This window comes from Staurois parvus, unplaced genomic scaffold (assembly GCF_062004578.1).
Source record: "Staurois parvus isolate SC_StPar_1 unplaced genomic scaffold, SC_StPar_1.0 ptg000498l, whole genome shotgun sequence".
Taxonomy (NCBI): domain Eukaryota; kingdom Metazoa; phylum Chordata; class Amphibia; order Anura; family Ranidae; genus Staurois; species Staurois parvus.
This window is the reverse complement of record NW_028318294.1, coordinates 4,365,742-4,509,920: the sequence shown is the minus strand read 5'-3', so window position 1 is coordinate 4,509,920 and position 144,179 is coordinate 4,365,742.

Sequence of the window (144,179 nt, the reverse complement as noted above, 5' to 3'; positions counted from 1 at the left end):
CCAGAGTCTGTCATGGGTCCCTGTACGGCCTCCCATTGCTGCTGTCTCCATCGCCACACTCTGCCATGTGCCACTTTCAGGTCTCCTCACACTGCTGGTGGGTTCCATTTTTTGTCATAGGGTGCTGGCAGATTACGGGCCTCCCATAGCTGCTGCCAGGCCCCTAATCTGCCATGGGCCCCCGTACCGACTCCTCATGCTGCTGCCAGGCCCGTAATCTGTCATGGGCCCCTGTTGTCGCTTGTTAGCATATTCCGCTCGTTCAGATGCTCCTTCTCCTGCTACTCCTCTTCACGGATTCCGTCAGCAGTCTTTCTTGGAATCCGTTTCCAAGAGACAAAAGTTTGCGAGCACGCACCAGACGGTGCAGAAACTGAACGTCCTCCTGTCCAAGTTGCTGCTGCCAGGCTCGTAATCTGTCATGCGCCCCTGTACCGCCTCCTCATGCTGCTGCCAGGTCCAGAGTGTGTCATGGGCCCCCGTACCGACTCCAAATGCTGCTGCCAGGCCCGTAATCTGTCATGGGCCCCTGTACCGCCTCCCCATGCTGCTGCCAGGTCCAGATTGTGTCATGGGTCCCTGTACGGCCTCCCATTGCTGCTGCCAGGCCCGTAATCTGCCATGGGCCCCCGTACCGACTCCTCATGCTGCTGCCAGGCCCGTAATCTGCCATGGGCCCCTGTACCGCCTCCTCATGCTGCTGCCAGGTCCAGAGTGTGTCATGGGTCCCTGTACGGCCTCCCATTGCTGCTGTCTCTATCGCCACACTCTGCCATGTGCCACTTTCAGGTCTCCTCACACTGCTGGTGGTTTCCATTTTTGTCATAGGGTGCTGTATGGCCTCACATTGCTGCTGCCTCCACCGCCACACTGTGGCTCCACACTCTGGTTTTGGCCCCGTGACTGCCCAAATGAGTGAAGTGTGCGGTGATTCTAAGATCGACGGCACTCATCTGCATGTCATACTGCCTGACAGTATTATTTCTCTTCCCCAGCAGACTCCAAGGGCATTTAAATTAAAGGTACAGTGTTCAGCACTAATATTAAGTCTCTCTGAAGCCTAGAAACACCCTTTTTTAAGTTAAATTCACAGCGAATATATTCGACTCGAATCGAAATTTTTCTACGAATTCGCCGAATCAGTCGAATCGAATTTTTGAATACTTCGCTCATCTCTAATAATAATATAAAAAAATAAAATACAAATGTAAAAACAATTTGAAAATTTATAATTTTTGGTTATAAATTTGGGTTATTTTTTTTTACTAAAAAGATAGATGAATATATTTTGGCCAAGTTTTATGAAGAAAGATTATTTATTTGCAAAATTTTATAACAAAAATAATTTTTTTCAAACTGTTTGGACTTTTTCATTTATATAGCAAAAAAATTAAAATCCCAGTGGTGAATAAGTACCACCAAAATAAAGTTTTATCTGTCTCAAAAAAATGCTAAAAAATTCATATGGGTACAGTGTTGCATGACCGCGCAATTGTCATTCAAAGTGTGATAGCACTGAAAGCTGAAAATTGGCCTGGACAGGAAGGGGGTGAAAGTGTCCGGACTTGAAGTGGTTAATATATCAGAAACCTGGATTTGTCATATAGGCCTCATGCACACAGACATAATAACCAGTTCAGCTCTTTGGACGTACATAGTATGTCCAAAGAGTGGACCCTTAATAACAAGCTAATGGCTGCAGTAGCAGCCATCAGCTTCTGCAAGTTATTTTCATCCAACTCCCGGCTTGAGTGATTCGGCATCTCCATAGCTGCCGTCATTTTCACGGAGCCGGCAGTGAAGCCCCACCCCAGGGCCAGTGCTACCATTAGGCAAACTAGGCAGCCACCTAGGGCGCAGCCACAACCGCTGGTTCCCCTAATCTCTACTATGGCTGGATTTTGGGGAGGTGCCAGGGAGCTTGAGTGGGAGGGATTTGGGGGAATTAACCCTAGGTGGGGGGGATTGAAGGAGGTGGTGGGAGGGGAGACTGGGGGGAATTTGAGCTAGGAAGGAGGAGTGGGGGGGGGGATTTGGGAGAATTTGTGTTAGGAGAGGGGATTGGGGGGAATTTGAGCTAGGAAGGAGGACTGGGGGGATTTGGAAGAATTTCTGTTAGGAGAGGGGATTGGGGGGAATTTGTGTTAGTAGGGGGATTTGGGGGAATTTGTACTAAGAGGGGGGATGGAGGGGGGATTTGTACTAGGAGGGGGAATTTGTGCTAGGAGAGAGGAGTGGGGGGGAGGGGTTGTGCTAGGAGGGGGATTTTTGGGAGGGAATTTGTGTTAGGAAAGGGGGATGGGGGGGGGCTGAAATTGTGCTAGGAGGGGGGATTAGGGTGGGGAGGAAGGATTTGTGCTGGGAAAGGTCATTTGGAGGCAGGATTGTAGGGATTTATGCTAGGAGGGGGGATGTGGGGTAGAGGATTTGTGGTAGAGTGGAAGATTGAAGGGAAAGAGGATGTGTGCTAGGGGGGTGAAGTAGAACTACAGGTGAAGATTTATTTTTTTTGGGGGGGGGCTGCAAGCAACTGTTCTTGCCTAGGGCACAAAATAGTCTAGCACCGGTCCTGATTTTCAGGCACTATAGTTTTTGGCAATATCACGAGCACACGGCATTTTAAGATATGGAATGTTTGGTATCTATTTACTCAATGCCACCTCATCTTTTATAATTTAATCAAAAATGGGTATTCTATTGTGTTTTTTTTGCACTAAATTTTATTTTATTGTATTTTTCCCTGAAAATTTGCGTTTTCTTTGATGTGACTTTGATGCTTCTTGAGTGTCAGAGAGTGTAAAGTTGCATCAAAGTCACACTACATGAACAGAACGGTCATATTTTCCTATTAGCCAAAAAGAAAAAAAAACACAAAATGCATAAAAAAGGGTAAAAAAAAAGCATCAAAAACACGTGTCCGAAAACGCAATTCAAAACACGCCGGAAAACACATCAACCGCAACCTGCATAGATGTGAACCTAGTCTTAGTTGTAGTTTAAGCTGAGTCTTGCGGATCATTTAAAAGAGGTGGACTTAAACATTTGAACTGGTTAGTGTGGCTTTTTATGGTTTTTGAATTTGTATGCATTTTTGCTTATTAAAGAAGATTTTTATTTCTGAGCGCTGATATTTGTATCAAAGCACATTTGACAGGGGGTGCATATACCATTCTACCTGGCTGCAATATAATAGATTATTAGGAGTGCAGTGATTATATACTGTGTATCGAAGTCAAATACATACTTGACAAAAATATCTTGCAGTCTCGCTTTACATTGACATTTCAACACTATTTATACAAAAATGGATACATCCAACTACTTATATATCTACAATTACATCAGGATTGTATGGCCAGTATTTCTCCGGAGCATTGTTTCATCCCCCTAGGCTGCTTTGGCTGCACTGTGAATGGCTGCCAGGTACAGTCAAGGTCAGGGGCGGACTGACCATTTGGAAACTCGAGCACTGCCCGAGGGCCCGGGGTCAGTAGAGGGCCCCATGAGATGCCCCTGGTACCTTTTTCATAGGCTTTTTTGAGTTTGGGCAAGGACACAAGGGCCCCATGATCCCCTATTGCCCGGGGGCCCCACGAGTGTCAGTCCGCCCCTGGTCAAGGTAGTGTAAAATATTTTGTGTATCATTCACCATGCCAGTAATAAATATAAAACACAGCAAAGTTAGACTCGTGCACACTAGCAATTTTTAAAAAAACACTGGAAAAACCGCTGGATAAAAAATGCTGGTAAGGCTCCATGCACACTAGCAATTTTTTAGCTTTTTTTAAGCTCCAAGAAGCTGTTGTCAGCATTTTTTTCTGCTCCTACATGCTAAATAGTGTTATCCTATGTGTCCATGCACACTACTTTAGGCTATTACCATTTTTTGAGCTTCAGCATCTAGGAGTAGAAAAAAATAGTTTTTGCACAGTTTTTTGGAGCTGTTTTCCAGCAGAAAAAAAAAAAACACTAAACGTTCCTAAAAGCTCCTAAATGCTACTAAAATGCTACTAACAGCTAGCTCTTTTGTTCTCTACATGTACTGTAAGAATGCTAATAAAATGCTAACCCTCATAAATGCTTCTGAACATTACTAAAAAAATGCTATTACCAGCAGTTTTTATCCAACGTTCTTTGAGCTTAACCACATCCCGTCCGGCCGTTGCATATAAACGGCCGGACGGTGGCACTGCAGAGTCAGGTGGCCATTTATAAACGGCCTCCCCGCACCCTGCTTGTGCACGCTCCCTGGGAGTGCGCAACACTGCGATCCGGTGCCCGCTGTGTCCTCCGGACACAGTAAAACACCGATCGTCAGACGGGACCTCTGTACGAGGTCCCGATCATGTGATCACTGATTGGCCAATCAGTGATCACATGCAAAGTAGTAAGCAAGATGTCACTTGTGACATCATTGCTTACTACGTGTGAAATCTGTGAATGATCACAGAGGTCACATGGTACAAGGCTATTCACAGCTCACTCAGTACTTCTCAATGAGTGATGCACACAGAGAGAAAGAGAAATGATTGCTTTTACATCCTATATGGGTGTAAAAGCAATCAGTGTAAAAAAAAAAAAAATCTTCATCACCCCCCACAAGTAGTACAGTGTCACCATGGTGATACTGTACTGCTAGGGTGACAGTATGTAAAAAATAAATAAAATAAAAATAATATTATAAAAAAATAAAATAAAAATTTAAAAATTTTTTTTAAAAATTGTAATTTTTGGTTATAAACTAATTTGGATTTTTTTTTTACTAAAAAGATAACGGAATAAATTTTGGCCAAGATTTATGATGAAATATTATTTATTTGCAAAATTAAAAATAAAACAAACACTTTTTTTCAAAATTTTTTGACGTTTTCATTTACATAGCAAAAAAAATAAAGCTTTATCTGTCTCAAAAAAATGGTAAAAAATTCAATTGGGTACAGTGTTGCATAACCGCGCAATTGTCATTCAAAGTGTGATAGCGCTGAAAGCTGAAAATTGCCCTGGTCAGGAAGGGGGTAAAAGTGTCCGGACTGGAAGTGGTTAAAAAAACCCTGCTAGTGTGCATGGAGCCTTAGCATTTTATTAGCATTTTGAGGGCCAGTTCACACCACAAAAATGCACTCCGGATGCATTTTCGCTTACAATTCACACCACATTCGGTTCCGATGCTTTTTTAAAAAGTGTTTCTGTTTTCCAGTACAGTTCTTTGCAGAAAAAATGCAGCATGTTCTACTTTTTTTCTGTACCAGAAACTGACTGGAACTGACTGCACTGGTGTGCATTAGGGCCATTGGATACATGGAAAAGACTCTGCATGCATTTTTGAAGTAGAAAATAAAGCGCACTGGACTGAAAAAAAAAAGCTAGAAAAAAGCTGTTAGGAGTGTTTTAGTAGTGTTTAGGAGCATTTAGAGTTTTTCCTGATGGGAAAATGTTCCAAAAAACTCTACAAAAACAATTGTTTTTCTGCTTCTAGATGCTGAACCTCAAAACACATTAACAGCCTAAAGTAGTGTGCATGGACACATAGGATAATACTGCACAGTGGCCAAATGGTTAGCACGTCCACCTGGCAGTACTAGGGTCACTGGTTCAAATTCCAGCCATAGCACCACCTGCCTGGAGTTTGCATGTTCTCCCTGTGCCTGTGTGGGTTTCCTCTGGGTACTCTGGTTTCCTCCCACACTCCAAAAACATGCTGGTAGGTTAATTGACTCCTGTTTAAATTGTCCCTAGTATGTGTATGTATGAATGTGAGTTAGGGACCTTAGATTGTACACCCCTTGAGGGTTAGGGACTGATGTGAATGTACAATATATACAGTTGTGTTCAAAATAATAGCAGTGTGTTGAAAAGAGTGAATAAAGCTCAAAATCCTTCTCATAGCTTTTATTTCCATACACACAAATGCATTGGGAACACTACACATTCTATTCCAAATCAAAACATGAAGAAAAATATATCAAATTTGTGTTGTTCCTCTATAAAAATTGAAGAAAAGTGAATATTAGACTGTTCAAAAATATAGCAGTGTTTGTATTCTTCTTTACAAACTCAAACATTCACTATATAAACTGAAAAATGTTTGAAGATTTTGCTGTCCACTTGAATAACTTCATTAATATTTCGTTGTATAAGAACTGTTTCTGAGAACTGCTGTACATCTGTGTTGCATGAAGTCACCCAACTTCTGGCCCTTGTGATCAGATATTCCAGCCCAGGATGATTGGACTACATTCCACAGTTCTTCTCTATTTCTTGGTTTTGCCTTAGAAACTGCATTTTTGATGTCACCCCACAAGTTTTCTTTTGGATTAAGATCCGGGAATTGGGCTGGCCACTCCATAACGTCAATCTTGTTGATCTGGAACCAAGATGTTGCACGTTTACTGGTGTGTTTGGGGTCGTTGTCTTGTTGGAACATCCATTTCAAGGGCATTTCCTCTTCAGCATAAGGCAGCATGACCTCTTGATGTGAATGTACAATATATATGTAAAGTGCTGCGTAAATTGACAGTGCTATATAAGTACCTGAAATAAATAAACTTAGTTTCTAGGAGAAGAAAAAAGTGCTAATAACAGCTTCTAGGAACTTTAAAAAATCCTAGTTTGCATAGAGCCTAAATAAACCTGGAAAAGGAAAGGGGGGAATAATTACCACAGTTATGTATTTATTAGAACAATAACAACGTATTTTAAATACAATTTACTGCACAGCAGACTGGGAAAGGGAAGCTCAACATTAAAGTGTTACTAAACCCAGGCCCCTGCATTCACTATATCTGGACTCCCACAGTACACAGAACATGGAAATGCAATTATTTTAGTAAATATAAACTGCTAAATACCTTTTCTCATCAGCAGTTAGAGCAGTCTTGTGACTTCTATCAGTATCCAGCAGAGCACTGGTTAAAGCTTGTAGGAGGAGTTTTCATTCTGCTCTAGGAGGATTCAGAATCCCTGACCTCTGTCTGGACAGTGCTGATTGGCCCTGTGCTGATCACATGCACTCTCCCAATAAAATAAAAAAAAAGCCTCTCCAGCAATACACACCAAACTGAGCATGTGCAAATGCCTACAGTTCAGACCAGAGAAGACAGGATTTTTACACAATGCTTCGGATTGACCCCTTAGGTTCCACAGTGAGTATAACAAGCATGTTTTACTGCATATACAGACTGATTTATCTTCGTGGGTTTATTAACACTTTAAAAGCAAAGCAGATACTCCTGCAGTGCATACAGTACATGATAACAGTCAGGGCTGTGGATAAGGGGTACCACCAGTCCCCCTGTACGGAACCCAGGCCAGCAGGGGGGCCAGGCAGCTGGCTGAACAAGGTGTGGGCGGGAATGGAGATCGGCACAGCCGGGGGGGGGGGCATCAATTACTGGAATCAATCCCCTGTATGCCTCTCTCTGCAACAGCTGAAAGCTGGATTCTTCTCCTCTCCCTCCTGCTGGATTTCAGCTGCTGCAGAGAGACCCATACAGGAGATCGGTTTTATTAATTGCCCCCCTGGTTCACCCACCACCCTCCCTGTGCACCATACATTTCCCCCTGAGTGCCCCTACCCTTGCAGTGTTGCCGGTTTCCAAGCGGCAGCTGCAAGCCAACAATGGGATCCTTCAGGATGCAGGTCCAGTAAACATATTGCATTTACCAGCCCCTTCCTTTCTTGGATGAACACAATGAATGATCGGAACCAATCATTCACTGTGTTCATTCATAACTGAAGTGTTATTTGGGGGGGGGGGGGGAGTCCCTGTCAAGTTGGCTGTATGGGGCCCCATGGTTTCTAACAGCAGCCCTGATAACAGTGAACATATTGATAGAAGGAAAAAACGGGGATGACCTCATCATTTACCTAATGTTCTGTCATTGACCAATCAGCAGACTAGAAAATGCCCATGACCCTGCTGTACTTTTGATGAATCAAAAGGTTGAGGACCTGGCTATGCTGTCTGGCAGGGTTTTGTGAAAGAAAAGACTGGATGGACAAAATGTTAAATTATGTGTCATGTAAAAAGTTTCCATATATGTGTGTATTTAGCTGCTTTCCAGGAATTCAGCTTTAATTATATCTAAGAACATAAAGGATACATACCAATTATGTTGCAGGTTATACATGTAAAAAATCTGAACTTTGGCTTTAAAGGGCAACTAAACATAAATGGCCAATTGATTTCAATTTTAATAAAATTAATGGAAAAATCTATATGTTTCAGGAGCTTGTCGGAACTGATTGTATTTAAAATGAACACAATATAGAGGTGAGCGATATATAAGACATAGCTGACTTCCTGTCAGTGACCCTATAAAAATGTTGCCAAATGTCACTTTTAATGCTTTTGATTAAAAAGGTCTTTCAAAATGAAATACTGTAAATTACAGCACCCTTGAATTCTGTGCAGGCTAGTGTGCTTCTACATAGGTTTGTAGGAATATTTATACATATGTTATGGGAACTTCACAAACCTCATGACCCCCCCCATACTTTCCCTTAAAGTATATGTAAACCCTCACCTTGTAAAACAAGTCATTCAGTTTGAAATAGAAATGAAAGGAAAACATTTGTGTATAGATATAAAAAGAAAGATAAATACCTTTACCCCCCCTTTTTTATAAGTGATCATATGACCTCTGTTCTCAGCTGCATAAGGAGTTAGAGAGCTGGGGAAGGAGAAACAGCAGTACGCAGGTCTTCCCAGTGAATGGCTGGTTATTAGAGGAGAGCAGAGCAGAGTTCCCAGAACAGCTAGAAAACTGACCATGCTGTGCACTCATACCTAATGTGGTCAGTTGTTAATAGAAAAGCAGAGTGACTGGCAGGGACACTAGGGATTTCACACAAAGGAAGCAATATAAAGTGAACAGGATACTTTTTTCATACAAATACATGGTACAGCAGGCACATATCAGGAATATGGCAAATCCAACGCAACAAACACTTTACTCCTGCGCTAGGAAAGGACTCAGTAGACCCAATAGGAATGTTCTAGAATTTTCTGGAATATGCACTGCTTGCTGCCCTCAACAGACCGGGGTGGTCCAAATACACTGGATACAAATGGAGAAACAGAAAAAGGGCGCACCGACCTAGTGCATTATCGTTTAAAATAATTTATTAAAGAAACAAAAATAGGTATCATACTCACAATGGACATAATAACACAGGCATGTCAAACTGAACAAGGTGTATGATCCAAACAACATCTGAGTCCATACGATGGAACCCTGGATGACCAACTGGCTAACGCGTTTCGAGGACACAACCTCTTCCTCAGAGCCACTCTTTGACATGCCTGTGTTATTATGTCCATTGTGAGTATGATACCTATTTTTGTTTCTTTAATAAATTATTTTAAACGATATTACATATCAGGAATATGACATATTGGGTTTACATATTCTTTAACTTTTTTGCTGGGTTCTCTTAACTCACTTACTCATATGTTCAGCAATCCAGTGGTGTTCTATTGGGATCTGCTTCCCTGCTGCCGTGTACCGGGTCCTGCATCACCATCTTCCCTGCCAGGTTCCGCAGTCAGCTTCTTTATGACGCAAATGCGCCACAGTATGTCATCAGGACAGCGGCCCCTTCATTACACCCCATGGCGCATGCCTCTGTACCACCCTCAGATGCATGACTTGAGCACCACAGGAAGCTGAGGGAAGTAAAACTGCTGTGAAATTGCTTCTGATTCTTTCTGTGAAACTGCTTCTGATGTTGAAACACACCTGCTGATAATTTATGAACACACCTGCTTGTGATGCTGGATCACCCCTTTTCATTTTTGAGCACAAATGTTGATAATCCTGGAACACACTTGCTGATAATCATTGAACAAACTTGATAATTATGAAACACACCTGCTCACAATCCTAGGACACATCTTCTTATAGTCCTGGAACATGCCTGTTGATAATCCTGGAAAACACCTTCTGTAAATCCTGGAACACAGCGGCTTGTAATTATGGCAGACATCTACTAATAATCCTGGAAGACAACTGCTCACAATTCTGGAACACACATGTTGATATTTCTAGAACACGCCTTCTGAAAATTCTGGAACACACTTGCTGGTAATTATGGAAGACATCTACTAATAATCCTGGAACACATCTTCTGATAATCCTGGAACACACTTGCTGGTAATTATGGAAGACATCTACTAATAGTCCTGGAACACAACTGCTCACAATCCTGGAACACATCTGCTGATAATTCTGGAGCACACCTTCTGATAATCCTGGAAAACACCTTCTGTAAATCCTGGAACACAGCGGCTTGTAATTATGGCAGACATCTACTAATAATCCTGGAAGACAACTGTTCACAATTCTGAAACACCCATGCTGATATTTCTAGAACATGCCTTCTGATAATCCTGGAACACATTTGCTGGTAATTATGGAAGACATCTACTAATAATCCTGGAACACAACTGCTCACAATCCTAGAACACATCTGCTGATCATTCTGGAGCACACCTTCTGATAATCCTGGCACACACTTGCTCATACTAATGGAGCACACCTGCACATAATCCTGAAACACACCTTCTCCTATGTCATATGGAGGCTTGAGGTCACCAGCAGCCATTTGTAAAAGCAAACAATTCTTTATTAATTCCTCCAAACAGGTCAACATAAACAGCTTTCTTCAGCAAAAAGTCAAATAAATGGTTCACAGATATAACACAAAGGAACTACACAACTGGGTCACTGCCACTTTGGGTTTCAGGGTTGTATACAGGCCGCAGGGGTTTATCAACAAGTGTCTTGGTTCCCAGATCATTGCTCATAGCTCCTCCATATTGCCTCACTGACACAGGTGCTGATTTCACCCTGCTGCCTTTCAAGCCTTCTTTGCCAGGGGCTTAACCCCTACAGGACCAAAGTCCTGGTAGTCAGGGTTTGGAAGTTCTTTCCCCCCAAAACTCTTTGAACCTCTAAAATTCCAGGTCCCTAATATGGATTTACCAATCCAGAGAGTACTGAAGATCAATCCTCTCTCTAGCCAAACTTCCCAAGAACACCTCACCCTACATGGGTGAGAACTAGGGTTACCACCTCATCCCTTTAAAACCGAACACATATTAATTGACAATTTAATGTAGAAAAAGCACTTGGTGAGTTTAACTGCCACCTTAATCAACCACAGAACCTGTGTAATTAATATGTGTTTGGTTTTAAAGGGATGAGGTGGCAACCCTAGTGAGAACCCCTGAGTACCAAGCAATGTCCCAAAACTGTCCCCCTTAAGGGGACCACAACTCAAATACTGGGGGAATATACCTGCTGTCCAGGATACATTCCCAGTGTTCTGTACACCTGAAACACATCTGCTTGTGATTTTCAAACACCTACTTTAGGATATTGCTGTCTTTCACGTACCGAAAGTCCGATGTAAAAAATACCAGACAAATAACTAATCATCACAGGTGTTTGCTGAGAACGTTGGTTCAATCCATCAGTATAAGGCCAAAATAGAAAGCAATAGTAGATTCCTGACTCGCCATACTAAATATGTCTTCATCGACCACATCAGACAGGGAAGGGTAGTTTTTGTGTTGTGTTGGTGTGGTCCAAATGGTCATCTTATGAGTGTCCTATGGTATCCTTATAGCCTCTAGAGGTAGAAATGATATAACCCAATCCGATACACAGATAGAACCAAACATTCAAACATGGAAGTTGAAGCTGAAGAGTTGAAGTTGTACTAGTGTTTTTTAAATAGGATGCTTTGTAGACTGACCACCTCTGATCACCATTGTTAAGAGGGTATAAAAAAGGACATCTGCCAGTGATGGAGGTACCAGTACTATTTTGCTGTAGGGCAACTACTAAAACTTCACTGATTAAGGCGTAGTTCTTGTAATGGTTTTGCACTCGTAAAGAACAGCTAAAGAAAGGCATTGTAACTTTAGTTTTGAGACTTTTCCAATCTAGTGATTAAGCGCCTTCACAAATACATTAGCGGCTAAATGTACACCTGTACGAAATGTTCTAGAGCGCGTTTGTGGTTAAGATCTGGTAATACCACCCTAAATCATCTTCTGATTTTCATAGGCCGGAGGCCAATTTGGCGCTTCATGCTCTTATAATTCTTCAGGAATGATTGGCTAAATGAATTTCTAATGGATAATTTCAAATGCAAAAAAGTGAAAGATAGCAGTTAGTGGTTTTGCAGCGTGTAATATCAATGGTCCATTTATATAGACAGAACAAAGAAGTGTGGATGAAACCTAAAGAGAGTTTAATGTACAGTAATATATTTTAATATCACTTTAGTTCTGCATGTAAGAAAGAAGGTCACATGGTGGTGTTTACCCTTCGTGGACCAGAATGTAACCACCAGAGCAGAAGAGATGAGAGCGCACAGACTTGGGCAGGGACTGTCCCTTTACATACAAACTTTATGCAAATGATACCAGTCAAAGCTTCCATCAGCTGCCTGCAAAGATCTTTTTTTGATAAAGTTCCCAGAAGGTAATGAATTTAGTACAAGAAGACATTTCATATGCAGGACACATTTATGACTGTTTTCTAAATCTTCTTAAAGTAATCTGTTACCATAAAAAAAAAAATTAGAAATGTACAAAGTTATGGAAATATATTGTGACGAGGACATGAAATTCCTAGAAAAATAAGTGGAGGCTTAGAAGGCTTAAATATTGGATATACTGTATGCTAACAAATAGAATATATATATATATATATATACACTATATTGCCAAAAGTATTGGGTCACCCCTCCAAATCATTGGATTCAGGTGTTCCAATCAACTCCATGGCCACAGGTGTATACAATCAAGCACCTAGGCATGCAGACTGCTTCTACAAACATTTGTGAAAGAATAGGTCGCTCTCAGTACTCAGTGACTCCAAGCGTGGTCCCGTGATAGGTTTCCACCTGCGCAATAAGTCCATCCGTGAAATTTCCTTCCTACTATATATTCCACAGTCAACTGTTAGTGGTGTTATAACAAAGTGGAAACAACTGGGAACAACAGCAACTCAGCCACCAAGTGGTAGGCAATGTAAAATAACAGAGCGGGGTCAGCGCATGCTGAAGAGTACAGTGTGCAGAAGTCGCCAACTGTCTGCAGAGTCAATAGCTAAAGACCTCCAAACTTCATGTGGACTTCATCCGACATCAGTGCCTGACCTCACAGATGCGCTTCTGGAAGAATGGTCAAACATTCCCATAGACACACTCCTAAACCTTGTGGACAGCCTTCCCAGAAGAGTTGAAGCTGTAATAGCTGCAAAGGGAGGGCCAACTCAATATTGAACCCTACAGACTTAGGCTGGCCATACATTATACAATTTTCTTGAGAATTTTGCTTTAGATTTACCAAAAACCATATAATACGAGGTCAAACCTAAACAACACATTCAATTGTATCCAATTAGGCAGGCCCTTATACTACATAGTTGAAGGTAAATCTAAAGGAAATTGGGCAGAAATTGGACAGAAAATTGTATAATCAGGCATCCCAATACTTTTGGCAATGTAGTGTGTGTATATATATATATATAAATAAAATATATTACTGTATATTGGTATATTATACCAATATATTGGTAACATTTCCCCTCACTTCATGTAAAACTAGAAAGGGGTTACACAGTCCAAAACACATTTTAGTGGAGTGAGGAAGCACTAGAACTTCTGACATTTTTCTTTAATACTTCCTATGTGCTCCTGTCACAACCTCACTCCCCGTTTCTTGTATTGTAGGGTAAAATACAGAGGTATCCCATTGTAATTCCCTCTTAGACCACTAAATGCTACTTACCCCCCAAAATACTCACCTCCACCTTCCAGTGATGCAGTGGCTACATCCCTCGCCAGCTGCTGTCATTGTTCCTCTTGCCACATCTAGATGTCCGGATTTTAGGCCTCTTGATTGGCTGATTGGGGATGACAGCATCTGGCGCATGTGCTTTGGCCTAAGCCATAGTGTTTTGGGAATTCACACAAGTGTGTCTTATTGCAGAAGAGACAAAGCATAAGAGAGCTGTCCTCTCGCAGTTTTTTACAAGTTAACCACTTGCCAACCGCCTGGCCGCAGCAGCTCGCACAGGCACAATCATATACCTGTACATTGGCAAAGTCTTCTGGATTCAGGGCGCCCCCTCCGCCACCGGCTTCCACTGTGATTGTACACGGTGGGATTTTGGCAGCAGGTTTCAGCCAATAATTCATGGCTAAGACCTGTCCAATCACAGCCCAGAGCCCTGTGTTGACAAACACACAGGGCTCTGTACAGAGGAAACGATCTGTGTCAGTTTCTTACAGATTTTAGTAAAAAAGCAGCACGTATTACACACATTAGCACTTGTCTGGCACACACTTAACCCCTTTATTGCCCCAATTTGTTAACCCCTTCCTGGTCAATGTCAATAGTACAGTGCCAGTGTAGAGTATTATCACTGTCTTAGTGTAACTGGTGATGTCAGTTAGTCTATCTCTCACCCAGTGTCAGTTAGTATCAGATTGCTTGCCGCACTATCACAATCCCACTATAAGTTGCTGATCACTGCCTTTACTAGTATAAAAATAAATAAATATATCCAGTATATATATCATAGTTTGTAGACGCTATAACTTTCACACATATACAAGAAATATACACTTATTGGGATTTTTTTTTTTACCAAAGACATGAAGCAGAATATATTTTGGCCTAATTTTATGAAGAAATTAGATTTTTTAAATTTTGTTTATTGGATATGTTTTATAGCAGAAAGTAGAAAATATATATTTTTTAAAAATTGTGGGTTTTTTTTGTTTCTTTCGCAAAAAATAAAAACCCCAGTGGTGGTCAAATACCACCAAAAGAAAGCTCTAAAGATCTAAATTTTGTTTGCGTACAGCATTGCATGACTGTGCAATTATCAGCTAAAGTAGTGCAGTGTCGAACAGCAAAAAAGTGGCCTGTTCATGAAGGGGGTGAAATCTTCTGGAGCTCAAGTGGTTAAAGGGCAGACATGCTTGTCATTCTAATCATAAAAAATTATGAATCTTCATAACTAATTAAAAAAATGATATCTCCCTTTTTTTGGTATATTGTTTGCTTTACAACCAAGTAGAACTCTGTTGCCCTTTTGCCTGCCTAATATACACTTTGCCATGACAATGTGTTTTGGAGGGAGGTCTAATACATATTATTATTCATAGATTTATTAGATTATTGCCAAGCTATTATATAAAACTTTTCAAATCTGTACAAAACCCGAACAGTTCGCAACGTAAAACAAAACCGAAAGTCACCAAAAAAGTACAATGGTACAATGACCTATTTTCTTCACCCAGATATATATTCGTTCTTCAGTCACACCATTTCAAATCTAAACAGTGCTCTCCCCCAAACTGAATTATCCTTGTTCTACACTGCTCAAAAAAATTAAAGGAACGCTTTTAATCAGAGTCTAGCATCAAGTCAACTAAACTCCTGGGATATTGATCTGGTCAGTTAAGTAGCAGAGGGGGTTGTTAATCAGCTTCTGCTGCTTTGGTGTTAATGAAATTAACAACAGGTGCACTAGATGGGCAACAATGAGATGACCCCCAAAACAGAAATGGTTTACAGGGGGAGGCCACTGACATTTTTTTGCTACTCATCTTTTCTGTTTTTCACTAGATTTGCATTTGGCTAGGGTCAGTGTCACTACTGGTAGCATGAGGCCATACCTGGACCCTACAGAGGTTGCACAGGCAGTCCAACTCCTCCAGGATGGCACATCAATAAGTGCCATTGCCAGAAGGTTTGCTGTGTCTCCCAGCACAGTCTCAAGAGCATGGAGGAGATTCCAGGAGACAGGCAGTTACTCTAGGAGAGCTGGACAGGGCCGTAGAAGGTCCTTAACCCATCAGCAGGACCGGTATCTGCTCCTTTGTGTAAGAAGGAACTGGATGAGCTCTGCCAGAGCCCTACAAAATGACCTCCAGCAGACCACTGGTGTGAATGTCTCTGACTAAACAATCAGAAACAGACTTCATCAGGGTGGCCTGTGGGCCCGACATCCTCTAGTGGGCCCTGTGCTCACTGCCCAACACCATAGAGCTTGATTGGCGTTTGCCATTGAACACCAGAATTGGCAGATCTGCCACTGACACCCTGTGCTTTTCACAGATGAGAGCAGGTTCACCCTGAGCACATGTGACAGACATGAAAGGGTCTGGAGAAGCCGTGGAAAATGTTATGCTGTCTATAACATCATTTAGCATGACCGTTTTGGTGGTGGGTCAGTGATGGTCTGGGGAGGCATATCCATGGAGGGACACACAGACCTCTACAGGCTAGATAATGCACCCTGACTACTATTAGGTATCGGGATGAAATCCTTGGACCCATTGTCAGACTCTACGCTGGTGCAGTGGGTCCTGGGTTCCTCCTGGTGCACGTCAATGCCTGGTCTCATGTGGTGAGAGTATGCAGGCAGTTCCTGAAGGATAAAGGAATTGATACCATTGAATGGCCCCCACTCTCGCATGATCTAAATCCAATAGCACACCTCTGGGATATCATGTTTCAGTCTATCCGATGACGCCATTCCTGTTTTGGGGGTCATCTCATTGGTGCCCATCTAGTGCACCTGTTGTTAATTTCATTATCTCCAAAGCAGCTGAAACTGATTAACAACCCCCTCTGCTACTTACCTGACCAGATCAATATCCCAGGAGTTTGACTTTGATGCTATGCTCTGATTAAAATGTGTTCCTTTAATTTTTTGGAGCAGTGTACAACATAAAGCTGCAAATCTTTGAATCCTCCTAGAGCAGCGTAAACTTCCTAACATCTCGACTCCTTTTACAAAAGATGTTGCTGGCTGAACTTTTAAACTGTTTGAGGGGCTTAAACTTTGTATAAATGAATTTAAATAAGTCACACGAAGGCAATTAAGCGCACTAATTTTCAAACGCCACACTTCCCCCCCCATCCTATGAATGAGGCTGCTAAAGCCTTGTGTGACTTGCTATCCATTATGAGTCTATTAATGGCTTTGGAAGCGCAGGGATTGTGGATGGCCCTTACGTAATGCTCTAACAACCTGTGCATTAGAAGAATGACTAGCAATTTAGCTATAAAGCTCAGGAAACAGAATTAAGCATTTAATGTATATTGCCATATTTCTAAGTAGTAATTTATGTTTACATCTCTTTTTCCTCCAGGCTTTGAGTACCATCAGAATGCACAATACAAACATCACTTTGCACGATAAATCTCTTTATTTTTTTTAAAGCACTCAGGACAATTAGAGTGGGTTGAAGAAAAAGTGCTAAAACCAATCCCAACACACATAGTGTAGCAATTGTAATGTATACTTAGGATAGCCTTAGTGAGCTATAATGCCACAAAACCAATGCTTTGTTGTGCTTTGGTTGCCACAAAGGCTTCTGGGAGGAGACATGAAAATTGGACAAACAGTAAGAGTACAGATACTTCCTTTATTTAAGAAATTGTTAAATGGTTACATCTTCCTTCCATGGTAAAGTATATGTGAACCAGGGGCGGACTGACCGTGAGATGCCCCTTGTACCTTTTTCATAGGCTTTTTTGAGTTTGGGCAAGGACACAGGAGCCCCATGATCCCCTATTGCCCGGGGGCCCCATGAGTTGTCAGTTCGCCCCTGATGTGAACCCTCACCTTGTGAAACAACCCATTCAGTTTAAAATAGAAATTAAATGCAAAACATTTCCATGGAACCATGGTACCATCTGCCTGGAGTTTGCATGTTCTAATCTAAAATGACTGGTGTCCATCATTTACTGTAACATTTATTGTTACTTTTAGGAATTGTGCCTGCGTGGGTTTCCTCCAGGTACTCCGGTTTTCTCCCACACTCCAAAGACATGCTGGTAGGTGAATTGGATCCTGTATAAATTGGCCCTAGTATGTGTATGTATGAATGTGAGTTAGGGACCTTAGATTGTACACTCCTTGAGGGTTAGGGACTGATGTGAATGTACAATATACTGTATATGTAAAGTGCTGCGTAAGTTGACAGTGCTATATAAGTACCTGAAATAAATAAATAAAACATTTGTGTAGATGTAGCCAGGTGTTGGCTATATCATTATGCCATTCGGGCACATACAGATCAGACTATGGTTAATCCTTTTTCCCACTAGTGCCCAGTACTGGGATTGTTACATCACTTCCTGTTAGCAGAGTGGATTCAGTTCTTCTGACAGCAGAGGATCTTGGGACCTGTAGTCCTATAGCCAATACATCCCGCATTTCTGAGCGCTGATTGAACTACAACTACCAGAGAGCTGGGGAACCACAAGGTTGCTAGAGGAGCATATATATTATAATCTACAGCAAGTGACTGTCTCTCTCACTTAGTGCAGGTTTCAGAGCTGAACACAGGAGGACTGCTGGTTTCCTCCAGAGACAGATTGCTGGCTACTAATACAGGACTCTACATATCGGTTCAGCACAACAGTGATGCTGATTGCCACTTGCCACTTGCTTGCCATGCTGACACACAGTCCGGTGGTAACTCTGCATTTTTCTGTGAACAGCCAAGAGCCTTTGCAAGAAGTCTTGTTCCTGGGAGGCCCTGCTATTCATGGGGTTGATGAGAAGGTGGATGTCCACCTCTTTCTGACAACACTCTAGAGACATGCATGCAGACACCTTTACACCTCAGTACCAAGAGATCTTTGCTTTGAGCATTTACCACAGTCTGTTAACTTCATTGAATTACCATTACTCACTACTGTATATGGGCCCCACCATTGCTAGCAGAAGACAATGGCTACTATCACATCAGGAACTTTAAACATCTCAGGACTCAAGTTGCTATTTCTAGTTAAAGGGACTTCTTCACATCTAATGCTGACAGACAGTCAGGCGGTAACTCTGCACTTTTCTGTGAACATCCAAGAGCCTTTGCAAGACGTCTTGTTCCTAGGAGGCTATGCTATTTATGGGGTTGATGAGAGGGCAGATGTCCACCTCTTTCTGACAACACTCTAGAGACATGCATGCAGACACCTTTACACCTCAGTACCAAGAGATCTTTGCTTTGAGTATTTATCACAGCCTGTTATCTTCATTGAATTACCATTACTCACTACTGTATATGGGCCCCACCATTGCTAGCAGAAGACAATGGCTACTATCACATCAGGAACTTTAAACATCTCAGGACTCAAGTTGCTATTTCTAGTTAAAGGGACTTCTTCACATCTAATGCTGATAGACAGTCAGGCGGTAACTCTGCACTTTTCTGTGAACATCCAAGAGCCTTTGCAAGACGTCTTGTTCCTAGGAAGCCATGCTATTTATGGGGTTGATGAGAGAGCAGATGTCCACCTCTTTCTGACAACACTCTAGAGACATGCATGCAGACACCTTTACACCTCAGTACCAAGAGATCTTTGCTTTGAGTATTTATCACAGCCTGTTATCTTCATTGAATTACCATTACTCACTACTGTATATGGGCCCCACCATTGCTAGCAGAATACAATGGCTACTATCACATCAGGAACTTTAAACATCTCAGGACTCAAGTTGCTATTTCTAGTTAAAGGGACTTCTTCACATCTAATGCTGACAGACAGTCAGGCGGTAACTCTGCACTTTTCTGTGAACAGCCAAGAGCCTTTGCAAGAAGTCTTGTTCCTAGGAGGCCATGCTATTCATGGGGTTGATGAGATGGCAGATGTCCACCTCTTTCTGACAACACTCTAGAGACATGCATGCAGACACCTTTACACCTTAGTACCAAGAGATCTTTGCTTTGAGTATTTACCACAGCCTGTTATCTTCATTGAATTACCATTACTCACTACTGTATATGGGCCCCACCATTGCTAGCAGAAGACAATGGCTACCATCACATCAGGAACTTTAAACATCTCAGGACTCAAGTTGCTATTTCTAGTTAAAGGGACTTCTTCACATCTAATGCTGACAGACAGTCAGGCGGTAACTCTGCACTTTTCTGTGAACAGCCAAGAGCCTGTGCAAGAACTCTTGTTCCTAAGAGGCCATGCTATTCTTGGGGTTGATGAGAGGGCAGATGTCCACCTCTTTCTGACAACACTCTAGAGACACTGCATGCAGACACCTTTACACCTCAGTACCAAGAGATCTTTGCTTTGAGCATTTACCACAGCCTGGTATCTTCATTGAATTACCATTACTCACTACTGTATATGGGCCCCACCATTGCTAGCAGAAGACAATGGTTACTATCACATCAGGAACTTTAAACATCTCAGGACTCAAGTTGCCTTTTCTAGTTAAAGGGACCTCTTCACATCTAATCCATTGTTATTCAAGCTGATAAGTCAACAAGCCACTTCTTCCCCCTTCTGCTGCTGGTGTTGCAGTAACATAGTTATAACGTACCATTTGTGGCTGTATTATCTGTTAACTGTTGCTATTTAGTTATTCCATTTTAACAGTGCTTTGCTTTTATGCGTTAATTGGGGATGTACCTCCTAATCCTTCATTCTGTGGTCTCCTCTTTTGAACGAGCCTAATATAGAGGTGTTACTAAAGAATCGTGTCTCTGGAATTATTATGTCATACTGTTGAAATCTGTCTGAGTGTCAGAGGTGTCGGGAGGCTTGTAAGGTCAGGGCAAACATGGGGGAAAGGAATTATCAAGCAGCCCTTGTGGGGGTAGTGATACATACGGATATAAAAAAAATTAGAAATACATTTTTTCCCTGATCACATGACTTCTGTTCTCAGCTGCATATGGAGCTCAGAGAGCTCGGGGAGGAGAATTAGCAGTACACTGATATTCCCAGTGAAAGGATGTGCGGAGGGGGGGAAGGGGGCATGTCAGCAAAAGTCTGATCATTGGGGGAGAGCAGGCTGAGTTCCAAGAACAAGTAGAGAACCGACCACGTTGTGCTCTCATGCCTAGTGTTGTCAGTTTTTGATAGAAAAGCAGAGGGACTGGGAGGAACACCAGGGACTTCACACAAAGGAAGCAATACAAAGAGAATAGGACACTTTTTCATACAAGTACATGGTACAGTAGTCGCATATCAGGAATATGAAATGTTGGGTTGACATATTCTTTAATCCTTTTAAAGACTTTGCTAGTACAGAAATATATCTGTTGATCTGCATTGCATTCAGCTCCAAATTTCCTCTTCCACGTTACTACTATTCTAGTGAGAACTTTAACGTTTTTGCTTTGCCCTCACATTTTAGCTGGGTCAAAACAGACACCAGAACAAATGGAAAACAAAAAAATATAGCTAGAGTTAGACTTTAACTGGAGATTATTTTTTCTGATCGGTTGATATGAGTTACTATATGTCTTATATTACAGCTTGTATTTTATTAAATAAATCAGCTAAAATACCTTCATCGATGATAGATAAGAAACTTTCGCCTCCAAAATTAATTTAACTTTTTGGCTAAAATGAGTAAGACGACCAGATTTTCTTCAGACGCTGAAAATGCTTTCTCAGCAAATTACACACACTGTGACCAGCTGTAATTTAGTCACCGTGCAATCTTTCTTGTTTTCTACATCTGAAGGACTACATGGCAGCACAAGTTAGACTGATAAGCTTTCATAGCAAACTTGCAAAAATAATTTCCAGTAAATCGCTTGAGAGGAAAAATTGCATTTCTATATAAAAGTGAGCTCTCTGCACATCTTACGGTATTGGGTACACAAGGCAACAGACTATACAAATGAGAGCTTTTGATCAATGTGTGCATTAAAACAAATTTGAGCTTTTGTGATCAATTTTGTTGCTGTCAGATATATTGTTTGGCTTCATTGTACTGTAACTTTTTTTTTTTTTTGTAAATGTACAGCTACGGCTCTTTGTTAACTCCTTAAGTGCTTTTGAATTCCACTAAGAAGAATTGTTTTAAGTAGATCTAAACCCAATCACTGAAATCTCATACAAGCTTTCACAAATTAAAGTCCGTCTCTACATTCAGTTTAAATCAAGTAAAGATATTCCAAATGTTTCAATAAAGGTGTGCAAAGTCTTAGAGTTCAAATTCCTTAGAAGTTAGCCACATTCTGAGTAACAAAAACCTGTCCCTGCTACTCTAGAGAAGGACCCTTGCTCTTTGCATGGTAAGCAGTGGTCTCTATGCAGAGGTCTGAAATGCCCCTGTGGAATCAGATTTATATCTCTGCAATTAGCAAAGCTCATGTCCCCTACTAAAAGGTACTGACTTAGCACAGGGCATGGCAGACCACTGCAGAGAGACCGCTGATTCTACTCAGAGAGCAAGGGTCCTTCTCTACAGCATGCTGGCAGTGCACAGGTATGAGCTGGTGCTTCCAAAGTGTTAATCGTTTTTCTTTTCTGCTGTGTTCATGCTCTGAGGTTCATCAGATCAACTATGTTTATGTGTATGACTAAGCCCTGGTTTCCACTGGATCTGACTTTGAAATCGTGCGACTTCACTTGAAGTCGCACGATTTCAAAGTTGGATGGCAGTGCAACTTTGGGTGCAACTTCATAGATGGTCAAATTGCATGACAATGCGCATCAGTGTGAACCAGGACTAAATGTTGCAATGAAGCTTGTTGCAACTGTTGTCCTTTGGTTGGCCTCCTGCTTAGCTTGACTGATCAGGTTTTTCGCTCTTTTTCAGGTCATACCATATAAATAGGGGGTCATTAGTGCCCAAAGGAGAGAGGTCCAGATATACAGTCAAGATGTAGCCATTACTGTGCAGAATTCCCCCCCCCCCAGGGGTGGACTGACCATTCGAGAACTCAGGCACTGCCTGAGGGCCTGGGGTCAGTAGGGGGCCCCATGAGATGCCCCTGGTACCTTTCCTTGGCTTTTTCATAGGCTTTTTTGGGTGTGGGCAAGGACACAGGGGCCCCATGATCCCCTATTGCCTGGGGGCCCCATGAGTTTTCAGTCCGCCCCTGCCCCCCCCCCTTTGTGGAAGTCCAGTGGGGGTTCCAAGGGGATGGATTTACATTGAATTATGCTGGACTCTGGTGGAATAACTGTTGCTTTGTGTATTGATTGCCTATGTGGACTCTTGCCTTGTTATGGATTACTTGTATGGACTTTGCTACTATACTCAGGTATGAATACCTCATGGGGCACTTAATGATCTTGGAGAACTGTTTTTGTGTTACCTAGTCACCTAGTTACCTAGTCCGTTTGACTGCCTGGTGTCTGAAGTCCTTAAAGGGATGTGTGTATGGCGTACCAAAGAACAGGGCTTACCACTGGTGACTGTAAAGGTTAGAGAAGATACAGTACAGAGTCTAACAAGTAGAATGCTGTCCAGAGGAGGATATATTGCCATTGCTATAGACTACTGTATTTGTGTCATTTGCAAAATCAACAAACCAACCATAAGATGGGTGGCATGGCAGAGGTGACAGTTATTCTGGTAGTGAAGGGGTGTTGTGCTTGGCCCCATCACTAGTGGATGGTTCTCCACATACGGAGACTGACCCCATGGCACAGACCTAGCCTGGAGTCATGGGAGAGAGATGTACAGTAGAACAGCCCGGTAAGGACGGAGATGTGGAATTATGGAGAAGCGTGTTTCCTGTATCCAGTAGCAACATTCGGATCAGTCATTGGGAGTGAGTGATGGGTCTGCTGAGTTGTTGAACTCTGGAACACAGTCCATGGTACTGGCTCAGAAATGCTGCACACCCAGGGGAAGGTGTTCTCTAACAGTGTATTGAGTGCTTAGTGTCAACAGTGTAGGAAGTTTGGCCATGGATTACAAAGTGTTAACTGTGCAAGCTGCTCGCTTCTAAGTCTGGAGTATCACCTTAAGGTTGATTTTCGCACGACTGCAGCTCCTGACTATGGTTTAGGCATTAGTGAGTGCTATTCACAGTGTCCCCACTAGGGCACTATAAGCCCGCCCATACAGACGTTGCTGGTCAGGCAGTGGCCGATTTCTAAAATGAGCTGTAAGAGCTTACAAACCCATTGTTTTGATGCACATGGACATATTTAGTTGATTTAAACTAAAATTTTATTTAGCCTTAATGTAACTTTAAAAGTCATATTAAATATTCTAAAATCTCAGATGTCATTAATCCTGATGATTCGGCCATGATTGTGTATCTTGTTTTGGAGTGACGCAAGTTGTGCTCCTGCTTTGTTCCCTTGTGCCACTAATTGAAACTGCAATTGGCTGTATTGACATACATTGCGCAGGCAAGATTTGTAGTTGTTGCTATCTGGAAGCTGCGCCCGATCAATGATGAGCAGCAATGGATGCAGACAGGAAGTGAATCAACAGCACTGCAATACAAAAAAAAGGTCTAAAGGGCTGGCCCATATGGTCCACATATGGACATGTAAATATTGTCAAACTCCAGCCTTTTGTGGCCACTGTCATTTCATTGTATGGCTATCCTGTTCAAGCCTTCTGATTCAGGTTTATGGCTTTTATCAAACTCCTAATTCAGAGCCTGATTTTCATCTGTGTCAGTTAACCTTCAAATTTTGGCACAACTAAATTTGAAAAGTACTTTTTGTAGCCACAACAATGGAAATTTATATTTCTTGTCATTATAATTTGAAATATATAGTTAATAGTTATTTTAGCATAATTTTAGCTAAACTAGGCTTCCTCTCAATAAATGTCAATGAAGTTGACTAGGTGGTCTGAAAGACTGGTTAAACCGGAAGTGATGTATTAGGACCTGGAGTCAACAAGAAGTGATGAGGAACTTCCTATGTGGCTTTTGAAGAGGACAGAGCTGGCCTGGGATGGAGAGAGTAAGTGGTTCTCACCATGTGCTCTGACAATGTAACGACTCCAATTGTGCCCATTTAATGGAGAACAGATATCGACCATTAGACCGTTCTACTGATTAAAGTTAAGTAATGTTTAATTATTGCTTTTTTTAGTGGGAATATATAGTTAGGGTTAATTGCATATGTATGTGAATGCCTAAACCACTTGAAGATTGCTGTATAGCCTAGAGCCGGCAATACATGGATAGAAATTTGGTCGGTTCAGCTGTGACTGGCCAAGATTCGATCCATGTATGGACAGGCTGAATGTTCTCAAGTCATTCCATCAATTGACTTGGGTACAACCAGGGGCGGACTGACCCGAGGGCCCGGGGTCAGTAAGTGGCCCCATGAGATGCCCTTGGTACCTTTCATAGGCTTTTTTGGGTGTGGTTTGAGTGTGGGCAAGGACACAGGGGCCCCATGATCCCCTATTGCCCGGGGGCCCGAGTGCTCTAATGGTCAGTCCGCCCCTGGTTGGAGGCATTCCACCCGTGGTGGAAGGAAAGAAAATCGAGTCATCTATGGGCTGCCTTAGACTTCAATCTAAAACATTGTTACCTTCAATGATGCAACTCACAAACTAAAAAGATTGTTGTTGATTCCAGTGGCGTAGCTTGGGCAACTCTTACCAACCCTCTCCCCCCACCCATCACTCCTCCCATAAACTCTCAGTACAAATCTTTGATAACTGTCTTCACCACCCTCTCTAGATCATATATCCCCCCAGTGCAATTTTCCCTTTGGAAACTCTGAAGCAGACCTCACATTAGCGCAGCTCAATACATCCCTCCTCCTGGTTCCTCCTCTTGTGCATGATACAGAACCAAGGTGGAGCCTAGCTTCCCCCTGATTTGTATTGTTGTTACAGGCAGCCAGAAGAGAGAGGAGGAGATTGTGGTCCTAGGGTCCTGGGGCACCATACAGAAGATGCAGGGTAGGTGTCCTAGGTGCCTGGCGCTAGCATGCCCCTGTCTGTGGGGCGTGTTCTGGCACTGGGCTCGCAGACTCATCCAGGATCTGTTTGCACTCAGGGTGTAGCCCCTGTGGCCGCAGCCATGCTACGCCACTTGTTGATCCTCTTCATCACACCATTGTAGCACACTCTGACCCAGGGGTGGACTGACCATTTGGAAACTCGGGCACTGCCCGAGGGCCCGGGGTCAGTAGAGGGCCCCATAAGATGCCCCTGGTACCTTTTTCATAGGCTTTTTTGAGTTTTGGCACCATGTCTCTTACTACATACCTTGGACTGTCTTTTTTCCAAACAAGGGTCATCTGGAGTGGTATTTGTACTGTCCTTTAGGGCATTTTAGGGTCTCAAGAAATTAGATCTGAGCCATCAGTATATCAGGTTTGATCTATTTTCAACTGTACATACCAGGGGTGGACTGACCATTTGGAAACTCGGGCACTGCCTGAGGGCCCAGGGTCAGTATGGGGCCCCATGAGATGCCCCTGGTACCTTTTTCATAGGCTCTTTTGAGTTTGGGCAAGGACACAGGGGCCCCATGATACCCTATTGCCCGGGGGCCCCATGAGGTGTCAGTCCGCCCCTACTCTGACCCTTTGTAAATAAAACGTGTACCTCTTTTGTTCAGTCATGTGACATCACAGGTGTTCTTCCCCTTCTCTGGCAGTAGATGTTGCTGCAGAAAGCATCATCTCATAAAGTCGTGGCTCAGCTCCCTGCAGCAATCTCCTGTGAGTCTAGGGCAGGGAAGTGGAGCCTTGGTGGTGGGTGTCATTCAACATGGAAAACAAGCAGCGCAGGATCAGTTGGCAGGTGAATCTGCTGGGGCAGCACCAAAGAGGAGTTAAGTTTTGCACTCTTTTATTTTCACAAGAGGCTGAGGACTGAGATGTTTTATTCTAAGCCCACGCTGGACTTCGGCTTTAAGTAAATTGAGCAAAAATGTGGATCCTGGCTGGAGTTCTCTTTTAATACCTTTCCCTTAAAAAAAATCCATGAAAAAAAATTGCCTACAGCTACAGCCAGTACCTGCGTATACAGAAAATGAAAAAAAAAGGTCTTTTTATTGTTATTTTTTACAACATAAAGCAGCTGTAAAGACTCCTGGTTGCTGTAAACCACTCCGTTAAGTTTAATATGAATTCTGCCCACTTGCTTTTATCTGGCAATTTGTTGTAGAAATATTTCATTAGGACTTTGCAGTCTACGGAGCCTGAAGAAAAAGCCTTACAGATAAGACCGGGGATTGCATTACGGTTGATGACTTTATCCTTTAAAACCCTCTTTCACCACCTGGTACAAAGCTTGCAAGTTTAAGCCCCCCGAAAATGTAACTGCTTAACTTTCCCGATAAGTGGGCTCTGAAGGTGTGGATTAAAGCAGTGCCATGTAATAAGTTTTATAAACAAGTCAGGACATGTTCGATATAGAAATCAGATATATATTATATATGCTTGGCTCAAACCTAGTTTACAATGTGGTTGTCATTGTCTGCAATCAGTATTATTGAGTTACATGTTGCTGACATTATTACAGTTTGAAATCTCTCCTTAGAGGGAAAGGGAAAATGTGAAATTCTTGTTCTTCTGTATTTCTCTGTTCAATATTAAAAAACAAATTCTATTAAGATAGCAAACCGAAGTCAAACAAATCCCTGGCTACAAACACTAGTAGACCATATCCTTAAATTGGTTCATTTAAAGTAAACCTTTTTTTTGTAAAAATGATACCCTGTGTGATATACAGACACTCTAAATTGATTGTGTATGCCTTTTATAACTTTATGAGCACCACTGCACCTTGAAAGCCTAAAGTCCTCTGGTATGTAAATCTCAAGGTGCTTGACCTCCTTCTATGGGAAAAACAGGTTGCCCATTAGGTTGGAGAACCAACAGAGAGCTTCTGCAGGGAGGGACCAGCAGCTGACTTTGTGGACAAAAGTCAGCATGAATTTGCATATCAAGGCTGCACATTAAGTCAAATTCTAACCCTGGAAAGTGCTGAAAAAGTAATTTACAATCCCCCAACAAATTGCTCATTTTTCTAAGGAATTATATAACACTCGAGTAATACTAAACTTTACATTTAACTAAAGGCAAAACTTTTTTTTTTTTTTAGTTTTGGATAGTGTAGAGAGCGTTTTTTAGTTGTCTGTGTCCCCTGTTAGAGAGATTTACCCAATGGTCTTGGGGACCATTATCATCAAAAGTGAAGGAAAATCCGAAATTTTGAGTGGTCAACAGAACAGGATATAGAAGGGAAATCTTCCAATGGACACACTAGTTCTGGGCTGACAACCAGGGATTTCTACTAATTTCCTGTTGTGGCTATAGGCCAGTTAGTGAAGGGAACTCCCCCCAATGGGAAATAAATGGAACAATAAAATGACTGGGGTTATAACCATCCCTTATTCTATCCAAAATGAGAAAAAAAGTTTTTGGTTAAGTTCTACTATAATCCATGGTCCCACATCTTCCTCCTTGCTGATTCTCTTTGGAATGACTGGTCCCCTGAAGCTACTTTTCTTGCCAGTCTCCAGCGGGTCTTTCCAGTGTTCCTAAATCCAAAGCAATATTCCCAACGCACACATTCCTGAATGTGGGTGAAGAGTGAGTGGGTGCTGTAGTGACCACCAATTGAAGACTAAAAGGACTTCAAGGCAATAGATATGTCACCAGCACACTAAGGAACTCCATAACAGGGTCCAACAAATTATTAAATGATCATATCATGACAGAAGATAGCTTAAAGTGTTTTTAAACCCAGGAACCTGCATTCACTATATCTGGTCTCCCAGGACCCTGCATTCACTATATCTGGTCTCCCAGGACTCTGCATTCACTATATCTGGTCTCCCACAGTACACAGAACATGGAAATGCAATTATTTTAGTAAATATAAACTGCTAAATACCTTTTCTCATCAGAAGTTAGAACAGTCTTGTGACTTCTATCAGTGTCCAGCCGAGTACTAACTAAAGCTTGTAGGAGGAATTTTCTTTCTGCTCTAGGAGGATTCAGAACCCCTGACCTCTGTCTGACTAATGCTGATTGGCCCTGTGCTAATCACATGCACTCTCCCAAGAAAAAAAAAACCTCTCTAGCAATACGCATCAAACTAAGCATGTGCAAATGCCTACAGTTCAGTCTGTCTTATCAGGAGATAAGAGCTTGAAAAAGGGGAGGAACAGGGAAGAAAGGATCAAAGGGCCTTTTTACACAATGCAGAGTATTAACCCCTTAGGCTCCACAGTGAGTATAACAAGCATGCTTTACTGTATATACAGACTGATTTTACTGTTGAGGGTTTAGTAACACTTTAATCTCAGACCTAAACACACATAGCATCCTTTCTCAGCCTTTTTATCGCAAAGGAACCCTTAAATAGTTTTCAACTCTAAAGGAACCCCAGCTAAAATTAATTAGGGTCAGTGCAAAGAATGTTCTTCACTTTGGTGGTCAATAGGAAATACATTCCCCTTACAGTAGTGATCAGAATGCCACCCTTATAGACAGTTAAAAAAGATGATTGGTGTCATTCTGTAGGCTCTGCAAAGTGCAGGGGTGTATTTACCACAAGGCAAACAAGGCACTTGCCTAGGGCGGCAGCTTTCAGGGGGGCAGCACCTCCCCCCAGAAGGAGGGATGAAAGAAGGGACATGCTTTGCCATGGGAACCAGGTGGGATCCAAGAGAGGCTGCGGGCTGCTTGATGGTGTATGTAGAGCCTGACTCTCGTTCCTGGGGAGCTCTGTCAATGTCAGCATTGTCAGGTTCTCTCCACGGGAGGGGGGTGATGTTGGTCGGTGTCTGTGTGGGCAGATGATTTTTGTGTTGCCTAGGGAGCACAAAACCTAAATATACTACTGGCAAAGTGGCATTAGACCTGGAATTATGCAGCCATCATGAGATGGGAGGTCAATCAGCCACATCTCAAGGAACCCCTAGAAACCTTTGGAGGAACCCCAGTTCTCCAAGGAACCTTGGTTGAGAATGGCTAATATAAAGCTAACACAGATACATCATTTAAAACTACTCCGGAATAAAAGATTTACAAAACAAAGAGACAACTAGCATGTACTAACACTTGATTTATATCAAAGAACAGAAAAGAACATAAATTGGTGCAAAAACAACCCCCACAATTCCCCTTCTACACCACATATCTATTCAAGAGCATAGAAAGATTGTACACAAATTGAGAGATGCTGACATTCCTAACATAAAAAAGGCTGAAAAGTAGCAGACACCCAAGGGTAACATGTCTAAAAGACAGTAACACTTGCTACGTATCAGGGAACAGAATAACTTAGTCAAACCAGACAATGACAGAAATTTGTTGAAAACATTGTCTCTAAGCTATAGTGCTAAATCCCCGCAGTTCACCGTCTACCATACACATCAATTCAGGAGCAGAGAAAGATGATGCTCTTTATATTAAATAGCTGTTTCCGAGATATTCATCACACAAAAGAAAAAGAGGGGGAAAATTAGGATTTTTACAACGTACGGCTTGAAGTCAATGGCAGGATCCAGGCTGGAGAGCCGTAATGAAACATTCATAATCTTTCAGTGCATGCTTCAGCGGCTCCTCTGATGGCTTATTATACCATGAGGGCGGACTCAAGGTCAAAGATGCTTTGGTGTTAGTGGGAATTGAGGTGCTCATGTAAGACAAGTTTTCAGGAGTGTACAATGTATCCAACAAGCAGAGGTCAAACGTACCTATAATCCCAGGCTCCTCTCTTTGCAGCTTTCCTCTATAGTTAGAGTGTTTCCTAGTATCTGCTGTGATGGCACATTAAACCTTGTAAACCAAAGCCGGAAGACTTGGATTTGTAAGGATCAAGTTTCCATAATGACTCTGCAATTCATTAATGGATCATAAATCAAATTAAAGTAGATTTTAAACCCTAGAGAGCATTTAAAATGATACTAGAGGTGTTTTTTTTTTGTTAAAATAAAAAAGAGGGTAATTATATTGCACAGAAAGGTCTGTCACAGTCTGTGTCCTGCTCTCCCGACAGTCCATGCTGGTGCTGTCCAGGAGCGGACTGACAACTCATGGGGCCCCCAGGCAATAGGGGATCACCACAAATGGATACTTGGTTCTACATTCCCTAAAAGGGGCGGTACTAGGAGGTGGGTAGGGGGTGGAACCAATGGAGAGTGCTCAAAGGTGGGTAAGGGGCGGAGACAAGGGGTGACTTGGAAGAGGGGAGTACCTACACCTATTTTTTAAGAAAAAAAGCCCTAGGAACATGTAACATGCAGGGGCGGACTGACAACTCATGGAGCCCCCGGACAATAGGGGATCATGGGGCCTCTGTGTCCTTGCCCAAACTCAAAAAAGCCTATGAAAAAGGTACCAAGGGCATCTCATGGGGCCCTCTACTGACCCCGGGCCCTCAGGTAGTGCCCGAGTTTCCAAACGGTCAGTCCGCCCCAGGTGCTGTCTGTTCCTGCCTCCAGGTGCCTCCATAACAAGCTGAGTGTACCTGTACACTCTCACTCCCGAGCTGGGCTGTGTACAATGTATCCAACAAGCAGAGGTCAAACGTACCTATAATCCCAGGCTCCTCTCTCTTTGCAGCTTTCCTCTATAGTCAATGTTTCCTAGTATCTGCTGTGATGGCACATTAAACCTTGTAAACCAAAGCTGGAAGACTTGGATATGTAAGGATCAAGTTTCCATAATGACTCTGCAATTCATTAATGGATCATAAATCAACTTAAAGTAGATTTTAAACCCTAGAGAGCATTTAAAATGATACTAAAGGTGTTTTTTTTTTGTTCAAATAAAAAAGAGGGTAATTATATTGCACAGAAAGGTCTGTCACAGTCTGTGTCCTGCTCTCCTGACAGTCCATGCTGGTGCTGTCCAGGGGCGGACTGACAACTCATGGGGCTCCCAGGCAATAGGGGATCACCACAAATGGATACTTGGTTCTACATTCTCTAAAAGGGGCGGTACTAGGAGGTGGGTAGGGGGTGGAACCAATGGCCCGCCTTCCTGGAAAGTTCTCATAGACGTGCAGTGACGTTTGATTGGTGAGCCATTGTCCTTCAGAGATACCTTGGCTGATCAGGGGAAATAGGAGCCCCATAAGGAGATCTACTGAAGGAAGGAAGCTGCTGGCCTATATGAGTTAAGGATCCAGGGTGATCCTGCAAGTCTGTTGGCCCCTAGGGGTCACTGGGAGGAGGTGAGGAGGCAATCTAGCCGCCAATAGGAGAAGATTTTGGCACAATCACGAATTTGTCAATTACCACTACACATTGCATGATAATGTCTATCACCAAAAGGACATTGTTTTGATTGATTTTTTGAAAGAGTGGACACTTTTTTGCACTATAGCACTTTATTTTTATAAAGGTTTTATTATAACCTAGGTATTATTTTATACAGTAGGTGTGTGAGCACGGTATTTAATTTTTAGTCACCTGTTATATTTATTTAGAGTGTGAACACGTGTGTTCATTACGGAACACAGCTATTTATTATAAGTTTGACACCATTTATAGATTTATTCACTATTGCTATAAAGTGTTTTATTGTATGAATTTTGATTATTTTTTAGAGTTGTATTATATGAATTGGTCACATATTTTTTAGTATTTATTATGAGCGCTACACTATTTATTTATGTTATTTAACCAATGGACAGTGCTCAAAGGTGGGTAAGGGGCGGAGACAAGGGGTGACTTGGAAGAGGGGAGTACCTACACCTATTCTCTAAGAAAAAAAGCCCTAGGAACATGTAACATGCAGGGGCGGACTGACAACTCATGGAGCCCCTGGACAATAGGGGATCATGGGGCCCCTGTGTCATTGCCCAAACTAAAAAAAGCCTATGAAAAAGGTACCAAGGGCATCTCATGGGGCCCCCTACTGACCCCGGGCCCTCGGGTAGTGCCCGAGTTTCCAAATGGTCAGTCCACCCCTGGTGCTGTCTGTTCCTGGCTCCAGGTGCCTCCATAACAAGCTGAGTGTACCTGTGCACTCTCACTCCCGAGCTGGGCTGTGTGCATCCATAGACACACACAGCACCATTAAGCCACACCCCCCTCTTCCTCTTCACAGGAATTTGACTAGAGCAGCAGGGGCCTATGACTCTGCTACCCTCAGTGTCAGCAAGTAGGAGAGTGGTGCTGCAGCCAAGACAGTGCTCGAGCGGTGACAGAAGTCAGGTAGGTGCAGGGGCGGACTGACCATTTGAGCACTCGGGAACTACCGGGGTCAGTAGGGGGCCCCATGAAATGCCCCTGGTACCTTTTATAGGCTTTTTTGGGTGTGCTTTGAGTGTAGGCAAGGACACAGGGACCCCATGATCCCCTATTGCCCAGGGACCCCATGAGTTCGCCCCTGGGTGGGTGTTTAGGGATGGGGTGAGTAGAACAAGTAATGGGGCATTTTTTACCTTAATGCAAAGACTGTATTAAGAAAAAACACCTTTTGAGTTAAGAAACACTTGAAAGTAGATTTAAACCCTAACTAGATAGCCTTTAAAGTGATACTAAAATATTTTCTTAAAATAAAGAAGAGATTATACTCACTTGCTCCATGCGATAATATTGCACAGAAAGATAATTTACCTCTTTATGGTGGACCCCACAAGTAGGGTTCGCTCTTCCCGACTTTGAGTGCCTTTTGTAGCAAGCCAAGTACTTAGACGACACCCAGGCATGCACATTCTCAAGCTGGGCTGTGTGGGTCTATAGACACATACAGTATTGGTAAGCCACGCCCTTAATCCCTCCTTAGAGTAGTTTGACTGACAGCAGTAGGAGCTTATGGCTCCGCTGCCCTCAGTTTCTCCTGTGAGGCCAGGAAGTGGGGGGAGCAGTGCCGAGCTGGAGCAATGACATGGAGCCAGGTAAATGTTTAGGGATGGAGGAAGGGGTAGGAGAAAAAGATGGGCATTTTGTTACCTTAACCCCTTGCCTACCGGGCACTTATACCCCCTTCCTGCCTAGGCCAATTTTCAGCTTTCAGTGCTGTAGCACTTTGAACGACAATTGCGCAGTCATGCAACATTGTAACCATATGAAATGTTTATCATTTTTTTGAGACAGATAGAGCTTTCTTTTGGTGGTATTTAATTACCTCTGGGTTTTTTATTTTTTGCTAAACAAACCAAAAACAACTGAAAATGTTTTTAAAAAATGTTTTTTCTTCGTTTTTGTTTTAAAATTTTGTAAATAAGTGATTTTTCTCCTTCACTGATATGCGCTAATGAGGCTTCAGTGATGTGCACTGATAGGTGGCACTGATGGGCATTGACAGGTATCACTGATGGGCACTGAAAGGCAGCACTCATATATGGCACTGATAGGTGGCACTGATAGGCAGTACTGACTGGCATTGATAGTCGGCACTGACTGGCACTGTTAGGCGGCACTGACTGGCACTGTTAGGCGGCACTGATAGGCAGCACTGATGAGCACTGATAGGCAGCACTGATGAGCACTGATAGCCGGCACTGACTGGCACTGATAGGTGGCACTGATAGGCGGCACTGATAGGTGGCACTGACTGGAATTGATAGGTGGCACTGACTGGCACTGATAGGTGGCACTGAAAGGAAGCTCAGATGGGCACTGATATGTTGCATTGATGTGCACTGGTAGGCACTGATATGTGGCATTGATGAGGCACTGATGGACACTGACAGGTGTCATTGATGGACACTGACAGGTGGCACTGCTGGGGCTACACTGATCATCAGGGCACACTGATCATCAGTGCCCTGATGATCAGTGTACATGTCCACTCCGAGGAATGCCGGTTACCGACTCTCCTCTCCTCTCAAGTTGACAGCTCGTGAGGAGAGAAATGCCTATAATTCTAATCCTGACCTACAAAGCCATTCATAACACTGCCCCTGACTACCTCACCAACCTGATCCCCAAGTACCACCCCACCCGTACCCTTCGCTCCTCACAGGACCTCCTTCTATCCTGCTCCCTGGTCTCCTCCTCCCATGCACGACTGCAGGACTTCTCCAGGTCCTCCCCCATCCTCTGGAACTCACTGCCCCAATCCATCCGACTGTCGCCTTCCCTCCCCACATTCAGGCGCTCCCTCAAAACCCATCTCTTCAGGGAAGCCTACCCCACCCTCACCTAACGGCCATCCTCCCTCATTCCTCCCACCACTTCATCCCCCTCAGCCACTTCATTCCCCTCAGCCACTTCCTATTGTTCCACTACCCCCTCCCTCCTAGATTGTAAGCTTGAAAGAGTAGGGCCCTCTTACCCCTCGTACGCTGTCTGTTTTTGTTGTACTGTGCCATGTATTGTCCCCTATTGTACAGCGCTGAGCAAACCCTTTGGCGCTATATAAACTCGATGTAATAATAATAATAATAATAACCGGCATTTCCCTATTTACATGCGATCAGCTGTGATTGGACACAGCTGATCATGTGACCGAGCCGAAATCTTCGGCTCTTTCCATTGATCGGTGATCTGCTGTATCTGAGGGACACAGCGCACCGCCGATCGCCGTGCTGCGCGCTCCCGGAGCCACGCCTGCGCGGTTAGAATGGGAGGATGTCATATGACGTCCTCCCAGAACGAGAGAACAGCCTTGCGCCCGTCATTGCCTTATATGGCAGGCGGGAGTCGGTTAAAGTGGTAAAAGGTTGAAGGTTTTTTTACCTTCATGCATTCTATACATTAAGGTACAAAATCTTCTGTGTGCAGCAGTGCCCCCAGCCCCCTCAATACTTTCATGAGCTGCATTGCGATCTAGCGATGTGAATGACAGCCTTGGCTGTTCTGGGTTTCTGCCTCCTCATTGATTCAGACTGAAAGCGGGAACATGGATTGTCCCCATTAGAGCGCCCCCTTACATGGATTGTCCCCATCAGAGTGCCCCCTTACATGGATTGTCCCCATCATAATGCCCCCTTACATGGATTGTCCCCATCATAGTGCCCCCTTACATGGATTGTCCCCATTAGAGTGTCCCCTTACATGGATTGTCCCCATCAGAGTGCCCCCTTACATGGATTGTCCCCATCATAGTGCCCCCTTACATGGATTGTCCCCATCATAGTGCCCCCTTACATGGATTGTCCCCATCATAGTGCCCCCTTACATGGATTGTCCCCATTAGAGTGCCCCCTTACATGGATTGTCCACATCAAAGTGCCCCATTACATCAGGTGTCTCCATCAGAGTGTCCACTTACATCAGGTGTCTGTATCTGGGGAGAAGGTGGTGTTAGATGCCCTAGCAGGTTTAGATGGACTTGACTAACTAATTAAAGCCAAACTCTAGCTAACATGTTTTAAGCAGTGACAGCAACAGTTTTTTTTTCTTCTTTTTAAGATAAAAATGTTACATTAATGAATACAAGCTGAACATTGTAGGCACCCCTGTCAGTAGCAAATAGTTTGTCTTGACAAGCTAACATTCATATATATACCATTTGTTGTGGTGTGTTGTGTTTTTTTAAAAAAAAGGGCCATGCACATTGTTATGTGTTGGCACTTAATTCATAATGAATGGACTGCTCTAATGTAATACACGTAATGCATGCTATTAACACGCTGCTAGTGTAAATCAGCCCCCACTGCTAGTGTGAATCAGCCCTCACTGCTAGTGTGAATCAGCCCTCACTGCTAGTGTGAATCAGCCCTCACTGCTGGTGTGAATCAGCCCTCACTGCTAGTGTGAAGCCCTCACTATAGCGTGAATCAGCCCTCACTATAGCGTGAATCAGCCCTCACTGCTAGCGTGAATCAGCCCTCACTGCTAGTGTGAATCAGCCCTCACTGCTGGTGTGAATCAGCCCTCACTGCTAGTGTGAAGCCCTCACTATAGCGTGAATCAGCTCACACTGCTAGCGTGACTCAGCCCTCACTGCTAGCGTGAATCCGCCCTCACTGCTAGTGTGAATCAGCCCTCACTGCTAGCGTGAATCAGCCCTCACTGCTAGTGTGAATCAGCCCTCACGGCTAGTGTGAATCAGCCCTCACTGCTGGTGTGAATCAGCCCTCACTGCTAGTGTGAAGCCCTCACTATAGCGTGAATCAGCTCTCACTGCTAGCGTGAATCAGCCCTCACTGCTAGCGTGAATCAGCCCTCACTGCTAGCGTGAATCAGCCCTCACTGCTAGCGTAAATCAACCCTCACTGCCTCCAGCTGCTTCAGACATTTCAGTTAGAGCAGAGGTGTTCAACCCTTGGCCCGCGAGCCACACATGGCCCTGGACCTCAAACCAAGGAAGCATATGCCAAGGGTTGGTAATCTGTTTATTGTGATCTGGGCTTGCCGAACAGCTATCCCAGTGCATCAAGCTGGCGCTAGCAGTGGAGGAAGCAGGTGCTGCATAAGTTGATGCTTGCTCTGTAGTGCCGTCTTCTGCCCTAGTTGGGGTGATACCAAACGCACTTCACCTAGGACCTTTCTAGCAGCCTGGGGAGTAAGAATCAACACATACTCTGCACTTTTGCACTGGGCATATGAGCATCTCTAAAAGGGTTAACAACCATTAGGCTGCTTTCACAATGATCTGTAAGTGCAGTGCAGTGCACCTGGGGCTTTCCTGCAGGTTAACTGCACTGAGCCATAGACGTCTATTATTTCCTGTGGGTTTGGGGCGGGGTAAACCACAGCGCATCAGTGTGAAAGCAGCCTTAGAGGATGCTCAGGACAGAAAGGGCTTGTATACATTTGCTTTTTGGGTTGCAGTAAAACCTTACAGTTGGGACATGTTTTTACCACATTCCCCCCTAACCACTGGTGTAGTGTCAGGGGCCACAATGGGGACCCTTGCCCCATGCTGCAAGGGGCCCATGCGACCTCCCTGTCACATTTTGTTTTACACTTGGACAAGAGTGGCGGCGGGGGTGGCATATACAGGAATCAATCATCTACATTTTCCTTCTGCAACTGCTGAAAGCTGGCTTCTCCTCCTCTCCCTCCCACTGGCATTCAGTGACTGCAGGAGGAAAATGTTCATTTAAAAAAATAATCGAAATTCTAAACCATGTCATTTAATTGTTTCCTGCGACTGGTTACCAGATACCTTAACCACATCCCGTCCGACCCATGTAGATAAAAGGGCAGACGGGAGCGCTGCCGATGCAGGTGGACATTTTTATACATCCCCCCCCCCCAATGCATTGCCTGTGCGCATTCCCTGTGTCCTCCAGACACAGTGGAACACAGATCGCTGTACGGGATGAGGTCTCGATCATGTGATCACTGATTGGCCAATCAGTGATCACATGAATAGTAGTAAGCAAGATGTCACTTCCTGATATCATTGCTTACTACTTGTGAAATCTGTGAATGATCACAGCGGTCACATGGTACAAGGCTATTCACAACAGCCTTGTACCATGTGACAAGCTGTGACCAATCACAGCTCTCACAGTATTTCTCAGTGGCTGCAGGAATGCAGCCAGAGAGAAGGAGAAATTATTGCTTTTACAGCCTTTATGGGTGTAAAAGCAATCAGTGTAAAAAAAGAAACAAATATCTTCATCACTCACCACAAGTAGTACAGTGTCACTATGATGACACTGTATTGCTAGGGTGACAGTATTCAAAAAAACAAAACAAATAATAATCTAAAAAAATAAAATAAAAATGTAAAAAAAAATATTGAAAAATTATAATTTTTGGTCTTTTTTATACTAAAAAGATAGATGAATACATTTTGGCCAAGATTTATGAAGAAAGATTATTTATTTGCAAAATTATATAAGAAAACCCCCTTTTTTGCAAAATTGTTGGACTTTTTAATTTATATAGTAAAAAAATAAAAATCCCAGTTGTGATTAAATACCACCAAAATAACGTTTTATCTGTCTCAAAAAAATGCTAACTAATTCGCATGGGTACAGTGTTGCATGACCGCGCAATTGTCATTCAAAGTGTGATAGCACTGAAAGCTGAAAATTGGCCTGGACAGAAAGGGGGTGAAAGTGTCCCGACTTGAAGTGGTTAAGTGGCCCTCGCTCTTCAAAAATGTAAGCACCCCTGAGTTAGCGGTTCATAGGAAGCAGTTACATGGCTGTAAACAAAAACTACAATTAAATGTATTTCTATTTTTTTTTTAAGCAAAATGTTTTATCTATGGAAAGCTCCTTTGCTGCTTCTTTTCTATAGTTTTGGTAGGTATGTTGCATTCGTCTTAAATTTATTTCCGCTAAAGCTTTTTATCGCTTTTAATAAAGAGTAGGGATTCCATTGCATACCACATGGCTCTTTTTATTCCTGAGAATTATTTTCAAACATTGGGTCTCTGGGTGTGTAGCAGTTATATCTTTATTCCCTGTGCCTACGGTGCAGTGATAGACTGACAGTCTGTCTTTTGCTATTCTACCCTTTCACTGAATACAAGCACACTGATTGCCAACATCACTCAACTGCAACAAGTCTGCCTCCCGTAACACGTTCCAATACATGCAGACTTAGTGCCGTCATTTATTCACTGTGTGATCGTCTTTCTCACTCTGCCGTAGACAACTCAAGAAAAAACACATTTTGATGCTGTCTTTCCCATATGGAAGAAAAATATATTTTAAATATATTTTTAAAATATTCTTCCCAAATATATTGACATGTATTTTAAATGCTACAATTGTGGCAATATTCAATATATTTCAATATATATATATATATATGAAAAATATTTTTAAAAACACATTTCAAATATAAGGTATGTCTTTAAAAATACTAATCTACTTTTTTGGAATGCATTTACAAATATATGTAAAAATATACATTAAAATGACTTTTTAAAAAAAAATCTGAAGAATCTATTTTAAAAATATATATTTTTAAAAATATATATTTTTTAAATATAATATTCAGATTTTTTTAACATATAAAAAAGTAATTTTAACATATATTTTTAAACATATTTGTAAATGCATTCCAAAAATGTAGATTTGCTTTTCTAAAGACATGCAGTATATTTGAAATGTATTGTTAAAATGATTTTACATATATTTTGTAATAAAAACGCATTTAAACATACAGTGTGTGTATAAATATATATATATAATATATATAAATATATTTTGAAATTGAATATGGCCAAAATTGTACCATTTCAAATACATGTCAATATATTTGAGAAGAATATTTTTGCAATATATTTCAAGTATATTTTTCTTCCATTTGGGTTTTCCTGCTGGCTGATTGGATACTCATATAGTAAAAATTATCACTTCAGTCATTAGGATTCGAAGAGTCTTCTAGAGGTCTCTGCTTGTATGATCACATCAGTGTAAGAGGCAGGGGCGGACTGACAACTCATGGGGCCCCCAGGCAATAGGTGATCTTGGGGCCCCTGTGTCCTTGCCCACACTCAAAGCACACCCAAAAAAGCCTATAAAGGGTATCAGGGGCATTTCATGGGGCCCCCTACTGACCCCAGGCCCTCGAGCGGTGCCCGAGTGCTCGAATGGTCAGTCCGCCCCTGGTAACAGGAAAACCACAAGGCTCAAATAGCAAAGCTCAAACATCAGGATAAAGCATATATATTTTTTTTTAAAAGTGACAGTTATTTTCATCTAAGTCAATGATATTTGAAAATTACAGTCACGGGGCTGAAAAGCAAGATCCTTATCCTTTTGTAGAACTTCATACGTTGAGCCTGTAGGTGGGGGCTTAGTGTCCGAGTACAGAAACCCCGGAGTAAGCTTTCACTAGTGCCCCCAATGGCAGGTAGAGGCTTGGGTCATGTTAAATCAGCTTTAAGGCAGCACTCTAGATTAAAAGTGAGACTCCTCTGTTAACTCCTTGTAATCTGTGACCAAACTTCTCCACTCCTGACACATATGCACTTCGTTAGACTTCACCTCTACTGAGGTGTGCAGCATTTCAGCAGCACCAAGGAGTTTGTACCGGTCTCCACCAAGTCAGCAGTCCCGTCACCTCACTCCCAGTGACTATAATCTGCATGTTGCTATTGGCTATACTACTTATACATTCATGCTTGTTCTGCTCCTGATGCCTCAGTACTTTTCCCATAACTCCTAGGCTAGGTCCCTAGGTACTCTTTGCTGCAAGGTCAGTCCCAGTATGCAGGGAACCTGTCACTAGTAAAGGAGCCAAGCACCACAATCCATCAGTACCAGAGTCTCCATCTCCCATACGTCACCTGCTTCTTGACTGGTTGGCTGCTTAAGCACTGGAGTCAAGTACGATAGTCATTAGTAACAGCAATACACCCTCCTTGGGACAGCTCCTCTGCTCATTAAACCTCTGTACTGTATCTTCTCTAACTTCCCTGGTCACTTTTTAATAAGCCCTGTTCTTTGATATGCCATGCATACACCCCTTTAATAACTTCAGACCAGCCAGTTAAACTGAAAAACAAAGTCTTTTAATAAAGTAGTTTAAGGTCACAAAGAAACAGGTCTCCAAGATATTTCCAACACAAATCCTGACAAAGTTCTCTAAGTGCCCCTGTTGAAGTGCCCCAAGAGGGCTCTGAGGAAGAGGTTCTGCCTCAAAACGTGTCAGCCTACAATTCCCTAGCAGCCACTATCTAGAGAGATTGGACCATGCTGTCTTTTTTGTGATGTGCCCTTGGTTTTATTCTTTTGTGAGTATACTACTTTTTATTCAATCGGACACAAGGAGCGCCAATCTTAGTGTAGAGGGATAAAGATTTATTGGTAACAAGAGGTTTAAAAACTACTCACTAACGTAAGAAGTATAATAGCATGGTAAAGGAATGCCTTTGGTAAGCCCTCAGTCTGCCAATGATGTGAAAATGGATCCTGGTTGTGCAGGATGAGAAGAGATGCAACCATCAGTGTTCAGCAATGCAGAACGTTTTTAAAAATGGCGCCGAAACCAGCATGGACAGCAAGGAAGTCAGGACCTCTGCGGGTGACCAATGGCAGGGAAGGAAAAGGGTCAGGTGATGCATTTCGAAGCACTTGCTTCTTCTTCAGAGCTCTATGTCATCTGTATATGTCATTTTTCAGTAACCTATCTAGACTCTTCATGTGTGGTCCTCTCCCAGTGCCATTTTGTTTTTTGTTTATACTTTTTATTCAATAAATCTCATTTTGGAAGGTAATGCACTAGGCCCGTGCGCCCTCTGTTTATTTCTTTGCACGCATTGCCCCATGAAGTAGCCTTGCCTGATTTAGGTTTTGAAGTCCATAAAAAGTCCTTTGCAAGGCAAGAGTCCATGATATATAAAATGGAATAGGGGGTGCTACTAATAGCAATAAATATGTGGGCAGCACAGTGGCTAAATGGCAGTACTAGGGTCGTTGGTTCGAATCCCAGCCACGGCACCTCCTGCATGGAGTTTGCATGTTCTTCCTGTGCCTGCATGGGTTTCCTCCGGGTACTCCGGTTTCCACCCACACTCCAAAGACATGCTGGTAGGTTAATTGGATCCTGTCTAAATTGGCCTTTTGTATATGAATGTGAGTTAGGGACCTTAGATTATATGCCCCTTGAGGGTTAGGGACTGATGTGAATGTACAATATATATGTAAAGCACTGCGTAAATTGACAGCGCTATATAAGTACCTGAAATAAATAAATAAATAAATATGTGTTAAAAAAAATATTTTTCCAAAAATTATACCATTCCTAAATAGAAACAGTTATTAATCATACAGTATATCAATTATCTCTAATTCCAAATCACAAACAAACACTGCTTGTTCAGAAACGTATCACATGACAATGACTTCCAATAGTGCATAGTAATGTGTGAATTATAAGCATAAAGTCCCAAAAGAAAAAAAAAGTCCAAAACCAAAGAAACTCAGTGCAGTCTTCTTTGACATCTCCTGGCAAAGGTCAAACCCAGACAGGTCCATCGGATTGCCAGACAGAGAAGTTTGATTCATCACTCCAGAGAACACGTTTCCACTGCTCTAGAGTCCAGTGGCAGCGTGCTTTACATCACTGAATCCTACACTTTGCATTGCACTTGGTGATGTAAGGCTTGGATGCAGCTGCTCGGCCATAGAAACCCATTTCATGAAGCTCTCTGTGCACTGTTGTTATGATAATCTGAAGGCCACATGAAGTTTGGAGGTCTTTAGCTATTGACTCTGCAGACAGTTGGCAACGTCTGCGCACTGTGCGCTTCAGCATGAGCTGACCCCGCCCTGTCATTTTGAGTGGCCTACCACTTCGTGGCTGAGTTGCTGTTGTTCCCAGTTGCTTCCACTTTGTTATAATACCACTTACAGTTGACAGTGAAATATTTAGTAGCAAAGAAATTTCACGGATGGACTTATTGCACAGGTGGCAATCACAGTACCACGCTTGGATTCACTGAGCTCCTGAGAGTGACCCATTCTTTCACAAATGTTTGTAGAAGCAGTCTGCATGCCTAGGTGCTTGATTTTATACACCTGTGGCCATGGAGGTGATACTTGAATCCAATGATTTTGAGGGGTGTCCCAATACTTTTGGCAATATAATGTATTTTCATATGTGTAATATGTTGATGAAGACCAAAATAATTATTCGAACATTGTAACAAAATAAAAAAAAATCTTGATTGGAAGACCATTAAATTAGTTGTATTTAATGATTCCTTCAAAAACATGTAGTTTGTGATTTACTGCTTTTTATGATTTAAGGGTAGGATTTGAATTTAGGAATTAATTCATTTTATAGCATGATAATTGTAAATGTGTGGTCTTGTGTAAAGAGATTATAACCTAAAAAAACATATTAAATATGATAGCACACAGTGCTCTTTCAATCTTGTTAACTCTGTAATGATGTGCAAAAACATACATTATTGCCCTTGTTAACAGAGAAGCAACATAGCATGTAGTGCGGCTTCATTAGATATTTTTCTTTAAAAAGAGAAAGTAGCATTTAAAGTAATGAGAGCACTTTCAGGCAACAAGTAAAATCAATCAACCAATTGCAAGTGTTATCAAGGAAACACGGCCACTATAAGAAAATCAGAAAATCCAATTTAATCCACTTAAAGTGACAGTAAACAATATCCGTATCCTCCAAAACGAATCCATGCACATCCAATATTTAATAGTCTTGTTATTTACTTTTCATGAAATTGTTGACTGAGTTTTTTGCCTCCATGCAATGTCCTTTCTTTTCCCTCTCATTTCTTTTTTGGAACAGTCAGTGCATATTAGTTGGGGTTATGTGCAGTGCTCAATGTACACTACACATTCTATGGTTCATAGTCTCTAGTCTCTAAGAAGCGAGTAAAAGAGGGTAGCTATGTTCCTACATACAGTGGAACCATAGATATCTACTCTACATAGGGAAATCATGGGGCCTTGCTACAGTATATTCAGTAAGTGTCTTTATTAATTTAGCAGTTTTCAAGGGGCAGTTAGGTATCCGTCAGCCTTATACTTGTTAGCGTGCCAAAGCTTAGGTTATTTACTACTTCTGCTAGGTTTTTTAAGACTGCTCTAGTGGTAGTCTTCATCAGAAGGATTAACTTCTGAGCAATGCACATTTATTAGTCCAGCCAATCACTGAGATGCTTGTCCAAATGGTAGGAGCTGGAGAGTTGAAAAATATGTAGGACAACCTCTCCAAAGTGTTCTTCCTTCTAATGGGCTCATGCCTAAAGGGATGGCATGTTGAGTTCTGTGTTTCCTGGGCTTAGGCCCAAGGGGTGTGTGCTAAAATACTTTTTCTTTCTGAAAGACTAATACAAGATGCTGGCCTACTTAAATAAAGGTAATTTAGCTTTGAGGAAGCACCTGACCTGTGGCTGTGCCCCATTTGTAGAGAGGTGGTGAATGACTGAGGGAGATCTCTGAGGTTTCTCATAGACCAACTGACCACAAGATCTTTCTCGGTTGTCTTGGCTTTGAAAAGAGATACTAAGATACCACCTGAACCTTGGTCCCCAAGGAGTCAAAGACCGGTGAGTTGCTTTATGCCAGGATAGTCTGGGGGAGCATGGAAAGAAATGAACGAGGATTAGAACAGCTTGGTTTTGAAGAGTTTGTTTGGGGTTCCCCAACAGTTTTTCACCATTCCTCACATCTACTGCAGTCCCACAATAAATGTGAATAAGTTGTTCTACATAATGACTGGTACCAAAGTTATTTCAATTAATTCCGTGGTAGGAGAACCAGCCCTGCGATACATGTGCCTGAAACTTATAACCAAGTAAGTGGACTGGAACATCTCAGTTTTTCACCATTCCTCACATCTACTGCAGTCCCACAATAAATGTGAATAAGTTGTTCTACATAATGACTGGTACCAAAGTTATTTAAATTAATTCCGTGGTAGGAGAACCAGCCCTGCGATACATGTGCCTGAAACTTATAACCAAGTAAGTGGACTGGAACATCTCAGTGTGGCCCATCGAGCCATCTGGAGGTCATTTTCTGTGACCTCAGAGTAAGCAGCATTATAGTTACTGTATGTAGCCTTGCCAGATTACTTTGGCTTTCACAATGAAAATACTGCCATGACAACAGAAGATAGAAGGAGGACCAAGATCTTCCCACTATATTCATACTTTGTGACTTAAGATGAGCAGTGCTTGCAAGACTGGGTGGGTGTGGATGATTGATACACTGACTAAGGCTTGATGTTCCCCTCGACTTCACCAATGGACCCAGTTAGCTTTTTGACTTATCCACAGCAGAAGCTGCCAGCACAAACTAAAAACATGCAACAAGCAACAATATAAGTTGAATACTTAATGACCTAATACAGTAAATCTGCAGCATTGTAATCTTGCCATGAAGGTAGTTGTTCAGAAATCTTCTGTTGTAAGTTGACAACTATTTCCTGATTGTGTTCTTGCAGTGTCACCCTATCACATGCACTTCTGGTGGAGACTACAAACACAAATTGCACAAGCATGGTCCACCATTGTCACTATAAAGGAGGTCCAGAGTAGACATGTGTGCATCAAACATTTTCATTTTGGATGCATGCATTCATCAAAGAATTTTGTTTTGCCATATTTGTTATGTTGAACAGATTTGTTTCCGGAATTAATTTAGTATCTTTGGCATTTGTTTCATATATACTCTGGTCCTGGTAGATTTGAAAAATTTAGCAATTTTTCTGGAAGCTTGCTATGCTATATATTTGATATATTATCAATCTGGATGGATTTGAATCAGAAGGATTCAATATTTTCGGAAGCTAGTCCAACCCACCAAGAGAAATTGCATAAGCTGTTTGGACAATATTGAATGTCATCATGTGCATCCTAATTAATGAATGCAATGAAATTCGGATCCATTCATTATTTGAATCTCAATTATCAAACACATTTGAAAATTTTATTAATTTCCTCATGGGCCTAAATGACTATTGCATCATGTGATGTCATCCAAATGAAACAAATGCATTAGTTAGTTTTGTTAGAACTTTTTTTTGGATTAGTTGACATTCCATACTATGTTCATTCGGAGATTCATATACATCCGAATCTCTGAAAATGAAATTTTTATCTGAACAATGAATCGTAACGAAATGAAACATACATGTCTAATGAGGTGCAGCCAATGCTGAAGCAAGTGCATGCATACTGGAAGAGGCTGAATGAGACTGGAGGAGGTTAGTGATGATCATGAAAATAAAGGATGAAAAGGGTGAAAACAAAATTTTATGAAAAAATGATGGCAATTGTTTCTGATAGAAAGTGCTTTGGCAAACTAAAAGATATTAAGTTAGGGTTTAGATCTACTTAAAAAAAAATGCTGCACTCTTACCTTCCTGCCTTAGGCATTCACCCTCACTGTCAAAATTTTCCAGTTCAATGTCCTTGCCAGTTTTATTTGCAATACACAAACAAAGCGTATTATAATTAAAAGGAATATGACAGTGCGCCTTGAATGTTGAAATTGCCTCCTCCAATCAGCATGCCCGTTTTTCTTCTGTTTGAGTCCTCAATGGTTTTTTTTTTCCCCACAAAATAAACTTTTTTTTCTTTTATTTTTCTAAAAGACACTTCACTAAACCCTTTTATCTACTCAAAGTGAAAAAAGAAAAGCGAAAAAGCTGATTGATTTTGAAGTTAAATGTTGGCATCTGCTGTTATTCAAAAGCAGGACCTTGCGTACCCGTTGTCGCCATGCTTTCAGCTCCGCCACCAGCGTGCTGCAAATGAAGACAAGCTGTTGTCAAATGAGAAATGCAAAATAGTCAATCTGTTTGTCTGTTTAATGTAAGTGGGAGCATAAGCTGCGAGGAACGGGACCATTCTGCACTGTCAGATGGGAGACACTCTTCTACACACGAAAGCCTAATGACCCATTTTACTTCAGCACTGTGGATTTCCTTCTAATAGTATTTTCCATATGCATTTCAACATGCTTTTATCAGCAACTGCAAATGGTACTATTTTCTTCCTAACACAGCCGTGTAATCTCTGTTATTTTTTTTTTTAATCTCTTCCCCCCTTTTGGCACCAGGATGGAATGCTGATGTTCGAGGAGTCTTGGAGCTGTGAGCATATTGCCCAAGCATCTGATTCTCATCTCCTCCTCACACCTGTCATTGTTCTATATTAAAGGCGGGGAGGAGGGGGGGAATCCAGTCATTAAACATGATAGATATGTTTTTAATAAGAAAGTGTTGTGCCTCACCAGGCAGATAAATAGAGAAGTCTTAAGATATCTTTAGAGCCTTGGATACAATTGCTGAATGTAGATAGAAAGGCTTCAGTTATTCTTCTAAGAGGTTGTGATGGGACATGGTTAGGTTGTTCAAAAATATTGGCATGTCTAGTGATGGTGTTGTCATCTGCTCACCCCACTAGGGATATGTTAGGTTGACATAGGGTTATGGTAAAACATGTATAGCGTGGTGATCTCTCAGTGACCACAGCTGTCCAGTTGGCCTGAAGAAATGGTTCTACTGCTTCCAGGGGGAACTTATGATGTATGGTTATAATGTCTTGACTGCTGTCTACCAGGGCTAAGAGGTTGTGATGGGACATGGTTAGGTTGTTCAAAAATATTGGCATGTCTAGTGATGGTGTTGTCATCTGCTCACCCCACTAGGGATATGTTAGGTTGACATAGGGTTATGGTAAAACATGTATAGCATGGTGATCTCTCAGTGACCACAGCTGTCCAGTTGGCCTGAAGAAATGGTTCTACTGCTTCTAGTGGGAACTTATGATGTATGGTTATAATGTCTTGACTGCTGTCTACCAGGGCTTTTCTAATACAGAAGCATGAAGAGCACTGAACGTTAGTCATCAGGAGGGGTCTTCAAACAAACAGTGCTCAGTGAGGTCTTGTACATAAACCTGTGAATCCAGTACCTGTCATTTCTGCACACAGGGGCAGGTGATTTCCAGGTAGGGGTCAATTGGGAAGATAAACTGAAATGAATGATACTGGATTGCTGCAGTTCATACTATTTGGACACATCATAGAATTAGCTGGATGCTTTTGCTAACATGTCAATGTTTTGAGTCATTCAACTTAAGCACTTTCTAGCCTCTAAGTTAGGCAGTATTTGAGGGGCATAATGTATGCTCACCATTCTCTCCATTATGATGTTTGCGTATGTAGTTAAAATGTGGGGAAAGGAGGTGATTGCCTTTTTTACCAGGGTGAATTCTGGTTTCTTCAACTGTGCCCAGGCAAAATGCTAAAAAAATACCCAAAATTCTATATAAGTCAGAGGATGGATGGAACCTGCCTTTTCACAGTCACAGGTTTTCACTGTGTACCAATACAACCTTGTAGCTGTCGGCTTCCTAACAACCAATGATGTCATTGGCTGGTAAGGAGGACTTCGGGCACATGTACAGCATCCTTATTAGCCCCTCACCTGCCCCTCTCCATGAGCACTGGGGTCACATTAGCAGAGTGAGGGAAAGAAAGGGAGGGAGAAGAGAAACATTGGCATACTAGTCAGTACAAATGCACAAAGGTGCATTTGCTTTGGAGGAATAAACCTAATCTAACTTTGGGTGTCCTACGAGTGTGGAAGTTGCTGCATTATGTAAAACTATTTGTTTACGTTATTATATTTTAGAATGGGATGCCTCAAGCTTGTGCATACTTTTAAAGAGTGCCTTGACTAAAAAAAAATGTTGAGAAACACTGCTCTAGAAGCACTTCCAACATTCTACACATTCTAGTTGCTTTGAGGTACATTTTAATGTAGCGGCAGAAAGGGAATTTATTTACTGCCCATTGAGGGACATAGGAATTCAGGAGTTTGGAACCCTGGCAAACAAAAACGGTTAAGCTAGTTCCCATGTAACGCTACCTCTATCATGCTTCAACTATTTGCTACTTTCCTAGAAGCTCTGCTGAACAGAATCTAAACATATTTTGCTAGCCTTTTTTATTTTTGTTTGTTGATTGATTTTTTTCGCTTTTTCTCCGGTCAAGATCTTCTGTAAACCATAGATATTTTTTTCTTCAGTGACTTCAATCAATACTTCAGAAACCTTGCTTAAGCTAGCCCCACACAGCAATCCCCAGCACCAGCTCTGGAGGCCATGCTATCCTGAAATGTGGTTTTGGGCAGTGGGCTCTGCATTGTGGCATTTTACAGAGCTTGATAACTGATTAAGCAGCTTTTTTGTTGCATGTCTATCACACCATACAGCACCTATGGGTATTTGTGGGAAGAACTCCTTTTCATTCTTCTGGTCCTGGTGTTCTTATATGTCTGAAAGTAATGGTTTAGACTACATTCATATACAGGTGTTGATCATCCTACACTATAATTTTTTTTATTGCCTAAGGCTTTATTCCCCTCTCTTTATCACATGTTCTCCTGTGAGGGCTCTCACATTAATGGCATTCTCTTTACAAGATTAGTTGTCTAATCAGTTAACATCTTTCCTTATCAGGAACCTCCCTTTTTCTGATGTCATGCAGTACCCGGACAGATCCATCCAGTGCCCTGGGCAAGGATGCGAAACTGCACCTCTTTCTCACTACTAATGAATGTTATAGAACTGGTGTACCACCCTATGTTCATTCTGTGCTCCCTTGCTCTGATGCGCCCAGGGCAGTTGGCCCTCTTGCCCACCTCTTGTCCCAGCCCTGATGTCAGGGGTTAGGAGTGTTCAGCTTAAGAATCCCATTGTAGCCTGTTTGGTCCTTTTTCTAGACATGCTATGTTTGTCCAAACTTTCTTTCTTTAATTCAAGAGTTACATATGCCAACCTAAAGTTTTTTTCCTGCAGTTAACTGAATGTGTTTTTCTATTAGATATATTGGGGTTTATTTACTAAAGCTGGAGAGTCCAAAATCAGACTCCCTTCTGCACAGAAACCAATCAGCTTCCAGGTTTCATTGCCAAAGCTTCATTGAACAAGCTGAGGTTAGAAGCTGATTGGTCTCTATGCAGAAGGGAGTCTGATTTTGGACTCTCCAGCTTTAGTAAATAAACCCCATTATGTCCATCCAAACTTTGAATGAGGGATCTGTTTCTTTCTCTGAGACTTGCCTCAGTAAGCATGTCTTTCTTATTGGCCACATTAGTTGTTGATCTAGTTTTTTCCCATTTGGGTAGAATGCTGTTCCACCTGTTTTATTTGGTGGATAATGTTTTTTCTCCCACTTTGCTGATTAGGGCCCATTAGTCCTTCAGGTAGCAGTTTCCTCTTAAAGGTGGTTTTCAGTCCTGGGCTGGAGCAGCAAGTTGATCCTCAGTACTCTCTCTTTGGTCATGACAAATTCCATATTGTTTTGGCCCTTCTTTATCCAGTTTTTTTTTTTCATGCATTGACCTCAGATCATCAGATACAATTTTGTAGTATGATATCCACATCTATTAGATGATTGTCTTTGACACCCAGTAAGGTCTCCTGAGCTTGTGGACATTCTGACTGTTTAAGAATGCCTTGTCCCTCATTGGATGATGAAGAAAATAGGATTTTTTATCTTTCCATAAACTCTGTCTTGAAGTCTATTAAAGGTTACATGTCCAACCCCTCTGTGTCTTTGGCTGTCATACTACTTGCTTAACATTTTTTTGTTTTCCAGTTTTCTAAATCTCCTGTAGGCAAAAGTATAACCTGACTTTTTAAGAGTTGCTGAATTACTGTGTTCCTATATAGAAAAATATTTTATGATAAGTACTAAAATCCTATTTTCTTATAGTGACAGGTTGATTGATGAGAGACTAGTACATGATGGAACATGGAATAGGAACCTTATTTCTTTGCCTCTATGGCTCTAAGACGACGAATATGCCCTTGTTTTAAATATGCATCAGCCTTTAGGATATGAGAAAAATGTGTTCTTAAACACGAGGTATCTCCATAAAGTAGTATAAATGATATTTTAAAAATTCTTTTAGTGAAAAAGTTTACAATTGAACATTGTCTCCTTCAAAGTATGCAACTTAGGAGTGTACACAACACTCCCAGCAACTTTCCATTCTTCATAGCATCCCTGGATGTCTTCAAGTGGGATGGCATTTAGAGCTTGCGTAGTGGCTCCTTGGACATTATCTGCAATACCAAAATGGTGTCTTTTCAAACTCTTCTTCATCTTTGGGAATATGAAAAAGTCACAAGGAGCCAAGTTGTGGCTGTAGGGTGGATGGGGAAGTACCATGCTGTGTTGATCAGCCAAAAACTCTCTGACAGCCAAAGCACGTGTGCGTTGTCACGATGAGGGATCCAAGTTGAACCGATCTCAGGATGCACATGAAAAACTCTTTGTCTCAAGCGACCAAGAACTTCCAGGTAAAATCTTTGATTCACAGTTTGACCAGTAGGAGCAAATTCCTTATGGACAATTCCATGTGAAAAAAAAACAATGACCATTGATTTGACTTTTGATTTGCTCATTTGAGCTTTCTTGGGGCAAGGTGATGTGGGTGTGTGCCATTCTGAGCTTTGTTTCTTCATCTCGGGATCATACTCAAACACCCAGGATTCACCTCCTGTGATTGCTAGACTTAAAAAATCAGGCTCTCTTTCCAAACGGGCCAACAGGCCTTGGCAAATGAGTTGACGGCAGGGGCAGACTGACCATTTGGAAAATCGGCACTGCCCGAGGGCCCGGGGTCAGTAGGGGGCCCTATGAGATTCCCCTGGTACCTTTTTCATAGGCTTTTTTGAGTTTGGGCAAGGACACAGGGGCCCCATGATCCCCTATTGCCCGGCGGCCCCATGAGTTGTCAGTCCGCCCCTGGTTGGGTGACAAGTTCTTTGGAACAAGTTTTGCACACACTTTTCTCATGTTCAAATCCTGATTTCATGAACAATTGACTTGGTAATTCCCGTTTCCTCTGCAATAATTCTGATAGTGAGCTGTCAGTCATAGTTGAGAACAGACTTCACTGCATCCACATTCTGTTTTGTTTTTAAAGAAGAAAGGTATCCTGATCATTGCTCAACTTCAACACCTTCTTGTCCTTCCTTAAAGGCCTTATGCCATCGATACATTTGTGCAGATGATAGTGCAGCTTCTTCATAAGCTTTCCTCACCAATTCCAAAGTTTATGAGGCACTTTTACCCAATTTCACACAACATTATATAGCGTAACGCTATTCAAAACTCGCTTTTATTTTTCTTCATAAGAGACACAGAGTACCACAAAAAAGAATGTCTTGACTCTGAATGCAACTGATCAGCGTTCTAACGTATACCTGGCACTCTACGCCAAGTGACCTTGGCCAGCTTCTCCCTCCACAGAGCCCTTCTCGAGCATTGGAACTTCATTCTCATTATATTCTGGACATACCTCGCATATTTTGCCATGTTAAATATTTCTTATATATACAATATAACTTTCAACATTTACCCAGCCAGTCCTACTTGTGAAATTAAGTTAAGGCATAGATTTTTATGAGTCCAACAAAGTTCTAACATCTCTTCAAAATGTTAGCTGCCTTCCAAGGTGTTGTTTGTTTAAAAAGTCTTGTGGTTGCCATAAATGACCAGATCTTGCCCCTATCCAGTGCATGATACAATGGTAATTGAAGTTTAGGGCCATTTATGGATGATGGATGATGATGAGCACTTGGACTTTTCCAGCACATAGGAAATCTCTGCGTTAAATAGCTATATCTTTGGTCTTCTCAATAAGAAGGTGTAACATTTGTTTGGATATATTGGGGAAGTCTTATAGACCACAGAAGTGCCCATTTGGCTTAGTTGCACAACAGGACCTTTTTAGATATAGCTGACATTCATACATATTTTAGAAAATAATTGTAATATTCTTTAAATTTGAATGCATATTGGCTTACAGGTAAAATGTAAGACTCATAAATTTAAATATGTTATAGCAGCTTCCAGTCTCAGCCTAGCCAGAAGTCCATTCTTGTTCAGCTGAGTAAAACATGGAACAATGTCACTGCCTTGTTATCTTGGGAATCACACCACCTTTTGTCCTAACATAGCTGCTGTTCCTCACTTGTACAAGATGAAAGTCACATCACGCCTCTGTATTGTTACCTTTTGGAAACAGTTAGTTTTGATGCATTGTTGTGTTAGCACTTTCTGGAGGAAATATTCTCTGTACATTAATTTTGTGTCAATGTGTTGCCACTGGCGGGGGGGACTGGCTGAGGATTGCATACAACGCTTCTCTGCTTTTTACCCGAGGACCTCCTTGTGATTCATAAATAAGAGCCAGAGCCGCTGGCATTTCAAAGTGCGTTACTCTAGTAAATAGCAGCATAAGTGATTTTATTTAAATGTTTTCCCTTGTCACTCAAATCTTTCAGCTCACTTGATACAGAGCACCATGCCGTTAAAGTAAAACCACAGTGAATAACAATTGGCAATGAAGATTCTGTACGCACTGACTACCAAGAATTTTAACGGAATTTAAAGTGAACCTGTGGGAAAAATTTAACTAGTGTTCTAACAGCTGTAGAAAATAGATTACAGCATCGGCTTGCTTGTACAGTGGGATATTATCTTGGCCTATGGTATAATGGTAAAAGAAATGCTAATAATATCCCACAGTATATTGCAATATCTATACTGAACAAATTGTTTGGATACCTAAGGCCCTTGGAGAAAAAAGTATGTGAACCTCTATGATGTCAATGAGATTGGAAGTGTGGTTTGAAGGTGTGTTCCTCAATAAAAAGTACATATATTATACTGCCAAAACTAGTGGGATGCCTGCCTTTACATGCACATGAACTTTAGTGGCATCCCAGTCTTAGTCTGTAGAGTTCAATATTGAGCTGGCCCACCCTTTCCAGCTACAACATCTTTAGCTCTTCTGGGAAGGCTGTCCACAAGGTTTAGGAGGGTGTCTATGGGAATATTTGACCATTCTTCCAGAAGCACATTTGTGAGGTCAGGCACTGATGTCGGACGAGAAGACCTGGATCACAGTCTCTGCTTAATTCATCCCAAAGGTGTTCTATCGGGTTGAAGTCAGGACTCTGTGCAGGCCAGTCAAGTTCCTCCACCTCAAACTTGCTCAATCATGTTTTTATGGACCTTGGTGTGCAGTCATGTTGGAACAGAAAGGGGCCATCCCCAAACTGTTCCCACAAAGTTGGGAGCATGAAATTGTCTAAAATGTCTTGGTATACTGATGCCTTAAGAGTTCCCTTCACTGGAACTAAGGGGCCAAGCCCAACGCCAACCCCTGAAAAACAACCCCACACCATAATCCCTCCTCCACCAAACTTTATACTTGGCACAACGCAGTCAGGCAAGTACCGTTCGCCTGACAACTGTCAAACCCAGATATGTCCATCGGATTGCCAGACAGAGAAGCGTGATTCTTCACTACAGAGAACACATCTCCACCACTCTAGAGTACAGTGGTGGCATGCTTTACACCACTGCACCCGACACTTTGTATTGCACTTGGTGATGTAAGGCTTGGATGCAGCTACTCGGCCATGGAAACCCATTCCATGAAGCTCTCTACGTACTGTTGTTGTGCTAATCTGAAGGCCACATGAAGTTTGGAGGTCTTTAGCTATTGACTCTACAGACAGTTGGCAACTTCTGCGCACTGTGCGCTTCAGCATGCGCTGACCCCGCTCTGTCATTTTACGTGGCCTACCACTTTGTGGCTGAGTTGCTGTTGTTCCCAGTTGCTTCCACTTTGTTATAATACCACTTACAGTTGACAGTGAAATATTTAGTAGCAAGGAAATTTCACAGATGGACTTATTGCACAGGTGGCAACCTATCACGGTACCACACTTGGATTCACTGAGCTCCTGAGAGCGACCCATTCTTTCACAAATGTTTGTAGAAGCAGTCTGCATGCCTAGGTGCTTGATTTTATACACCTGTGGCCATGGAGGTGATACTTGAATCCAATGATTTTGAGGGGTGTCCCAATACTTTTGGCAATATAGTGTATTTTAATATGTGTAATATGTTGATGAAGACCAAAATAATTATTCAAAACTGTGCACTTCAGCATGTGCTGACCCCACTCTGTCATTTTATGTGGCCTACCACTTTGTGGCACGGATGGACTTATTGCATATGTGGCAACCTATGACGGTACCACACTTGAATTCACTGAGCTCCTGAGAGCGACCCATTCTTTCACAAATGTTTGTAGAAGCAGTCTGCATGCCTAGGTGCTTGATTTTATACACCTGTGGCCATGGAGGTGATTTGAACACCTGAATCCAATGATTTGGAGGGGTGTCCCAATACTTTTGGCAATATAGTGTATATATGTTAATTTCTGACAAACAGAAGAGGGGCCTTAGAAAAATAATCACAGAGGTGTATAAAGATGAAAAAGAGGTACAGCATCTCTAAATTCAAAAACAAAAAAATGCAAATACTCCCAATACCCGAAACCGATACCTTTGTGGTGTGATTTGAGCCCATACAAAATTAATGGGCTGAAATCGCACTGCAAAGAATCATATGCAATTTGAACAGGAAAGCAGTGTGATTCCTGTCCAAATCAAATGCAATTTCCCCTTCGGCTCCTGTGTGATCCATCCCACTATAGAAAGTCAGGGAAGTGCCATGAAGTTCAGCAATGGGCAAACAAACAAATTAAAATGTTAACACAACTCAAAGTGCTTAATATCATGCATGTCAAATCCAAAACCAATGCTCACAGGACTGGAGGAGATGTATAGGCAGTCCGTCCCGAAAATGACATTACTTCCACCCTATACCCACAGGGGTCCCAGAACATCCTACCTATCCTCCAGCCCTGTGAGCACTGCAAATGTTCAGTTTTGTATTTGACATGAGAGATATTAAGCACTTTTAACATGTGAGTTGTGATAACATTTTAACCTGTTTGTTTGCCCATTGCTGCACTTCATATCACTTCCCTGTCTTTCTATAATGGGATCACACAAGAGGGGGAAATAGCATGCGATTTGGACAGGAATCACACCACATTCATGTTTAAATCACATGTGATTCTTTGCAGTCCGATTCGAGCCCATTCATTTTGTATGGGCTGAAATCGCACTGCAAAGGTATTAGTACTTGGTATCGGTGAGTACTTGACCAAAAGCATCAGTACTCATACTCACCGATAAAATAACTCTATGCAACCCTACAGATCACCAATACTTAGGCTGCTTTCAAACTTATGCGGTTTGACCACACGAGTGGAGCAGCGTAATATACCCATGGATTTTGTGAGGTTTAGCTGAGCTTCCCCAATTGATTCTATTATGTCCTTTGTGTTTGGTTTGTTCTATAAAAGTGCACCAAACATGCAAGACAGGGGCGGACTGACAACTCATGGGGCCCCCGGGCAATAGGGGATCATGGGGCCCCTGTGTCCTTGCCCAAACTCAAAAAAGCCTATGAAAAAGGTACCAGGGGCATCTCATGGGGCCCCCTACTGACCCGAGTTTCCAAATGGTCAGTCCGCCCCTGTGCAAGACATAATAGAACTCTGTGGGAAAGAGCAGATAAATGGCACCAAGTTTGCGGGTACACTGCGCTGCTCCACTGGTGAAGACAAACCACACTGCATCACTCTGAAAGTAGCTTTAGATGTGGCTGCTGCATTAGTTTAATTTTTTTCAAGCCTTTTCTCATTATTTTAATTTGGTGATTCTGCCAGTAGCTCACCTGCAGTCCTAGGATGAAAACAGAAACAAGGTAGGACTACAGATCCCCACCTTTCTCTTGCTATTATCCATAACATAGAGGGGCATGGTACTGTCCTCAAAGTGAGCTGGGAGTAATGTGATTGTTAATAGTTAGTACAGGCAGAGGACAAAGGTAGTCATCAGCTCACTGTAGTTCCGGCACGATCGACAGGTATTTTTAAATATATACTGTAATATGAAGGGCCTGAGAACACCAGCAAGCCGCTTGTAAAAGTAAATAGTGTTTATTGGGTTCTCAAAACAGACAAACACAGAACGTAAAGCAGTTCACAGTCCTAGTATAAAGAAAACAATACAACATAGCTCACTGCCAGTTTCTTGGTCCCACACTGGGGTTTAGGGTTCCCACCTGTTTTAGGAGCTCAGCAAAACCAGAATCTCAGTCTTCAGAGAGTCCACACTTGTTCACAGCTATGAAACACTCCACACTCTGTCACAGACAGGTGAAAGATGGATCGTCTACCAATGGAGGAAGTGCAAACTTGTTAATCTCTTGAGTAGTGGACATTTGGCAAGGATGCCAAATTATTTTGGCAAAAAATGAACAATAATAATAATATTAATATTAATAAAAGCTAAAGCTGATGGAAAAACTAAAAAAAAAAAGAAACCTAGCAACAAATGATACAACAGATGATATTTTTCTCTATTGGCTAATTAATAAATGCCAAAGTTTAAAAACGTCTAAAAACGCTGTATGAAGACGTGCAAAAAGGCCTACGACAAAAAATGCCAAAAACGCTGAAAAACAATACGCTCAGATGTGAATGGAGCCTTACGAATGCTGCCAATTTAGTTTTATACAACAACCTATTTTTAAAAATATTGGTGTGGAAAAGTCATAAATTTGTCCCAATCTCAAGAACCGCTTGCACGCTATCCAAAATTTAAAAACATAACATTAAACTAGACATTTCACGCATACATTTGTTTATGCTATCAGAAATTCTTTAACATGAGGCAATCAGTAGGTTTTCAAAAGGTTTGCTACTTTCCTTGAGTAAATAGTTCAGATCAAAGAGATTCCAACATACTGTTTTATTCTTGTATTGCTGACTTTGGCTTGGGATGGGTGTATGTTTGCTATGCGGAGATGCAATTAACAATTGCTTAATTCTTTCTATGGTTTTGTCAGGAAATGGATCATTTAAATGAAACTAGTTACAAAATTAGAATCAATATTGATTTTCTAATTTTTTTTTTCACAGCTGCAGAGAGTAGATCCTTCCCTTGGAATACTTCTCTTTCTTTAATTGTGGCAATGTCTCATTAGATAATAGGATTCTTATTTCCTTCCATAAAATATACCGTGCAGCTTGCACAGGGTGCTGAAGATAAATGCAATCATTGTGCTGTTAAATTCCCTTGCATAAAACAAAGTGAAAACTGATCCTGGTTTTTGAAAGGTTAAACTTTGGGCCTTGAAGGGAGCTAGTTAGGGTGTTTGTAAGAATCTGAATCTCCATTGTTGTTTTAAACCACTTGCCTACCCGGCACTTTTACCCCCTTTTTGCCCAGGCCAATATTCAGCTTTCAGTGCTGTTGCACTTTGGATGACAATTGTGTGGTCATGCAACACTGTACCAAAAAAAATACATTTTATAATTTTTTTTTGACAAATAGAGCTTTCTTTTTGGTGGTAGTTAATCACCACTGGGGTATTTATTTTTTGCTAAGCAAACAAAAAAAGACTAAAAATGTTGAAAAAAATGTTTTTCTTAGTATTTGTTAAAAAGTTTTGTAAATAAGTGATTTTTCTCCTTCACTGATGTGTGCTGATGAGGCTGCAGTGATGGGCACTGATAGGCTGCACTAATGGGCACTGATGAGGAGGCACTGATGGGCACTGATAAGCGGCACTGATGGGCATTGATAAATGGCACTGATGGGCACTGATCGGCCACACTAATGGGCGGCGCTGATGGGCACTGATAGGCGGCACAGAAGGACACTGACAGGCATCACTGAGGAGGCACTGATGGGCACTGAAAGCCAACACAAATAGGCACTGATTGCCAGCACTGATGGGCACTGAAAGCCAACACAAATAGGTACTGATAGCCATCACTGATGGGCACTGAAAAACCAGCACAGATAGGCACTGATGGGCACTGATGCACTGAAAACCAGCACAGATAGGCACGGATGGACACTAATAGCCACATTGTTGGGGCTACACTGATCATCAGGGCACTGATGATTAGTGTAGATGTCCCCCTGAGAAATGCTGCTTACCGGCATTTCCTATTTACACTGTGATCAGCTGTGATTGGACACAACTAGTCACATGTAAAAGGTGGCTCTGATTGGCCCTTCACTTGGACACGTGATCAACTGTGGAAGGACACAGCGATCACAGATCGCGCACAGGGGGTGTGTGTTTACAGGAGGACGTCACAGAACTAGCCAACGACGCTTTGGCCATCTTTTGGCTATAGTGCGGTCAGGAAGTGGTTAAAGAGACAATGTCAATCATTTTTAAAAATACAGGTAAAAGAAGAGAAAAATAAAGTATTGCAGCGTTTTTCTATCCATGAGTATGTTTTTATTGGCTTTCAGTTTGCATATAAATCTTCAAGGGAATAAACAGTCCAGAAAGTATCCCCTCCCTCCTTGACTGACATAGCCCCTCCCCTCTACTGCCTGTAATGGTCCAGCTCCTTCACCATATAACCTTAGAGTTTGCTGAGCAAAGTAATAACATCATCATTACACTGCTGCTCCTTCATTGTCTAGTCACCAGGCTTAAGCCAGCCATAGATGGTTCAAATCTTGACCGGTTCAGCAGGCTGAGATTTGAACCATGTATGGGCAAGCTGAATGTTCAACTTGATCAATCAACTTGGGTACAACCAGCCTGCCGGATTTTACATGTTATCGCTAGCGGCTGGTATAGCAGCTTGTAATAATCAATGTCTTCTCCTGGCAGGGAGGGATTCCCCTGTCAACACTTTCCATGGTCGCAGGAAAGAAATACGCTCTGTGTGTGGCCTGCGTTAGGAATAAAGCTGCATGAGTTGCAAATCGCAAGGTTTACTGAACAGGATTAGAAATCCTTTGGTAGATAAACTAGTTGACTTATGCACGGTAGAGTTCTAGTCTATAGACCTCACCAGCATGATATTGTAGTAACATTTACTGTGACTTCACTGGAGTACTAAGTACTAGTAAACAGAATATACATTTTTTTAGGATTTTAAGGCACCCCTAACCACACGCAGCATCAGACCCCAACCGCTTCAACCCTGGCAGAACAACCGCACCAAAAATCTTAAACGACGCAGTCGCGCGCTGGAGCGATTATGGCGCAAAACCAGATCCCCTCAAGCGTACACCTTTTACATATCCGCCTTCCTCACCTACACCTCCTCCCTCCACACCGCCAAACAAGCCTACTTCCTAACCCTCATCAATTCTCTCTCCAGCTGTCCTCGCCAGCTCTTCTCCACTTTCAACACCCTACTCTCTCCCCCCCCCCCCCCACCTCCACCCAGTACCTCGCTCACCGCCCACGAGATTGCCAACCATTTCCAAAACAAGATCGACGCAATCTGACATCGCCAATGCTCAAACTACCTCCCCACCTAGCCTCCCTCCCAATATAACCCCTGCAACTCTCCCCTCCTCTGACCTCCCAATCACCTGACCCCCACCACACCTAACATCCCACACACTAAAGCCTCCCCAACACTCCACTCCTTCAGACCTGCTACCACCGAAGAGGTCACTAAGTTCTTCACAGAAGCCCGCCTCACCACTTGCCCCCTTGACCCTGTCCCCACACAACTCCTCCGGTCACCCTCCTCCTCCATCCTACACTCCCTCACCCACATCTTCAATCTCTCCCTCTCTACTGGCGCATTCCCCTCCCCCATAAAGCACGCACACATCACCCCCATACTCAAAAAACCCTCCCTGGACCCCTCCGACCTGAGCAACCTTAGACCCATCTCCCTATTGCCATTTATATCCAAGCTCCTTGAGCGCTTGGTCTACAATCACCTAAGCTCCCTCCTCAATGACAACAACCTCCTCGATCCACTACAGTCTGCCTTCCGTCCCCTACGCTCCACCGAAACCGCCATACTCAAAATCACTAATGACCTGCTAACCGCCAAAGCTAATGGCCACTACTCAGTCCTCTTACTCCTTGACCTCTCTGCGGCCTTCGACACAGTTGACCACCTCCTCCTCCTTAATAAACTATACTCCCTTGGCATCAGAGACTCCGCTCTCTCCTGGCTCTCCTCCTATCTATCCCAACGCTCCTTCAGCGTTACCTAAAATGCTACCACCTCCCCCTCTCTCCCCCTCTCTGTTGGGGTTCCCCAAGACTCTGTCCCCAGGTCCCTTCTCTTCTCCATCTACACCTCCTCCCTTGGCCAACTGATACACTCCCACGGCTTCAACTACCACCTCTACGCCAATGACACACAAATCTACCTCTCCACCCCTTGCCTCACCCCCTCAGTCTCCACCCGTATCACCCACCTACTGAACGACATTTCAGACTAGATGTCGCTCCACTTCCTCAAATTAAACCTTTCCAAAACCGAGCTCCTAATTTTTCCCCCAGCCCACGCCCCCACCCCCACCCTCTCCATCACAACCAAAAACGCCACCATCAGTCCCACCCCACAAGCCAAAGTCCTAGTTGTCACTCTAGACTTAAACCTGTCCTTCCAACCCCATGTCTAATCGCTGGCAAACTCATGCAGGCTCCACCTCCGCAACATCTCCAAAATACGCTCGTTCCGAACCCCAGACACTACCAAACAACTCATACACTCCCTTATTATCTCACGACTCGACTATTGCAACTCCCTCCTCACCGGTCTACCCACGCTTCAGTCTATCCTGAACTCAGCGGCCAGACTCATCCACCTTACCAACCGCTCCGCATCTGCCACCCCCTCTGTCATTCCCTCCACTGGCTTCCGATTGCCCAACGCATTAAATTCAAACTACTAACACTGACGTTCAAAGCCATTCATAACACTGCCCCAAACTACCTCACCGACCTGATACCCAAATACCACCCAACCCGCACTCTTCGCTCCTCACAAGACTTCCTACTTACTAGCTCCCTGGTCTCCTCCTCCCACACCCAACTGCAGGACTTCTCCAGGACTTCCCCCATCCTCTGGAACTCACTACCCCAATCCATCAGACTGTCACCTACCCTTCTCACCTTTAGGCGCATCCTGAAAACCCATCTCTCCAGGGAAGCCTACCCCACCCTCACCTAACAGCCAATCTCCTCCACTCCTCCTACCACTCCATCCCCCACAGCCACTTCCTCCTGTGCCACTATCCCCTCCCTCCTAGATTGTAAGCTCGAAAGAGCAGGGCCCTCGAACTCCTCGTATACTGTTTTGTTACTGTATTGTCTCATGTACTGTCCCCCACTACTCTGTACAGTGCTGAGCAAACTTTCTGGCGCTATATAAATACTGTATAATAATAACAATAATAATAAAGTGGTAGTAAACCGCCCAAAGGAAATTCTAAAAAATCTTCTCCCTGCAAGTTAAGAGCATATTGTCCTAGTATGCATCGCATACTAGGACATTATGAAAGACTTACCTGAAAACGATGCTCTCTGATGCCCTATGAGTTGTGGCCATCTGATTGGCTGAGCCACAATGTCATCACTCCCATGCATGCGCAAAGGGAATTTCGGCCACGGCACGACTCTCTCAATGGACAGCACGCCATGACATCACCTACAGTAAATATCTCCTAAACGATTGGGAGGTAAAGTTGTGAGGTATGGGAAGGTAGGTATAGAGTGTCTATTGAGGGATGATATGGAGGGAGAGAGGCACTTCTCCAGCGTGCAATCGAGCCCCAGGCTGTGCAGGGGGTGAGTGAGCTGGCTCTCAGCGGAGCTGACAGTATGGTCGGGATCTTGCAGAGCCAGCACTGACAAAGTGACATCAGCTGACAGAGGGCTTTCGCCTGCTGCTGGCTTAAAATGGGCCACAAGAGTGCAGAACTACGTGCACTCCAATGATCCATAGGAGAAGCAGGGCCAGAAGAGCTTTGGATAAAGACAGTAGAGGGCGCACCTGAGTTTAGCAGTACAAACATTCTTTTCTGATGCACCCTTTGCTGTCCTTATCTATTACTGTAGAGAATCTTCAGTTTCTTGAGCGTTGCTGCACTACAGTGTTTTGGAATTACTCTGCCACCCCACCTGGACCCCCCCAAGCCATCTTATTCCAGTGTGTTGGTCATAGGGCTACTGATAGAAACCATGGAGTCTCATACATCCAACCTGACAGTTCCCTCCCCCTTTAAAAAAACACAATTTACTATGCTTCAGTTCTGAATGAACACAGTGAGTGATCAGTACCGATCATTCGTTGTGTTAATTCAGAAAACAAAGGGGCTGCTAACATATTTACCGGGCCCTTCCCCCCACTCTTCATCCTCATGGATCCTATTGTATGCTTGCAGCTGCCCGTGGAAAGCAGAGGAGGGAAGCAGGTAGCACCGTGGAGGTGGGGCACACAGGGGGGCCTGGGCACATATAGTGCAAAGGGAGGGTGATGGGTGTGGCAGGGGGACAGTTAATGGAACCGATCCCCTGTAGGGCTCTCTCTGCAGCAGCTGCCAGCAGGAGGGAGAAGAGAAGAAGCCAGCTTTCAGTTGCTTCAGAGAGAGCGCTACAGGGGGTTTGGTTCCCGTAATTCCCCCCTCATGTCAACCACCCTCCCTGCCCACATCTGATTCACCCAGCTGCCTGGGCCCTGTACAGGAGGGCTGGTGATACCCCCTTATCCATGGTCCTGGTCAGGGGTGTATTTGCCACAAGGCAAACAAGGTATTTGCCTAGGGCGGCATTTTTCGGGGGGGGGGGGGAGAAGGGATGGAAGAAGGGACACACACAGCATGGGAACCAGGTGGGTTCCGAGAGATACTGTGGGTTTCATGATGGTGTATGCACAGCCCGACTCTCGTTCCTGGGGATTTCCGGAGCTGTGAAGGTGAGTGTCTTTCTCCCTCTCTTGCCATGGGGGATGGTGGCTGGTGTATGGGGGGCAGTGGTAGTGGAAGGCTTGGGTGGAGGGCAGGGGTGTTCTTAGTCAATGTCAGGCTCTTTCTGCAGGGGGGGGGGGTACCAATTTTTGTGTTGCCTAGGGCAGCACAAAACCTAAATACACCACTGGTCCTGGTTGGTCACATGCACTTCTGCGCCATATCTCTCCACACCAAGAGAGCTTTGACCCTACCTCTCTTTTAAATAAAACATGACATAGGGAAAAAACTGCAAGATAAAACATACAAACTACTGGCCTGCCTTGCCGCTGGCTATCCCCGCTTCAGTCGATCCTGAATACGGCTGCCAGACTCATTCACCTTTCCAACCGCTCCGTTTCCGCCACCCCCCTCTGCCAATCCCTCCACTGGCTTCCGATTCCGCAACGGATCAAATTCAAAATCCTAACGCTGACGTACAAAGCTGTCCACCATACTGCCCCGAACTACATCACTGACCTAATATCCAAGTACCACCCAGCACGCACACTCCGCTCCTCACTAGACCTCCTTCTCTCTAGTTCCCTGGTCTCCTCCTCCCATGCCCGCCTCCAGGACTTCTCCAGGGTGTCACCCATCCTCTGGAACTCCCTGCCCCAACCCATCAGATTATCACCTACTCTCCTCTCCTTTAGGCGCACCCTGAAAACCCATCTCTTCAGGGAAGCCTACCCCACCCCCTGCTAACTTGCCGACCTCCTCCACTCTTCCTACCACTCCATCCACAGCTATCTCCTCCTGTGCCACCATCCCCTCCCTCCTAGATTGTAAGCTCGAAAGAGCAGGGCCCTCGATCCCCTCATGTTTTGCATTGTATTGGTATTGTTCTGTCACATGTTCTGTCCCCCTCTGTAATGTACAGCGCTGAGCGAACTATTGGCGCTTTATAAATACTGTATAATAATAATAATAATAATAATAAAATACATATACTGTACATACAATTAAAAAACTACACTACAGTTCAACAATCTAACTTTAACAAGGAAAGAAAGGGGTTACGTTAGATATCCTTGCCCATTTCAACCCAGCACTGAAAATGTTAAAACACCATAATCGCTGTTCAATCGTATTTGACTAAATTACACACATCCTATGAATGATAAAAAGGAAGTTTTTGGAGCCACAAGATAATTATTGAGCACTAATACAGGACTCATTGGCAAAATGTTCAGTAATTTAAGCAATGTAGACAATGAAGGTTCTCAACCCTGCTACAATAGAGTGACCTACAGGATCCTGCGGAATGAATAATTATAGGCAATATCCATTTCAGCTTCTATTAGAACATCCAATAAAACAAGGTCATGACAACAGACAAGGATCACATCCCTGCTCGCCTCAGAGCGGACAGGCAGAGTCACCCTAGAGGTGGTGGATTGGATCGCACTTGCTTTCCACAATGAATTAGCTTTCTGACAGCTCCCTCAGGAGCAGTGCGCTACTTCCTATTGTTCAGCCATCCGTGACATCACTTACATATCCGAACATTCCATGGAAGTCAGCTGACATTGGTCCTGAGCCACACATCCTTTGTCTTTCCCACTTGTCCTACTGCTCCAAACAGTGTGCTGCAATGCAGGACAATCATTTATTGTGTATCAGATAATGGCGAAGTCCTAAAATATGTATGGGTGAAATCATAGAAATATAAGAAGCACTTCATAGTAATGTAACTGATTTAGATAGTAGCCATGCTGTTCATACAAGTGCTAGAACAATCAAATGATAACATACACAACTAGAAATTATTATTATTATTTTATTACATGTACTTACATAGTGCTGTCAATTTATCTGGTCTCCCACAGTACACAGAACATGGAAATGCAATTATTTTAGTAAATATAAACTGCTAACTACCTTTTATAATTAGTAGTATAGAGCAGTCTTGTGATTTCTATCAGTGTCCAGCAGAGCTCTGGTTAGAGCTTGTAGGAGGAGTTTTAATTCTCTCCTGGTTGTCCTATGAGGCTGCAGGACCCCTGATCTCTGTCTGGACAGTGCTAATTGGCCCTGTGCTGATCACATGCACTCTCCCAAGAAGAAAAAAAAATCTGTAGCAATATTTATTTACTTCAGGTACTTACTGTATATAGCGCCGTCAATTTACGCAGCACTTTAAATATATATTGTGCATCCACATCAGTCCCTAACCCTCAGGAGTGTACAATCTAAGGTCCCTAACTCACATTCATAAATACACATACTAAGGCCAATTTAGACAGGATTACAATTAACGTACCAGCATGTCTTTGGAGCAGGGGCGGACTGACCATTCGAGCGCCCGGGCACTGCCTGAGGGCCCGGGGTCAGTAGGGGGCCCCATGAAATGCCCCTGGTACCTTTTATAGGCTTTTTTGGGTGTGCTTTGAGTGTGGGCAAGGACCACTGTGGGCAAGGACTGTGGGCAAGGACTACTAGGGCATAGACAGTTGTTTATATTTTATTTACATTGTTATAACCTGTGGAATATGTCCCCACTAGGGGCGGACTGACCATTCGAGCACTCGGGCACTGCCCGAAGGTCCGGGGTCAGTAGGGGGCCCCATGAGATGCCCCCGGTGCCTTTCATTGACTTTTCATAGGCTTTTTTGGGTGTGGGCAAGGACACAGGGGCCCTATGATCCCCTATTTCCCGGAAGCCCCATGAGATGTCAGTACGCCCCTGCTTTGGAGTGAGGGAGGAAACCTAAGTACCCGGAGGAAACCCACACAGGCACAGGGAGAACATGCAAACTCCAGGCAGGTGGTGTTTTTAACAAGTTGACATGTTGGATAGATTTGCCTTGTAATTTAAATGGACAAGTGGTAGAAGAAAAAATAATGTTGATTTGACAGCAGTAATTGTACTGATGATCTGTGCTGTCCAACTTCCTAGGTATGGGGACCAGAATAAATAAGTGGCGTATTTGTTAACTTGGCGTGACTTAAAAGGAAATTAATAGTCATTTTAATAGCTTCTTGTTTTGAAATATGTATTTATTACAAGTACTTATATAGTGCCAATACAAACAAACAGCAACTGCCATAACCTGTAACATATAAAACAACAACAAATTCAAATTCCCAGCTCAACTTACCAACCAGTCTGCAACCAACCGAATTGTCCTGTCTAACAGTTCATGTTAAAAATAGGGGTTTAGTTTGCACACCTTTTCAAATATATGCACAAGCTGCAGAGCCTGTCACGGCATTTTGAGGCTCCTTGCTGTAAATCTATACTTCTTTATGTGTATGAAGGTAAGTGAAATAGATTTGGAAAAGACTCAAAATTGTACAAAAAACAAAAACAAAGCCAAAAATCTTCCAATTACTGCAGCGGTTCTATAAGGTGCTAAATGCCACAGTAAACTCAAAAGAAAAAAAAAAAAATTAACCGCGCACATCACTCTATGTTCTATTACATTTTAAATAGTGACCAATAAAACTCTATAAAGTCCAGCCAATAAAATACAGTCCCATATATTCCAAAAAATTGGAGTCCCCAATCCATGAGAAGAAATGCCAGTGCTTGTGCTCAAATTGAAAACAGTGCTCCACTTGACAGTGGTTGAGGTGCCCCACATGGGTAGCGCTTGTGGGGCATTCCTCAATTAAGTTTTTCTGTTCTGTTATTCTCAGGTATTTGGCAGTCTTGCCTTCCTGAAGATGATCTTTGATTGAAACGCGTCCAGGTTTGATGACGCAATTCCGCTGACACCACTTCCGGGAGATGGAACGCACACCACTCTGATGAACGATGTTCCAGCTATGCACACAAAAGCTTTTATATGATTTTACATTCTGGGACCCTCCTTCGTGTTTGTTTCATGGCTCCACACATTCTGAAACTGCCAAGTGTGCTTACAATCTAAGGTCCCTAACTCACATTCATACATACACATACTAGGGCCAATTTATACATAAGCCAATTTACCTACCAGTATGTCTTTGGAGTGTGCAAGGAAACTGGAATACCCAAGAGAAACTCATGAAAGCAAAGGGAGAACATGCAAACTCTAGGCAGGTAGTGCCATTGTTGGGATTTGAAGCGACAACCCTAGTGCTGCTAGTCAAAAGTATCAAGTATTATATTCCCCTATGTATCTGGAGTGCCCACTGTCACCCTAAACTCTACCAATAAGTTTCCATCTGGGGAGGACCAGGAACCTTTGGCTTGGGGGGGCAAACACAACCAACTAGCCCTTTCACAGCAGGGTCAGATTTCTATCCAAATTATGCCATGGTCCTTGTTGATCGTTGGGCATGGTGAAAAGTAGGTGTTCCTAAAAAACATAGTTTATCATGACACATCTATTCATATCTTCCAGGAACAGCTTCTTTAGCAGCTCTTAGCATTTAGTCCCACATGTCCATTCAGGGCCACTATCCCAGCATACCTTATTAGCGTTAAAATAGAGAACAGATACCCCCCTGCCCCCCAGCAGAGACCTCTCCTGGTCTTTATGAAGCTTCTGTCACATTGTGCAGTGTCAGTGCAGCTATTTACAATAGGTGCCACCCCAGTGTAACCCAGTAGAGTTTCCTTTTGACATTGTATGGAAATTCGAAAAATTAGTTTGGCAGAGAATTCAATATTACCTTTATAGACTTGACAAATTTTATATGAAAACTCTGAGAGCTAATTCACACACATGTGGTGCTGATTAAAGCTCAGGTTTCACAGCTAATTGATACGTAGCTGTTCACAGGTTCACATCAGGTTTACATCAGGTTTAGGATAGGATTGGCTCAGGATCTTATCCTGTTCACACATACAGGGGCGTATTCACCACAAGGCAAACAAGGCATTTGCCTAGGGTGGCATTTTTCAGGGGGGTAGCAGAAGAAGGGACACGCACAGGGGCGGACTGACCATTTGGAAACTCGGGCACTGCCCGAGGGCCCGGGGTCAGTAGGGGGCCCCATGAGATGCCCCTGGTACCTTTTTCTTAGCCTTTTTTGAGTTTGGGCAAGGACACAGGGCCCATGATCCGTTATTGCCCGGGGGCCCCATGAGTTGTCAGTCCGCCCCTGGACACGCAGCATGACGACCAGGTGGGATCTGTGAGAGGCTGTTGGCTGCTTGACTTTGTATGGAGAGTCCAACTCTCGTTCCCGGGGTTGTCCGGAGCTGTGAAGATGAGTGACTCTCTCTAATGCCGGGTGGGGGTTGTTATGGTGGCGGGTGTATGGGGGTAGTGGAAGGCTCTCTTAGCCCGGGGGGTGGGGGGAGGGGGTGGTTGGTGTTGGTAGGGGTGATGTTGCATTGTTCAGGTCAGTGTCAGGCTCTTTCCATGGGGGGTCCGCCGATGTTTGTGTTGCCTAGGGCAGCACAAAACCTAAATACACCACTGCACACATATGCGGTTTAGGATCGGTTCCCATAGAAGTCAATAGCCTGTAATCTGCACCTGAACCTAAAACCACTGCTTAGAAATCGGACATGACTCATTTTAAAACAGCACTGAATCCGCACCGGCCGTACACCGGATATATGTGAACAGGGGCGGACTGACAACACATGGGGCCCCCAGGCAATAGGGGATTGTGGGGCCCCTGTGTCCTTACCCAAACTCAAAAAAGCCTATGAAAAAGGTATCAGGGGCATCTCATGGGGCCCCCTACTGACCCCGGGCCCTCGGGCAGTGCCCGAGTTTCTAAATGGTCAGTCCGCCCCTGTATGTGAACAGGAACCATAGGAAGCAATGGTATTTCACATGTCATGATTTAAACAGCATCCAAAGTGCATAAATGTGAATTGGTACTTAAAATGTTCATTTCTTTGCCATGCCAATATTTTAAATTCACCATTCAATTTTTCAATGCACTTGTGCATTACAATATGTACAATTTTTTTCAAGGAAAAGCTGCAATTACAGTTACAATTTATTCAATTGAGGACAATTGTCCATCCTTCTTCGATTTTTGTTGTCACTACAGTTGAAGAGGATTGAAGATTGAATGCTCTGTAAACAATTATTTTTCAGTTAAATTCTGCTGGTGTATGGCCAGCTTACCTTCATACACATAAAGTAGAAAGCAATGTGAAATATCCCTAAGCCACTATTAAAAAATGTATTTTACTAATCCGACTACAGTAACCTGAAATCCCATTGGTTGTTATCCGTTACTTTATCATAAATAAAACCAAAAGAATATTTTTTCTAAGGACTGATCATATCCATAATTATTTACCATGAAATATGTTAACTCTAGGAAAATGTAAAAAGCAGGCCACACTTTTTATGCTTTCATATGTCAGGGTGGCAGATGTAAAGATGGCACAGCTATTTGTCAAGGTGGACAGCAGAAAGCTCAGATTAATCATCAGGCACTATACTGTATACTTGATCCTGTAGGATACAAATAAAAAGATGGGGCTTTTCCCTGTATACAGTTATAGCCAGGGATTTTTTTTTTTTGCAGGAACATGGAGGATCAGGGATGGGGGACACCTCCAGCTCTTCACCTCTTGGCACTGGCACCTCCTGGCCCTTAGCAGGCGGAGCGGGGTTTTAGGGTCATGTGACCGCCGTGATTCGTGGTCACATGATCCGAAAAGGTCCCGATCGAAAGGGGAGATCAGGACCTTTCGGGGAGTAGCGGACATATGTGCTTGGAGCTTGCACGCCCTCAACACATATGTATTTTTTTATTGCATGCAAATATGCGGCCGCTTGACGTCAAGGCCCAGATCCCGGGAGGCCACATATCTGTGTGTGATCGGCGTCAAGGGGTTCATGTAAGCAACTAAAAGTGGCAAAAGTGGCAATGGGATATGCTGAAGGGTCTGTTGATGCTGGCTGCTAGGGAGTCTATTGTTGCTTGGCATTCTTTTGTTGCTGGTGGGGGATCTATCACTGCTAGTATATGATCTATTGCTGCAGATGGGGCATCTATCGTTGCTGGGAGGGGTTTTATGTTGCTGGAGGAGCCAATTGCTGGCGGGAGGGATTGACTGTTGAGGGAGGGATCTCCTGATGCTGGCTGCTAGGAGATCTATTGCTGCTGGTGAGGGTCTATTGTAGCAGGGGGTCTATTGTCTACAGTGGCTATATTTTACTACTTTTCTTGTTTTCATTAACACATTCCAAACAAAATGATACTTGGCTTGGCATTCTCCAAAAAGGGTGGTATTGGGAGGTGGAACCAAGGGACGGTGCTTGAAGGTCAGTTGGGATGGAGACAAGGGGTGATTTGGAATAGGGAGTACATGCACCTATTCTCTTTTTCATCCATTTTATCTAATTATCAGTAGAAATGCAGCCATTTCAAATAAACATAATTTTAAAATATCTAAATGACAAAACTTTTTTCCTGCTGGATTAATTAGGCAATTGTTAAAATCCATGTCAGTTTTTTTTTTTTTGCCATCTGTGTCCCATTAAGAATGTTTCTTTTCCTTCCTACTCTGTAGACACAACAGGAAGTGTCAGGAAATATCTGCAAAGCAAGATAAATCTCCCCTTATATAGTTGTCGCTATACCCTCAAAAAAACCCTTCCATGTATGAAATAGTTAAAGAAGGGCAAGCACTTTAGTGAACAGATATATTAACCATACTGCATTTTGTATAAACGTAATGGAACATAATGCTAATATAAGGCAGGAAAACGGTTCCTATTAGGATCCCCAGTGGGTACTGCACTATTGCATTTTGTTGGAGTTGAAGATGTGTGTAAATGCTGTTTGAAAATTGTCTCGGTCTCTGGTGGGATTAGAAGCTTCAAATTCCATTAAAGAGAAAAGAAAAAAACAGGTTTACGTACATGTGCATGCTAAACACAATGTTATATGCTTGTAATTAACACTAAAATAATAGGGTTCTCAAGTAACAATTAAAAAAAGAAACTGTAATAATGGTGGGGTAATTGTTAAAACAATGATTGATTTAAAAATTGCCAGGCTATCCCATGGTACACTGTAAACATAAAAGCACAGGCAAAGATTTATAACTGTGTAAATGACACAAATACACTAATATAGTAACCCTTTTTTGCAGGTACCAAATTCTCCTGAGTCATACACTGTGTACTCCCAGTCAGGGGCGGACTGACAACTCATGTGGCCCCCGGGCAATAGGGGATCCTATTGTGTCCTCGCCCACACCCAAAAAAGCCTATGAAAAAGCCAATGAAAGGTACCAGGGGCATCTCATGGGGCCCCCTACTAACCCCTGGCCCTCGGGCAGTGCCCAAGTGCCCAAATGGTCAGTCCCCCCTGCTCCCAGTATAAGTAGCACAAGGTAGGTTAGGTAGCTTTGAGCTGCCAACTAAAATGAAAAAAAAATTTTTCCCTTAGGTTGTTGGAAGGGCATTGGGAGATCTGCTGCCACTGAAGCCTTCTTGGAGTCTGCAGATTTCATCAGACATCTTCCAGAACACATTGGAAGGCACGCAATTCATTCAGATTCCAATGTAGCTCAGAGCTTTGGCTAGCCTTGTTTGCCTCCCATTGGTTTCTTACTGGCCCAAAACTATGATGGGCAGCCTAATCAACGAATATGGAGGTGTAGAAAGTTTGTGGTATTTAGAAACAATTGGGCTTGCTGTCAGAAATGGGTGTATTATATATACTGAGAAAAGGAGAGAAGCGCCTCTAAGTGCAATAAGTCTTTTTATTCAAGTCTAAATGTAGAAACACTCACATGTGTGAAGTAATCATAAGCTTAAAACCGTGGTTAACCACTTGCCGCCCAGCCACTGTACATATACAGCGGCAGGGCGGCACTCGCAGGCAAAACCACGTTTTAAAATGTGTGTTTTGTAAACAAATAGGGGGCGCGCGCGTGGCGCGCCACCGCCCTATCTGTCCCGCCGATCACCGCCGCAGATGTGAGTCGCCGGGTCACAGCCACTCCTTAGCGGCTGTTTCCCGGCGATCGGCGGCAAACAGTGACAGACAGCACAGCTGCAGTAGCTGTGCTGTCTGTCACTGCCCTGTCAGCTCGAGGATGAGCTGATCGAGAAAGAACAGTTTCTCTTTCTCGATCAGCCTTGTCCCGTGCAGTACACACCCCCGCCCCCTAGTAAAACACTCCCCTCACTCCTATAACCCTTCCCTGCAAAGTAAAGTTAACCCCTTCCTCCATATTGCCATTAGTAAAGTGTTTGCACTGATCACTGTATTAGTGTTTTTGGGGATGTCAGTGACCCCAAGTCAGTACCCCCCAATGTCAGAATGTCCGCCGCAGTCCCACAGTCCCGCCATAATTCACTGATCACCACCATTATTAGTATAAAAAAAAACCTAAAAATCCCAGTATCTTTCCCGCCATTTGTAAACGCTATAACTTTCACGTAAACCAATTAATTTACACGTATTGGGTTTTTTTTTTAGCAAAGACATGTCGCAGAATGCATTTTGGCAGAAATTTATGACTAAATTTGATTTTTGCATTTTTTTTTTACCGGATATGTTTTATAGCAAAAAGTCCAAAATATTGTTTTTTTTTCCTCAAAATTGTCAGCCTTTTTTTTTTTATAGCGCAAAAAATAAAAACCGCACAGGCGATCAAATACCACCGAAAGAAAGCTCAATTTGTGGGGAAAAAAAGGATGTAAATTATGTACCGTATTGCATGACCGCGCTATTGTCCGTTAAACTAGCGCAGAGCTGTATAGCAGAAAAATGGCGTAAATTGCAGTATTTATACCATAGATTGTAGATGCTATAACTTTCACACAAAGCAATCAATATACACTTATTGGGATTTTTTTTACCAAAAACATGTAGCAGAATATATTTTGGCCTAAATTTATAACAAACTTTGAGTTTACTATATATTTTTTATAGCTGAAAGTAAAAAATATTGTTTTTCTTCAAAATTTTTGGCCTTTTTTTTGTTTATAGCGTGAAAAATAAAAAGCGCACAGGTGATCAAATTACACCGAAAGAAAGCTCTATTTGTGTGAAAAAAAGGACGTAAATTTCGTTTGGGTGCAGCATTGCATGACTGCGCAATTATCAGTTGAATTAGTGCAGCGCTGAGTAGCAAAAAGAGGCCTGGTCATTAAGGGGGGTAAATCCTCTGGAGCTCAAGTGGTTAACAATAGTTAACGGTGGGGTGGTAATCCGGGTGAAAAGCCGTCATCTTACTGCAATGTGGGGAGATCAGCTCTCGGCTGGAGCAGCATGGTGGCTGGAGGGGAACAGCGGTGAGGCCGGCCGGCCGGCATGCACGTCCTCCCTCAGAGCCGGATGGAACACACGCTGGAACGCAGCGGCGGCGTGGCCGTGATGACGTCAGATTCCAGGGTGCACTGCGACGCGTTTCGGAGCATGCGCTGGCCGTAGAAGGCGGAAGTGCGCTCCTTTTTCAAGCAGGGGGAGGTGGATGAACAGGGGTGAATATATAGGGAACGTGAGTCTAATTGATCAATTAACCAATTAACCAGTGATTGACCATTGCTGTAAGGTGAATAGTGTAAAGTCATGGATGTTAAATGGGGGGGTAAAGGAAACCAAATGGAAAAAAGAGAGGATGTAATAAATAAGAAAAAAGAAGAAAGAAAAATGATGAAATGAATAAAATGATGAAAAAATTAAAAAAAGAAAGAAAAAATGAAAATAATGAATGAAATGAAAAATGACATTAATAAAAGATTTTTGAACAGTTGAAAATCGAAGAAGCTATGTGAAAAAAGTTGATGGGGGTAATAAGAATACAGAATAAAAAAGGAAACAGAGCAAAAAAAAATAAATAAAAAAGGGGGATAAAAAAATACAGAATAAAAATAAGAATAAGATGGGGGTACAACCCTTCCTCATTTTTTCTGTATTATATATACTGCACTACCTGCCTGGAGTTTGCATGTTCTCCTTGTGCTTGAGGAAGAAGGGTCAGCCGCACACCGAAGGATAGATGAAAATAGTGTGTATTTATTGATCCATAGGACACACAAAACACCAGGACACAAATACAGGACGCATTTCACATGATCTCGTGATTAATTATATATTTAAGCACAAGATTGTGTGAAACGCGTTAACAAGTCCTGTATTCATGTCCTGGTGTGTTCCTATTGCATCGTGTGAGGTGGCGAGCCAGAGCCTGCACCTGTTGTGGATTGATCTGGATTGTTTTCCTGAGTGGGATACCTTTTGTTCTTTGGATTCTCCCTGTGCTTGCATGGGTTTCCTCTGGGTACTCTGGTTTCCTCCTATACCCCAAAGACATGGTGGTAGGTTACTTGGTTCCTGTCTAAATTGGTCCTAGTATGTGCCCCTGACATCCTTGGACAGCTCTGTGGTCTTTGCCATGGTGGAGAGTTTGGAATCTGATTGTTTGAATGCTCCTGTGGACAGGTGTCTTTTATACAGGTAACAAAATGAGATTAGCAACGCTCCCTTTAAGAGACTGCTTCTAATCTCAGCTTGTTACCTGTATGAAAGACACCTGGTAGCCAGAAATCCTGCTGAATGATAGGGGATCAAATACTTATTTCCCTCATGAACATGCAAATCAGTGCATAGTTTGTTAGACATGCATTTCTTTAGAATTTTTTGTTGCTATTCTGTCTCTCAGTGTTACAATACACCTACCATTCGATTTTTAGACTGATCATTTCTTTGTGAGTGGGCAAATATTCAAAATCAGCAGGGGATCAAATTCTTATTTCTTTCACTGTATGTATGCATGCGAGTGAGGGACCTCAGATTGTAAGCTCTTTTAGGGCAGGGACTGATGTAAATGTACACTCACCGGCCACTTTATGAGGTACACCTTACTAGTACCAGGTTGGACCCACTTTTACCTTCAGAACTGCCTTAATTCTTCATGGAATGGATTCAACAAAGTGTTGGGAACATTCTTCAGACATTTTGGTCAATATTGACATGAGTTACTGTTGCTTTTCTATCATCTTGAACCAATCTGCCCATTCTCCTCTGTCCTTTAACATCAACAAGGCATTTTCATCCACACAACTGCCGCTCACTGGATATTTTCTCTCTTTTGGGCCATTCTCTGTAAACCCTAGAGATGGTTGTGCATGAAAATCCCAGTAGGTTAGTAGTTGTTGAAATACTTAGACCGGCCCATCTGGCATCAACAACCATGCCACGCTTGAAGTCACTTTAATCCCCTTTCTTCCTCATTCTGATGCTCAGTTTGAACTTCAGCAAGTCATCTTTATCACGTCTAGATGTCTAAATGCATTGAGTTGCTGCCATGTGATTGGCTGATTAACAATTTGTTACCAAGCAATTGAACAGGTGTACCTAATAAAGTGGTTGGTGAGTGGTCAATATATTTATCCGTACAGGCAGTCCCCAGGTTATGAACAAGATAGGTTCTGTAAGTTTGTTCTTAACCTCCCTGGCGGTATGATTATTTCAGATTTTTGGTGCTGAAAGCGGTACCATTATTTTGCATGGAAATATGTAGTTTTTTTATTGTAGGCTGTAATTTTTAGGAATAACTCACTGAAATCTGTCCGAACAAGAGTCTAGTAAACATCCCGGGTATGATAAAATTTGAAACACAAAATCATAAATTATAATTTAATAAATAATCATAAAAAATAATAATATAATAATAATACATTTAATTCAAAAATATAATCAAACCAAAAACACTGAAATTTGAAATATAGCGCCAAGTTCGCACATCACTGAGCTTAGTTGCAAAATCGTTTTCAGTGTCTGATGACGAATTTCCCCACGAATCATTATCACTCAATTCTGCAAGTGGTTCTGATTTACTATCGCTGTTCTCTAGCTGATCTAAACCCGCTTTTGACCTAAAGGAACACTTTTTGGACGCCATGGACATTTCTAAGTTTCCAGGCAGAAAGAACAGTCAAAATGCAGACAGGGGACAGGACAGAGCACTAGGGACAAAATGTATGTGAAATGGGTTGAAACAGCAATGTTTTACTATGTAAAATCGTTTTGAAAAAAATGACATTTTTTTAAAATGTTCAAATTTCCCGCCACCGCCGGCGCCCGTACGTCCCGCCGTCACAGGGACCGGAACACAGGAGCCGGATGCCGGCATCAGATGGAGGAGATGGCTGGGGACGCTGCAGGGGACACATCGCGGGAGCGCAGGACAAGGTAAGTGCTGCAGGGACTCCCTATGCAGCACCGCATGGTAAGCCCGAGTGTAGCTCGGGGTTACCGCTTTTGGTACAGACATTTTTCCCCGAGCTACACTCGGGAATACCGTTAGGGAGGTTAAGTTGAATTTATGTGTAAGTTGGAACAGGCAATTTTTTTTAAGTGTAACTCCAGCCAAAAAAATATTTTTAAGTTTTGTATAGCATAGGGAAAGGTTAACTGGCCATGCAGTAGTGTAGGATTGTTGAAAGGTCTGCCAGACAGTAGGTGGCAGCATGAAGTGAGCAGTAAGGTGGCCACCAGGACCAACGTGACATCACCCTGCCTCCATTTTTAAATATGAAGAAACTCATGTATGTAAGTCAGATGTTTGTAACTCGGGGACTGCCTGTATAGCGCTGTGTAAATTGTTGCCATTATATACAGTAAATACCTATAATAAATAAATACTCTCAGCCATTGTCTTCGTCTCATAATTGATCTTCTTTGTACAGTTTGAAAGGAAGAGGATATGGTAAATGATAATTACAATGGGAAATATGTCACCACTTAAGTCACTAAAAATTAATAAATCAAAGTGGAACTTTAGTCAGATAATCAAAACCTCCTCCATCACTTCAGGATGCACCTTTTTGCAGGTATAGCTATGTAAAATAATAGAAATACTTGCCTATACTGTTTAAATCCAGTAATACAGCCAGCTCTGCACATACTCAGTTGCTGTCTGTTTTCAGGCACTGTGCCAAAAATGTAGAGGCCGATCTGCTGACAGCCTAAAGGTCTACTGCTGGCCTTCACCAAAATGGCAGGCTTCAGCAAGAAGAAACGGGAACAATGCTGGAGGCAATTTACAACACACATTTTGGTAGCATAATTATTAATGTGGGATGTATGTTTCTTTCTAAAGAACATTATTTTTTATCAGGTTGTTATGGGTAAAGTTCCACTTTAAGGTTTCCTTGTGACTAATATGGCACAACAAGCAAGGTTCATGTGCCGAGTTTGGCCCAGTCTACCCACTAGTCTCTGGGGCTAGGCCTCGTCCATACATTCAAGTATACATAAAGTCAAAACTTTTTTTTATTTTGGGAAACCAAAGAATGGTTATGACCCCTGTCAAGGTTTTTTGAATGCCTATTTGCTTAGGAGACTTACTTTCACTTTTGTTCCAGAGGCACAGCAGGACATAAAAGGAGATCTCTCCAAAGGAAGATTTCCCCTCTTAGACAGCTGTCACCAGAACATGACTATTTTGTTGGATTTCCCAATCTTTTCTGTACTGAAGAGTGTGGTCACCAGGACACATCGTTAATGTGAAACTTCCCTGGGAGACAGCTGACAGCACTCCATACTCTATCCAAAACTAAAAAAAATATGTTGACTTTGCATAAAAAAATGGGGCTCTTGGGCCTACATATTTTACATTTTTAATAACTTTATGTACTCTTTCAGGGTTGAGATGGGATACAGCAGCACTGGACACTGTAAAATACACAGTTTGCTGGGTGTGACATCTTTTTTTGCCACATTTTGAGGCTTGCAATGTTATTTATTTTATTTAGGAACACAAGGTGAATATATAGGGAATGGAATGGGATTTTTATTTATAATTTTAGTTTCATTTTCTAAAAGTGACAAGAAATAATAAAGAATTGTAGGCACTCTAAGCTCGTTCTTAGAGAGCCAGCCCACTGAAGCCTCATAAAAAAAAATCCATATGCAAATGTTTTTTTGTAAAAATAAAATTAAAACCCTGCAATGTTATAAAACTAACTTATCCATCTTCATACAGAAAAACATAAAAATTGAATTTCTTGGATCTAGCACTTATTATTTTGGTAGATAAAAACAGAAGATCCTAGTTACTAACCAACGGCCAGATAAAAGAGAAGGGATGGCTGTATATTCCCTCAACAGAGAAGCTTGTGACTCTTCTGTACAGCTGCTGCACACTTTCCATTTATTTAGGTCCCTGAATATCTATAAAAGCATCGGGATGACCGGGGAAGAGAAAAAAAAGATAAAACCTGATTTGCTGAAAGTTGAGGAAGTGATGTTGGCTTCAAACATCCAATAGTGTTCACAGGGCATTTGAAAATTGGAAATTTATGTAGATGATTGAATATCTTGTGTAAATTGTACTTTACACTTTAGTATTTAATTCATAAATTGTGAATCCCATGCATTTTGCTGCCCTAGGCAACTGGACCGTAGGCACCTTATGGTAGGTATGGCCACAGAAACCTGTCCTTCTAGTTAAGCATTTAGCAAAGAGTGCAGCATTATTAACTAAGCCTCTCTATCACAAGTCTTCCTTGCCTGGCAGGTGCTGACTATCAGTGCTGCTCACTGATCTTCTTAACCTGCACGCTTGGCAGAATTAGAAGAGGGAAAAAGAGAAGGAAAAAATCGGATCGTTTCCCTAAATGACGCCTACAGGGAGTCTTTAAGCTGGATTACTCGTTGGGTTTCAGCTTTGCCTCTCCCGGCTCCTCTGTCACGCTGAACATTGAGACCATATCGGATCTTTCTGCTTGGGGAGCTCTGCACAGCTGCATTCAGCAGAAATGGGGGGAAGAAACTTACAAATACAGCATTTTCCTCTCCGTTTCCATCAATTCTAGGCTACCGTAAATGACTATTTCAAATCTGACTCACTGATCTCACCTGTCCTAGCTCCGAGCGGAAATGCTGTCTGAGATGGGGGTGAGGCCTTACTTTTTTGCTAGGAAAGACAAATGTTATCAAGTGAAGTCAGCTAATGCTTGTGTTACATGAATAAAGGGAAATTGGACCCTTAAAAAAAATTTAATTAAAGCTACAGTAGTAGTCTAGATGAGATGGATATAAAGGGTAATAGAAGCACTAAAATACTTTTTCTGGAGAAAGTGTTGTCCTTCATCTTTACTGTGATGGTCATGTGAAAAAAGTCTAGGTCTTTGGCCATGTAAAGGTTTTGGCCAGATGCCTAGGCTTTAGGTCTTATAACCAGAGCTGAAAATAGCCAGGAACAGCAATTGCTTTAGTAAAAGTATTTTTTGTATTACTTTTTAAAGAGCCACCTCATGAAGACTACTAAAGATGTTGGGTTAACTCTGGAATAAAGGTTTAAGATGTGTTGAATGGAAGTTAATGTAATTTCTAACAACGAACTTCACTTATTTGCCCCCTTTCGGTCTCTTAACTATACCAGTAAAAGGATTTTGACCTGCAAATAAATACCTGTTGATTCTTCCAAAAAAACAGTACACTCGTGCTGTGTTGCACTCTTATCAGTTATGTTGTTTCCAATTTTCTGTGTGGACCAGGGGCGGACTGACCATTTGGAAACTCGGGCACTGCCCGAGGGCCCGGGGTCAGTAGGGGGCCCCATGAGATACCCTGGTACCTTTTTCATAGGATTTTTTGAGTTTGGGCAAGGACACAGGAGCCCCATGATCCCCTATTGCCCAGGGGCCCCATGAGCTGTCAGTCTGCTCCTGGTGTGGACTACAGAACACCACTCCTATAAGTTATGGAGATGAGAAAAAGGGAAAATGTGCTGTAATTCTAACGCACTACCTGTCCTTAAGTGGCAATGCTGCCCCTTCATAGATACAATACAGTGGGTGAACGTTATCAGTAAGACACTCAATAAGATAGTTCTTTTTGTGACACTATCTATTTAAAGGGTCAGTCCTTTGAAACCTTACATCTACCAACCCAACTATTATAATCACTTCCTAGTGCAGCAGAGCAGGTCAGTAAACAGGTCAGTCAGCTTCTCTAAGGTTGTCTCATTGGTTTTCAGTAGAAATAAATTTTTGGTAGCTTTGTTTTGGCAAACAAAGTGACTCTTTAAACCGAGTCCTAACTGGACCATTAGGCTTACACTAATACTTAAAGGGCATATTTATAAATCAGTAAATATAACTTTCTCAAATATTCACTAGTGGTGAATCAATCATTCTCTTAAAACATATGCACCAAGAATATTCACCTGCAGTGAATGTTTGGTTAATGTTCGATTCTCTGCTTTATAAAGATACCCCTTAATCCTTCCTTTACCCAAGTCTTAGTGGTTCCCTAAAACAGTGCTGGTCAGTAGGTTTTAAGTTATTGTATAACTTACTCCTGAATAACCACTCTTTCTGAAGCTCCCTATTCCCAGTGCCAAAGCCTCCCTAAGCAGCACCATGCTCTCTTACACACCAGGGCTGAAGGTTGGATATTTATTATAACAATACAATGAATGACCCCTAATTCTTATACAATGGAGGTCCTAACTAAGGGGCAAGGCAAGGACAATAGTCTGACACTCTCTGCATAACCCTCCCCTACTGGCCAGTGCACTGGTGCCCAAATCCAGTGTTGAGCACTTACATATAAATCCCTCCAAATTCGGGTGTGGGTGCCTAAAGGGTGTACCAAGTGAGTAATACTGTTCCTTTAAATAGGGTGCGGTAGGGTATGGTAAGCAACTTCTCAATGACACATAGAATGACAACTTGTTTCTTCCCACTGTCCATCTGAGGCTTAGTGGTGCCAGCTGCAGTGACATCTTCCCCATTACCAGGCTCATCAGTGGCATTTTCACAGACTAGGAGATGTCAGAGACTTAGCATCTCTGCGTTCTCAACCTTGCGGTGAATTGTTCCATCAGCAGCCTGCTTTACTGTGTGCTCCACCATGTCCTCCAAAGGACTGCTCTCAGCTTAGGAACAGTCTTTCCTTTTCCTTCTCTACAAAACCCTGGTATCACTGGGACCTTTAGCTTCAGTGCAAATGTGCAGCACAGGCTCAGTCTCTCTGTTGACTACCCCCCACCCCAAGTCCTAGTTCCTTCCAGCAGGCTCTGCCCTTCCCAAGATGCAAAGTCCATTTACCTTTTCCTCTGTTATCTGGGGTGGGATTGGGCAAGGATTCCTTGGGCTGCACACTTCCTTGCAGCATCAGTGCTTTCTCCCTCTCCTCTCACACAGTTGCCCTGGCTATCTGGTGGCTTGAACAGGGGAAAGGAGGTGTGGGGGCAACAACAGCAGTAGTAGCCCAGTCTGTGTTGTCAAGCAGAATAGCCCTGCAGACTAGGGCACCTCTGGACCAGGGTCTACATTATGTAACCATGTACTCTTAAAGCACACCTACATTGGCCATCCATGCTAATTGCTGCTCTTCTTTCCCTGCTTGGTGTCCCTGGATACTTCAGGTATTTTAGGACACCAGGGTTGTGGTTTCCAAACACAAACAAGCCATTACACCTATATGCATTCTAATTTCTTCCAACGATGATCTTCTTTTCTATGCAACTGTAGCACCCCTCAAGTTTAGCTAGGGGGAGCTAGACAGGTTTTTTAGTCAGAGGCTGAGTAGCAGCCTGGGATGAGTTAGCCTGGGAGTGAGGTAGTGAGGTTACCTCAGGACAGGCTAGTGAGGTTCTGAGGGTCAGAGCTTCTGGAGCCCTCCCACCTCTCCAGAAACCTGAGAGCTTTCTGGAGGAGGGATGAAGTAGGGGAGAAAGCTCAGATCTATATACTTAAGAGACCTTGGCCAATCCTCTGGCAGGAGGCTGGCCAGGGTGACTAAGGCAGCCCATTAAGTACCACAGAGTCTGGGAGGAGTTGGTTAGTGTCAGGGGGAGTATGGAGTGATAAGGCTGGAGTGTGGAGCCTGGGAGGGAGGCCCAGGAGAGGGTCCTACCTGCAGGCAGGAGCTGGAAGGAAGGATCTCTCAGTCTCACTGTCCCCTGAGAGAGGACCATCTGTGGAGCAGGGAAGGAGCCAACCCAGCGTAAGGTCTGAATGCAGCCACCAACCCATCAAACTCAAAGTAGAGGGCTGAGTGAGTAATCCTACACCCCCTGGACCAGAGAACGGGAGAGGGCAGTCAGGTGGGAAACCAAAACTATCTCCACATCTGGGGTTACTTTGCTAAAGTGGCAGTTTCTGGGTCCCCTTGTTCAGGGATTCCCTCAGGCAGCTGGGTGATTAGGAAAATTAATGTGGGGTCTGAGGTTGTACACCAGAAGGACTGGAGAGCTCTTTGCAGGACAGACTTTCATTCTTTTTTGTCCACATCTGTATATAGTTGCTAAGGAGTTTGTCCCCAAGTTTCTACAGTTCCTCGACCATCCCATACACCCCTCAACCCCATCCAAGTTTAATAACCCTTAATAAAATATCAAAAACAAACTTGAGGACTGTTTACTGTTTTGTTTGTCTCCAGTGTGCAAGTGTGGAAGAAAAAGTGTGTTACCTGGCTGTGGAGTACTATAGGGGGACCCAAAAAAATTAATGACTCCTAAGGGGGGTAGTGCTACACAACTGGAATCAAATAAGACCAGGATTTCAATGTCACTAATGAATCAAGATTAATATAACACCGGAAGGCAGGCTGATGTTAGAAACCACAGGGCCCCATACAGCCAACCTGACAGGGCCCCCTTAAAAAAAACAGTTTACTATGCTTCAGTTATGAATGAACACTGTGAGTAATCAATGTTGATCACTCAATTATGTTCATTCAGGAAAGGAAGAGGCTAGTTAACGTGACATATTTATCGGACCCTTCCCCCACTCTCCGCCCTGAAAGTTTCTATTGTGTGCTTGCAGCTGCCGGTGGGAAGCCGGCATTGTGGGGGCCCAGACAGCTGGGTGAAGTAATTGCCCCCACCCTTGGTACTGATCACCCACCCTGCCTACATCCAATTCACCCATCTGCCTGGGCTCCCATGCTGGCCTGGGCCCCGTACAGGAGGACTGGTGGTACCCCCTTATCCACGGCCCTGCCGGAAGGCATCATCCCACACACATAACAGAAAATACCAATCCAATGAAAAATTAAAGGTACTTTAAATAAGCCTTACCAGTGTTATACAAACATCAACTGGCAAGAAACTTGAGTTTTGACTTTTTGAGTTATTACCAGGGGCGGACTGACCATTTGGAAACTCGGGCACTGCCCGAGGGCCCGGGGTCAGTAGGGGGCCCCATGAGATGCCCCTGGTACCTCTTTCATAGGCTTTTTTGAGTTTGGGAAAGGACACAGGGGCCCCATGATCCCCTATTGCCCGGGGGCCCCATGAGTTGTCAGTCCGCTCCTGGGCACACGTGTCAAACACAAGTGAATTTGGCACTCCAGGCCATTTTGTGTGGCCCTTGGATGCAGGGGCCCCATGATCCCCTATTGCCCGGGTGCCCTGGTTATTACACACAAAATTTAAACCCAATAACAAAAGAACATCATGGAGGATATTGAGGGTCACAAATTCAACATATACTGATCAGCTCTAGCCATCTACGCGTTTCGTGGAACTTCTGCTTCATCAAGACAAGAGATAAAGCTTTCTTATGTCATTAAGGTAGAAAAATGATAATCCAGCTAAAAAAGATGACAAGAATTAATATATAATATATAGAATTTTGTTCAGTGGAGCAAGCAAACACAAAAAAAAAAAAAACTACCTTGATTTTCAAGTTGCTCCGAACTAATTTGTACCCTTCGCTGCAGGTACTCATAAAGCTCACAACCAGTACAAATACCCAATACGACAATGTGATATTATGAAATGCCTGAGAACATTTTATTCTAAATGATATCTGTCATTTATTTCAATGCTCACAACCAAACATGTCCGTGTTCTTTTTTTCCCCCAGCCTAATGTAAGTGTACATTATCATGTTTATTCTGCGCTAGACTCAATGCAAAGTTCATCTCTGTAATCTTCCCACCGAATGACCTTCACTTCATAGCAGCAGTGTAATGCCATTCACTTCTTTTATTCCCTAAAAATAGAAATCAATAAACTGTCTGTTCGCAGCAAAGGGCCTGTGAAAGTTATGGGGTCCAGCACCGAGGCAGCCACTGCAGATTTCTGATACAAAGCCAAAATCCTAATGAAATCGGAGGGCAGAGGGGAGCGTAACGTGATTCATTGTGTGAAAGCAAGCAGATGCATTAATAATCTCAGGCAAACGCACGTGTTTCACAAGTGAGCGGCAGGGAGGAGATGTCTTCTAAGTTCCCCTGAGAGATTCTGCTGGTCCCCGCTTCAGCTGTATGCCTGATTCTCTTTTCATGAGATGTAAATAATAAAATGTATAAAAACCCAAGAACAAAAATATCATATACTGCAGTATACCAGTTCTTAGATGTGGTGGCTGATTTCGGGTTTTTGTAGGCTTTTTTTCCTTTTATGGTCACCTGGTGGTCCTGCTAGTAACATACTTCCTTTTGTAGGGTGACAACACTCACCACCAAATCTTAGAAGGAGCAGCAGTGGGCCCCCAGAACAGAACGATGGAACACTTCTCCTGTTCTTTTACTCATGATATAACAGAAGGTATTAGATAGACCTAACGCATGAGTTTTAAGATATGGGCCAGCAGTAGGGTAAGGATACATATTTTTTTTTTTTTTACAGACAGGCTTTAGTTTATTTTCCCTTAAAATTTTTGACTTCTGAAAGGTTTTACCTCCTTCATGACCAGGGCATTGTTTTACTAGTCCGCACTGCACTACTTTAACTGGCAATTGCTCTGTTATGCAACACTGTACTCAAACGATATTTATTAAAAGAAAAATCACACAAATAGAGCTTTATTTTGGTGGTATTTTTACAGACAGGCTTTAGTTTATTTTCCCTTTAACAATTTTGACTTCCGAAAGGTTTTACCTCCTTCATGACCAGGGCATTTTTTTTACTAGTCAGCACTGCACTACTTTAACTGGCAATTACTTAGTTATGCAACACTGTACTCAAATGATATTTATTGAAAAAAAAATCACACAAATAGAGCTTTATTTTGGTGGTATTTTTACAGACAGGCTTTAGTTTATTTTCCCTTTAAATTTTTGACTTCTGAAAGGTTTTACCTCCTTCATGACCAGGGCATTTTTTTACTAGTCAGCACTGCACTACTTTAACTGGAAATTACTCAGTTATGCAACACTGTATCCAAATGATATTTATTAAAACAAAAAAATCACACAAATAGAGCTTTATTTTGGTGATATTTTTACAGACAGGCTTTAGTTTATTTTCCCTTTAAATTTTTGACTTCTGAAAGGTTTTACCTCCTTCATAACCAGGGCATTTTTTTACTAGTCAGCACTGCACTACTTTAACTGGCAATTACTCAGTTATGCAACACTGTACTCAAATGATATTTATTTAAAAAAAATCACATAAATAGAGCTTTATTTTGGTGGTATTTTTACAGACAGGCTTTAGTTTATTTTCCCTTTAACAATTTTGACTTCCGATAGGTTTCACCTCCTTCGTGACCAGGGCATTTTTTTACTAGTCAGCACTGTACGACTTTAACTGGCAATTACTCAGTTATCCAACACTGTACTCAAATGATATTTCTAAAAAAAAAAAAATCACACAAATAGAGCTTTATTTTGGTGGTATTTGGCTGTTTAGAAGATTTAAAAAAAATTTAGAAAATAGAATTTCTTCATAAATTTAGGACAAAATGTATTTTGTTACATGTCTTTGGTAAAAAAAAATAAAAATAAATCCTGTCCAAAGCATAGTGAACATGACCTTTGACCCTGACCTTGACCTTTGACCTTAACACTAACCGTAGCACTGACCTACATAAAATCTTGATCTAGGTATTTTTTTTTTTATTCTTAATTTTTTTTTGTACACACAGTAATATTTTTTTTCTCTGCAAAAAATCCCAGTCCAGTGGCGCCGCATAAATACATACTGTCAGCGACCTTGACCTTTGACCCTAATACTAACCGAAGCACTGACCTACATAAAACCTTGATCTAGGTATTTTTTTCTTTATTCTTAATTTTTTTTTTGTACACACAGTAATATTTTTTTTCCCTGCAAAAAATCCTAGTCCAGTGGCGCCGCATAAATACATACTGTCAGCGACCTTGACCTTTGACCCTAATACTAACCGTGGCACTGACCTACATCAAACCTTGATCTAGGTATTTTTCTTTATTTTTTAATTCTTTTTTTTATTTGTACACACAGTAATATTTTTTTTCTCTGCAAAAAAATCCCAGTCCAGTGGGGCCGCATAAATACATACTGTCAGCGACCTTTGACCCTAGCACTAACCGTGGTACTGACCTACATCAAACCTTGATCTAGGTATTTTTCCTTTATTCTTTAAATTTTTTTTTTTGTACACAGTAATATTTTTTTTTCGGCTTCAAAAAATTCCAGTCCATACTGTTGGCAGAAAGGGGTTAAAATTTAAAATTTTTAAAAATCCTACCTAAAATATACTGACTCTGACCTTTGCCTCTGACCTTGACCCTAACCCTGACACTGACCTAGATCGAACCTTGTCACAGTAACTCTGTGATGAAAATACCAGTACGGTTATCCCTGAAACGCGTTGGTAACTGCTTGTCTACCTATTTTCAATTCATATTATAGGAATAAAGCCATATAGATGTGGTCAAATGGCGCACAATCTTTTTTCTCATTATTTTCTATTTGCCACATTTGGAACAGAAATTCAGCTTTGTAATTGTAAATACTGTATTCATTCCATTATTATTATTATACAGGACTTACATAGCGCCGACAGTTTGCTCAGTGCCAGGGGCGGACTGACAACTCATGGGACCCCCGGGCAATAGGGGACCATGGGGCCCCTGTGTCCTTGCCCAAACTCAAAAAAGCCTATGAAAAAGGTACCAGGGGCATCTCATGGGGCCCCCTACTGACCCCGGGCCCTCGGGCGGTGCCTGAGTTTCCAAATAGTCAGTCCGCCCCTGCTCAGCGCTTTACATTATGGAGGGAGACAGTACAGTAACAATACAGTTCAATACACGAGGGATTAGAGGGCCCTGCTCCTTGGAGCTTACAATCTAGGAGGGAGGGGAATGACATATTCTCCATTCTGGTGTTTTACTGAACTTTTTTTGTAGCTGTAAATTGAAATAACCTTGTCCCTAAGCTCCTAACCAAAGCCTCGGCCGTAGTATAGACTACAACACTACGAACAACTCAGAGTTCTATCAGTCTACTGGTTCAGAGCCATGCTTTGAAATCTATATATTTACATTAAGTTCAAACCACATTAAAAAAAAAAAAAATAATAATAATTTCAAAACTCAGCCACTGACAGCCCAGCTGAAATTACCGCTTAAAGGGATTTCCCTTGATAATGGGAAATTATTAGAACTGTGACTCACGCGGCCCCAACTACAAAGGGCCCTACCCATTTCATACTTGTATTTGATGGCAGAGCAACACACGGCATGAAGAAATGGTTGTTGGTTTGGGAAGGCCAGAGAATGCACAACCTTTTAAGACGCATCGCGGCGCTCCTGCTGTGATTGTCTGCTGATTTGCACTTCATAAACGCAAACATTAGGAGGCAGCGGAAAATAAAAATACCAGGTTAATTAGACTCGAGGAGACCACAGAAATGACTGCGGATGACATTCACAGCATATAAAGCACCAAAAAAAACAATAAATGAGAGATTTACACTGTGGATCATGGCAGCGACTAGACCGAGTAAAAGGTTTCATTAAGCAATGCGTTTGGCTTTTTTGTTGTTTTACAAGGTAGGACATCCTGAACCGTAGCTGCTCAATAAAAAGGAAAATATATTAGTCGGTTTGTGCGCCAGACTTGCTGTACAGATCTCCGTTCTCTTGACTCCATCTTTAATGCTATTTTGTCTTTGCTCCTGCTAATGTGGTTTGAACTGTCTCCTCCAGCAATAACAGTAAACGGTGTCCTGCCTTTTGTCTGTCTCCTGCATTTATCTTAATAATCCTCCAGTAATAAAATGCCCTTTCCCCCAATAATTACTACATTGTCTTAATTTATGGCTGCAAATGTTTTTGGGGGTCATTGTTAATTCATGATTACTGTAGACAGAGCGCACAATGTTTTATTAAATGGGAAGTGAAAAATAAAACAAATTGCAATGTTCTGTATTTTTTTTTTCCCTCTGCGAGTGAGTCACATTTGTTTTGTGTTGTTTAGTTTCTCTTTAATATAGAATCTATATTAGTTTATTAAAGAAATTTACATTGGATAAAAAAAAATGCAAGCATGCTTAATAAATATTGTGTTTTTTTTTAATTGAATGTATAAGGAAAAAACAACCTACAACCAAAAAAGACAACAAAAAAAAACAAAACAAAAAGCAAAAATGTAGCATAATGCAGCTTAAATGCCCTTAGATCGGCGTTGTCAAACTCAATATTATTAAGGGCTGCATCAGTATTGTGGTTGCCATCTAAGGGCCAGTTGTATCTGTAAGAATACAACAGATGAGTTGTCAGTCCAGAGCAGGGGCGGACTGACAACTCATGAGGCCCCCGGGCAATAGGGGATCAAGGGGCCCCTGTGTCCTTGCCCAAACTCAAAAAAGCCTATGAAAAAGGTACCAGGGACATCTCATGGGGCCCCCTACAGACCCTGGGCCCTCAGGCAGTGCCCAGGTTTCCAAATGGTCAGTCCGCCCCTAGTCCAGAGCACCCATTCCCCCTTACATCAGATGTCAACAGCCCCCGACCATCAGAAGTCAAGAGTCTTCTACCCTCCCTTACATCACAGTGCACCCCGCTTACCTTCTTCTGCTGGTAGTGAAGCTGGGAAGCATTAAGTGCAGGGTCTGGAGGAGGACCAGAGGAGGGCTGGAATCAGCTGCCGAATGCTGAGGTGGAGGTGGAGAAGAGGAGGTGCTGTGGCTACACAGAGAGGCTCAGGATCTGTAGGAGGCGTTCTTTCCTGCTTTTTGCTGCTGACTGCTGAGACGGGGGGCAGGGCAGAGATGAGCTTCTTCATGGCTGCTAAGCGAAGTGCAGGATCTTGTGAAGAAGCTCTATCATCCTCTCTGCTGCCAACTTCTAAGACAAGATGGAAGTAGAGACGAGGGAGGTGCTGCAGCTGCAGGACAAGTACAAGAGCCACACGAAATGGCCTGGAGGGCCAAATTCACTCTGCGGGCCTTGTGTTTGACACGTGTGCCCAGGGGTGGACTGACAACTCATGGGACCCCCGGGCAATAGGGGATCATGGGGCCCCTGTGTCTTTGCCCAAACTCAAAAAAGCCTATGAAAAAGGTAGCAGGGGCATCTCATGGGTCCCCTACTGACCCCGGGCCCTTGGGCAGTGCCCGAGTTTCCAAATGGTCAGTCTGCCCCTGCGTGTGCCTTAGATGGTCTGGCTGCTTTACTTTCCTTTTCTCAAGCTCACTGAACTGTATCTATGGCTCCCTAGGCTGCTCTACTTTTTTGGACTACAAAAACCTTCTCCTTTCCTCATCTCCATTACATAAATGGAAGTTGTTTTGTTGTTCACAGAAGATAGCTAGGAAGGCTGGAAATCTGGCAAAATCAACTAGTATGTTCTGTACTTGCTGAAAATGTGCTTAGCCTGGGTGAAAAAAGAAAACGGATGTAACCACCACTGGTAAGCTGCAATATATTACATTTTTTCATGGGTTTAGATATCCTTACATTTTCAAGAGTCTGTTTTGGTTGGGAGCACTTCATTGAACTGAAAAGCATTGGCAAGTTTTTGCCTGTAGCATAAATAAAGCTGGCCCTAAAAAAAGGATGGTGATACGTTTCAAATTTCTCTTGCTCAGCCCCTTAACTGAACAAGAGAAATCCATTGATTCCCCCATCCAAGTTATGCAGCAAGGAATGTCAGCTGTCAGCTACCATATCCAGCTCCTGCTGCTCCAGTGGCTGCTGAATACCTAAACAGTGGCTGCTGATCTGATTGGATGAAAGAGCTATTCACCTTAAAATTTGCAAACTGGCTGCTTCAAAAAAGTTGATCACAAAAATGTACTTTTCACGGCCGGGGGCTGTTGACAAGGCCACCCTAACTAAGATGTCATTGGCCACCAACTTTTCCTGCCATATGCCCAAAGCATTCTGAGTAAGAATAATCAATTTCAGACTGGGCATCCAAAATCAAAAACCAGACACTGCCAATAGAGCAACCTTTTTCAACCAGGGTGCCCAGGCATCCTGGGGTGCCTTGAGGTTTCTTCAGGGACGCCTTGGCAATATGTCTAAAAATTGCCCAAAATGTGTATACAATCCAGTGGGTGGGAGAAGCCTGCCTGCCAAAAGTGTATTTCCTTTGGCAGCATTATTATTATTATTATACAGGATTTATATAGCGCCAACAGTTTGCTCAGTGCTTTACAATATAACGGGAGACAATACAGCAACAATACAGTTCAATACAAGAGGGATAGGAGGGCCCTGCTCCTTGGAGCTTACAATCTAGGAGGGAGGGGCTAGTGGTACAAAAGGTAGTAACTGTGGGGGATGGACTGGTTGGAAGAGTAGAAGATTCCAGTATTAGCTGAGGACAGGATAGGCTTCCCTGAAGAGGTTTTCAGAGATCACCTAAAAGTGAGCAGAGTAGGTGATAGTCTGATAAATTGGGGTAGAGAGTTCCAGAGGATGGGAGAAGCTCTGGAGAAGTCCTGGAGATGAGCATGGGATGAGGAGACAAGGGAGCTAGAGAGTAGGAGGTCTTGCGAGGAGCGGAGAGTACGGTTAGGGTGATATTTAGAGACAACATCGGTGATGTAATTTGGGGCAGAGTTATAAATGGCTTTATATGTTATTGTTAATGTTTTGGATTTTATCTGTTAGGCAATGGGAAGCCAGTGGAGGGATTGGCAGAGAGAGGTGGCAGATACAGAACGGTTAGTAAGGTGGATGAGTCTGGCAGCAGCATTCATGATAGACTGAAGAGGGGATAGCCTGCGGTGAGGTCGGCCAATGAGGAGGGAGTTACAATAGTCAAGGCGAGATATAACAAGGTAGCGAATAAGTTGCTTAGTGGTTTCCGAGGTTAGGAACGGTCGTATCTTTGAGATGTTGTGGAGGTGAAGTCTACAAGATTTGGACAGCAATTGGATTTGGGGGTGAAAGGACAGATGGGAGTCTAGGATTACACCTAGTACCCTGGCATGAGGGGAGGGACTGATGATTGTGTTTTTGATCTTGATGGAGAAGTCAGGGGAGGGGGCACAGGCTGGGGGGAATACTAAGAGCTCAGTTTTGGAAAGATTGCGTTTGAGGAAGTGGAGTGACATCCATGCCGATATGTCACTTAGTAGGTTAGTAAGTGACATATCGGCAGCATAAATCACATCTAATGTTGGGTGTCATACGTGTGGATGTTGCTGCATTATCTAAAACTATTATATTTGTTTTTTACATTTTAGAATGGGGTGCCTCGAAACTGTCCATAAATTTTAAAGGGTGCCTCAGGACTGTCTATATTTTAACCACTTCCCGTCCGGCCCATGTATACAAAAGGCTGAAAGGGAACATTGCAGGAGCGGGTGGCCATTTATAAAAGTCCTCCCTGCTTCCCTGCCTGTGCGCGCTTCTTAGGAGCGTGCGGCACCGCGATCCGGTGCCCATTGTGCCCTCTGTGTGAGGTCCCGATCATGTGATCATTGATTGGCCAATCAGTGATCACATGAATAGATGTATCTTGAAGGTCCGCGGAAGCTCGAGTTCGTAGGCCACCTCGTTGATTACTCGTTTTACTGGAAATGGGCCAATGTACTTGGGTCCCAGCTTCCTTGAAGGGCACAGCATCTTCAAGTTGGTCGTTGCCAGCCAAACCTGATCTCCTGGCTGAAGCAGTAACTCTCCTCTTCTCCTTCTGTTGAACGCCCTTTTACTGTCCTCTTGGGCTTTAGCGATGGCTTCCTGAATCATTTTGTTATTGACAGAAAAGAAGTTCAAGATGTCTTGAGACGCCGGTACCGGATTCTCAGGCATAAGATCAGGGAGGAATGTGGGATGATACCCGTAATTGGAAAAGAACGGGGATTGACCCGTAGCTGAGTGACTCGAGTTGTTGTATGAGAATTCTGCGGAAGGCAGCAACGACAGCCAGTCATCCTGAAGGTGGGATGTGTAGCACCGTAAGTACTGTTCCAGCGTCTGGTTGGTCCTCTCAGTTTGGCCGTTGGTCTGTGGATGGTAGGCGGATGAAAGCGACAGCTTGATTCCCAGCGATTTACATAAGGCGTTCCAGAACCTGGAGGTGAATTGGACCCCCCAATCTGACACTATATCTTCGGGAACCCCATGAAGCCTCACCACTTCCTTGATGAAGATCCGTGCCGTTTCCGGTGCTGATGGGGAAATGTGCCATCTTTCAGAAGCGGTCGACGATCACCATTATTGCAGTGTAGCCCTGGGATGGTGGAAGTTCGACCACGAAATCCATGGCTATCATTTGCCAGGCCCGCTTGGGTATGGGTAATGGACGTAACAATCCCCATGCCCTGCTCCTGGAGGGCTTGTTCCTTTGACAGGTGGGACAAGTCCGGACGTAACGCTCACAATCCTTGATCATGTCCGGCCACCAGAACGAGCGCCGTAGTAGATCCAGAGTTTTCGTTACCCCGAAGTGGCCCGCCATTGGATGGTCGTGGCAGTGCCCTAGGACCAAGGTTCGCACTTCTTCTGGGACCATGATCCGGTCTTCCTTCCAAAATAGCCCACCATGGCTCTGGAGGGGTGACCCAGACGGAACTGGTAGTCCTACAGAAGCATCGAGAAGCCGGGAGCGAAGTTCCGTTTGTAGAGCGAGGAAACTTCCAGAAGGTAAGATGGCGTCAGGTACCACGGCGTCGTCGGGGTCCTCAAACATGCGGGACAGAGCGTCTGGTTTAGTGTTCTTAGTACCGGGTCAGTACGTTATATGGAATGTAAATCGAGAAAAGAAAAGAGCCCATCTCGCTTGGCGAGGTCTCAGTCGTTTTGCCGTTCTTAAATATTCAAGGTTTTTGTGATCTGTGAATATTAGGATTGGGTGCGTGGCTCCTTTCAGTAAATACCTCCATTCTTCTAGAGCAGTTTTAATGGCCAGGAGCTCCCGATCCCCAATGTCATAGTTACGTTCCGCTGGTGTCAACTTCCTGGAGAAGAACGCCACAGGGTGCAGTAGTTCCTTGGTACCATTCCTTTGGGACAAAACCGCTCCTACCGCATTTTCAGAGGCATCCACTTCCAAAACATATGGGAGAGAAGAATCTGGATGGCAGAGAATGGGAGCAGAGGTGAACAATTGAACAATTTTTTGAGCTTTTCGAATGCCGTCTGAGCTTTGGGAGTCCACTTAAAGCGGACCCCTTGTTTCGTCAGTTGCGTGATCGGGGAGACCAGACCGGAGAAGTTCCTAACAAACTTCCTGTAAAAGTTAGAGAAACCGATGAAACGCTGTACCCCCTTTTTGTCGGCGGGTATTGGCCAATCTAAGATCGCCGTGACTTTCTGGGGATCCATCGCGACCCCCGCGGAAGAGAGAACCAGTCCAAAGAACGTGATTTCGTGCTGTTCAAAACAGCACTTTTCTGCCTTCGCGTATAGCCCGTGTTGATGCAACCGTTCTAATACCCGTATCACGTGACCCCGATGAACCTCCAGTGAGGGGGAAAAAATTAGGATGTCATCCAAATAAACCACCATGAAAATATCGAGAAAATCACGAAAAACATTGTTGATAAAGTGCTGAAAGGTCGCCGGAGCATTACAGAGCCCGAACGGCATCACCAAATATTCATAGTGACCGAATCTCGTACGGAACGCCGTCTTCCACTCATCCCCCTCCCTGATACGGACAAGGTTATAGGCCCCCCGCAGGTCTAATTTAGTAAATATCGTTGCCGATCTCAATCTCTGGAGGAGCTCGGGGACTAGGGGTAAGGGATAACGATTCTTTACCGTTATTTTGTTCAGATCACGGTAGTCTATGCAGGGCCGTAACGATTTGTTCTTCTTCTCTACGAAGAACAACCCGGCCCCGGCTGGGGATGTGGATGGACGAATAAATCCCTTCCGAAGGTTTTCGTCAATGTATTCCCTCAGTACTCCCGATTCCGTTTCGGACAAGGGAAAGGTACGGCCGAATGAGATTTCAGATCCGGGTAGGAGGTCTATGGGGCAATCGTAGGAACGGTGCGGAGGAAGAATGTCAGCTCCTCGCTTACTAAAGACGTCTAAGAAGTCATGGTAGGCCGGAGGAATAACCTGGGATAGATTGGTGTCGCCATCCAAGCACAGGAGGAACCGGGGAACCACGGATCCTGTGATGTGGCAGTGACTCAAACAATAAGGTGAGCGAAATTGAATTGTTCCCTTTTCCCAGTCAATCTGGGGGTTATGGGCCCTCAGCCAAGGGAGCCCCAGAATGACTGGAAAAAGGGGGGATGCGATGGCATCCAAACGGAGGAACTCCTGGTGATGGTCTGCCATTGTGGTGAAAATGGGTGGTGTCTCCTGGTCCACCACCCCTGATTTTATACGGGACCCATCTGCCAAGAAGATGTTGAACCCCCTTTCTTTGCTCTGGAGAGGGATTTTTTGCCGGTGGGCAAAAGTCAGATCGATGAAGCAACTACAGGCTCCTGAGTCAACGATTGCGGTCACCGACAATGTTCCTCCGGGGAGCTGTAAAGACACAGGAATGGCCAGGTAACTCGTCTGATCATCCCTTCCTGCAGGTAAAGTAAAAGAAACGGGTGTGGACTTACTCATTTTTGCAGGACAGGAGCGCACCTGATGACCAGCTTCCCCGCAGTACAGACATAGGTTCTGTGATCGTCTCCTCTGACGTTCCTCGACCGATAAGTGGGAACGGGCCAGTCCCAGTTGCATGGGTTCTGGGTTGTCCCTTTTCCGTGCTTCACGGATGGTTCCCTGGGGTTGGAGCTGTATCTCTCGATGGAATCCATGCCACCCTTTGACCCTGGCTGCTCCTTTCCAGCCGACGTTCCCTTAGTCTACGGTCAATTTGAATGGCCAACTCAATAAGTTTTTCCAGGGAGTCAGGTAGGCCTACTCATGCTAGTTCGTCTTTGAGAGACTCAGACAGCCCGATGCGGAACTGGTGACATAAGGCCGCATCGTTCCATCTGGTGTCTCCCATGCAACGCCTAAAATCGGACGCGTATTCTTCGGCTGTCCGGCGGCCCTGCCGCAGAGAGTATAGGGTAGCCTCTGCGGAAGCAGCCCGCTGAGGGTCGTCATACAAAACGGCCATGGCCTGAAAGAACTCGGTCACAGAGTCAAGATGGGGGTTGTGCTTCTCCATCAGACGGTGAGCCCAATCCTGGGGCTCATCCTGAAGGAGGGAGACTATAAACCCCACCTTGACGGTCTCGGTGGTGAACGTGCGGGGCTGTAAGTCGAAGTACAGGGTGCAAGCGTTCCGGAAGGCTCGGAAGCGGCTCCGGTCACCACGGAATCGTTCCGGCAGAGGAACGCGGGGTTCAGGAGCTAGGGGTGTGGCAACCGCTCCGGATACCGGGTTAGCGGGAGGTTCTGCAGATGGAGGACTCTGAGCAGGGGGAGTCAGGGAAGCTAATGACTCCATGCGGTCCTCCAGTCGGGCGCAGCGACTGTGGAAATTCTGGAAAGCCTGGGTCAAAGTTGCCAGGTGCTGACAAATATCCTCTAGGGACGCCGGTCCACTTCCTGGCTCTGTCATGGCCGCAAGGTACTGTTATGATCCGCCAGGTGGTGCCTCAGGCTGCCAAATGACAAACCTACTCAGAGCGTGGGGTCTAAGCCCGGGCTGTGCTTTCACCAGGGCCCCTGATGGTGGGGATGGACTTGAAACAGTCCCGGGCCAGGTCACGACCTCCGAGCAGGCCCACCAGTGGCTGAGGAGACCTTTGGGGACAGGTACCGGGAGAGCCAGATGTGAAGAGGATGGCGGCCCCAGCAGGGTAGTAACGGATCGTGGGCCCGTGAGGGTAAGCGGGGTACAGAATCGGAAGGCGAAGAGTAGTCGGGTCACACGCAGGGTCAGCAGGGAAGTCAGTCCGTAGAATGGTCAGGGCAATCCGGGTCAAACGCAGGAGCAGGCAGAGTAGTCAGGACAATCCGGGTCAATCACAGGAGCAGGCAGAATAGTCAGGGAAATCCGGGTCAATCACAGGAGCAGGCAGAATAGTCAGGGCAATCCGGGTCAATCACAGGGGCAGGCAGCGTAGTCAGGGTCAATCAGGGTCACTAGACGGGTGCAGGAACTCAGGATCACAGAAAGCCCTTGCGGCAATCTGTGACAGTGCAGGGCATCTTTAAATAGTGCGCCCTGCACTGTCATTGGCCGGCTAGGACGCGCCCCCGGCTGTCATTGGACGCCTGAGGTGCGCCCGTGGCTCCTACTGCGCATGCGCGGCGTCCTGTCAGCCGCGGCTCGCCGGGACCTCTGGGACCTAGTGCCTGTGTCCCGGCGCGATCTGCCACAAATGCGCATGCGCGGGGGACGGCGCCGCGATCCGGGACCATGGGGCCGCGATCCCTGACACTACCTGCACAGAGTTTGCATGTTCTCCTTGGCGTGGGTTTTCTTTGGTTTCTTCCCACATTCTAAAGACATGCTAGTAGGTTAACTGGCACCTGTCTACACTGGTTGTGTTATGTATGAATGTGAATTAATGACAGGGACTGATGTGAATGCATAATACATATGTAAAGAGCTGTGTAAATTGACTGTGCTATATAAGTACCTGTGATAAAAATAAGGTACTGTACTGATAAAATGAAGGTCTGGAATCAGGGGCGGACTGACAATTCATGGGGCCCCCGGGCAATAGGGGATCATGGGGCCCCTGTGTCCTTGCCCAAACTCAAAAAAGCCTATGAAAAAGGTACCAGGGGCATCTCATGGGGCCCCCTACTGACCCCGGGCCCTCAGGCAGTGCCAGAGTTTCCAAATGGTCAGTCCGCCCCTGTCTGGAATATGTTTAACCTACTTACTTTTTGTAAGGAAAGTCAAGGATTCCCTTCTTTTAAATATAGGTTCCTCCTCTCCATTCCCCATTCCACTAACCTATTGCAAGCTAAACCTAACATTACCATTCCATAGATGTGGTTAATGCATTCATTTTCATTTTTCAGACTAAGAACATTTTAAGCAAGTACAGAAAATACCCGTTTATCTTGCCTATAATGCAGTGTCCTTCCTGTGAGCTGAACTGCTATATCAAGAAAGAGTATTTTTCTTTCAAAGCCATCTTCTGCAAACTATTAATTATCCTGCCCCCCATATAATGGAGATGAAGTGCCGGCAGCACAGTGGCTAAATGGTTAGCACTGGCAGTACTAGTTGGTCGTTGGTTTGAATCCCAACCATGGCACCACCTGCTTGGAGTTTGCATGTTCTCCCTGTGCCTGTGTGGGTTTCCTCTGGGTACTCTGGTTTCCTCCCACACTCCAAAGACAAGGTAGGCAAATTGGCACCTGTCTAAATTGGCCCTAGTATCCACAATTATGTATGAATGTGAGTTAGGGACCTTAGATTATATACCCCTTGAGGGTTAGGGACTGATGTGAATGTGCAATATATATGTAAAGCGCTGCGTAAATTGATGGTGCTATATAAGTACCTATAATAAGAGAGGAAGACATGCTGGTAGTTCTGTCCTAGTGTGACAACCATGGTCCCCTCCATAGGTACAGGGAGTGAGTGTTGTGACCCTAGGACAGGAAGCGTGCTATTAGCAGGATTACCTGAAAACAAAAGCCTAGGATAAAATAAAACAGATGCAGCCCCCACATCTAAGAACTGGTAAGCTGCAATATATTACATTTATTTTTATTTTAGATGCCCTTAGTGCTCAGAGAGATTTTCCAGCGTATACTAGTTTTGATCCTTTCTTACCTGAACTGGGTGAGTATTTTGTCAAGTTCCACATGAAAGACAGATGTGATTTCAAACAGATGTCTACTTACCACTCAGTCTCAGGGCAAATGTCTACTCATGTATGTCCAGCCATAGTAAGACTGCACAGCAGAAAGCTATAAAATAAATGTTAATCAGAAGCATCAGATCTGGAGCAGAAAGATATTTGATACTGAAAAATAATATGACTGGCCGGATTACAGAATTTAGAACACAGAATTGCGTAAATGCTGATAAGAGCCTTTCATGCTGTGAGACTCCATCAGACTTTTGACAAGGGAGGATCCTGGCATTTCATATCTGTATTTTAATTGTGGATTTACAGTTTGTCTTTATTTACCCCTCACTGCCCTCCTTTCCTCTTCTCCTAAATCTGTCTGTCTACATATCTGCAGCTGTTACAGACTTTTTATTGTGATCTCTACTAGGGCATAGACAGCTGTTTATATTTTATTTACATTGTTATAACCTGTGGAATATGTCCCCACCAGGGGAGGACTGACCAATCGAGCGCTCGGGCACTGCCCGAAGGCCCGGGGTCAGTAGGGGGCCCCATGAGATGCCCCTGGTGCCTTTCATTGGCTTTTCATAGGCTTTTTTGGGTGTGGGCAAGTACACAGGGGCCCCATGATCCACTATTGCCCGAGGCCCCATGAGTTGTCAGTCCGCCCCTGGTCGCCACTACATTCTACTATTACTTTTACTTTGAATACTACTACAAATAATAAGGTCGAGCCGTTTTATAAAGTGTTCAAATACAGTGGAGTATTGTACTTGATCCTTCTGTATTTGCAATAAAATTTTTATTTTTAGGACACGCTTTCAAGGTCTGCACTGGTGATAGGCTTGGGTTCGGGCCAAACGTTCAGTTCTGCAGAACTCAAAAGGCAGCTTTCATTCCTGGAAAAAGGAGCGCACTCCCGCCTTCCACGGCCAGTGCATGCTCCGAAACACGTCGCAGTGCACCCTGGGATCTAACGTCATCACGGCCATGCCGCCGCTACGTTCCAGCGTGCGTTCCATCCGGCTCTGAGGGAGGACGTGCACGCCGGCCTCACCGCTGTTCCCCTCCAGCCACCACGCTGTTCCAGCCTAGAGCTGACCTCCCCACATCGCAGTAAGATGACGGCTCTTCACCCGGGTTACCACCCCACTGTTAACTATTGTTAACAACGGTTTTTAAGCTTATGATTACTTCACACATGTGAGTGTTTCTACATTTAGACTTGAATTAAAAGACTTATTGCACTTAGAGGCTCTTCTCTCCTTTTTCTCAGCTTTCATTCCTGGGCCAATCAGTTGTGGCCAGGGGCGGACTGACAACTCATAGGGCCCCCGGGCAATAGGGGATCATGGGGTCCCTGTGTCCTTGCCCAAACTCAAAAAAGCCTATGAAAAAAGGTACCAGGGGCATCTCATGGGGCCCCCTACTGACCCCGGGCCCGAGTTTCCAAATGGTCAGTCCGCCCCTGGTTGTGGCCAAGACATTCTCAGCCCCAAAGGTGTATGCTGACAAGGGAGTAGGAATGCTCATGACACCATTGACCTAATGGTCGTATAAGGGAATTCACTGCTCACATCTCATTGGCAAGTGACAACTGGCATACGGGTTTGGTGGAACATGGAGTCAGACTAAACCCAAAGCCCAACCCAAGCTTATCTCTAATCTACCCCTTTCTTCTTGGTCCTGGCAATACTGATATATAGAGGTTTAGCAAACCTATAAGGAGTATCTGCAATTAAAGTAGAAGTAAACCCTAGTTTATTTTGCATTGTGTATTATAAACAATTGGCACATTTTCTTCTTTTGAAAAATTCCATTTTAACCTTTTTTCATCCATTTTCTTTTATCTTGATGCTTATGATCTCGTTCAGCCTTTTTTGGTTATTTCCTGCCTACAGGCACCAGTTCCAGTGGTAGATGCACATTATTGCTATGGCCTGGCTTCCTGATGGCAATATACACTCACTGGTCACTCTATTAGGTACACCTGTTCAATTGCTTGGTAACACAAATTTCTAATCAGCCAATCACATGGCAGCAACTCAATGCATTTAGGCATCTAGATGTGGTGAAGACAACTTGCTGAAGTTTAAATTGAGCATCAGAATGGGGAAGAAAGGGAATTTAAGTGACTTTGAACATGGCATGCTTAGTGGTGCCAGATGGACTGGTCTAAGTATTTAAAAAACTGCTAATCTATTGGGATATTCACGCACAACCATCTCTAGGGTTTACAGAGAATAATCCGAAAAAGACAAAATATCCAGTGAGTGGCAGTTGTGTGGACAAAAATGCCTTGTTGATGTCAGAGGTCAGAGGAGAATGGGCAGACTGGTTTGAGATGATAGAAAGGCAACAGTAACTCATGTCAACATGGGCCAAGATCTCTGAGGAATGTTTTAAACACCTTGTTGAATCTATGCAACAAAGAATTAAGGCAGTTCTGAAGGCATCAGGGGGTCCGACCCGATACAACAAGGTGTACCTAATAAAAAAGCTGGTGAGTGTAAGTCACTTATGGACTACACATGCTTATCCATTTTACTAAAATGTATGTCTGAATTCCACTATATAAATAATATGGTCTGATGCATAGAATGGCGCACCTCCAATGCTTATATTACAGAATATACAATATAATTAATTCATTAAATAATCTTCGCCTACATGACAGCTGAATCAGAATTCCAATGAACAGAGTGTATTATATTTTAAAAAATACAATGAAAATTTAGTGGAAATTACAGAATATAAAAAAGACAAGGCTCATGGGACTTTTGAAGTCAAAGTCCCATGGGCATTGTCTTTTGTATATTCTGTAATTTCCACTAAATGTTCGTTGTATTTTTTTAACATAATATAGTCTGCTCATTGGAATTCTGATTCAGTTGTCATGTAGGTGAAGTTTAATACATAAAAAAATAAATAAATACATTTTAAAAAAATTCTGCGTGAATACATTTGCATTTACTGTTCTGAACCTGCTACATTCCACCGAAACTATGTATAGCAATTACATTGAGATTTAGATGATTCAAGCAGCCAGTCTGAACTGTGTTTCCCCATGTGTCAGACCATTGATAGCAAAGGCAAACATTGAGAAAGAATGGGATGGGGCCAGGACACAGCTAGTTCTCAATGAAGGAAAGTGAAAAGATGAGTAGTTAAAGGGCCATTGTATCCACAAAGTGAAAAAAAATTACATAGAGAGCAGGGCAGACTGACAACTCATGGGGCCCCCGGGCATTAGGGGATCATGGGGCCCCTGTGTCCTTGCCCAAACTCAAAAAAAGCCTATGAAAAAGGTACCAGGGGCATCTCATGGGGGCCCCCTACTGACCCCGGGCCCTCAGGCAGTGCCCGAATTTCCAAATGGTCAGTGCGCCCCTGGTAATAACTCAAAAAGTCAAAACTCAAGTTTCTTGTCAGTTGATGTTTGTATAACACTGGTAAGGCTTATTTAAAGTACCTTTAATTTTTCATTGGATTGGTATTTTCTGTTATGTGTGTGGGATGATGCCTTCCGGCCTAACAGTTTCCTAAATCTCTCTTTGATTCTATTGGTGACAAGCCTGTACTGAGTTCCCAGGTCTGCAAAGCAGTTGCCATCATGAAAGATTCCTCTCCTTCTCTGGTTGATTTTTTTTAATTTTTTTTTATTATGACGCATGCAACAAAAGTAGGTGAGAACACCCAAACCTCCTAGGTGGATAGGGACAGTTTTGTGAATCATGTTACTTTTGTAGTATCAAGAATGGATTAGAAGACTCAGACCACCAGACTCCACCTCTGTCTAAAATCTAATTTTGGGTGGACTTACCCTTTAAATAAACATGCAGAAATAACGAACATACAGCAGAATTATCATGGGCTATACATGCTATGAAGGTGAACTTACAATGTGATGGTCACCAAACCAAACTGCTAGCAGCCACAAGGTTAATGTCAAGACATGCCAAGCTCTGAGCTTACTTAGGTACAAAAGCCACAGAACAATGGGCACAGAATCACAGCCTTTTCCATGCCATTATCCTCTGCTAGGGATGTGACTATCTGCATAGCCCCATCCTCCTGCTCTGCTCAGTACTAACATTAGTATGACCTTTTTCTGCTAATTGGAAAATGGAAGGCATATAAACCCTGTCACTGAATGAGAAGTGTTCCCCCTTTAGGCCGGCCAAACGACCTCCGAGGGGGGAAGAAGTTCTGAATCTCAGCTCCTTCTGCTCACACTGCAAAATCTTTATTACTTTGGAGAGCCTTGAAACGTGGTAATGCCCCTCCAGTGCAAGCAGAAGTAAATAAATTTCGTCTTATGACCACTTTGGAGAAACACACAACCAGATTTGCTCAGCAGGGATAGATACTGGACAAGATAATGAAGAGAGAACGCTTGTATGACAGGGGTTTACTGCGCTGGCTGTCGCTTTAAAGGCTTTTAATACTCCAGAAATGGGATAGCGGGCCTATTTCCTTAAAGATACAGTGTCTCTTCTGGGATGAGTAATGTAATAAAAAGATTCAATGTTACAGTGATAGAAACCAAGGATGTCTTTTAGCTGGCACCGGGAGAATAGAATCTAAATGGCTTCAAGAAAAAAAGAGAATTTATATAAAGTTTTAAGTAGAAAATAATGTACTTTAGGGCACCTGGTATAGAAGCATGAAAAGGGTGCGCAAGTTTTTCAAGCCTGCCAAGCGTTCTCGAGGTGTTGGGGCTAAAAGGGTTTATTATACCAAAAGCTCAATAAATATAAGTGTAACCAGGCAGTCTGGCAGACAACCATGCTATGACATTCGTTGCTGTCTGATGGCTCCCTGTAGCTGGTCCCACCACTCAAGGGACCAATGACTGAAGCCTTGGTTTTCTTTGCTAGGAGTACTAGTTTTTGTCCCGGGGCTTTGAGCGATTTGGATGGAGAATAGCAGACTTCTCTAAGGAGAGAACACAGCTGCAAACAATGCCTTGTACAGGCCATAGATGGGTCGAAAACTGGCTGTTTTTGTAAAAAAAGAAAGAAAAATCAGTCGTTCGATCGGCCAACGTTACCACCAACGGTAAAAAAATCGGCCAATTTTCGTCCCGTTTATGGCCGGCATTTAATTTCTTCTGTCCCTTGCAGAGAGCTCCGCTATTATATTTGACATGAAAAAGTATTGCGGTTGCTACAATGTATTCATTTGTATCCATTTCGGAAACAGATGTTTTTATTCGGATACAAATAGATACATTGTTGCCACCGCAAGACATATAAAATATAATAGCGGACTGGAATTCTTCTTCTTTTTCTTTTTCTTCTTCTTTTTCTTCTTCTTCTTCTTTTCTTCTTCTTCTTCTTTTTCTTTTTCTTCTTCTTCTTCTTCTTCTTTTTCTTCTTCTTTTTCTTTTTCTTCTTCTTCTTCTTCTTTTTCTTCTTCTTTTTCTTTTTCTTCTTCTTTTTCTTCTTCTTTTTCTGCTTCTTTTTCTTCTTTTTTCTTCTTTTTCTTTTTTCTTCTTTTTCTTCTTCTTCTTCTTCTTCTTCTAATTTCTTCTTATTATTTTTCTTACATAATTATAATGTACAGTGCTGAGCAAACTGTTGGCGCTATATAAATACTGTATAATAATAATAATAATAAATTTCTTCTTCGTCTTTTTCTTATTCTTGCAGAGCACGGCTCTTGCGCAGGTTTTTTATCGGTAAAACGATCGGCTGATTTGCCCATCATTGCCGGGAAAATCGGCTGAATGTCAAAATCGGCTGCAAATTTTTCAACTTTACCTATAAAAAAAAGTGCCAAAACCCCGAAAAACAGCTGACCAATTGACCCACTAACGGTGCGAAAATTGGCCAATTTTGTTTTCGGCCTGCATTAGATCTAAGATGCCAACAAAATGTAATCCACCCCCTACTATATACATATAACCATCTCAAAGTGACCTCATAACTCCTAACTCTCTCTCCTTAAAGGGATATTAAAAGCAATAAAAAAATAACAAACATGTCCTACCTGCTCTGTGCAGTGGTGTTGCACAGAGCAGCCACAAACCTCCTCTTCTTGGGTCCTCCACTGGCGCCTCCCTCCTGCCGGGTGCCCCCAGAGCAAGCAGCTTGCTATGGGGGCATCCAAGCAGGCTTGCTCCCAAACCGCTGCTCTGTGTGTCCATTAGCACACAGCCCCCGGCTCGACCATGCCCCTTCTCTTTTCTCATTGGCTCACTGGCTGTGATTGACAGCATCAGGAGCCATTGGCTTAGCCAATGAGGAGGGAGAGTTCCTGGAGAGCTGCGGCTCTCATGCACATTTCTGGATCATGGTGCTCAGATAAGTATTAGGGGGAGCTGAGAGGGCTGCTGCACAAAGAGGGTTTTTACCTTCATGCACAGAATGAAAAAACCTTGAACCTTTACAACCACTTTAAAGAATACGTTCACCTTTGGGAACATGATACATATTCTACCTGTTTTTAGTGTTTCAGCAGGAATGCAGGGAATACATTGAATTTATATAATGGCGAGGGGTGCTTGAGTGTGTTAGAGGGCCTATTGATGCTGGCTGCTGGGAGATCTGTTGTTGCTGGCAATGGTCTATTATTGCTGGGGTGGATTTATTGTTGCAGGGGATTGTATTTTTCTGCAAGGAAACTATTGTTACTGGGGGATCTATTGTTACTGAGGGGTCTTTGTTGCTGGGGGGGTCTTATATTTTTCTAGGGGGTCAATTGTTGCTGGGAGACATCTACTGTTGAGGGAAGGGTCTATCATTGCTGGTTGCTGGAGGGTCTATTAATACTGACTTCTGGGAGATCTAATGTTGCTGGCAAGGGTCTATTGTTGCTGAGGGGTATTTTGTTGCAGGGAATCCATTATTGCCAGGGGTGTTCTATTGTTGCTGGGAGGTCTACTGCTGCTGGGTGCAGGAGATCAATTTTACTGCCCTTCTTGTTATCATTAACCAATTCCGCACAAATTATTGGCACCACAAATGGATACTTGGTTCTACATTCTCTAAAAGGGGCGGTACTAGGAGGTGGGTAGGGGGTGGAACCAATGGACAGTGCTCAAAGGTGGGTAAGGGGCAGAGACAAGGGGTGACTTGGAAGGGGGGAGTACCTACACCTATTCTCTAACAAAAAAAGCCCTGGGAAAATGTAACATGCAGGGGCAGACTGACAACTCATGGGGCCCCCGGGTAATAGGGGATCATGGGGCCCCTGTGTCCTTGCCCAAACTCAAAAAAAGCCTATGAAAAAGGTACCAGGGGCATCTCATGGGGCCCCCTACTGACCCCGGGCCCTCGGGCAGTGCCCGAGTTTCCAATTGGTCAGTCCGCCCCTGGTAACATGTTCCCACTGCTGCAGACTCTCCCAGAACCGCCGCCTTTAATGACAGCGATTCAGAGATCTTCTCCCTGCACCCACTGTCACAATTTTAAAAATAACATTCATTCACAGAGTTCTGTGAATGGGAGAGCCACAACTACCATCAGCCTTTGCGGCTGATGGTTTCTAGTTTTCAATTAACTACCAGAGCACTGGTGAGAACTCTAGGTAGTTTATTGATGGTTCCCATCATTGTGTAACTGCCTGCCCGTACGAGGTACAATCACACAGCTTACACTGACAGTCTGCAGGAGCCTTGAATTGCACCCGCGATCTGCTGATCATGGGGATGATGCTTTACAGGCTCCCAATAAAAAAATAATAAATGCATATGTTTTTACCTATAAAAAAAAAATTATATATATATTTTTTTTAAAGCGTGAACTTATCCTTTCACATGTAACCCTTAGGGCTTGTTCACACATAATGCTAGGGTGCGGGCAATAAAAATATGCGGTTCAGCCACTTATTTACTTATACAGTAATACTGTTTCAACTGTCTGATGCGTGTTTCTTCAGCAATAAAGAGCCTGCCTGTACACTATTTTTCTTTTTTTAAACAACGGGGGATATTTATTAAAACTGGAGCACTCAGAATCTGGTACAGCTGTGCATTGTAGCCAATCAGCTTTTAGCATCGTCTTGTTCAATTATGCGTTGACAATAAAACCTGGAAGCTGATTGATTTCTGTGCAGAGCTGCACCAGATTTTGCACCATGCAGTTTTAGTAAATAACCTCCAATAGATTTTTATTTGGTTTTATACAGATTTTATTTTCCAACTTTAGTTTCACTTTAACCTAACACAACAGCTGGAGGGGTCTGTGCACATGCCGCAGCCATAGCAAAAATTCTGCCTCCTATCGGAGGACAGTACCGCTATCCAGATCAGATAAATGCTGATTCCGGATCCTTCTTATAGTATATATATACGTGATTTTGCAGTTCCTCAGCTGTCAATCGCCGTGTCCCGACGGTGATTCCCCGCTGGCACCTGGCAATCTCTGAAAATTACTGAGTGGGGGAAAGACCTGTGTATAAACAACACAGACTCTCTCCTGCCAGCTCCTGCACACTGTTTTGTATGGCTCTACATAGCAGAGCCATACAAAGCAGTGTGCTTAAAGTGGAAAGCACACACACAGCACACAGTTAACCCTTTGATCGCCCCAGATGTTAACTCCTTCCTGCCCAGTGTCTTTAGCACAGTGTCAGTGCTTTTTATTAGCACTGATCACTGTATTGGTGTCACTGGGGATGTCAGTGTCACCACGTCAGTTCCCCCCAGTGTCTGAATGCCCGCCACAGTCCCACAGTTCCACTATAAGTTGCTGATCGCCGCCATTACTAGTAAAAAAAAAAAATATATATATATATATATATATACCACCATTTGTAAATGCTATAACCTTTACGTAAACCAATATTTTTTTTAGCAAAGACATGTCGCAGAATAAATTTTGGCCTAAATTTATGATGAAATTTGATTTTTTTTTTTTTTTTTTTTATTGGACATGTTTATTAGCAAAAAGTCAAAAAGAAAGTTTTTTTCTCAAAATTGACAAGTTTTTTTGTTTATAGCACAAATAATAAAAAAAAGGACAGAAACTTAATTTGGGTGCAGCGTTGCATGACTGCACAATTGTCAGTTAAAGTAACGCAGCGCCGTAACGCAACAAATGGCCTGGTCAGGAAGGGGGATAAATCCTCAGGAAGGCAAGTGGTTAAATAAAAGACAGTTTTTTGGCATGATCAGTCATATTTTCAATATCAAAGCCAAAATTTCACGATTTCTGACAGCGTATGCAAACTTTTGAGCAGAACTGTAGTCAGGGTCTCTATATTTATGCGCTTTATATCCGATGACAGCTCTGTTGCTCTCCATGTTGATGAGTTTGCCTTGTTAGTGCTACTCTGTCAAAATGAATATTTCTGTACAAGGCTTTATTTATCATAGGTACTTATATAGCACTATCAATTTATGCAGAACTTTATACATATATTGTACATTCACATCAGTCCCTCCCTTCAAGGAGCTTACAATCTAAGGTCCCTAAGTCATATTCACACATACAAGGGCCAATTTAAATAGAAGCCAATTAACCTACCAGCATGTCTTTGGAGTGTGGGAGGAAACCAGAGTACCAGGAGGAAACCCACGCAGACACAGGGTGAACATAAAAACTCCAGGCAGGTAGTGCCGTGGCTGGGACTCGAAGCAACAACCCTCGTGCAGCCAGATAGAAGTACTAACCCCTAAGCCACTTTACCTCACTGGTGTCTTGGTGACTCATTGGGTCCAGTTAAAGCAGAACTAAACTCTCTCAATCAACATAAACTATTTTTAATCCTTATGCTGCTCGCTTTTATACTGTAAATAAATAGGAATGTACAGTGTACTATTTTGACTTGTTTTCATTTTTTTTTTTTTTTTACATTTCTTCAGTTGCTTTCTGCTTTTCCTAGGCCAAAGTGATATCATACATCCCAGGAGTCTTCATGGGCATTTTTATTTTATTTCAAGGGGTGGGGGGAAAGGCTTTCTCAACTAAGCACAACTTTCCGCCTGCATTGCTAAGCTAAGGGCAGATGGAATCTGGGAAGTAAAGGCTTCGTGAATCATCTACCCTTACTCAAGATGGCCACAGATAGAAATGCTTGAGAGTTTTTTTTTTTTTTTTAAGTGATCAATAAAATAAAGCCTGGAGACATGGATGGATGGGTGAGCTTGCTTTGAGTATTAAAAATGAACTAAATTGCGTTTTCAGTTTGTGGTTCTCAGATATAGTTGTAAGCAGGTGCAGTTTAGCCTCCCCTCTGTAGGTGGTGCTGTTCTGGGAGCCGCTGTGCAGAGGGAATAGAGGTTCAGAGGAGCTTTTATTCCTTTGAGGCCTCCATAGGTGTCATCGGGGAGCAGCCATCCGATTGGATGCTGCTGTACTGAATGACCTCCGTGGCCATCTTTGGTGAGGGCAATCCTAATAAATAGCACTATCCCACTGCAGTTGGTGCGCATTTGCAAAGTTGACAATATAGGAACAGAACCCCTACTTGCTAGGGACAGTGCATCTAGTGCTAGGGAAAATATTTCCTCATGGAGGGACAGGGCAGGAACACCATGGTATCTGGGAACTCTAGAGAGTTGGGACCAGGGGCGGACTGACAACTCATGGGGCCCCCGGGCAATAGGAAATCATGGGGCCTCTGTGTCCTCGCCAACACTCAAACCACACCCAAAAAGTCTATGAAAGGTATCAGGGGCATCTCATGGGGCCCCCTACTGACCCCAGGCCCTCGGGCATTGCCCGAGTGCAGGAATGGTCAGTACGCCCCTAGTTGGCACAAGCACCTTCCTATCAGTCTAAAAAGGGAGCCTGCACCACTATTCTGCCTATCAGCCACCCCTTTCATCAGGTTCTGCTTTGGTAACGTAAATCTATTTAAGTGTTGTCCAAGTGCAAAGACTGTGATTAAGTACCGCAACATGTAAAGAGCTGTTATACCCAGGTTACCTGTAATATTTAGCTGTGTTGCCATATTGTTTAGAACTGTCTAGTGAGAACCTTGCACTGGCTTCCACATGTTAATTCTCACTTCTACTTATCCAAATAACTATTGTGCCACCATACTTGGTATCTAAGTACCTTTTACTCCATCTTGCGTACCAATTAACTAGCCCCGTCCACACAGTTAAGTTCCATTTTAGAGCAGGTCATTACAGGAAGCTGCTGAAGGACCCAGACAAGAGTAAGTTCTTGTAAAGACACTCAAAGGTCCAGTTCAATAGTCAAAAGTGGTCAAACATTTCCTTTAATTTTAAAGGGGGCTATAGGGCAGGTTAATGGAAGAAGGTGATTGGTATCAGCCTGTCTGATTACTTATTTCCCTAACAGTGGCAGCTCAGTGGGATTGTGGGTCTACCACAGATAGAGAAATTATCTATAGGTCTGTAATTGTAGTTCTCTGGATATCTTTATGTAGCACAGACTGCTGATGGATCTTACAGATTTGTTCCAGGTTCTATTCCCAAATGAGTGCATGGCAGCCAGGCACACAGCATCTCCACAGTCTCACAACACAATAACCAGGCAGTGAGTCTTTTTGAGGTTTAATACTCGTTAAACTTGGTTGGGGTGTAGGGTGAGCCTTGCAATATTCCAAATTTAGTAGACAGTGTAACAGAGGATACTCTCAAATTCTAATTAAACTCCTCTGGGTGACCCCCCTTTTAGGCTAGCAGTAGGTAAACACACACATAATTCAGGGAACTCCAAATGCAGGAGCAGTCCTAAGTCAGCAACTCTAGAACAAGTACTCAAAGACCTTTACTCACAATGTCTCTGTGTACTTGGATGCCTCCTTCCAATAGCAGCCAAAAACTTCTCCAGTAAGCTCTCTCAGCAACTCTCAGAAGACAAGCCCCCCAGCTCTCTCTGAGCTGGGGCCTCAGTGCTCCTTTCAGAAAGTAGGGCTGAACAACGAACTCCTGCACACTCTAGCTAAGCTGTCCAGAAGGGCAGCAACCCATCAGACCTAGGTTTCTTTTCCTGGACAAGGTTGCAGCTGTTCCATGCCCCAGGCTACTTATACACCCCTCAGCCACCTACTGGGCATTCCTTCCCCAAGGAGTAACTGAGGGTGTATACATATTCAAGCCCAGGGTCTGCCTTTTTCAGCCCACTACATTCTAGAATCTTCTAGAAGGCAGTTGATCCTGCAGGCAGCAAGACCCAGAGTAACCAAACACAATCACACTCTGCTCCACTGATTACAGGGGAACTAAAAAAGACTAAATTTACCTTAACCTCACTAGTAACCTATCTAGGATTGTGCCACATTTATAAAGCAACTGTTCTTTTAATTTAAGTTAGACCAGACTTATAGACTTTCAGAGAGAGCAGCAGTGAAGCAGTCAATGTAGAATAGTTTGTGTCGATGCGCAAGCGCAGCTTGCTTTCAGCTGCATAGTGCTTGTATTTGACATTAGTTTGTTATGCTTCTCATTCACAGTTCATCCATAGGTGCATTAGACCTACTGTAGACCTCCTTATGATATGAATTTGACCTCCTTAAGTTGCATCAACCTACTTTAAGCTTCCCTTCAGGGGCCTAACTACAGGGGTTGCAGTTGTCACCTAGCTCCATGCTGCAGGGGGCCCGTGCGGCTCCCCTATACACATGGATAGGAAGGGTGGTGGGGGTGGCATGTAGAAGAACTAATCCCTCCATTTTCCTATTGCAGCCGCTGAATGCCCATTTCTCCTCCTCTCCCTCCTGTAGGTATTAAGTGCCTGCAGAAAAAAAAATGGAAGGGATGGTTCCTCTATATTCCCCCCTCTTAGCCAGCTTCTTTCTGCTGTCCTTGGGCCCCTGTGCTCTCTCCTGCCCCCTCTGTGCTCTCTCCCGGCCCCCTCTCCTCTCCTACTGGCTGCTGTGGGGAATGTGTCAGGATGGAAAACGGGGAAGCAGACAGTAAATATGTAATTTACCAGTACTTTCCTTGTCTGATTGGACAGAGTCAATAATCGGTACCAATCAGTAACTCTGTCCATTCATAACTGAAGCATAATAAACTTTTTGTTAACTATGCTTCAGTGTGTCAAAGAATGGGGAGCTCTGTACGGAGCTATTCCTGTCCATTCATTTTGTGCTGCTGAGGCTGCAGAGATGGAATTTGAGGGCTGGGTCCTTGTTCTCCTTTCTCTGTCTCAAATGTGGAACATCAGAGGTCTGTTTAGACACATGATATCTCATCAAAACCCCCCAATAGGGATCCTTAAAAATTGTAAAAAATAATATTTTAGTGAAAACAAATATATATAATGGTAAAAAATTATTAACATTTTTTTTCAAAAACTACTGACACCTGTGGCGGAACTACTAGGGTAGCAAAGGTCGCACTTGTGACTGGGCCCTGGATTTCTACCACCAGGCTCAGAGGGAAGGGCCCCAGGCTCGAAGGGAAGGCCCCAGCCAGGGGTCAGAGGGCCCTTCATGGTTTCGTGCACTGGAACACTGAGGGTTTTACTTACGTCTCTAATGTCCTTGTTTTTGATTTGTATAGGGAGTGAAGTAGTTCTGACATGTACAAAAACTCATCAATACCGGCCCTAAGATGCAGAGCTAATGCATGTATGGATTACATATGACTTCTTTTATGTAGATATATATTTACAAACAAAAGGGATTTTTAAAAACGCTACATTAATTGATAGGACATTATGATTACACTAACATATATTATTAAAATAATCTTTAAAAAAAACATAGTTCCCCCTTAATTGTTAAACTTTGCTCATAAAAAAACAGTTTATTCCTCCAGACATAATCATTTTAACTTGTGTTGCCTCAAAGTGTTTTATAATTATTCAGCTGTTCCTTCTAATAAAATGCATATTTATAAGATGGATATACAATCACAATGTACTGTAATACCCATGGAGAGCCATGTAATTTTTATGGCGTTATTCTTTGTACCTGCGGATCTCTTTGAACAAGCCCTCTGTAATATATTTGCTTGTTGTGAAAACCTGCAGTTTTAAATGGCTGATTAATTGCTTTTTGAGACACTGCCCTGAGCAAAGCATCACACAACAAATGCTGCAAACATCCAACATGTTCCTTCTTGGCAAGCAGAGCAAACAAAAGCTGAAGAAGAGTATTAATCCCCTGCTTGGCCAAACTTGAATCCGTGTTTATAGCCCAAGCCTAGCAGGACTCGGTCTTTGGCCAGAGAACAGAAACCACAGCATTCTGGGAAATGCCACATGCAATGTTAAAGACTGACAATTGGTTGACAATTTCATGTTGTTACAAATCAATTCGGCTGCTTTGAAGCTAATCTCATCCAGGAGCTCTGGTGTTCATTTGAAAATGGCAGAGTGGATAAAAGAAGTGTTTGTTACAGGTTAATACTGAAATTGTTCTGTGAAATGTGCAGATGGGAGTATAGAAAGCCTTGAAAAATAGTTGACCAGCTAATTTTCGTGATTTGCCACCATTAGTCACACCTGACCATCACACCTATATGAGCTTGTTGGTCATCCTATTCCAAAAAGCATAGGCATTATTATAGAGGAAGCCTCCTCTTTGCAGCCTCTATTTTGTGTATTCATGAGATTATGTGCCAATTCAGCCAAAAGAACATTTGTGAAGTCAAGTACTGTTGCTTGGAAGGAAGGCTTGGCTTAAAATTGGCATTGAAATTCATTCCAAAGATGTTCAGTTGAGGTTTGGATGGGCTACTTAAGTTCCGCCACACCAAGCTCGTCAACCCATTATTTTAGGGACCTTACTGTCACATACCTGTATGCGGAGCCTGAAATGATGAGGGTGGCCACTTGCTCAGTTCCCATCTGGGCACCCCAGGACATTGAAACAGGGTCTGCAGGGGTGAAGGAAAAGCACAAGTGCCAAGATGTAGACACTGTGAGCAGAAACTTGGGTGCGCTGGTATCTGATGAGCATAGGTACAGCTGACAAAGCGCAGTGGTGATGCCAAGTTCAGTTGAGGGTAGAGTCAGGTACCAAACTCGGTTGAGTGATAGCCAAGTAGAAGGACACCAAGACATGAGCAGAATCAGAGTCAGAAACAGGTAGAAGCCTTCAACGACCAGGTAGCAAGGTACAGATTCGCTAGGCAAAAGTGTACTCAGTAGTCCAAGCTGAGGTTGGTGGTGAAGGCAGACAACAAACGTGAGAAGACAAGGATAATCTGAGAGTAAGGTGAGAGTGGAAGCCATGTCAAGATACGTATCAGGAACTCAAGAACAGGAAAAATGACCATTCAGAAAGGGCTAGTGCAGAGTTAAGTTTTAAATAGGCCAATTGGTATCAGTGGACATACATGCAAGTCTGTGCAGTGTGTGACCAATGATGTACATGCTGTCTGTCTTCTGTGCTCAATGGAAGGTACATGTCTATGCCTATGGGTACACGCATTAGCCAGACAGAGCGTCTTAGCCTGAGGGTTGACACTGTTCCTGATGACTAGCTTTGCACACAGGTGGATAGTTATGATGAAAGAGTCTTCCCCAAATTGTTGTCACAAGGTTGAAAGTGCACAATTGTCTAAAATGTTTTTAAATGCTGTATCAGCATAAAAATACCATTCACTGGAAACACCAGCGCTCAATCATTTGGAGGAATGTCTATGTACTTTTGCTCATATAGGTAGGTTGATGGTTAGGTGTCCTCAAACATGTAGTCTTATAGTGTATATAATGTAAATTGTTGAAAATTGTAGCAGTAGCTCACAGAATCTTGCCTGTACCGGAGCTAAAGGGACCCAGTTTGCCAAAATGCCAATATATCTGTGAAATACACATAAACCTATTAAGAGATTATTTGTTTTATGGTATTATTACTTCTCATTATTTGAGATCCTTCAGTTCTTTTATTGCATTATTCCCGCACGGTGGAGGATTCATGTAATTCTGGGATATTAAAATCCGCTTTTTACAACAAGCAGGTTATTAAGTGATGAGAGTGGAATGAGGACAAAGGAAAATATCCGTCAGGCCCCTGGGAATCCATTGCATATCAAATATATTTACTTACTGTATGTTCCGAACTCACAAACATTTCCCATCGCAAACCCAGAAAGAATGCTAGTAAAATCAATCCCCTCCTTAGCCGTATGTCTGGCCACAGATGTATCATAGGCTTTAACCCATTGGTTGCTGGTTTGACATACTTACACCTAAAGGCATAGTGAAAAATCACAGTCCAAACTGTGATGTGTATAGGGCAACCTATACTAACCCTGTTATATAACCAAGATGTACAAAGCAAGCACATACCTTTAAGGAGAGAAGGAATACTTACCATCTCGCTGCCTGTGCTGTTGACTTATATAGTGGACCTAGCTGGTTGATCTGGACCTACACTTTCCATTCCAGTTGTGGGTCCTCCATGGTTGCAGACTTTGAGTCCTCTAGAGATGGGGCAAAAGCCTTTAGAGTGGTAGTATATACCCCCCCCAATACCTATACCCTTGTAGTCTTGCTAAGAAGCTCTCAGACTGCATTTCCCTCTTAACATCTGTCCCTGCATCTGCTCTATTTTCTTTTCCCTACCTGTGCCCACTTAATTATCAAGGAGTTCAAGAAGAGATAGAAGACCAAAGAAAAGGTGTGCATTGCTATTTAATTTAATTAAATAAAACTCAGCACAATCAAAAATTATTTATACCTGTGAACTCATATGGCTATATAAAACTACCTAATACCATACAAATACAAATGTGAGCGACCAAAAAATTATTATTATACATTCAAATTAAATATATTAAAATGGTATGTATAGTTTATATATAGTGAATCAACAAAGATAATATCCCCCAACACTCTGTATAATACACTGTAAAGAGTCCACCATAAATCTTCTTCCACCTTTAGAAAGTTTGTTTATATAATAAATGCACCAGTGTTGAGATCAAATAGTGCTTCCACCACCTTCCAATGAGGCAGCTTACCTCAGATATTTGACTTGTATACTAGGTCAATATGCGCCTTGCCCTTTAAGGGCTCCACTCCATGCAGCTATGTCGATGTCATATCATCACAAGAATTCCCATTTCCTAAAATAGATACTCATAGGAATAAAAAGAACCTCATTGCGCAGAATAGATTGCCTCTTTAAATCAATTTCTCCCTGAAGGCTGGATAATGGCTTCAGATACCTCACCAAGATGACCGACTTCCAGTTCCTGTACGCATTGACATCATCTGGCCATGCCCTTGATGCGTTTCGTCATCCAATCATGACTGCTTGCTAATTTTGCTTATTTTATTCCCTGCAACCCAAGCCAGAAACGGAGTGCTCAAATATTTCCAGGATCCAGTCAAAGCCAATTTCAAGGCTCCTGGGGGAATTATGCAAAAATATACCACCAAAGTACACTGTGAATGAGAAATGCCGTCAAATCATGCTGGTTCCTAAATTCAATGTACAGCTTTAAAGTGGTAGTAACCTCTTTTATAATAAAACTAGGTAAAATTTATATTTTGTAAATTTAGGAGATATTCTCTCTGTTTGAGTGCTGACACATGCGCTCTGAAGGAACAGCATACCCGTGCCATTCCTTCAGAGCACTGTGCCATGGCCCGGGGCTCCTGTGTACATGTATAAGAGTGACATCATTGCAGGTCGGCAAGTGAGATGGCCGGAGCTTGCAAACCCGGAAGGAAGAAAGGGTGAAAAAGGGAAGTCTCTGCAGCGGTGACAACGTGCTTTTGTTTTAAGGTAAGTCCTTCATAATGTGCTAGTATGCAATGAATACTAGTACATTATGACGTTACCTTGCAGGGGATTTTTTTTTTAAGTTGCGGTTCACTACTGCTGTAGCCTCCCTAGCGGTCTGATTATGTCCATATTTCTGTGCTCAAAGCGGTAAATTTTTTTGCATGGAAATATGTAGTTTTTTATTGTAGGCCTGTAATTTTTCGGAATAACTCACTGAAATCTGTCAGAACAAGAGTCTAGTAAACATCCCGGGTATGATAAAATTTTAAACACGAAATCATAAATTATAATTTAATAAATAATCATAAAAAATAATAATATAATAATAATAAATTTAATTCAATAATATAATCAAACCAAAAACACTGAAATTTGAAATAGAGCGCCAAGTTCGCACATCACTGAGCTTAGTCGCAAATTCGTTTTCAGTGTCTGATGACGAATTTCCCCACGAATCATTATCACTCAATTCTGCAATTAGTTCTAATTTACTATCGCTGTTCTCTAGCTGGTCTGTCATGTTTTACTATGTGATTTTAATGAATTTAGTGAATTTAAAATTTCCCGCCGGTTCCGTCCCCCGTGCGTCCTGATGTCTCAGGGAATGGAACCCGGAAGACAGATGCACAGTGTCAGTACTTTTTTTTTTGTATTGATCACTGTATTAGTGTCACTGGGGTGTCAGTTAGTTCCCCCTAGTGTCAGAATGTCTGCCGCAGTCCCGCTAAAAGTCGCTGATCGCCACCATTACTAGTAGGAAAAAAAAGCCCATTATCTATACCGTCATTTGTAAATGCTATAACTTTCACGTAAACCAATTAATTTACACGTATTGGGATTTTTTTTTTAGCAAAGACATGACACAGAATACATTTTACCCTAAATTTATGATGAAATTAGATTTTTAAAATTTTTTTAATAGCAAAAAGTCCAAAATATTGTTTTTCTCTCAAAATTGTCGGTCTTTTTTTGCTTATAGCGCAAAAAATAAAAAATGCACAGGCGATCAAATACCAAGCTCAATTCATGAGAAAAAAAAGGACATAAATTTCATTTGGGTGCAGCGTTGTATGACCGCGCAATTGTTAGTTAAAGTAACGCAGCGGCGTAACACAAAAAATGACCTGGTCATGAAGGGGGGTAAATCCTTAGGAGGGAAAGTGCTTAAAAATCAGCAGTGACTGAAGAATCACTTTAAGCTCTATTATAGCTGCAGTAATGCTATACTGCTGCTTTATAAATAGACCCCTAAGAGAACATTCACTTTGCTAAGTGAAAAGTCTCCTTTGTTTTAGTAAATCAACCTTAATTCATTTGATTTTTATTGATGAGCAAACCAGGTCATGATTTGTTTGATTTGTTTGATTAATAGAGAACAACTGGATTCCTAAACTGTGCATATACGTAGACCAATGCGCAATTTTCAGAACAATCAATTAGTACTGAATCAGCAATTTTCCTGATTCAATCATCTGTGTTTCATAATTCCAGCATTACCTTGTGTCATATAGATGTGTTATGACCCAGAGGCAATGTTTAACTTCAGGCACCTCTATAGTCCTGGGTCACACGGCACTTTTAACTTTTGTAGTAGCAAGGGAAGTGCCGAAACACATTAATAATGAATCCTCTCCTAATATACACTCCTCTGCTCATTAGGTCAAGTCAAATGTTCCAAAGCTGTACAATCTGTCCACTTTGTGAGATTTTACGCATATAAAAAATGCATGAGAATTAGTGGGGGATGCCAAGTAATATTATATCATGTCAGGAGGTAGGGGATCTTTTTTTTATTATATCCATACTCTCCGTAAAGGACCTTTCACTTTCCCTATTCTTCCACTTACTTGAGATAAGTATCCCCCAGTTAAAATCAAAAGTGAAGCCTTGAGCCCATACTTCTCTTTACACAGGTATTGTAGTGTTCCATCTCCTCCAGGTATTCCCAAACACATCCACAGCAAGTTCCTTGCTATCTGTTACGTGTAAAAGAAATGGCAGCACTAAGGGCCCATTCATACCTCTGCACCTACTGCAACACATAACAACACACATTACATGCGTTGGTGTGTGGCAGTGCCATTCATTTTCACTACACTGCATTGTGGTGTACTGCATCGGATATTTTTGTGTAGGTATAATTATGCACACTGATTCCAAAATCTGGGTGTATGACCCTTTAAATTTTCAGGGTATTTTCTGCTAACAAGCTCATACAGTACGAGATGGCCTCATAGTGTAGTATATTACTTTTTAAAATGTATATAGTATATTGCACTTACATTATATAAAAGATAAACAGCTTTAAAACAGACAGTGGGGGCAAAGCTCGCGTCACTTCCAGTCTTGGTAAACTTTACCTGGCTCCACCCAACATGTGTCGTCACGGTCAAGTGATTTCTTCTGAAGAAGACCGTGATGACATGCGTTGGGCGTTTGCTGAGACCGGAAGTGATGCGGGAGCCGCCAGTTTAAAGCTGTTTATCTTTTATGTAATGTAAGTGGAATATTCAGTATAAATAAAAAAAATGTACTAGGCTATGAGGACATCCCGTACTGTGTGAGCTTGTTTGTAGGAAATACCCCAAAAACTTAAAGGGCCATACACCCAGATTTTGTAGAAAAGGATTGAGAGTGAAACCTGTAATTTACCTCAGTGTAGGGAAAGCGTATTTTGACCTGGTTGCTGACAGGTCAGCTTGGAAGGTAAGTGCATATGTGAATGGTGGTGGGAGTCACCCTAATTTGGTTTAAACAACACTAGCTCAAAGGGTGGATTTTCATTTGTGACCTTTTTAAGGATTGCAAGAAAGAACACTCTATGAAGAGAATTTACACTAATGAACTTTACTATATCAGCCTTATGTGTGTGTATATAAATATCAGATATTTGGTGAAATTTGTTTTGGGGTAGGCGCAAAAAAATTATATTTATTTTTTAATGAGCCATAAATATCTCAATACTCTCCTTCTCCTTTCAGCTGTTTCTATTCCTCTACACAAGTCATTGGGAATGCAAACAAAAGTATTGGAAACACATCTCAAAGTCATGTTAAAAACATCCCAAATTTCTTTATTTTTTGCTGAAAGAATGCTGCATTTGACTGGTTTTTGAGTTTCATGTCTGTGTACACAACAGATAAAGTGATTTAAGGTGACATATTTCTTTACAATTACATATTTCATGAAGGACTACATACATTATATGGCTAGAAGTATGTGGGTCTCTGACCATCACACCTATATGAGTTTCTTGAACATCCCACTCCAAAGCCATGGACATAAATAGGGAGTTGCCCCCTTTGCAGTGTCCATTTTTCTAGAAAGGATTCCCACAAGATTTTTGTATGTGTTTAGGGATTAGTGCTCACTCTGCCAGAAGGGCATTTGTGAAGTCAGGCACTGATGTTGGATGAGAAGAGCTGGCTTATGATCTGCATTCCAATTCATTCCAAATGTGTTCAGAAGGGTTGAGGTTGAGGGCTCTGCAGACCAATTGAGGTCCTCTACACTAAACTTCTCAAACCATGTCTTTATAGAGCTGGCTCTTTACATTCCCAAAACAGCTGCCACAAGGCAAGTGAATAATTGTTTAAAATGCCTTTGTATGCTGTAGCATTAACTGTACCCCTCAGTGAAAACACCTGAACTTAATCATTTGGAGGGGTGTCCATCTATGGTTGGCCATATACTGTAGATGTGATGGTGGATGTCCAAAAAGATTTGGTCATACTAAACTAAACAGTGTTTAAAATAGAACTTTGTCAATGCCGGGATGACTGAACTCTTGCACATACATGGGAGTAATGTAATCTCGGTCCGGTCAATGGAAACGATCAGAGATAGATACCCAGAAGCTGCCGGGCTGAAGATTTTAGCCGGCATAGAGATTTTGGACATTGCAGCGCTGGAAAACAGGGTAGTATAGCTTCCATATTTGGGGTTATGCGTGAAATGTGTCAGATTTGGCTGTTTATTTCTCCACTTTTTTTGTGGCATACCAATACAAACAAAAGAAATAAACATGAGAATCCCAAAACATTTGTAATTGCAACAATTTTCTGGGTGAAACGGTGCATTATCTGACATACATGCAGGGGTGCCAAATTTTTGGCCATGACTGTATACATGAACAATATCATTTTGTTGAATATAACCAGACTGTATATCTATGAACAGTAAAAAGGCTGTATTTCCACATTCAACAATAACAATTTGACGTTTCGACCACTCTAGGAGGAGTCAGTTCCCTAGCACAGCCCACTCCATCCTTGCACATCATAACCCTCTCCTCGCTGTGCTGGCCCAGCTCCTCCCCCTCTCTATATAGCCTTTTATGATGCTGCCATGTTAGGAATAAAATGGAATTTAGAGTGGGGTTTCTGACATCACATCCAAGATGGTGGTGTCCAGCAGGCCTTTTGGATGTCTACACAAAGGAGGCTTTGATAGGTAAATAACAAGCACAAAATATGTTAAATGCAGATATAATCTTAGAAAAATAAATGATCTGGTGACAGGGTCTCTTTAACCCCCTTGGCGGTATTCCCGAGTGTAGATCGGGGTAAAGTTTCAGTACCACAAGCGGTAACCCTGAGCTACACTCAGGAATACCATGTGGCACTGCTCCGGGATCCCTCGATCACTTACCTTTGCCTGCTCTCCCGCGATGTCCCTCCTGCAGTGTCCCCTGCAATGTCCTCCAGCGGATGCCAGCATCTGTCTTCTGGGTTCTGTCCCCTGCGAGCGTCGGGATGTACGGGGGACGGAACGGCGGGAAATTTGAAAATGACAAAAAGTGACATTCACTAAATACACTAAAATCGCATAGTAAAACATTACTGTATCAAAGCATTTCACATACATTTTGTCCCGAGTGCTTTGTCCTGTGCTCTGCCTGCATTTTTACTGTTCTTTCTGCCTGGAAACTGAGAAATGTCCATGGTGTCCAAAAAGCGTCCCTTTAGGTCAAAAGTGGTTTTAGACCAGCTAGAGAACAGTGATAGTAAATTAGAACCACTTGCAGAATTGAGTGATAATGATTTGTGGGAAAATTTGTCATCAGACACTGAAAACAATTTTGCGACTTTGTGCAAACTTGGCGCTCAATTTCAAATTTCAGTGTTTTTGGTTTGATTATATTATTGAATTAAATTTATTATTATTATATTATTATTTTTTATGATTATTTATTAAATTATAATTTATGATTTCGTGTTTTAAATTGTAACATACTGGGGGTGTTTACTAGACTCTTGTTTGAACAGATTTCAGTGAGTTATTCCTAAAAATTACAGGCCTACAATAAAAAAAATACATATTTCCATGCAAAAAAATGTACCGCTTTGAGCACAGAAATATGGACATAATCAGACCGCTAGGGAGGTTAACTTGGCAGTAAATGTGTTAACAGATATTCTCCTATTTAAAATGTGGCAAGGCGTGTTCCTGTTGTAAATGGTGTACTGTTTTCTCCTTCATTTTTACATATTGGAGAGTTTGATAAATGAGACTCTTTTGTGTGAAGGCGCAGACAAAGATTGACAGGTCCCCGTGAAGGTGTAATGTTTCTCCAGTCTTTGCTTGCAGCAGCTCTACAAGATAAGGATCAGTAATTTGAACTAGATGAGAGTGCTAAGTGTTAGAGGTTAAGCTGTTGTGTTCCTTCTTGCTAATCAGACTTCGACACCTCACTTTTACATTATCAGTCCCTGGTAGGAAACGGTAAATTATTAAAAGCCTCCCCATCACGGGTTTACACCATTTTTTTTCCTGCTCTTGCTTGCTGGTGTGCTCACCTTACAAATTGCTTACGACCCCTCTTGTTCATAACAGGAACGATTGTTTCTGCAGGAATGAGACTACTATTAATCTGAGAACTGCGGAAGGAACCATTATACTTCAACAAACCTATAAAGTGAATTCCCCGTTGAATTTCTAATAAATCCTGATCAGGTTCAAAACACTTGCTGCTGTATATGTTTAAAGTCCATGCTACACAGTTGCATTTACTGTCAGATGTAAAATTGCCACTCCTTGCGTTACTGTTTCTGGAAGGGTTAATTTGGAATTTTTTAATATAAGTTATCTGTTTTGGGGTTCTTTAGGCCTATATCTGACCAGGGACTCACACCCACTAACCCCCATTGCCCCCAAAATCCCCAAGTAGATTGAAAATACAGCAAAATGCTCAAGATACTTACCTGAATTGGCAATCGTGATCAGGGGCGGACTGACAACTCATGGGGCCCCCGGGCAATAGGGGATCATGGGGCCCCTGTGTCCTTGCCCAAACTCAAAAAAGCCTATGAAAAAGGTACTAGGGGCATCTCATGGGGCCCCCTACTGACCCCGGGCCCTCGGGCAGTGCCCGAGTTTCTTTCCAAATGGTCAGTCCGCCCCTGATCGTGATGTTCTGTGAATTCCTCTATTTTGGACTGCGAGCGTAGTCAAGAAGAGGGAGGGTCTTCTCTAGTCCTGAGGACTTCAGTGTGAAGAGTAATATTGTCACCAAGAGAGGTGCCAAAGAGACCATCTGGCTGTGAGAGTTAACTGCAGAAAAATATCACTTGTTTTTAGTCCTAGAAAGGGGCACCATAGAGGGATGGAGGGGCACTCAAATAGTCTTGAAGACACCAGTGGAAGCTTGATCATGTCACCTGAGAGGCAGCAATAAGAATAATTTGTTGTGGGCCCAGATTGCAATAGCATATCACCAGTCTTTACTTCTGGAAAGGGTGCCAAAGAGGGATCTGCATATAATCCTGAAGACTCTGGTGTAAGAATGGTAATGTCACTACAAGACGTGCCAACAAGGCACCAACAAGGCCAGTTGGCTGTGGACTTGGGGTGCAGCAGTATATCATCAATCTTTACTCCTAGAAAGGGGCATCATGGAGAGACCCTAAGATAGTCCTGAAGACTCCAGTGGAAGCTTGAGATTTGTTGTGGGCCCAGATTGCAACAGTATATCACCAGTCTTTACCCATGAAAAAAGTGCCACGGAGGGGTCCTCACATTGAAGACTTCTGTGGAAGCATGATAATACAACAAGAGACACCAGCTGGCTGTGATGCAGATTTCAGCAGCATATCCCAATCTTTTCTTCAGGAAGGGAAGCTGTGAAGGGATCCTTGCATAGTCCGGAAGACTCTAGTGAAAGTGTAGTAATATCAGTACAATACGTGGCAAAAAGACTGGTTGGCTATAGGCCCAGACTGCAGCAGTTCTTCACCAGTCTTTACTCCTGGAAGGGGTGTCATGGAGGGTCACTAGGTGGTGGGCTCTAATGAGTAAAAGATGGCATTAAAAGTATGTGTTTTTGTAACATTTGTGGGATTGTGGATTGTGAAGGCTGGGTTGAGACAACCCTTGCTGGTGATGTATTTTAAAGCTGAACTTTAGGTAGATGGAAAAATATACCCTTTAGTGCAGTCTTTGCAGTACTTTTACATGTACCCTTAATCCATTTTGGCGCCCACTACACAGCAGCACTCTGACTGGGAAAAGGAGGGGCAGTACTAGGAGCCAATCGGGCCACCCTCTCTTGTTTATTCCTGAGATAGACTAGACTTGAGACTATGGCATTTTTAGTGTTCATGGAGCAGTATACATGACCAACTAATATGCACTACTCATTTCAAACAAGTGGAAGTGGGAGTGGGAAGGAAAAGGAGAGGTTCCAGAGCTCACAGAGGCAGAAAATCACAGGAAGATACAATTTCATGAAAAATAGATTACAGGGCCATTAAGTGGTGGATGTGTATGGATTGTTTTGGCGAATAAATTATATCTCTACCTCAGTATGTCCAGTTAGCTCCTACCCTGTCCGCCTTTAGGCGATCCTTGAAAACTCATTTATTAAGGGAAGCCTACCCTTCCTCCAAGTTAAAACTGTATTTGGGCCACCTCCATCAGATCATCCCCCGCAGCTATTACCTTAGTATCATCTCTCTATCCCCTGTTAGATTGTAAGCTCCATGAGCAGGGCCCTCATATTCCTTCTGTATTGAACAGTATTGAAATTGTACTGTCCCCTTTATATTGTAAAATGCTGTGCAAACTTTTGAAGCTATATAAATCATGAATAATATTGTTTAGGCTCCATGCACACTGGGTGTTTTGATAACGCTGGTAGTGTTAGCTGTGTAAAGTCACGTTAAAAACGTGAGTTTTTCAGCTTTTTTTAGCGTTTTTGTATTATTATTATTATTATTATACAGTATTTATAAAGCGCCAATAGTTCGCTCAGAGCTGTACATTACAAAGGGGAACAGAACATGTGACAGAACAATACCAATACAATGCAAAACATGAGGGGATCGAGGGCCCTGCTCTTTCGATCTTACAATCTAGGAGGGAGGGGATGGTGGCACAGGAGGAGATAGCTGTGGGGGATGGGGTGGTAGGAAGAGTGGAGGAGGTTGGCAAGTTAGCAGGGGGTGGGGTAGGCTTCCCTGAAGAGGTGGATTTTCAGGGTGCACCTAAAGGAGAGGAGAGTAGGTGATAATCTGATGGGTTGGGTAGGGAGTTCCAGAGGATGGGTGACACCCTGGAGAAGTCCTGGAGGCGGGCATGGGAGGAGGAGACCAGGGAACTAGAGAGAAGGAGGTCTTGTGAGGAGCGGAGTATGCGTGCTGGGTGGTACTTGGATATTAGGTCAGTGATGTAGTTCGGGGCAGTATGGTGGGCAGCTTTGTACATCAGTGTTAGGATTTTGAATTTGATCCGTTGTGCAATCGGAAGCCAGTGGAGGGATTGGCAGAGGGGGGTGGCGGAGATGGAGCGGTTGGAAAGGTGAATGAGTCTGGCAGCCGTATTCAGGATCGACTGAAGCGGGGATAGCCAGCGGCGAGGCAGGCCGGTAAGGAGGGAGTTGCAGTAATCCAGTCGTGATGAGGGAGTGGATGAGCTGTTTAGTGGTTTCTGGGGTTAGGAACGTGCGTATTTTGGCACGTTTAGCGGCACTTTCCCATGTTTTTCTGCATTTGCATTTTTTAGCTTTTTTCACCAGAAAAAAAAAATATTTTTTGTCGAAAAAAGTCCAAAAACGCTGGTTTGTGGCGTTTTATCGCGTTTTACCGTGTTTTGCCGTGTTTTTCAGCACTAGAGTGTTTTTACAGTTGAAAAACTTCTCTAGAAACCCACTAGTCCCGGGTTTTTTTTCCAGCCAAAAAGCGTCCCTGCCAAAAAATGTTGATCACAGTCTATGTGTGCATGGACACATAGCATAACATGCTGGGGGGTTTACTGGCTGTAGAAAAAACCATCAAAAGCCGAAAACAGCCGCTGAAAAATAGGTAGCCTTTGTCTCTAGTTTTAGGTTAATTGTATTTTTTGACTAGCCTGTTCCTTTAAATAGGATGTAAAATGACTCCCAAGCACCCTATCAGCCCGCAGAGTGACACTGAAAATATATTTTTTTACAATCAATGTATCTTTCAGACAAATTCCACTTAAGAATAGCCTTATCGGGATTCCAGTATGAGACAAAGATATAAGTTTTACAACAGCACAGGGAATGGGGCTTTAAATATTTCTAATTAAGTAGTCAGATTTTGTGATTAACTTGGGTTAAAAAGGAACATTTGCAATATTTTCCTGCAATAAAGAAAAGAACATTCAGGTAACTATTAGGGGCATTAATTAAGTTCAGCGTTTAAGTGCGCGTTGTAATTCAGCGATTTTCCGAAGACATGCTCGCGGGGTATTCTCTCTCTCTTTTTTTTTCTTTTTTTTTTTTACTTCAATGGAATCAGTTTATAACTTCACAAAGGGTTTAAAGAGACTCCCAGTGCTTTACTGAGAATTGCATAAGAGCTGGTGTTCATTTCTGTTTGTAGAAAAGAGTGTGAGCCTATTAATTAGCAGAAAGGCTCTTTAAAATGTGGATTTAACAGAAACTGGGCCTTGTTGAGAAGAATAATGAGGAGACGCAGGAACGGCAATCAGGCCAATTATAAAGCATTCTGAGACTGGCAGAGAATTGGGATTCTGTAATAAGTGTAATAATATTTGGACAGACAAGAGTGGTTTATGAGGGCAGTTTGATAATTACAACCCAGTGGAAGCTATAGATAGGCTCAGCTACACAAATGATTTTCAATCATCCGGTGTGTTTGAAAAAAGAAGCTATGCATGCTGTGCTTAGGTACATAGTTGGTTTTACAGAACAGGGGTCTTGGATTCAGTCCCCACCAAGAACAGGATTGATTTTTTTTTTTTGCCTTTTGTGCTTTTGTTGGATTCCTCTTGGACTTCAATCTGTCAAAAAATATATTTGTACGATGAAAGAATGTAATAAAATAAATGGATTTTATTATTACCCACATAAAGACCAGGCCTATTCTGACATGTCTTTCCTACATGTAAAAATCAGTATTTTTTTGCTAGAAAACATTATACATATATTTTTTTTCAGAGGCCCTATGAAAATAAAATGGTGGACGGTGCAAGTTTTTAATGTCATGCGGTATTTGCACAGCGGTTTTTCAAATGCAAATTTAAAAAAAATACACTTTAATGAATTTAATGCAAAAAGCACATTTTTTTTTGCAAAATAAATAAGATAATGTTACTCTGAGTAAATAGCTACCTAACATGTCATGCTTTAAAATTGTGCATGCTTGTGGAATGACGACAAACTGAGATACCTAAAAATTGCCATAGATGATGCTTTAAATATTTTTACAGGTTATCAGTATAGAGTTTCAAAGGAGGTCTAGTACTAGAATTATTGCTCTCATAGCCATACCTCACATGTTTGGTGTAAAGTTGATTTTGTGCATACCTATTGAGAAGATTTATTTTTTTGCCGTCTACTATTACCTCACACTTGTCTAATTTGGAGCACCATTAATCCTCCCACTTCAGTGTTCTGAAGGTCTTATTGTTCTTAAGATGATCCTACTGAGTGCAGGAATATCCAGCCTCACTAAGCGTGCTAACATTTTCAAGGACCCCAACATAGCCGGCAGAAGACTGAAATTAAGGACTGTACATAGTTCACTTGCTGCTGAGGGTAGTAGCCAGTATTTGACAATTCTTTTTACAAAGGCCTAGGCCTAGCTACCTCATTCTCGGATCCCATTAGCAACTTAGCCTCTGTGTTTGGTGTCTGTTTGGTTGCCTTTTCCTACTCATTTAGTGAGGAGGGCTACAGTTTACACTGGTCTGGTTTGTGTTTACTGTAACACTTTACAAATTTCAGCTGAATCCTTAGTGAATAATTATATTGTAAAATGTTTCACTGTCATACTCTATTTTCTCTTATAACTACTGGACAATATATTTTATCTGCTGCCAAGTCTCAGGCTTAATTTCAGGATTTCAGGGTGACCCTAAGGTATTTGGAAACCATATACCTACTTTTGCTAATGTGTATACCTGACGTATCAGGGGTATTGAAGCCTTTATCAAATTCAAGGTAAGAACAGAGGACCCGACATAACCAGCTGTTCCTGCTACAATGTAAAGATACACAAATGGGTGTGAGTTGAAAGAGTCCAGAAAAATGTTAATAGTTCACAATTTGACCCAAAAAAAAAGATTAAAAAAAAGCAGCCAAACCATTATGGGCCAACAACAACCCCCTTGATCAGGGCTACAGAACATGCATAAAATTTTAAAAAATAAGATCTTGTGTGTATACTGTATGTGCAAATTAATAAAAAGCTTAATGTAAAAGGTGTACTATTTCAAAATGAACAATACAAAGTGCATGTAAAAGAACAAATAGCATTATAGGGTTGAATAAAAAAATAATAAACTAGAACCTGCATCTACTCTACTGGAATGGGTGGAGGCCTCTGTGACGGGAGTCACTTTGGGTGGGGGGCTCATGGAACCCAGCTCCCTTTGGAGAGGTGGGGAGACCCCTGTCTCAGCTCCCCAAATCCCTCTTATGTGTAAATCACCATGTGCCTGTTAGGGGTACAGGGTGATCTGTCCTAATATTGTGTGGGCTTTGTCTCAGACTGTGTAGACATGTTTAGGAGATGGGTGGGGTGGGGGTTGTTGATTGTTTAATGTTATGTGGCTGCATCCCATTGTTCTATTGCTTGTCCAGCTTGGGAGCAAACTATTATGGGATGTATGTGTTTATGTGTATTAGCTTAGTGGGGGGGGGGCTCCAGCAGCCCTCCCTCCTGATGGGACTGTCCACTGGTGTGAAGTTTGAATACCCGTGTGTCTCTTGTTACTAAATGTAGATTGCCTGGCCTGTATCATTATGCAGGGGGAATTGTCCTCTGAGTGTATATATCTTGTATCTGTGTTCATGTTCATGTAAAGTAGTCTACCTCTGGTAGACAAATCTGGTGTCGTCTGGATCTTGGGGTAACAATAGCCTGATTCACTGGTCTCGTGTTCCAGAGCCTGAGAAGCAGCTTCTTGATGGAGATACCCAGTCGTGGGTGTCAGGGGTCCGTTACAGCCTCTGTATGTAAAGAATAACAGGTTCAAAAATTCTTTCAGATTTGGTAATCTTTCATTCAAACCTTGCTCGTAGATACTCAACAGTCTATAGTGCAATGCTTTCAACACAATGAGTGGTTCCAAATCAGACTGCTAACCAACAACCCCTCTTGAATTGAAATTTGTTTTATAACCTAATGCTCGAGGCCTCCCCCCTTTTCTCTTATACTTCTTAGTTGTTATACTGACCGCTATCCATCCAGGTGTTTTTTAAGGTTCACCCCTAGACCCAGCATTCCTAGTTTGTTCTCAAACTATACTAACAAATTGTACACTGTTATTCCTATATTGTTTCACTGGCCTAATGTTGCAGCCACTCTACTGTAACTGAAATCTCATATAAGAAAAAAAAAATAGAAAAGTGGCTTAGTGGTTAGCATGTCTGCCTTGCAGTAAATGGGTCATGGGTTCGATTCCTGACCGTGGCGCCTCCTGCATGGAGTTTGCATGTTCTTCCTGTGCTTGTATGGGTTTCCTCTGGGTGCTCTGGTTTCCTCCCACACTCCAAATACATGCTGGTAGGTTAATGGAATCCTGTCTAAATTGGCCCTAATATGTGTATGTAAGAATGTAAGTTAGGGACCTTAGATTGTATGCTCCTTGAGGGTTAGGGACTGATGTGAATGTACAATAATTATATGTGTAAAGCGCTGTGTAAATTGACGGTGCTATATAAGTACCTGAAATAAATAAATAAAATGCAACTACACTAATTTGATATATCCATGAACAAGACTGTATTTATATCTTAGCCTTCCAAATAGGCTTGCTTAAAACCAATACCAACATGGTAGCATAGTGTATGAAGATGTGGCACTCTCCTACATAGCTAGTTGTTAAGAACATTTAGCTTGGCTCCTCTGCAGGCAGAGGAGCAGGGGTTAATTGAGTTAAGAGGCTGTGCAGTGCTTCATATTATTCACAGACTGGCTCTGCTACATCTGCCTGTATTCTGGAACTCATTGGATGTTTCCAGAACATAGTGGGTAGGGGGACATAGGGGGACAGAGGCATGCTGCCTGAATATATATTTATGGGACTTCCACCAATCCCTGGAGAGGCAGGCCCAGCAGGTGGGGAAGCAGCTTATAAATAGTCTGAAGCCTGGGAGCAGAATCCAGGGTCCAGTCAACTGGGAGGGACCCCTGTGCTGGGGGGGGGCTCTGCCTCTGGGGCAAAGAGAGAGGGGGGTAGAAAGAAGAAGAGCAGAGCTCCAGAAGAGAATATAAAACTTTAGGTCTCAGCTAAGCCCAGCTGATGACCCAACAGCCAAGCCAGATAGCCAGCCAGTCAGCAGAGGCTGAGACTGCTGCAGTTCTGAAGTCTGGGAGCTTCAAGTGGGGCTGTGTGAGTACCAAGCCAGCCATCAGCCTTAAAAGAGAGGACAGTGAAGTGCAACACCTCATGTGTCAGAATCAGGTGTAGCACGGCCTAGTGCAAGACAGTCAGGGCACATCATTTTTCTTCACTTTGAGACTACAGCCAGATGCTATGTCTTTACTTTCCACTTTCTTTGAAACTGTTACTTCTTTTTGTGCACTACCACTCCCACAGCTGTGCTTTACAGCTTGCATCTTGTTACAGAGCAGCCAAAGACTTAGCAAGTCCTCACTAAATGTTTTTGTACATGGTTCTACCGGTTTTCTTCAGTTTGGGGTATCTCATGCTCCCATCCCCATTCAAGTTCATCGCAGGGGCGGACTGACAACTCAAGGGGCCCCCGGGCAATAGGGGATCATGGGGCCCCTGTGTCCTTGCCCAAACTCAAAAAAGCCTATGAAAAAGGTACCAGGGGCATCTCATAGGGCCCCCTACTGACCCCGGGCCCTCGGGCAGTGCCCGAGTTTCCAAATGGTCAGTCCGCTCCTGGTTCATCATATATATGAGTAGCCTAGTGTGCGCACTTCAAAGCAGCTAAATGCACAAAAAGGAACCACAAAACCTTTCTACAATGAACAAATGGAAAATAAAGTACAGCGCTAAGATGAATGGTGACAGTAAAATCAAAATCTTATGCAAGAATAACTGAAAAATATGAAGTCCAATGTAGGGAACTAAATAGGTGATCAGTCCAAAGAGATGCATGAAGACTTTAGTCAGTATGAGCACTACTCCAGCATCCCGATGTGAAAGTATGGAAAGATTGCCCACTCACCGGAAGCGCATATAGAGATCCTCAGCTGACCGGAGGTCCTATGCAGGTACTGCCTGGTACTATGATGATCCTCAGGTGGTCTCTCAGTTTGGGTAGCAGGTAACGGGAATACTGGTCTGGTCTTAGGACTTGCTTCCTAGGCCTGGACAGGTCGCCTGGAATCCTGGGCTGAGGTGTGGAAGCTCAGTGCAAGGCAATAAAGATATAGGTGCTCATAGTGTAGTATTTCAAAGAATTTATTAAGTATGAATCAGGGGCGGACTGACCATTTGGAAACTCGGGCAGTGCCTGAGGGCCCGGGGTCAGTAGGGGGCCCCATGAGATGCCCCTGGTACCTTTTTCATAGGTTTTTTGAGTTTGGGCAAGGACACAGGGGCCCCATGATCCCCTATTGCCCGAGGGCCCCATGAGCTGTCAGTCCACCCCTGGTATGAATTAGTAATGTATCAATTGCAAGCATAATTGAATAAAATGAACGCACAAGGTAACTGTGAGTAGTGGTAGAATGAATAGCTGAATACACTGACCAGTGTGAACCATAAGGTGGCCGCTGGACCTCCTGATCCGGCGACGTGACGTCAAGGTGTGCAAGGGCCCCTGGTTCATCGTTCTTAAATAAAACACCAAAAAAAAACCTGAAAGCCCCTAGACTGTTTATTGAGCCATCTTTAAGTGTGCTGAAAATGCCATTTGCCTGGCTGTGGGTGCTGTAAGGGGGGAAAAAAACTAAAAAACCAGCAGCTACCTAAAAGATAACAGAATCAAACTATGTAACAACTATACCCATATATTCATAAAAATCCTCTCCGTCTGCCCCCATGTACTCTCTAAACTTCACAGTGAACTGCAGGAAAAATAAAAAAATATAAAAACAGCTTCTGATAAGAAACATCATGATCAAACAGGTATTAAATGGCCAGGGTCATGAAGGAGTTAACCCTTTGAGGACCAAGGGACGTATTTGTCCCATGTTTTTAATTGCGCATATCATCTGATTAAGAACTTAAAACTTTTTTTTTTTTTGGTTTGAGTCAAAATATTAGTTCTTATCAAAAAACAACAAATGGATCTAGCTTTTTGCCAATTATTTCATGAAATGGCTTAGTTACAGCAACTGAAGTGTACGAACTTTAAAAACAAAAAAATTGATTATTTTGGCGTTCCAAAATCTTACGGTCCTCAAAGGGTTAAACCCCTTGCGCTTCTGCGTGGGTGATGATCCCAGTATGAGTATGTGAAGATATCCTTGCCAGTCCTTTCCATCGGTTTCATTAGTGACACCCACTGGCTGTACTACAGCTGTGACTGAGCATGGATCTCCGTCCGTCCGCAGTAAGAAAGGAATTTGTAATCATTAGAGCCAAAATACTCATGATCGGTGCGGCCAACAGCAATTAGGACATGTATTAGTATTTCTTTGTGTACTGAAATGTAATTCTGTTTCATTTATAACATGCTGTCTGTCTCAAATTGTTGTTAGTTCAAAAAAGAAAACTTTGCTGACTCTTTAATTTTGCTCAGTTTTATTTTATTTTTATTGTCAGTTTGTCATATAGTTTGAAAATTTAATACATTTTACATTTTTTATTTCTGTATAAATTCTGTATTTGGCAAATACATTTTTTCACCACTTTATTTTTTGCACAGTGAGGGATCAGCTCAGAATTACACGGGTGGAGCTTTTGAATGATCTCACTCCAGTTGGGACCACAGTCACCATACAAATCATCACTGTTCAACAGGTAAAAAGTTTTGGGCATAAAATTAGCTAATCTTACATAATTTTGGGGTGCTGAAAACGAAAATGACCCTAAAAAATGTTGATTGGCTCTAGTTTCCATGATATATTCACCCATCTAATGACGTAAGCCATTCAAAATTATGATGCAACTTCAGCTGCATATTGCGCAATTGATACTGGTGACCAATAGAAAATTGCATGTATACTGAGATGATGCAATATTAGCCTTTAATTGCATCACTTCACTGCATAAAAGCTGCAGTATCTGTAGCTGATTGTAGTTCGACAGCGTCTTTACATTTCGTTTTATGCTTATATAGGCTACTCAGTAATGCCTCGAACTTGTGTGAATAAAGCAGATCATTTCTGCTATATCTGCGGTGAAATAACTTTTATCTCACAAAAAAGGAGGATAACAGGAATGATTAAGAAAGCCTACAACTTGTATTTTGGCTGCAAGATAGGAGACCAGGACAAGAGCTGGGCACCACATATATGCTGCAATTCTTGTGGGACGGCACTGGAGCAATGGTTGAATGGAAAAAAGGCATCTATGCCTTTCGCTGTGCCAATGATTTGGAGAGAGCCAACAGATCATGTTAGTAATTGTTACTTTTGTATGGTGCCTCCAATTGTAAAAGGGCTAAATAAGAAGAAAAAGTTATCTGTGCACTATCCAAATATTCCATAGGCAATACATCCAGTTCCTCATGGACAGGGGCTACCAATTCCTAAAGCACCAGAATCCTTTGTGGTTGAGTCAAGTGAGGAAGAACCTGAAGCGTGTAGTCACGTGCAGTTGTAAGAGATAGCCCTTTCCTCGAATACAAGAGAAAAGCCAAGAGAAGCAAAACCGACACAAACTGAAGACAAAACGAGTGAGAATCCTAAGTAGTAAAATGATTCAACTTAGCTTATGGCTATAATTTTTCTTGGTAATCCTATGCAATATATTATGCCATTTAGGCTTTGTTATGTAGTCAATATCACTTGCTTTATATTTGTGGAAAGACATCTATCTATATAATTATTGTGCATTATGTAGTCATTACGCCTATAGTAGAAAACCTTCCGTTTACAGAAAAACTAGAGCCAATTGACAAATTTCATTGTTATATTTGAACTCAGAATGTGAAATTCATTAAGAAATGGATCCTTTTGTTTCCAAAACTGGCAAAAAATAAAAATTTGTTGAACATTGTAATTAGAGATGAGCGAAGTATTCAAAAATTCGATTCGACTGATTCGGCGAATTCGTGGAAAAATTTCGATTCGAGTCGAATATATTCGCTGTGAATTTAACTTAAAAAAGGGTGTTTCTAGGCTTCAGAGAGACTTAATATTAGTGCTGAACACTGTACCTTTAATTTAAATGCCCTTGGAGTCTGCTGGGGAAGAGAAATAATACTGTCAGGCAGTATGACATGCAGATGAGTGCCGTCGATCTTAGAATCACCGCACACTTCACTCATTTGGCCAGTCACGGGGCCAAAACCAGAGTGTGGAGCCACAGTGTGGCGGTGGAGGCAGCAGCAATGGGAGGCCATACAGCACCCTATGACAAAAATGGAAACCACCAGCAGTGTGAAGAGACCTGAAAGTGGCACATGGCAGAGTGTGGCGATAGAGACAGCAGCAATGGGAGGCCGTACAGGGACCCATGACACACTCTGGACCTGGCAGCAGCATGAGGAGGCGGTACAGGGGCCCATGGCAGATTACGGGCCTGGCAGCAGCATGAGGACTCGGTACGGGGGCCCATGGCAGATTACAGGCCTGGCAGCAGCAATGGGAGGCCGTACAGGGACCCATGACACAATCTGGACCTGGCAGCAGCATGGGGAGGCGGTACAGGGGCCCATGACAGATTACGGGCCTGGCAGCAGCATTTGGAGTCGGTACGGGGGCCCATGACACACTCTGGACCTGGCAGCAGCATGAGGAGGCGGTACAGGGGCGCATGACAGATTACGAGCCTGGCAGCAGCAACTTGGACAGGAGGACGTTCAGTTTCTGCACCGTCTGGTGCGTGCTCGCAAACTGTTGTCTCTTGGAAACGGATTCCAATAAGGACTGCTGACGGAATCCGTGAAGAGGAGTAGCAGGAGAAGGAGCATCTGAACGAGCGGAATATGCCAACAAGCGACAACAGGGGCCCATGACAGATTACGGGCCTGGCAGCAGCATGAGGAGTCGGTACGGGGGCCCATGGCAGATTAGGGGCCTGGCAGCAGCTATGGGAGGCCCGTAATCTGCCAGCACCCTATGACAAAAAATGGAACCCACCAGCAGTGTGAGGAGACCTGAAAGTGGCACATGGCAGAGTGTGGCGATGGAGACAGCAGCAATGGGAGGCCGTACAGGGACCCATGACAGACTCTGGACCTGGCAGCAGCATGAGGAGGCGGTATAGGGGCCCATGGCAGATTAGGGGCCTGGCAGCAGCTATGGGAGGCCCGTAATCTGCCAGCACCCTATGACAAAAAATGGAATACACCAGCAGTGTGAGGAGACCTGAAAGTGGCACATGGCAGAGTGTGGCGATGGAGACAGCAGCAATGGGAGGCCGTACAGGGACCCATGAGAGACTCTGGACTTGGCAGCAGCATGAGGAGGCGGTATAGGGGCCCATGGCAGATTAGGGGCCTGGCAGCAGCTATGGGAGGCCCGTAATCTGCCAGCACCCTATGACAAAAAATGGAACACACCAGCAGTGTGAGGAGACCTGAAAGTGGCACATGTTTGGGGCATGATTCATGGCGGATTTAGTCAGTTGTGTCAGGAACTGGTGGTTTGAAATCCAGACTAATCCACGCCTGATTCATTTTCACAAACGTCAGTCTCTCCACACTTTGGGTGGACAGTCGTGTCCTCCGCGGAGTTGCAATACCTCCTGCCGCACTAAACACGCGCTCCGATGCCACGCTACTGGCCGGGCATGACAGCCTTTCAAGGGCAAATTCAGCTAGTTGGGGCCAAAGGTCAAGTTTCGTTGCCCAGTAGTCAAGGGGATTGTCTACCTCGGTTGGCAGGGTGCTGTCCAAGTAGGCCTAAGCCTGTTGTTTGAGGTCCTGCTCCAGGTCCACCTGATGCTGCTGCTGCTGCTGCTGCTGCGGCTGGTTAGTAGTTTCCTCACTGCGCTGGTGAAGAAAGCTACTCATCATCAACTGCAGACTGAGGCAGCCGCTGCTGGTGGAGCTGCCACTGCTCCTACCACCCCACCCCTCCCCTGCTGCCATGGCAGCGGAACGCGAGCGCACAGGGCCCACAGTGTCTGAGGATGGACGTTGGCGCAGACAGGCAGAGACCAGCTGACTACATAGGTGGTTTTTATAGTACGTTATTTTGGCCTCCCTCTCAGCAGGTGTGAAAAAGGCCACCATTTTTGAACGGTAGCGAGGGTCCAACAAGGTGGACAGCCAAAAGTCATCCCTCTGTCTGATGGTTATTATTCGGCTGTCGCTACGCAAGCGAGCATGCTATGGGCCATTTGTGCCAAGGAATGCGAGGGACTCCCTGCCTCCATCTCCACAGCATACTGCCACGGTGCGTCTGGGTCCTCTGTCTCCTCCTCCTCCTCCTCTACCAGATGCTCCTGCTCCTCCACTCCTGTCCGCTGAGTGGAAAAACCACCCATTTCACTCAATAATTCCTGAGCACCAATGTCCTCCTCTACCTCCTCCTCTTCTTCCTGTCCTGCCCCCACAGGGGTCATGTGGCGTTGAGATCTGTGCGCCACGTCTACCGCACCCTGACCAGCCATTGTTAACAGCATTTGTTCCAGGACGTGCAACAGAGGAATGACGTCGTTCATCCCATAGTCCTGCCGACTCACGAATAGCGTGGCCTCCTCAAAGGGCCTGAGCAAGCGCAGGTGTCACGCATGAGCTGCCAATGGCTGACATCTAAGTTACACAGGGAGTACCTTTATCCGCTTTTAACATCAGGAAATCGGTGATGGCCTTTCGCTGTTCGTAAAGGCGGTCTAACATATGTAGGGTTGAATTCCACCTTGTTGCAACGTCACAGCATGAGGAGTCGGTACGGGGGCCCATGGCAGATTACGTGCCTGGCAGCAGCAATGGGAGGCCCGTAATCTGCCAGCACCCTATGTCAAAAAATTCAACACACCAGCAGTGTGAGGAGACCTGAAAGTGGCACATGGCAGAGTGTGGCTATGGAGACAGCAGCAATGGGAGGCCGTACAGGGACCCATGACACACTCTGGACTTGGCAGCAGCATGAGGAGGCGGTATAGGGGCCCATGGCAGATTAGGGGCCTGGCAGCAGCAATGGGAGGCCCGTAATCTGCCAGCACCCTATGTCAAAAAATTCTACACACCAGCAGTGTGAGGAGACCTGAAAGTGGCACATGGCAGAGTGTGGCGATGGAGACAGCAGCAATGGGAGGCCGTACAGGGACCCATGAGAGACTCTGGACCTGGCAGCAGCATGAGGAGGCGGTATATAGGGGCCTATGGCAGATTAGGGGCCTGGCAGCAGCTATGGGAGGCCCGTAATCTGCCAGCACCCTATGTCAAAAAATTCTACACACCAGCAGTGTGTGAGGAGACCTGAAAGTGGCACATGGCAGAGTGTGGCGATGGAGACAGCAGCAATGGGAGGCCGTACAGGGACCCATGACAGACTCTGGACCTGGCAGCAGCATGAGGAGGCGGTATATAGGGGCCTATGGCAGATTAGGGGCCTGGCAGCAGCTATGGGAGGCCCGTAATCTGCCAGCACCCTATGTCAAAAAATTCTACACACCAGCAGTGTGAGGAGACCTGAAAGTGGCACATGGCAGAGTGTGGCGATGGAGACAGCAGCAATGGGAGGCCGTACAGGGACCCATGAGAGACTCTGGACCTGGCAGCAGCATGAGGAGGCGGTATATAGGGGCCTATGGCAGATTAGGGGCCTGGCAGCAGCTATAGGAGGCCCGTAATCTGCCAGCACCCTATGTCAAAAAATTCTACACACCAGCAGTGTGAGGAGACCTGAAAGTGGCACATGGCAGAGTGTGGCGATGGAGACAGCAGCAATGGGAGGCCGTACAGGGACCCATGAGAGACTCTGGACCTGGCAGCAGCATGAGGAGGCGGTATATAGGGGCCTATGGCAGATTAGGGGCCTGGCAGCAGCTATAGGAGGCCCGTAATCTGCCAGCACCCTATGTCAAAAAATTCTACACACCAGCAGTGTGAGGAGACCTGAAAGTGGCACATGGCAGAGTGTGGCGATGGAGACAGCAGCAATGGGAGGCCGTACAGGGACCCATGAGAGACTCTGGACCTGGCAGCAGCATGAGGAAGCGGTATATAGGGGCCTATGGCAGATTAGGGGCCTGGCAGCAGCTATGGGAGGCCCGTAATCTGCCAGCACCCTATGTCAAAAAATTCTACACACCAGCAGTGTGAGGAGACCTGAAAGTGGCACATGGCAGAGTGTGGCGATGGAGACAGCAGCAATGGGAGGCCGTACAGGGACCCATGAGAGACTCTGGACCTGGCAGCAGCATGAGGAGGCGGTATATAGGGGCCTATGGCAGATTAGGGGCCTGGCAGCAGCTATAGGAGGCCCATAATCTGCCAGCACCCTATGTCAAAAAATTCAACACACCAGCAGTGTGAGGAGACCTGAAAGTGGCACATGGCATGAGACACTGTGGACCTGGCAGCAGCATGAGGAGGCGGTATATAGGGGCCTATGGCAGATTAGGGGCCTGGCAGCAGCTATAGGAGGCCCATAATCTGCCAGCACCCTATGTCAAAAAATTCTACACACCAGCAGTGTGAGGAGACCTGAAAGTGGCACATGGCAGAGTGTGGCGATGGAGACAGCAGCAATGGGAGGCCGTACAGGGACCCATGAGAGACTCTGGACCTGGCAGCAGTATGAGGAGGCGGTATATAGGGGCCTATGGCAGATTAGGGGCCTGGCAGCAGCTATGGGAGGCCCGTAATCTGCCAGCACCCTATGTCAAAAAATTCTACACACCAGCAGTGTGAGGAGACCTGAAAGTGGCACATGGCAGAGTGTGGCGATGGAGACAGCAGCAATGGGAGGCCGTACAGGGACCCATGAGAGACTCTGGACCTGGCAGCAGCATGAGGAGGCGGTATATAGGGGCCTATGGCAGATTAGGGGCCTGGCAGCAGCTATAGGAGGCCCATAATCTGCCAGCACCCTATGTCAAAAAATTCAACACACCAGCAGTGTGAGGAGACCTGAAAGTGGCACATGGCATGAGACACTGTGGACCTGGCAGCAGCATGAGGAGGCGGTATATAGGGGCCCATGGCAGATTAGGGGCCTGGCAGCAGCTATGGGAGGCCCGTAATCTGCCAGCACCCTATGTCAAAAAATTCTACACACCAGCAGTGTGAGGAGACCTGAAAGTGGCACATGGCAGAGTGTGGCGATGGAGACAGCAGCAATGGGAGGCCATACAGGGACCCATGAGAGACTCTGGACCTGGCAGCAGCATGAGGAGGCGGTATATAGGGGCCTATGGCAGATTAGGGGCCTGGCAGCAGCTATAGGAGGCCCGTAATCTGCCAGCACCCTATGTCAAAAAATTCTACACACCAGCAGTGTGAGGAGACCTGAAAGTGGCACATGGCAGAGTGTGGCGATGGAGACAGCAGCAATGGGAGGCCGAACAGGGACCCATGAGAGACTCTGGACCTGGCAGCAGCATGAGGAGGCGGTATATAGGGGCCCATGGCAGATTAGGGGCCTGGCAGCAGCTATGGGAGGCCCGTAATCTGCCAGCACCCTATGTCAAAAAATTCAACACACCAGCAGTGTGTGAGGAGACCTGAAAGTGGCACATGGCAGAGTGTGGCGATGGAGACAGCAGCAATGGGAGGCCGTACAGGGACCCATGACAGACTCTGGACCTGGCAGCAGCATGAGGAGGCGGTATATAGGGGCCTATGGCAGATTAGGGGCCTGGCAGCAGCTATAGGAGGCCCATAATCTGCCAGCACCCTATGTCAAAAAATTCAACACACCAGCAGTGTGAGGAGACCTGAAAGTGGCACATGGCATGAGACACTGTGGACCTGGCAGCAGCATGAGGAGGCGGTATATAGGGGCCTATGGCAGATTAGGGGCCTGGCAGCAGCTATAGGAGGCCCATAATCTGCCAGCACCCTATGTCAAAAAATTCAACACACCAGCAGTGTGAGGAGACCTGAAAGTGGCACATGGCATGAGACACTGTGGACCTGGCAGCAGCATGAGGAGGCGGTATATAGGGGCCCATGGCAGATTAGGGGCCTGGCAGCAGCTATGGGAGGCCTGTAATCTGCCAGCACCCTATGTCAAAAAATTCAACACACCAGCAGTGTGTGAGGAGACCTGAAAGTGGCACATGGCAGAGTGTGGCGATGGAGACAGCAGCAATGGGAGGCCGTACAGGGACCCATGACAGACTCTGGACCTGGCAGCAGCATGAGGAGGCGGTATATAGGGGCCTATGGCAGATTAGGGGCCTGGCAGCAGCTATGGGAGGCCCGTAATCTGCCAGCACCCTATGTCAAAAAATTCTACACACCAGCAGTGTGAGGAGACCTGAAAGTGGCACATTTCAGAGTGTGGCGATGGAGACAGCAGCAATGGGAGGCCGTACAGGGACCCATGAGAGACTCTGGACCTGGCAGCAGCATGAGGAGGCGGTATATAGGGGCCTATGGCAGATTAGGGGCCTGGCAGCAGCTATAGGAGGCCCATAATCTGCCAGCACCCTATGTCAAAAAATTCAACACACCAGCAGTGTGAGGAGACCTGAAAGTGGCACATGGCATGAGACACTGTGGACCTGGCAGCAGCATGAGGAGGCGGTATATAGGGGCCTATGGCAGATTAGGGGCCTGGCAGCAGCTATAGGAGGCCCATAATCTGCCAGCACCCTATGTCAAAAAATTCAACACACCAGCAGTGTGAGGAGACCTGAAAGTGGCACATGGCATGAGACACTGTGGACCTGGCAGCAGCATGAGGAGGCGGTATATAGGGGCCTATGGCAGATTAGGGGCCTGGCAGCAGCTATGGGAGGCCCGTAATCTGCCAGCACCCTATGTCAAAAAATTCTACACACCAGCAGTGTGAGGAGACCTGAAAGTGGCACATTTCAGAGTGTGGCGATGGAGACAGCAGCAATGGGAGGCCGTACAGGGACCCATGAGAGACTCTGGACCTGGCAGCAGCATGAGGAGGCGGTATATAGGGGCCTATGGCAGATTAGGGGCCTGGCAGCAGCTATAGGAGGCCCATAATCTGCCAGCACCCTATGTCAAAAAATTCAACACACCAGCAGTGTGAGGAGACCTGAAAGTGGCACATGGCATGAGACACTGTGGACCTGGCAGCAGCATGAGGAGGCGGTATATAGGGGCCCATGGCAGATTAGGGGCCTGGCAGCAGCTATGGGAGGCCCGTAATCTGCCAGCACCCTATGTCAAAAAATTCAACACACCAGCAGTGTGTGAGGAGACCTGAAAGTGGCACATGGCAGAGTGTGGCGATGGAGACAGCAGCAATTGGAGGCCGTACAGGGACCCATGACAGACTCTGGACCTGGCAGCAGCATGAGGAGGCGGTATATAGGGGCCTATGGCAGATTAGGGGCCTGGCAGCAGCTATGGGAGGCCCGTAATCTGCCAGCACCCTATGTCAAAAAATTCTACACACCAGCAGTGTGAGGAGACCTGAAAGTGGCACATGGCAGAGTGTGGCGATGGAGACAGCAGCAATGGGAGGCCGTACAGGGACCCATGAGAGACTCTGGACCTGGCAGCAGCATGAGGAGGCGGTATATAGGGGCCTATGGCAGATTAGGGGCCTGGCAGCAGCTATAGGAGGCCCGTAATCTGCCAGCACCCTATGTCAAAAAATTCTACACACCAGCAGTGTGAGGAGACCTGAAAGTGGCACATGGCAGAGTGTGGCGATGGAGACAGCAGCAATGGGAGGCCGTACAGGGACCCATGACAGACTCTGGACCTGGCAGCAGCATGAGGAGGCGGTATATAGGGGCCTATGGCAGATTAGGGGCCTGGCAGCAGCTATGGGAGGCCCGTAATCTGCCAGCACCCTATGTCAAAAAATTCTACACACCAGCAGTGTGTGAGGAGACCTGAAAGTGGCACATGGCAGAGTGTGGCGATGGAGACAGCAGCAATGGGAGGCCGTACAGGGAACCATGAGAGACTCTGGACCTGGCAGCAGCATGAGGAGGCGGTATATAGGGGCCTATGGCAGATTAGGGGCCTGGCAGCAGCAATGGGAGGCCCGTAATCTGCCAGCACCCTATGTCAAAAAATTCTACACACCAGCAGTGTGTGAGGAGACCTGAAAGTGGCACATGGCAGAGTGTGGCGATGGAGACAGCAGCAATGGGAGGCCGTACAGGGACCCATGACAGACTCTGGACCTGGCAGCAGCATGAGGAGGCGGTATATAGGGGCCTATGGCAGATTAGGGGCCTGGCAGCAGCTATAGGAGGCCCGTAATCTGCCAGCACCCTATGTCAAAAAATTCAACACACCAGCAGTGTGAGGAGACCTGAAAGTGGCACATGGCATGAGACACTGTGGACCTGGCAGCAGCATGAGGAGGCGGTATATAGGGGCCTATGGCAGATTAGGGGCCTGGCAGCAGCAATGGGAGGCCCGTAATCTGCCAGCACCCTATGTCAAAAAATTCTACACACCAGCAGTGTGTGAGGAGACCTGAAAGTGGCACATGGCAGAGTGTGGCGATGGAGACAGCAGCAATGGGAGGCCGTACAGGGACCCATGAGAGACTCTGGACCTGGCAGCAGCATGAGGAAGCGGTATATAGGGGCCTATGGCAGATTAGGGGCCTGGCAGCAGCTATAGGAGGCCCATAATCTGCCAGCACCCTATGTCAAAAAATTCAACACACCAGCAGTGTGAGGAGACCTGAAAGTGGCACATGGCATGAGACACTGTGGACCTGGCAGCAGCATGAGGAGGCGGTATATAGGGGCCCATGGCAGATTAGGGGCCTGGCAGCAGCTATGGGAGGCCCGTAATCTGCCAGCACCCTATGTCAAAAAATTCAACACACCAGCAGTGTGTGAGGAGACCTGAAAGTGGCACATGGCAGAGTGTGGCGATGGAGACAGCAGCAATGGGAGGCCGTACAGGGACCCATGACAGACTCTGGACCTGGCAGCAGCATGAGGAGGCGGTATATAGGGGCCTATGGCAGATTAGGGGCCTGGCAGCAGCGATGGGAGGCCCGTAATCTGCCAGCACCCTATGTCAAAAAATTCTACACACCAGCAGTGTGAGGAGACCTGAAAGTGGCACATTTCAGAGTGTGGCGATGGAGACAGCAGCAATGGGAGGCCGTACAGGGACCCATGAGAGACTCTGGACCTGGCAGCAGCATGAGGAGGCGGTATATAGGGGCCTATGGCAGATTAGGGGCCTGGCAGCAGCTATGGGAGGCCCGTAATCTGCCAGCACCCTATGTCAAAAAATTCTACACACCAGCAGTGTGAGGAGACCTGAAAGTGGCACATTTCAGAGTGTGGCGATGGAGACAGCAGCAATGGGAGGCCGTACAGGGACCCATGAGAGACTCTGGACCTGGCAGCAGCATGAGGAGGCGGTATATAGGGGCCTATGGCAGATTAGGGGCCTGGCAGCAGCTATGGGAGGCCCGTAATCTGCCAGCACCCTATGTCAAAAAATTCTACACACCAGCAGTGTGTGAGGAGACCTGAAAGTGGCACATGGCAGAGTGTGGCGATGGAGACAGCAGCAATGGGAGGCCGTACAGGGACCCATGACAGACTCTGGACCTGGCAGCAGCATGAGGAGGCGGTATATAGGGGCCTATGGCAGATTAGGGGCCTGGCAGCAGCTATGGGAGGCCCGTAATCTGCCAGCACCCTATGTCAAAAAATTCTACACACCAGCAGTGTGAGGAGACCTGAAAGTGGCACATGGCAGAGTGTGGCGATGGAGACAGCAGCAATGGGAGGCCGTACAGGGACCCATGAGAGACTCTGGACCTGGCAGCAGCATGAGGAGGCGGTATATAGGGGCCTATGGCAGATTAGGGGCCTGGCAGCAGCTATAGGAGGCCCGTAATCTGCCAGCACCCTATGTCAAAAAATTCTACACACCAGCAGTGTGAGGAGACCTGAAAGTGGCACATGGCAGAGTGTGGCGATGGAGACAGCAGCAATGGGAGGCCGTACAGGGACCCATGACAGACTCTGGACCTGGCAGCAGCATGAGGAGGCGGTATATAGGGGCCTATGGCAGATTAGGGGCCTGGCAGCAGCTATGGGAGGCCCGTAATCTGCCAGCACCCTATGTCAAAAAATTCTACACACCAGCAGTGTGTGAGGAGACCTGAAAGTGGCACATGGCAGAGTGTGGCGATGGAGACAGCAGCAATGGGAGGCCGTACAGGGACCCATGAGAGACTCTGGACCTGGCAGCAGCATGAGGAAGCGGTATATAGGGGCCTATGGCAGATTAGGGGCCTGGCAGCAGCTATAGGAGGCCCATAATCTGCCAGCACCCTATGTCAAAAAATTCTACACACCAGCAGTGTGAGGAGACCTGAAAGTGGCACATGGCATGAGACACTGTGGACCTGGCAGCAGCATGAGGAGGCGGTATATAGGGGCCCATGGCAGATTAGGGGCCTGGCAGCAGCTATGGGAG